The sequence below is a fragment of the Oryza glaberrima genome, chromosome 7 (genome assembly GCF_000147395.1).
Source record: "Oryza glaberrima chromosome 7, OglaRS2, whole genome shotgun sequence".
Classification (NCBI taxonomy): domain Eukaryota; kingdom Viridiplantae; phylum Streptophyta; class Magnoliopsida; order Poales; family Poaceae; genus Oryza; species Oryza glaberrima.
In genome coordinates this window covers 13,827,601-13,971,017 of record NC_068332.1, presented here as the reverse complement: position 1 = coordinate 13,971,017, position 143,417 = coordinate 13,827,601, and the positions used below count along the sequence as shown (strand labels likewise).

At 42.9% G+C, this 143,417-nt stretch overlaps 8 protein-coding genes, 3 long non-coding RNA genes and 1 pseudogene across 18 annotated transcripts in view; 5 read left to right on the top strand and 7 right to left on the bottom strand.

Annotated features, from left to right (window-relative positions):
• Positions 1 to 4,692, top strand: part of LOC127779817 (uncharacterized) — a 5,067-nt gene extending 375 nt beyond the window's left edge. Inside the window, exons 2-4 of one of the 5 annotated variants that reach the window (XM_052306723.1) lie at positions 2,783 to 2,863; positions 2,943 to 3,111; positions 4,254 to 4,692. In XM_052306723.1, coding sequence (XP_052162683.1) covers positions 2,798 to 2,863; positions 2,943 to 3,111; positions 4,254 to 4,450 — 432 coding nt within the window. In that variant the 5' untranslated portion in view covers positions 2,783 to 2,797 and the 3' untranslated portion in view covers positions 4,451 to 4,692. Of the gene's footprint in view, positions 1 to 2,736; positions 2,864 to 2,942; positions 3,112 to 4,253 lie in introns of all 5 variants that reach the window. The other 4 variants (XM_052306721.1, XM_052306722.1, XM_052306719.1 and 1 more) reach the window with 4 other exon arrangements.
• Positions 4,693 to 10,645: 5,953 nt separating this feature from the next.
• Positions 10,646 to 12,050, bottom strand: LOC127780209 (glycine-rich cell wall structural protein 1-like). The gene is made up of 3 exons (XM_052307148.1): positions 11,522 to 12,050; positions 11,357 to 11,446; positions 10,646 to 10,902 (listed from the first exon to the last, which is right to left on the bottom strand). The coding sequence occupies exons 1-3, from the start codon at positions 12,048 to 12,050 to the stop codon at positions 10,646 to 10,648; spliced, it is 876 nt and encodes a 291-aa protein (XP_052163108.1).
• An 11,549-nt stretch (positions 12,051 to 23,599) lies between these two features.
• Positions 23,600 to 26,389, top strand: LOC127780045 (uncharacterized). The gene is made up of 3 exons (XR_008018766.1): positions 23,600 to 23,970; positions 24,064 to 24,180; positions 24,689 to 26,389. It is a non-coding gene; the product is annotated as an uncharacterized LOC127780045 (long non-coding RNA).
• Positions 26,390 to 30,472: 4,083 nt separating this feature from the next.
• Positions 30,473 to 35,643, bottom strand: LOC127778542 (uncharacterized). Of its 2 annotated transcripts, none has more exons than XR_008018522.1 (4): positions 35,141 to 35,643; positions 33,382 to 33,474; positions 32,615 to 32,764; positions 30,473 to 31,410 (listed from the first exon to the last, which is right to left on the bottom strand). It is a non-coding gene; the product is annotated as an uncharacterized LOC127778542 (long non-coding RNA). The 2 variants fall into 2 exon arrangements; XR_008018521.1 differs by having other exon boundaries at positions 30,479 to 31,388; positions 35,141 to 35,638.
• A 2,001-nt stretch (positions 35,644 to 37,644) lies between these two features.
• Positions 37,645 to 42,018, top strand: LOC127780674 (uncharacterized). The gene is made up of 4 exons (XM_052307611.1): positions 37,645 to 38,275; positions 38,402 to 38,455; positions 41,416 to 41,485; positions 41,593 to 42,018. Exons 1-4 carry the CDS (start codon positions 38,207 to 38,209, stop codon positions 41,640 to 41,642), a joined length of 243 nt encoding a protein of 80 aa, XP_052163571.1. The 5' UTR covers positions 37,645 to 38,206; the 3' UTR covers positions 41,643 to 42,018.
• A 99-nt stretch (positions 42,019 to 42,117) lies between these two features.
• LOC127780673 (early nodulin-like protein 2) lies at positions 42,118 to 46,335 on the bottom strand. Of its 3 annotated transcripts, none has more exons than XM_052307607.1 (5): positions 45,812 to 46,335; positions 44,700 to 44,795; positions 44,578 to 44,626; positions 44,052 to 44,177; positions 42,118 to 42,767 (listed from the first exon to the last, which is right to left on the bottom strand). In XM_052307607.1, the coding sequence occupies exons 1-4, from the start codon at positions 46,289 to 46,291 to the stop codon at positions 44,086 to 44,088; spliced, it is 717 nt and encodes a 238-aa protein (XP_052163567.1). In that variant the 5' UTR covers positions 46,292 to 46,335; the 3' UTR covers positions 42,118 to 42,767; positions 44,052 to 44,085. The 3 variants fall into 3 exon arrangements, with proteins under 3 accessions (XP_052163567.1, XP_052163568.1, XP_052163569.1); XM_052307608.1 differs by having other exon boundaries at positions 42,118 to 42,763; XM_052307609.1 differs by having other exon boundaries at positions 44,086 to 44,177.
• A 1,712-nt stretch (positions 46,336 to 48,047) lies between these two features.
• On the top strand, positions 48,048 to 50,800 carry LOC127779426 (uncharacterized). The gene is made up of 3 exons (XM_052306198.1): positions 48,048 to 48,563; positions 49,513 to 49,664; positions 50,325 to 50,800. Exons 1-3 carry the CDS (start codon positions 48,360 to 48,362, stop codon positions 50,461 to 50,463), a joined length of 495 nt encoding a protein of 164 aa, XP_052162158.1. The 5' UTR covers positions 48,048 to 48,359; the 3' UTR covers positions 50,464 to 50,800.
• A 1,474-nt stretch (positions 50,801 to 52,274) lies between these two features.
• Positions 52,275 to 57,170, bottom strand: LOC127779425 (uncharacterized). Its single transcript, XM_052306197.1, has 8 exons — positions 56,646 to 57,170; positions 56,293 to 56,424; positions 55,432 to 55,555; positions 53,955 to 54,268; positions 53,706 to 53,782; positions 53,469 to 53,604; positions 52,764 to 52,967; positions 52,275 to 52,686 (listed from the first exon to the last, which is right to left on the bottom strand). The coding sequence occupies exons 1-8, from the start codon at positions 57,102 to 57,104 to the stop codon at positions 52,627 to 52,629; spliced, it is 1,506 nt and encodes a 501-aa protein (XP_052162157.1). The 5' UTR covers positions 57,105 to 57,170; the 3' UTR covers positions 52,275 to 52,626.
• Positions 57,171 to 63,806: 6,636 nt separating this feature from the next.
• LOC127779838 (uncharacterized) lies at positions 63,807 to 72,646 on the top strand. Its single transcript, XR_008018737.1, has 5 exons — positions 63,807 to 64,703; positions 66,074 to 66,136; positions 66,244 to 66,579; positions 66,786 to 66,847; positions 72,096 to 72,646. It is a non-coding gene; the product is annotated as an uncharacterized LOC127779838 (long non-coding RNA).
• On the bottom strand, positions 71,097 to 75,866 carry LOC127779837 (alpha-galactosidase-like). The gene is made up of 15 exons (XM_052306749.1): positions 75,534 to 75,866; positions 75,343 to 75,401; positions 74,354 to 74,410; positions 74,218 to 74,252; positions 73,813 to 73,916; positions 73,645 to 73,720; positions 73,385 to 73,443; positions 73,221 to 73,286; positions 72,640 to 72,723; positions 72,458 to 72,522; positions 72,285 to 72,367; positions 72,072 to 72,162; positions 71,912 to 71,964; positions 71,642 to 71,785; positions 71,097 to 71,508 (listed from the first exon to the last, which is right to left on the bottom strand). Exons 1-15 carry the CDS (start codon positions 75,701 to 75,703, stop codon positions 71,395 to 71,397), a joined length of 1,260 nt encoding a protein of 419 aa, XP_052162709.1. The 5' UTR covers positions 75,704 to 75,866; the 3' UTR covers positions 71,097 to 71,394.
• Positions 75,867 to 87,268: 11,402 nt separating this feature from the next.
• On the bottom strand, positions 87,269 to 88,491 carry LOC127778618 (cytochrome P450 89A9-like; annotated as a pseudogene).
• A 6,924-nt stretch (positions 88,492 to 95,415) lies between these two features.
• On the bottom strand, positions 95,416 to 97,978 carry LOC127778789 (cytochrome P450 89A9-like). The gene has a single exon (XM_052305410.1). It carries the CDS (start codon positions 97,803 to 97,805, stop codon positions 96,255 to 96,257), a length of 1,551 nt encoding a protein of 516 aa, XP_052161370.1. The 5' UTR covers positions 97,806 to 97,978; the 3' UTR covers positions 95,416 to 96,254.
• Positions 97,979 to 143,417: the final 45,439 nt, after the last annotated feature.

The following is a 143,417-nucleotide window of genomic DNA, read 5'->3' as shown; positions in this document are numbered from 1 at the left end:
CCTCCCCTACTGGTCTTTTCCTTTTCCAGTTTGATTCTTGCAAGTTCTAGAGACTGATACAATCATGTAAATTGGAATTCAAAGTTATGTCTACTTAGAAATAATAATTCTGCTCATACTCACCAAATCCCTTTGATTCACTGGACACTCAAGTGCAATATTGAATCCATCAACAACATAACAAATCAAATACTGGAGAGGATTGGAACAGATTACCCCCATCAAGTTGGTGAAATAAAGGAGCAATTAGGACGACCAATAAATCCGCTAATGGAACACATAATGAACAGAAATTCCTTAGACCTTGGTGTAATATTAGCACTACAGTCACTATCTTTGAAAACGATCAGGGGAGCATTCATTACCTTGGCCCATGCTAAGATCAGTTACTCCTCCACTTTGACTGGAACACCTCAACACATGTGTCATTAGTTTGAATCTGTGGACGATGAGTTTGCTATTCACTTCAGGGAAGTAAGCTTTTAGTTGGAAACCTTGGAGCTTGTCATATCAATCTAAAAGACCATTGAGCTAAATATATGCAAATCTGGAGTTGATTTGGCAACCACAAAACCAACTGATATAAATCCTTGAGTCCATGTATGAAGAAACCACACTTCATTTTTGGTGAAGCCACAAATAAACCCTAAAAATGATCAAAGACATACAATACTGTGGTATTAGTACAATGCCCATTTACAAAAATTGAACGAATCATGCATCACAAGCACTGTTTACAGAATTTTAGCTCTGTTCATAGAGAACATATCTTCAAAGCAAAATTCATCCTCTATTTCCAATTATTATTTTTTTGGGCTTTGATTCACTCATAGTAGAGAAATAAGAGACGCAATAGCACTGCCTGGGCATTATTTGAGAAGAATGAGAAACCTATATGTAAATTGTCCATCCTTTTTCTGTACTTATAGTAGCAAATCAATAGCTCAACTAATAATGTCATTGACCAATGGCAAAAAAAAAAAAGATCCTATAAGACTGATGTTTGAATAACCCAATTAATCAATTTTTCACCTATAATTTTGTAATTCCATCATAGCACAAATGAGAGCTATGAGGTCTAACAAGAAAGAAACATAAACCACATCGTTTCCTTTCTTTTTAGAGCAGCACAAATGAGAAAGAGCTATGAGGTCTAACATGAGCCTTCTATTCAAGTATTCCTTGTTGGAATATGTTGGTCTGAATTAAACTCCATGCACTACATTTATTCTACAGGAATTAGTATGCTGATAGTTTACATCAATCTCGCTGCATGTGCACTACAAGAGAATTATGCTGTTGCCACAAAAATATTACAACAAACTTTTATTCGTGGCCAGTGCATTATTCTATTGCCATGTCCGGTCGTCTTGTGGCAAGTAGTAAATTATATTACAACAATTTAGTATTGTTGTTATACTTTAGTTTTTTTTATGGCAATTAGTGTATTTTCTCTTTTTTTTTTTGACGAGAAACAGCAGGAGAGGCTCCTACTGTGGTAATAATATTAAATAAAGGAAAGTTATTTACAGGGAAACAAAAGAAAAGAAAATATGTTACAAGATTAAAGAAAATATATTAATCGTGTATTTTCTCTAGCCACAATATATTACTGTTCCAGTAATTTTGGACTCTTTACAACATACCAAAATTGTTGCCAGGACTTGGTTAAATTGTTGGAATAGTACTTTTTAGTAAAACAAATATTTTTTAAGTGATGTAAAATTTTGACGTAACTGATATGGTCTCAATTGTTGTACCCCTTGGAGGGACTGAAATTTTTTTATGGCGCCTAAGCATTGTTTCAGATAAATCAACGATCATTAATCTAACTAGAATGCCTCGTTTGGTCAATTTATTTGTTTCCTTTAGTGTGTGCATGGATTTAGAAATAAAATTCAAATGCCAGTGACAATAGTTAGTCTGAGCGGGAGCAATGACCTCGCCAGGCCGCACGCACGCACCACCACTTGCTGGAATCCTTGCCTCAGAGCCGTCGTCTTGCCGTGGTGCTAGGTACATGGCTGACGCTCGCTCTCGCCGACCCTCTGTGTGTGTGTGTGTGTGTGTGTGTGTGTGTGTGGATGAGTGCGTGTGTGTAGGCGAGGCGTAGTTGTTGCGGGAGATCAGTGGGAGACCATGCAGATAGCCCAGAATTTGCTCTCAGGTTGGGGCAATTGGTATTCCATAGGTTTCTTCAGATTGTGGATCTCTTCCCCTCTTCGGCTCACCCGATCCCCTCGTGCCGCATGCGCACGAAGCCTTTGCGTGATTGGCGACGCCTCTCCTCCCTCCTTCCATCCTGGATTTTTCCCGTCTGTCTCCTCAGGCCTTTCAACCTTCAAATGTGCCACCGCATGGATTAGGCCATAAGCAATTTTCTTAGAAATGCACGTGTCCTGTAAGAAAATGGAATGCTTTTAGTTAGAATGGTGACCCTTTGTCAATTCTAAGTCTTCATGTTCCACTTCAATTAGTTGGAATGGCAATTCCTTGTCAATCGAAGGCTTCAAGTCCCAATTTCAATTTATGGTTGTAAACTTGGAGTATTAGTTTATGGTGTATCAGCATTCAACAAAGTTATGTGCAGTTTGAAAAGAGGGCAATCGGTCCATAATTTGTCTTGCATATTATCTTCTCATTTGCTCGTTCAAGATAGCTTACTAACCACTTTGTAGGAAGGTCATCCTTTCACTAATTCCATTTTCCCTTTTACATGTGTCAAATTTTTATTAGGCTTCTCTGCAGCTAATACAGGAAAATTACTTTAGTTTCTACTCAGCATTCTTGTGTGATAATGGCGTTAGCAGCAATCTACAGCCTTTTCATCATTAACAAATCTGGCGGCCTTATATACTACAAGGTATTGTTTACTGTACTCCTGTTTCTCTTTGTTCTTTCAAAGCTGGAGTCTGAACACCTTGCACATCTCATTTATCCAGGACTATGGCTCAGCAGGGAGGACGGACACCAATGACAGTCTACGCTTGGCAAGTCTTTGGCATTCCATGCATGCTATCTCCCAGCAGCTGTCCCCTACACCTGGCTGTGAAGGCATTGACCTTCTACAAGCCCACAACTTTGATCTCCATTGCTTCCAGTCCCTCACAGGTCTTTTATCATCCTCCTCTGTTGTAAATTTGCGTGATAAATCTGACCTGGATGCTTATAGCTGCAAAGTTTTTAGTATTATTGGGTTGGAAGTCAATTATTACAGTTTGTCGTTTTTTCTATAAGTATGCATCATATCTCTAATCTTTCACTAAGTTACTCTTTAGTTCTGTTTTCTGAATGTTGTGGAGATAGTCGCATGAATTATAAGCACATAATCATGGGCTTCTTGCGGTTGCAAGCATAGTCTGAGTGTGATTTACAGGATTTGCATTTGCTGAAATAATGTTTTTGTACTTGTGGCTTGGCAGTTGGGTACTTGGGGCCTGTTCCTTGAAGTGGGCAGCATTCTCAGTTGTATGCGTTGTGAGCATGATCACTCTCACTCGTAGCTTGCTTGATGGACAAAATATATTAAACTAACAAACTAACAATAGCACACTCCTATAAATGGAAGTTTGGACGAGTTACATTGATATATGTGTTCAAGCCATGCCAAGACTTTAGTTCACGGGAAGTATAAATAATGATGAAACAAGTTTGGCCAAACTAATTAATTTTAGTGCTTGATTCTGGTGGGTATTGTGTTTTCTAGTTTCTAGTCATTTTTCAGCAGCAAGATCCTAGAGTTCTGTCATTTCAAAATTCTCGAAAACTTTGATACAAGGGAGTTAATGTGTGAGACAATAGTATTATTTTGATACTTCAATAATAAGTGTGGCTTATGGAGCCAGATTGCAATGTTTATTGAACTTAAGTGTGAATGTCTGACAGAAGTGAGATATTTCTTAATGCAGATATATACAGCAAAAAGACAATGAAAGCATTGGGATACGTTGTCTGCTCAGTATATCTTTTTCTATGCAAAACAATTTAATTGGAATGTTAGAGAACATACTTTCTTGACTATATTGTGCCGTTTGATCTTTAAGTAGGCCCCAATACATCTCTAGAGTTAGTTATCCAGTTATACTTTATTTGGTGACTGAAAGGAATGTTGCTAAATTGGTTCAAATGTTCAATTGTAAACATAGTGACCCACCTCTGTTTCATGGGGCAGGTGTTTTTCCCAAAAAAAATCACTGTCCTTTTTTGGTTTGCGTGCCTGCCGCTGATCTGTATGATTGCTTCTGTTTCATCAGGGACAAAGTTTTTTGCTGTATGCGAAACTGGTGCTCAAAATATCGAGACTCTACTGAAAGTCATATACGAGCTCTACACGGATTTTGTTCTGAAAAATCCATTCTACGAGATGGAGATGCCTATTCGTTGTGAGCTTTTTGATCTTAACCTGGCTCAGGTCATTCAGAAGGACCGCGTCACGCTTCTGGGTCGATGAATCATTTAGAAAACATGATGCACCATGTCTTTGTATGTGGCTTATATGACATGTATGGTGTCAGTAGGGTACTTGGAATTCAGGCAAGTCATTACACTGCATCACAAAGTCCATATACAGTGTGCAGTCGATTCCTTCTAGTTCTGAAAATTACTTTATTCCTGGAGTATCATTTGTGCCATTTTGGACTTTATATTTTTCCAGTCGCACCAACCAATTCAGGAAGGTGCATCACACCCGTATTTGCATTTGCATCTGGCAATGAATTCTTATTGAAGAGAACATATGAACAATGGGAAATTTGTTTTGCACCAATCTCTATACTCAATATAACATCCTGAATACTACCGAAACTAATTCTTTAACTTTAAAATCGCTTGTGTGCTGCAATATTTTTTGTATGTGCGATTAAGGGTCGTATGGAAAATAATGATCAGTGACATTACAAAAGCTAAGAAAATTAAAATGTAATATTGGAGCACTGTCTTCCTCTAATATTGGGTATAGAGGTTTATATGCTTGTAACACCATTGACTTGACTCCAAAGAGTGTAAACGACATTCAAGGGGTGGAACTGTTCTTGGGACATCACGTGGAGGCCATGACACCATGAAGATTGTTGACAGCATCCAGGATCGTGGTATAAATCAGGTAAAGGAAATGAATGCCATTTTATTACTTTTCGGACACTGTTTTAAGAATCAATTTACGGATAGTATGAAGATTCTTCTACCTAACCGAAACATCTTACAATCAGCGTTGATAACAAGTTTGTGCATTGTCCAGGTTTATGTAATTGGTGGTGATGGCACTCAAAAGGGGCGCAGGAGTGATTTTTGAAGTAAGCACGATTATATATCATCGTGATGTGTTCAACCTGATCAAATTATAGTTTTTACTCCCAAGGGTTGGTAGCGTATTTCATTATAAATAAAATGGACTGAAAGGGTCAATTAGGCCTAGAGTGTTTTATTTTTTTTTGGGGGGGGGGGGGGGGTCGAATAGGCTAATTCAGAAACTTAAGTAAACGTGGAAGCAGGGATTTTTAGAATTTTCGTAAATGGTTTTTGGAATTTCTGAAAATAACAAAGCAGGTGCGAATCAAAGTAGATTCTAGATCTAGCAGTCTACCACAGGAAAATGCTAGCACAAACAGCAACTAGATCTATAGTGGCACAATCAAGCAAAGCTAGAGGAGAGGGAGAAAGTGATATCACCAAAGATGTTACACACAAAGTTATTCTTAGAGTTCGAATCCTTGAGGGGATTCTACTCTCCGTTAAGGGGCTCACAGAGAGCCGGCCTTAGCTAACCCTTTCTTCAAGAGGTTGCACAAAACACTCCTCCTTCCACTAGTGGTATCTCTTTCCTTTCGGAGGTGAGATCTAACCTTCACAAACTTCTCCCAGCCAACCACACGTAGATCGGTGGCTCAAGAGCGACACCTAGCCGTTTAGGAGTCCTTAACCTCCAAGAGTAAAAAATGTTGCAACAAATTCCCGGAGATGATGTAAGTGCTCACAAATCTTCACGAAGACAACAAGAAGCACCCACACAAACTCGAATCCACACCTCACACACGCACACACAAAATCCGAATCAAACCCGGGTGGAGAGGGGAAACAAGAAAACAAGGCTCAAATGAATCTCAAGTGAAGCAAAGCAAGGGCACGAAAATATCCAATCAATCCAGCAGCCCTCTCAAGAGGAGAGAGTGGGCTATTTATAGCCATAGCTCTAGATCTGCCGGTTAGAGCACAATAATTGCATTTTTGAAAATTCCGAAAATTAATTTTGGAACTTTCAAAAATTTCCAAAACAGCAAAACAGGAAGTGAACGATGATTTTCGGAAATTCCAAAAATTCTTTTTGGACAAATCCGAAAATATCCAGGACCAAAAACACCTTCAGTAGATTTTTGGAACTTTCAAAAATTGTTTTCGGATAAGTCCGAAAATTTCCAAAAGCATGTTTGACTCGCAGACATTTTCGAAAATTCCAAAAATGAGTTTCGGATGAATAGGTGATTTATTTGATCATCCATATATAAAATCCTCTTCTTTTTTTTTCAGAAATTTACATTTCTCAAGTAAATGAATTAGTGTGCTCATTGCAATCTAGGACTTATCTTCTCCTGCCAACAAACACTGGTTGCATGAAGAAAACAAATGGATGTACAGGTGCTGAAGCATACCGTTAATGCCAAATTTTGGTAAGCACCGAAGTCGTCATCTATATAGAGTTAGTATCGGCCTCTGGAATTGGCCGATGGAAATTATCGGTCACCAACAGTAGGATTTTTAGTGGATTCGATTAAGGAAATTAATCAATTAGAAGAAACTTATTCAGAAGAGGTCAAGTTCAAGAAGGATGCGACATAACAATTTATCTATTAATTAGACAGAGTAAGTTAGTTTCTTTTTTTTACTTTTAGGAAAACTTGTTTAGAGACTGATCATGACTTATATATTTTACTTTATCTTTAGGAAAGTATGTGTCGAGTCCAATAAGAACTAGTATCTACCCATGGGTATAAATATTTATACGCAGGTTCATTGTAATCTATCTCTCAATCAATACAAATTTCAACGCATCGCCACCCTCTTTCCTAAGGTTTTATCACCGGCATAACTTGGCACCTTGACGCGGTTCTACATTGGTTTGATCTCCGGCAAAGGGGTAAGCCCTAACCTCCGCTGGCTCTGGCAATTGTATCTGCTATATTGGCATTGTTCAAGGCTGCATCGTTTCGATATCTTGGATTGCTCTTGTTCAGTTGGTATATTTGTCTACCCGATATTTCAATTCTATCTTTAATTGCATTGTGTTTAGAAACACATTGGTTTAGTTGAGATTGTCTCAGTTAGGTCCAATCTTTTCTCTTAGTCGATATATCTCTACAATCATGCCAAACCCCTTTCTCATTAATTAACATAAACAACCATTTACTTAGAAGACATTTATTATGTATCTCCAAATTATGTATCCCAAGGCCTCCCTGATCTTTTGGTTGGCAAATATCCCACCTAGTGAGCCTATACTTTTTCTTATGATCATCCCCTTGCCAAAAGAAATGTGATCTATAATAATCAATTTTTTGAAGAACCCCTTTCGGTATTTAAAAAAAAGAAATCATAAACATAGCTAAACTCGAAAGTACCGAATTAATCAAAACTAATCTACCTCCAACAGACAGATGCTTGCCTTTCCAACTACTAAGCTTTTTCTCAATTCTTTCTTCAATAACTTTCCAGTCTTTATTAGAAAGCTTTCTAAAGTGCATTGGAATACCTAGATATTTAACATGAAAAGAACCTAATTTACAACCCAAGATATTAGAATATTGATCATAACACTCCTTTGCCTGACCAAAACAAAATAATTCACTCTTGTGAAAATTTATTTTTAAGCTAGATATTTTTTCAAATACAGATAAGATCAATTTCAGATTCTTTGCCTGTTGCAAGTCATGCTCCAAAAAAATGATGGTATCATCAGCATATTGTAAAATAGATAAACCATCATCAACAAGGTGAGGAACTACCCCATTCAAGAGTCCCACCTCTTTAGCCCTCTTAATTAATAAAGCAAGCATATCAGCTACTATATTAAAGAATATTGGAGATAAAGGATCCCCTTGCCATAGCCTTTGAAAGTTTGAAAATTGTTTCCAATTTGATCATTAACTTTTATACCAACATGACCACCTTGAATAAAAGAAGCTATCCACTCACACCATTTAGGAGAGAAGCCCTTCATTCTCAATGTTTGTTGTACAAAAGACCATTTAACTTTGTCATAAGCTTTTTCAAAATCAATCTTAAAGATTACACCGCTTTTATCTTTACGATGTAATTCATGCAACGTCTCATGTAAAATAACCACTCCTTCCATAATGTTCCTCCCAGGAATGAAAGCTATTTGAGTGGGACTAATTACCTTTTGAGCAACACTCATGATTCTGTTAGTACCAACTTTGGTAAAAATCTTGAAGCTAACATTAAGTAAGCATATAGGCCTATATTGTTGAATCTTCATAGCCTCTACACATTTGGGCAAAAGAATAATAGTACCAAAGTTAAGCGAAAATAAAGGCAATCTCCCACTATGAAAATCTTTAAATAGCTCTAACAAGTCAAATTTAATAACATTCCAAAAAACTTGATAAAACTCAGCAGGAAATCCATCTAGACCTAGTGCTTTGTTGTGCTCCATTTGGAAAATAGCCTCCTTAAACTCTTTTTCAGTAAAATCTTGAGTTAAAGCTTCATTCTCCAAAGCAGTAACTTGGGGAATGTCAGCAATATTATTTTTATCAAACTGGAGATCTGAATCACTGGGAGGACCAAATAAACCTTTATAATAAGTGGTAATATGCGATTTTAAATTCGCATCACCATTTATTATTTGATCACCATCTTGCAATTAGAAGATTCTAGTTTTCCTATGTTTACCATTTGCAACTAGATGAAAATACTTTGTATTAAAATCACCCTCTAAAATATCTTTAGTTTTAGCCCTCTGATACCACTTAATTTCTTCTTCCCTTATAATTGAAGATAATCTATTCCTATAAAACCATCTAATATCAATTTCCTCATGATATAAAAGAACTGTTTCTGCCTTTTTATCGAGCAAATCCAATCTATCTAAAATCTCCTTTTTCTCTTTCCTATAAAGACCACTTGTATGTTTAGCCCATCCCCTAAGATGTTGTCTTAATTTTCGCCTGCCAACGCTCCATAGGAGTATTTCCTTCATCTACACTAGACCAGACTTCCTTAACCATATCAACAAATCCATCACGTAAAAGCCAACCAAGTTCAAACTTGAAACTATGTTGAGCATTACTGAGGGATGAAGATTTTGTATTTAAAAGCAAAGGAGTATGATCCGAGATATCTCTATTAAGAGCAACCACAGAAGATAAATGAAACTTTTGCTCCCACTCCGTCGACACTAAGACCCTATCCAGCTTCTCATAGGTTGGATGTGCTAGATTGTTGTCCCAAGTCCTACCAGACATTTGTAACTCCCTGAGACACAACCCATCAATAATAGTATTAAATAAAAAAAGGCCATCTATCATCATAATTGTCATTATTTTTTTCATTAGGGCTACGAAGAATATTGAAGTCACCACCAATAAGAATTGGTAAAGTCTCATGACTGCACATGTTAACTAATTCAGCAAGGAATTGATCCTTAAACTCATTCTGTGCAGGCCCATACACCAAAACTAAAGCCCATTTAAAATTATCAATCTTATTACATAAATGAAACTTAATGTAAAAATCACCCTCATCAATCAAACCAATATCAACATTTAGTAAATTAATACCAAAAAAAAAACCACCAGACCTACCTCTAGGGGGTTTACAATGCCACAAAAAATCTTTACTAGCACAAAGATTATTAAGAGTAGTTGGTGAAAAATCTTTCTTAACAGTCTCAGACAAAGCAATGAAGTCAAGTTGATGTTCTTTGGTTAAATCAGAAATAAACTTATGTTTCTTCGGGTCCTTGAACCTATCACAATTCCAAAATATTCCTTTCATTTAAAACTAATTTTTTTTTATTATTCTTCTTTTTTTACCCTTCTTACCATTTTTGTTACTCTTAGGAGTAGGTACCATGGAATTCAAAGTGGACTTATTGATATTATCAACACTAAAATCCATCACCTCCTCCATAATTTCACTACATAAATGTTGTAGTATAGTATTGTCTTCCACCTGATCCTCTAACTCACTATCAACATTTAAATCAGAGACATGGATAAAAGTAGAACCAACATGTTCACTCAACCTATTTTTCTCAACACACTTTAAATCATCTATAACATTATTGAGAATAACATTTGCACTTGAAGGAATTACACCAAGATTATGAAGAGATGCAGAAATTTGTTCATTTGTAAATTGTAAAAAAGAAGCATTAACATCTAAATTACCTTTAGCCTAAAGATTCTCCAAATTCTTTTCAGCCTTCAGCTTTTCAGCTCTTTCAAGAACAAGCTGATCACTATCGCTCGCTCTTCTCTTACTCCTCCTGGATGGAGAAATTAAAGCTTCAGGAATAGCAGAGATTTTTGCCACTTGATTTTCTTGCTCCAAACCCTTATCATCCATTAAGGTGTCCTCATCCAACCCATCAAACTCTTCACAGTCAAACCTTCTGATTCGGGAACCAGACTTAACTGAGAAGAAGGCACAGAGGACCACCCCTTTCACTAGGATAACCATCATAAGCCATGTTGGAGCTGTTTGTTGAGTCACCCAGGACAGACTTCTTCCCCATATCCTTATCCTTTTTCCCCTCCTCTTTCTTCTCCACATCTCCATCACCACAATTCTCCATATCCAGTGGTATGGGATATCCAGAACGGTGATCAGATTCCACTCTAAATGACAGCTCATACAAATGATCTCCAATGACCACATCAACTACATCTGGAATTAGAGATGGGTCAAGAACCAACACTTGTAAACGAGCTATATCATACCTTCTGGTGAAGAGCATATCAACAGCATTAACTGTCATCTGACCATTAGTTACTTTAACCAAGGCCGCCCTAGGCTCATGCTTAATCTTTTGTCCAACTGATAGTGGGATATTAAAAAAAAACCCAAACCTTCCACTGCATACCCACAAAACTGAACAGAAGGTTTCACAACTGATCTAAAAATAGGGCAACGGGTAGCAATATGATCAACACTTTCACAGATTTCACAATAAAACTTTGATGAACAATCCTATAGCGTGTGACCTTTAGTCAAACACCTATAACAATAAGGTTTACCCGATCCCTTACTCTCTACCTTTGATTTACCTTTTTCTGTATCACAGCCGAGCAAGCAAGCAAGCCTTGTTGAACAGGTTCAACATAGGGAGCAGTACATCCACCTGCCACCGAAACAACAGGAGCAACAGAAGACACAGTAGCCCTAGATTTATCAACAGTAACAAGAGTACCACCCACTGTAGCCGAAACACCTACGGTACCAGAGGTATTAGCAATCAAAGAAGCAACAGTCCCATCACACTTGCCCTCCTTTGGAACCTACCCACCAAGCGCACCACCTGGCGCCATAGCCCCTGCAGCTGGCACAACTGGCGCCACAGCAGTGGCCGGTCCACCAGCCGCCAACCCACCGGGCACAGTAGTAGCCGCAGCAACACCCGGCGGCATTAGGGCACCACCTGGCGGCACACCAACTTGGCTACCGACCACCGGAAACTGACCACCCAAAGGAAACGAACCAGGCGGCGGAACCCCGAAGTACAGCGACCCAGATGCATCTGCCGGCCGACCAAAGGAACCTTGTGGAAACCCTGAACCGGAGTTAAAGCTGCCATTTGGTCCAGCATTATGGCCAAACCCACCATTCCAACCTTGACCTCCACCGTTACCAAACCATCTACCATTGTTGCCCTGGGGAAGATCATGGCGATTGTTGCCGCCAAACCTTCCACGGCCACGACCCCTTCCCCTTCCACTTTGATGCTGATTACCACCACTGAAGCCCAGATGGAATCCCCAAGCAAAGTCACCACCATGACCATCGGCACCGAAACCCTGGCGGTTGTTTCTCTCCATCGGCGAACAACTAGCGACAGCGGCGTAGGAGCGAGAGCGAGACGAGATCACATATTGATCTGCCACCCTAAACTTGCGCCGCGCTGTGCCTGTTTTCGCAAAGAGAGAGACCAGTCCGGGTATGTGCCTATAAGGGATTGTGGGCTTTGAAGGAAGGATGCACTTTGGACTTTCAGAGCTCGATTCAAAAAACTTTATTTCCGGAAGGGAAGGAAATTCCTCCAAATTTGTCACCGCCGGATGGAGAACATCCTCCACCGGAACAGAAGACACCACAAGACGATTTTTGTTCTTATCAAAAGAATTCATTGGCACCGGAAGAGCTCGATTGCTCACTGGCAACGAATAGAACTTTTTTGAACCATTAATTGTTGAAGGAAGAAAAGACGTTACTTCTCCTTTCAAAGCTGACAAAATAGCCGCACCCAGAGTTCTTGGTGGAGATCGTCTCGGAGCGGGTAAAGGACCACTCCATGGCTTCGCCACACCCTCCAGATCGGAGGAATTGTCCTGTGAATCCTCCACCTGCAAACCCTGCAAAACAGCAAAACGGGATGGAGAACCGAACCCGTTTACCTGGAGCTTACCGGCCGCCTTCATCCCATGCAGGGTCCTCAGTTTGGTAGCCGAAGCTGCCGCCATCTCCACCAAATGGGCCAACCGACGCCGAGCATGTTGATCACGTTCTTCAGATGCCACAACCTCTGACGGCTGGAAGGCTGGTTCTTGAAGATTGATTGAGACGCCCACGCCGGAGCCAAAGTGAGGCGGCGGCGGCCATTACCGCCCTGCCCCCTCATTCCATGAGAAAAGGCCACCGGCTCACCTCCAGCTCACAGAAATCACGCCCAACCGCTAGCAAGATCCGGCGGCTCAATGTCTCTGCTTGGTGACTTGTGTGCACGGGTTTCATCAACAAGACCATCGGCAGGCATGTGGCTCGTGGCACCAGCAAACGAGCGGTGACAGCATCCTCGCCAGGATGGGGCGTGGGCGTGATCAACGGGCACCAAGGGCCGAGGCTCCGTCAAAATGCATCCAGATTGTATGGTGTACTGTGGAGGGCTTGGTTGTATGGTTGGAAGGCCAACGAGCGGAATTAGCAAGGCGTCACAAGGACATGAAAGATAGGATGAATTTCATGTACTTCAGGTGATTCTTGTTAGGTCATATCAAAATGTTTTGCTGACTGTTGTAGTTTAGATTAGGCTATAAAAGAAGTAAATTCAAGAAAATTTTTAATACAGAGAAAACTATAGTAAGGATTATAACATAATAATCTTTGGATCGAGATTTGAAGGTTTCATCAAAACATTGCGTCATTTTACATGAAACAGTTCATCAATTACTAGAAATTGAATGCGGTGATATTTTAAAATCGGTTTTGAAAAAGCCTATGACAAAGTCAAGTGGCCTATCCTATTACAAACTCTTCGTATGAAAGGTTTCTCGCCCAAATGGATTTCTTGGGTGGACTCCTTCATTTCTGGAGGAAGTGTTGCAGTAAAGGTCGATGATAATGTTGGTCATTTCTTTCAAACAAAGAAAGGAGTACAGCAAGGCGATCCTGTATCACCTACTTTATTCAACATTATTGCAGACATGCTGACTGTTCTAATCAATAGAGCCAAAGCAACTAGGCAAGTTGCAGGAGTAGTACTGCATCTCAATGATGGTGGTCTTTCTATCCTGCAATATACTGATGATACAGTTCTCTTTATGGATCATGACTTGGAGAAAGCCTATAATTTGAAACTATTATTCTATACTTTTGAGCAATTATCCGGTCTTAAGATCAATTTCAATAAAAATTAATTGTATTGCTTTGGCGAAGCTAAAATTTTTGAGAATCAATACACTGAGCTCTTTGGATGTTCTATAGGCAAATTTCCATGTCGGTATTTGGGCATACCTATATATTATAGGAAGCTAAGAAATACAGATTGGAAAGGGGTGGTGGAACGCTTTGAGAAAAGGCTCAGTAGTTGGCAAGGTAAACTCCTGTCCACTGGAGGACGACTAACATTGATTAATTCAGTGCTTAGCAGCCTCCCGATGTACATGTCATATTTTTTTGCTATCCCAAGGGGATAATTAAACTACTTACGCTCTAGGTTCTTCTGGCAGAGTGATGGTCAGAAGAAAAAGTATCGCTTGGCTAAATGGAACGTAATGTGCTGCCCCAAAGAACAAGGGGGACTAGGAATTCATGACCTAGACAAAAAGAATACAACTTTACTCAGTAAGTGACTATTCAAGCTGCTTACTACAGATAGTATTTGACAACAACTGATTCGGAACAAATATTTGGGTAATAAACCACTTTCGCAAGCTCAATGAAAGGCTGGGGACTCAGTTTTTTGGGCTAGCCTCGTGAAGGTAAAATTGATTTTCTTCATTTTGGGTCCTTGATTATCAAAGATGACTCCCAAGTTAGGTTCTGGGAAGACAAGTGGTTGGGAAATTCAACACTAAGAGATCAATATCCTTGCCTCTACAATATTGTTAGGCATAAACAAATGACTGTCGCAGAAGTCTTCCAAACCAACCTCCTAAACTTTTCATGGAGAAGAGACCTAGTAGGATCAAAATTGGTGGCATGGAATAATTTATTACCACGCATCGCCAATATACAATTAAGTGAAGAGCAAGATGAATTTCGATGGAACCTAACCCCAAATGGGGAGTTTTCTGTGAAATCTCATTATCTTGCTTCGTTCACAGTGATGTTCCGAATGTAAACAAGGGTCTTTGGAAACTAAAAATCCCAAAGTGAAGATTTTCCTATGGTATTTACGTCATGGAGTATTGACAAAGGATAGCCAAACGAAACTAACAAGTTAGTAAGAATTGTTTTTTTTGTCACAAAGAGGAGACGATTAGACATCTTTTCAATGAATGCTGCCTTGCAAATTCTGTTTCGTCTATCATTCAAGTTGTCAAGGTTATGGATAAGACATACCTCATCCTCTATGACTAATGGAATATGCGAGTATGGTATACCCAAACGTATACGGTTTATTCCCATAAACAAACAAGGAAGTCTATTAAGGATAAAGAGAGATATCTTCCCGGGCCTGGTGATTACGTAGTCCTACTCAGAGAGGATTAGGTCTTTCCGGATATTGTATTGGGTTCTATGTCTTCGAGTCTTACTTGGAGACACAGGTAACCTACAGTATAAAAGGCGGAACCCTGGAGGGGCTCAGGACATCGAATCAAACCACCAGCAAATCCATCAGAATCGACAAAGCCAAAGTAGCCAGAAGCCAAATCGCCGAGATATCTAGTCTACCCTTCCAACTACTATCTTGTCGACATCGTTAAGATCCATATATATACTCTGTACTCCACAAGATCAATCCCATATAAACTGGAGTAGGGTATTATCCATCTCGGGGCCTAAACCAGTATAAAAATCCCTGTCCCTGTGTTTGTACAATGTCGTTTGGCGTAGATCCTTACACCAACGTACCCCAATACCCTATTTATCCGGTCTATGGGTATCACCCGTCAACAGTGGCGCGCCAGGTGGGGAACTTGGTGTTTAAGGTTCAGCAGACATGACTTCAAGGCATCCCGACAACGGCCTCTACATCAGCCTCACCCTAGGATCTTCAATCTCGACACCGCTGGTATGGGCTTGCGTCGGATCTATCATCTTCCCGATTTACATCCCCCCGTCCATCTCGTCTGGCCTAGTCTCTAGTTTAGAGAACAACGTCGCGACAATATACCCTCCTGCCCTGGCAGAGAAGGGAACAACGACTACAGCTACCCCCCGGGGGCGACCTTAATGCTGACGGTCGTTATCGACTAATTTCGACCGTCAATTTAACTAAAATAGGGGAGAACTAGCTATGCTTACAATACATATTTATTTCAGAATAATCTATTTCCACTTATACTTGTAAATATTTGCTTGTAGGGATAATAAATCAAAATGGAGAAGATAATATGGAGGAAATCTCACTCTTAAGCAAGCTTGAGGATGAGAGAACCACCTGGCAAGTGTAACCGCCAAGAAACCTGTCATCGCACCTCAAACCGTCATGAGGGCCCACCTGTCAGAGACCCAGCCAAAGGAGAAGTTGGTGGGAGGCCAGGCTGGCGAACCACTCGTGCCGCCATTCCCACCGACCTTCCACGTGGACGTTCCAGATCACCTCCTGATGTTGGTTCCAGAGGGCATGATGGTCATTTTCCATCAGAAGTTGCCGCCATCAAGCCCTATATAAGGAGGACCTCACTCACTTCTCCAACACACACTCAAGCAAAGCTCTTAGCTACTCTATAAAAGTTAGTATTAGTATAGTGCTAGTGGAGTAGAGTTAGTATAGTTCCAAGTCCAGAGGAGGATTCGAGAAGTTCGGTAAAGTTCTATAGCTTTTCCTTTCTTCTTTGTAAGACTTCCAGTTATTAATATATTATTCTTCTTTATACAAGTTTGGTGTTCTATTCCAATCATAGAATATGAGTGCCTTACTAAGTTTATACATGATTAGTATAATCTATGTAGCTAAATCTTCTGAGATTTGCATTGATGCTAGTATAATGTCTAACTACCGGGTCATTAGTCTGCTTAGGCTAGGCCAAGAGCTATGGCTTCGGGACTTAGTTGCTCTACTTCAGTTGCAAGACTGTAGAGTAATAAGTAGTAATTTAAGCATGGGGCTTAGGCTACCACTTATCATTATTTGGGCATATATACTCTAAGTGATTTGCAGACCGCTGATGGTGACAGCTCAGTATGGGAGTCCCCCCGCAGTATATATTCCTACATAGAAATTCCTGGGGTTGGATACACCTCCGTATCCCGCTTCGGTTGGATGGCTACGACAGGTTGTCGTAAGGAACTCGGCAGCCCAGGGTAGTCTTGCGATGCGTCAGGAGGGCATAGCTATGCTTAGGCCTAGTTATGCTGTATTGTTAAAGGGGTTATGCTACATAGTGTATACTAATTAGAATAGACTAAAGTCTTGTATACTAGAAGTATAGGAAAGAAACTTGACTAATCTACATACACTTAGGTTAATTTAGGAATTATATGAGTTAGCTTGTCCTTAGCTATGTGTCAACCTACCCTTGCTATAAACTTACCCCTGCATAGACTGTAACGTATGCAGGTACATATAATATATCGGTATTGTTTCATTCTTATAAATCTTCCCTTGGGATTAAATACGATACCTTAGAATACTTCCGGGTGAAATGCTACAATGGTATATCCGTGCGCTTGCGGGTGTATTTCTGTAAACCATAGATTACCATTGATATTTTGATCCACCGTTGCTGGGAATAATATTTCCAGGGATGACGATAAGAAATAACAATACTCAAGTAGCCAATTTCCGATCTCACAATTCGGATCCGACGCCAAAAGGATCCCTCGAAGGAAACTCCGACACCCAATGCAGAAGCAAGACCCAGAGCTAGCTCAAAGTGCACTCGAGGATGCCAAAACTGAACTACATGAGGAAAAAGATCATAAGGGGGGAAACGCAAGGTGATAACCGACAGCGATCCGCCTTGTCTTTTGGATCCCCATAGCGACAGTCCTCAATGACAATGGTGCCCGATACATAAAACCAAATCCCATACACTGGAAGAGTGCCACATCTTCAGAAGGGCGTTGGCACGGAAACGAGTGGTGGAGGAGGAAGAGACGCATACCGACGAAGCAGGAATCAACATCCACTCTCCCGATAACGCATCGGCATGCGACCCCTGCGTCTCACACATCTTTGGCGGTTCTACATCGAATTCCTCAAAGAGAGAGTACAAGAAGGCAGAATGCGAAGTCTGTTCGGTCACGCAGGGAGGAACAGCTAGGATGAAGTGGTCACGATAGAAGATTTAGTTCTTGGAAGCTAACCATTCGACAACCTCCACAACGCCAGGGAGATACCCGATAGTGGTCGAGCCCACTATTCAGAATATTACAGTTGCCCGCGTACTCGTCGACGGTGGCAGTTTCATCAACCTCCTCTTCGCCAACACCCTGGATGCAATGGGAATCCCACGAAGCGAGCTGACACCGTCAGATCAACCCTTCCATGGGATTACCCCAGAATCTTCGTCAAATCCACCAGGCAAAATCACACTGGCCGTCACCTTTGGCCAGGCCGACTTCCGAACGGAACAAATCACCTTCGATGTCGCCAAATTCAATACGACATATAATGCTATCTTAGGAAGAACTGCACTCGCGAAGTTTATGGCAGCTTCCCACTATGCGTACCAATTACTCAAGATGCCAGGACCAAAGGGGATAATCACTGTTCAGGGGAACGCGAAGCTCGCGGTGCAATGTGACAAGCGGAGCCTCGAAATGGTCGAGCACACTCCCACCATAGCCGCCACAGTTGAGCTACCCAACAAAGTGAGCAAGCCCAACAAAGCCCCACGACCTGATGGAGCGACCAAAATAGTTTCGTTGGCTAGTACGAACCCCGATAAAATAGTCAGAATCGGGGGGTCGTTGGATCCTAAATAGGAACTCGAGCTCATCACCTTCCTCCACGATAACACGGACATCTTCGCCTGGCAAATGTCCGACATGCCAGGGGTCCCCAGGGATGCGATAGAGCACAAACTCATGGTGCGACCAGATGTAAAACTGGTCAAACAGAAGCTGTGCAGATTCGCACCACGCCGGAAGCAGGCGATACAAGAAGAACTCGATAAGCTACTCAAAGCAGGCTTCATCCGAGAGGTCCCCCACCCAAAATGGCTAGTGAACCCTGTTATGGTCTGCAAGGCCAACGGAAAGTGGAGAATGTGCGTAGACTTCACTAACCTCAATAAAGCGTGCCCAAAAGATCACTTCCCTCTGGCTCGAATAAACTAGTTGGTGGACTCTACAGCTGGATGTGAACTCCTTAGCTTTCTAGACGCCTATTCGGGCTACCACCAGATCAGCATGGCCAAAGAGGACGAGGAGAAGACGACATTCATAACACCTTTTTGAGTTTTTGCTACACCAAAATGCCCTTCGGGCTCATAAGTGTAGGCAATACGTACCAGCGTGAGATCCAAGGAGTCCTCGGTGATCAAACAGGGTGCAATGTCGAAGCTTATGTACATGATATCGTGGTCAAAACAAAAGCAAGGGGGCACACTCATAGACGACCTGCGGGAAACTTTCGACAACCTTCAATGAGATTGACTGAAGTTGAACCCGGAGAAATGTACTTTTGGAGTATCATCGGGAAAACTACTCGGTTTCCTCTTCTCTGGAAGGGGCATTGAGGCCAACCCTGAGAAGATCAAGCCCATCAAAAACATGAAGTCACCTACAAGACTTAAGGAAGTCTAGAAATTAACTGGGTGCATGGCTGCACTGAGTCGCTTCATCGCGAGGATGGGAGAGCAGGGCCATCCTTTCTTTACCCTACTCAAAAACCAGGATAGGTTCGAGTGGACACAAGAAACCAAAGATGTGTTCATCGTGCTCAAGCACAAGCACTATTTGTCAATCCCCCGGTACTGGTCGCTCCCCGACCAAACGAAGACCTTCCCTTATACATTGCTGCAACACCCTATTCAGTAAGCACGGTCATCATCGTCGGAAGGGAGAAAGTGCAACACCTGGTGTACTATGTCAGTGAGGCCCTCCACGACACCAAGACACGTTATCCGATCCACAGATCCAGAAACTTCTCTATGTCGTGGTCATGACATCGCGGAAGCTACGTCACTACTTCCAGGCCCACAAAGTGATGGTCGTCTCATCCTTTCCCCTGGGAGAGGTCGTCAGGAATAAAGATATCATCGGTAGAATTGCGAAGTGGGTCGTAGAACTATGCCAGTTCGATGTCCACTTCATACTGAGAACAACCATCAAATCATAAGTTGTCGCTGACTTCGTAACTGACTGGACCATCCCCAAAAACAGACCAGTCAGCCAGACAGATAACGAGACTTGGACCATGGTGTTTGATGGTGCACTCAATAGCCAGGGGGCAGGAGCAGGCTTCATTCTCACATCTCCTACAGGGGATAAGTTCAAGCACGCAATACACCTCGACTTCAGGGCCACGAACAACACAGCCGAGTACGAGGGCCTCCTCGTAGGAATTCGAGCAGCAGCAGCACTTGGCGTGAAGCGGCTAATAGTCAAAGGAGATTCTGAGCTAGTCGCTAATCAAGTGCGTAAACATTACAAATGCTCTAATCCCAAGTTGACCAAGTATCTCGCTGAAGTCTGATGGCATCGAAGTGCGACATGTGTATCGTAAGGATAACGTCAAACCCGACAATTTAGCTAGGCGTGCATCACGAATTAAACCCCTCGAACCAGGAGTATTCCTCGACGTGCTGACAAAACCATCGGTAAAGGAATCCCATGAAGAGGAAACTCCGACATCGGCCAATGTCTCGGAAGCTGTGACGACTAATGTTGGTATTTCTTACGGTCACAGATAAATCCGCAAGCACACGGAATACCGCTACAGCACTTCACTCGAGAGTATAAGTCCAAGGTATCAAATCCACAAGGTACATGTGTGTCAACTCCTCCTCTGGCTTATCCAAGGACACGAATCTAAGGTCGACTACAGGTAGAGAGGTTTTATCTAGCAAGAAACAGTGTCTACAGGAAGCTTAATGAGATACTTCGGGCACTGGCCAGCTCGCTGCTCCTAGATGAAACGCTCTACTACACACCCACACAGGGAGGACTATGTGATCTCGAGGGCCGTCACCACCTCTATACTTGCCTCGAACTATCTGTAGGATGTGAAGCAACTACTGAAAATTAATCTACCTAGACACCTCGTCTAAGCAAATAAAAACTACTTAAGTGTTAATTAAGCACCCAAGCAATCACTATAAGTTGGTTGTTTATAGTGAACAGTAATCCAGTATTCTACTTAGGAACTAACTGAGATATAAATCTTACTAAGATAAACTTGATACTCAGAATGATATTTCTATTAATGATCAGAGTATTCAATAAAGTAAAAGAAGAAGAAGAAGTTACCGACAACTCCAGGACTCCTCCGACGACTTCTACTCTACTCTCTCCCTAATCTTACTAAGATAAACTGAGATATAGTGCACAATAGAGCCTCTTGTAATTCAGCTCAAGCTTCAAGTATGTGTTCTAAGTGTGGGATGAGAGCTCCTTAAATAGGCTTCAAATGGCGGCAACTCTGATGGGAATTTACCACCATGCCCTCTGGAACCGCCATCAACAAGTGATCCTGGCCCTCCACGTGGAAGATGGGGGCCAGGTGGCACAACACTGGTTCGGCCAAACCAGGCTGATCGCCAACCGACTTCAGCCTTGGTCAGTCTCTGACAGGTGGGTCCCCATGGCGGTTCTGGATGCGATGATAGTTTCTATGGCGGTTACGCCTATCAGGTGGGCCCTCTTATCCATTTGACTTGCTTGGAAGTGAGGTAAGCTCCATTTAGGAAGAATTCTCCCATTTTTGGTATATTATTCCTGCATACGAATATTTCACCAACACTTGTGGAAATGGTTACAAATAACTCCTACCACTAGGTTGGATGTTTTATTATTTTATGCTTATGCAGGCGTTGACGGCATAAAATGTGACATTAGTGGCCGTCAACAATTGATAACATTGTCGCCGCTATCGAGAAACCAGAAGACTAGCGGACTCCGCTCATCGACTTCTTGGGCGCCGATAAGCTACTGGAAGATGACGCTCAGGCAGAAAAACTATCCCGTCAGACAAAAATTTATTGTCTAACTGACAATAATCTATATAAAAAGGCCCCGAACGGTGTGTTGTTCAAATGCGTCTCGACCGACGATGGACATCCACGAAGGCATCTGTGGATCACACGCCGGTGGGCGAACCCTTGTCGGAAAAGCCTTTCGATAAGGTTTTTTTCGGCCAACCGCCCTCAAAGATGCTTGTGGCATGGTGCGACGATGTGAAGCTTGTCAACTATACAGCAAACACACGAAGATGCCAGCACATGTGCTCCAAACCATACCCCTCACATGGCCGTTCTCATGCTGGGGGCTCGACATAATCAGACCAATTCAAAAAGGACGAGGCAACAAACGATTCTTGTTTGTCACCATTGACAAATTCACAAAGTGGATCGAGGCAGAGCCCACATAAGAGATCAAAGCCGAGAACGCTATCAGATTCATGAAGGGGGTATTCTGTAGATACGGATTACCTCATCGTATCATCACAGCCAATGGTGCTCAGTTCATCAGCGCATATTTTCAAGACTACTCGATAGAACTAGGGATCAAGATTTCCTATTATTTAGTTTCCCACCCTCAGAGTAACGGACAAGTCGAACGAGCCAACGGTCTCGTGCTCCAAGGGATCAAGACCCACGTCTACAATAGGTTTATGTCTTATGATACACAATGGGTCGAAGAGCTCACATCCGTCTTATGGGCCATCCACACCACTCGACTTTGTCCAACAAAGAAACACCGTTCTTTCTCGTGTACGGCTCTGAGGCAGTACTCCCTTTGGAGTTAAGACATCAGAGCACATGAGTCCAAAATTACTCAAATGAGGAACAAGAGGAAAGGCACAACGACGATGTGAATCTTCTCGAAGAACATCGAGAACGAGTTGCCATCCGAGCAGCTGCATACCATGTAACGCCCCGATTTTCGGTCGGGATTAAAAATCATTAAATAACGCATTTTCTAGAAATTAAATAAAAGTCAAAGCAATTTAATCAAGTGAAATAATGAGGGAATTAAAAATTTCCTTTAGAAGTCTTTGGCCGAGAATATTTTGTAATATTCTTTGTGCCCTAAAATACTCTCCGGATTTTTCCGTGAATTTTCGGAGGTCAAGAAATAATTTTAAAAGCACAAAGTTCATTTTAACCAATTAAATAAAAAGAAAACAAATGTAAAATCCCCTCCTTCACTTTGGGCCACTTCCGGCCCAAAGTCCTCCTTCCCTCCTCCCAGGCCAGGCCGTCCTCCCCTCCTCCCTCCTCTTTGGGCCGCTCGGCCTGTTCACCCTCTCTCCCTTGAAGTCTGTATCGCCTCCCCCAACCAGTCTCCTCTCTCTCTCTCTCCCTGACGAGTGGGACACAAGGCCCCACCTGTCAATTCCTCCTTCCACCTCCAGCCGGCCAGCAACTGCCATTGTTGCCGACGCCACCCCACCACCAAATCCATGCCTTTCTTTCCCGTTTTCTCCGGTCAAACATGCGGAACCGCATCCTCTCCACTCCCTCCACTATTTCCCCCACTTTTCCCCAATTTTTGGCGCCAAATTGAACCCCTCTACTCCCCACTTCGCCCACGTCGTCATCACCCACGTCGCCGGCCGTTGCCGCTTCTAATCCGCCACGTCCGGCCACGATCTCCACCACCCGGGCCTATAAAAAGCCTCCCCGTGCTGTCATATTCCGTTTCCCCTTCCTCCCCGAGCTCCTTGCGCCCTCTCCTGTGCTCCCCACGCGAGCCCAAGCGCCGCCGCTCGCCGGCGACCCTCCAGCAGGCCGTTGCCGCCGCTGCCGCCGTCCCCACGCCGCGTTGTTTGCGCCAACGGCCTCGCCGCGCGTTGCCGCACCCTGTCCACCGCTCCCCTTCCCCAATCCATTGCCGAAACGTCGCCGCCATGTTCACCATCTCTTTCCTCCACCGTCGCCAACTCCAGCTGCGCACCACCGCCACCATAGCCGTCGCCGCTTCGCACCGCCAACATCGCCAGCTTCGCCGCCGCGTGGGCAAGCCCGGCCACCGATCCTTTTTCCCCCTTCACCACCGAAACTCCACCTCCACTGCCAACCCGAGTCGCCACCATCTCTACCACCTCCGGCCATCCCTCGCCGCCGCTCTGAGCGACCTCCGGCCTCGCGTCCTCCTCCGGTGGCATCGCGGCGACGATAGGGAGCCTGGCATCCCCTCATCCGAGCTCCCCGTCACCGATGCCCGTTCTCCCTGCGGTGAGAGGTGAGCTCCTCCCCTCGTCGCCGGTTTCCGGCCGAGTTTTCCCGCCGCCTCGCGCCTCCTCCCTTTCCCCTAATCCTTCCACCGCCCTCCCAGGTCATCCCGGCCTCCGTCCGCCGCTTCCCGCCCGTGGAGCCGCCACGGGAACGCTATCCCGCCGTCGTCCCGAGGAGCTCGCCGCCGCGCTCGTCGCCCCTCGCCGCCCGGCGCACGGTGAGGCCTCCCTCCTCCTCCCCTTTTTCCCTTCTGCCTCCCGTGTCCGGCGCCGCGTCGTGCCGCCATCGCCGGCGGGCGTCCAGCCGTCTGCCGCCGCCGTCTTGCCCGGGGGGCTGGCGAGCCAGCCAGCCCCGTCGCCGCTTTAGAGGCGCCGCTCGTGGACCACCCCGTGGTCCCAGTCCACGGTGCACTGCCCCTCCCATTTCGGCTGACGCGTGGGGCCTGCCTTTGGTGGACTCGGTCCACACCCACCCCTCGCTGACGCAATAATCCTTGATTTTCCTTTTGTAAAAATAATTAATAATTACGCAATAATTAGGTAATAATTATAGAAATTCAATTAAATGGCTCAAAACTTCTAAAATTCATATCTAATTCATTCGAACTCCGAATTGAGCCATTCAACTTGCAAAATTCATCTAAAATTGAGCTCTACATGTTTGTTTACTTTTTATGTACTGTTTTCTTGTTTTTTATTAGGGTTTTTCCTCGTTTTGCGTGCCAGCGTGTAGAATCCGTCGTTTCGGAAGTCCGCGGTCGCGAGGAAAAGAGTTCGGAAGATTGTTTTGAAGAAGCAAGGCAAGTCACACATTCCCCTTGAGCATGTTGATCCCAATTTATAAATTTTTTACCGTTTGCAAATAAACATGCATGTCTTGCTAATTACATGGGAATAGGGTTTACCTATCTGCTCGCTTGTGCCATGTTTACTTGATATCTGTCATTTGTCAACATTGGGTAATAAATCGACTAGCTCATGTTACTTATGTGACCTAGCAAGAACTATATGCTTAGCCATGCTTAATTACCACTAGCTCAGTTGATGGGATAATTACAGTATTAGACTTTTTAGTATCAGAATGAGCTGCGTGCTCGAGACATCTGGCCATGCTTCATGGTCGTCATTATCCAACTAAAATACGACTGTATGGTGGGCTGTGGGTGCATGGTTTTGCTAGTCGCACCCGTGGCAATTAAGGACCGATTCGCGGGAAACCCTGGAAGAATTCCTCGTACTTACCACAAGCCAGCGTGGGCAACGGCTGGGCTTGTAGTGTAGCTTTCCTCTAGCTAACGCATCCAGGCAAGGGTGGGCGTGATGGAGTTTGGATGGGCCCTGCGACGGCCTATGCGGCTTCCGGATTCACCTAGGCACGAGAGGGGACTGCCCGCTGCCTTGCGAGGAGTGGGGTGAAACCTGAGGTGTGGTGTGCTTGGTTAGAGGGGGTTATGCGAAGGGTCCTGTCACGGCCTCTTTCCGTTATATCGTGGTGGCATGTCGGCGCACGGAAACGTGTCGTGGGGCTGTGTCTTGTGGGTACAGTTGTACACCTCTTATCAGAGTAAAACTATTCGAATAGCCGTGCCCGCGGTTATGGGCAGTCGACCAGACTCACCGTGATTAGTCTCACCCCTAATAAATCGACCCAATGCACTGTAGTTCAGGTGGGTTGGTTGGGCTTGATCAACATGGTGTAGCGTTGATCAGTGAAGATTTAATATTACTTTAATTATTCAACAGTTTTACTGTTTTGCTCAATAAAATGTTTTACAACTGCCTTTATGCAAATAGCCACAAACCCGTCCTTGTGTTCCCCTTGCACGTCTGCATCATTGGTGTGGCTTGCTGAGTACGGTGGTTGTACTCAGCCTTGCTATTATTCCCCCTTTTCAGAAGTGTAGTGCTTCTGAGCTGAAGATGGAGTTAGAGGTCCAAGGCTCAGACCCCAGTTGAGTTTTGCCTGTGGAGTGGAGCTGAAGCCCCGCTAGGATCGCCTTTTCCGCTGCTACTGCTTTTGTTTCGGTGTGAGGACTAAGTGCCTCTTTTGTAAGTATTTTACGCTTTATTTACGTTTGGAACTGTTTATTACTTGTCGTTTTGTGTACCCTGGCTGGTCCTGGACAGGGATTTAATACACAAAATAGTCTGGAAATTTGAGCTAAATTTCTGGGCGTGACATACCAGCAGTCCCTAGTCCCTACGCCGATATCAAGAGAAACGTGTTCGAGCCTGCACACTTGCCGTCGGCGATTATGTCCTACGACGAGTTCAATCCCAGGCCGAGAAGAACAAGCTTTCCCCCAAATGGGAGGGACTATACACAGTGGTTCGAGTATTGCGGCCAGACGCTTTCAAAATTGCATATGGTGAAGGACGCGAATTATCTAATTCCTGGAACATTCAGTTACGTAACTTTTATGTATAGCTCCAATGTATCCACATCTGTAAGTTCCCTTACAGTTCAAAATATATATATATATATATATATATATATATATATATATATATATATATATATATATATATATATATATATATACATATACATACATATAGATATACATATACATACATATAGATATACATATACATATATATACATATACATATACATACATATAGATATATATATAGACACACACACCACTACTCGGCGGATTTCTAGCGTTCTCAAATCCTATGTTTTGCCCATATATCCCCCATCACGATAACACCTAACGACCCTTTATGCCGTTCTGACATAGCCTCCGAGGTGCCTACGAGGATCTCGGCTAGGGACGCCCAGAGCTGATAAGGCGATGTCATATGCTTTAGAGCCACACGACCATGTCAGAATCGGTCATGTCAGTGTTCAATTGAGGCGTATTAACCAAGTTGTGTAAATGGAAATTGAGTTTTACAACTTCACGACTGGAGTCTAGGTAAACCAAAGTTTCAACTAGGATGGCTTATTCTAGAGCTTTGTTATCGGGAACACTTTCCCCGACATCAAACTAGGTGCTAGGGAGAATATCCAGCTCACAAAAGCTAGCAACAACTTATGTCTGAGAAATATTCATACACAAAACCTTTCGCAAACGATGTAAAATTCAACTTATTACGACGTTTTCCAAACATATGTTGTTATATTACGATATTGGTTGTAGATATTTCTCTTTTCAGGAATACTCCTTGACGTATCATCGTGAGGCATTACTACGAATCCAATAAGAGGAGATAGTGACCTCGATAAACTATTCGGCAAAAAGTAAAAAAGAAAGGCATTGTTTCTACACAAATAAAAGGCCTAATAAGTTTGCTATTACAGTAAGATATCAATGTTGTCAGCGAGAGGGGATATTAATTTACAAGTAATCAACTTGGACAATATGGCTAAAAACTCGAGGAAAAGAACACATGCTTAGAACGTAGTACTACTAACCTGAAAAAAACAGTTCTTAAATCCGAATAAAATCAAATCGTAAGATACAACTAAAATTAATTTCACATTGGACCAAATTTATGTAAGTTCTATTTTTTTCCAATTTATAACTAGAAATTTTTGCAGATTTTTTTATTCAGTTACTAATTTTTAAAATTTCAAATAATAACCCATGGCTGAAATTGCATTTACAATTTGGGAATACATAATTAATTCAATAAAATATACAAAATTTCAATTGGACTTTTTATATATTAAACCTAGATAAATTAGACCCATTCAAAATAAAGGTTATTCCAAGCACAAAAACTTATTTTAAACATGTTATAAAACTATTTTATGCGGACTAATTATTTTTTATAGAGCTCACAAAAAGGTAATTTAGGTTGTACATACCATACATAATAAACGATATTTTAAAGAATTTTTATTTCATTTACAAATTTTCAAAATTTACCATATATGTTAGCCTTAAATCACAATGTCACATATCACTGAAAAGTGAAAACTACTTTGAATATGGCCAAATAATGAAGAGAAAATTTCCTATATTTTCCTGAAATAAGTTTGTTTAGTCCCTTCTACACCCCGAGTTATGCTCATTCCCTCATATACATCCAAATTTTAATATGGATCCTTACATACTATTTCAAGGTATGGGAGTGATGTATACTGAAATTTGAAGGCATGCAAGAGAATGAGCAAAACTCATAAGCATAGAAAAGATTGGGCAAATTTTCGGAGATACACATGAAATTTTCTCAAGAATGAAATGTGAACGATATGAAAACTTCAAGGATGAACAGTGTTCGGTTTTGATTTAGGGATTAACTTTAAGCATGAATGGAAGCTTTGGGATACAAAATAAACATTTTTTTCTTAAATATAGACTTATTAGACACAAAATTGCTTATGAAGATTTAGAGTCCCTCTCCATCCTGAATGTTGATGAAACCACTGGAGAAGAGTTGAGCAGCTTAATTATTAATTGCAGGATCACTGGATCAGTACATTGCTACTGAGCTTGCTAGGGTTCGAGCCGAAGCTTTAATTAGGCCAATTAATTAAAAGACATATGCATGCATGCACACACCGCTTGTAGGCTGTATTTACTGCACTAAATAAGTACCAAGACATCGAAGAACACAGATTAGCCTCAGTCTTAATACTGCGAAAAAGAGCAGCGAAATGCTACTAATAGTTACTCCCTCCATCCTAAAATATAAACATTTTTAGAATAGTGTTCAGTCAAATATTTTTAACTTTAACTATTAATAGTAAAAAAAGATTAATCATGTAAAATTGACTTTACTAGATTTATCATTAAACAATCTATCGTAATATGCAACTTTTTCTTTATTAAAATATCTTATTTTTATAGATATTGTTAGTCAAAGTAGCATCTCAAAGACAATATGGAGGTCACAAATACTTATATTTTAGGGCGGGGAAGTAATATAAAAAAGACGAACAAAGTTCACATTTTCTTACTAGAATACCATGTATTGTCATAACACAACGTCTACTCCCTTATACAACTTTAATCTGAAAAAGGTTAATTAGCTATAGGCTCCTGATTCCTGAAAAGGTTAGCTTTTGGAAGTTTAGGAAATCGAAGAGCTAGGTCATATATGCAATTTACTCCAAAAACTAAGTGATCTACTTGTCCAAAAGATTATCTCAAGAATACTGCTTTGACTTGTACGTAGGTAATAGAGTGGCAGCAGAAAGATTCCTTTCGAAAAATTTGTTTAAACGTCCTAGAACTTACTCTAATTTAGGTATGCATGTGAACTGTACCGAGTTCACAAAATCAATTGACTGCTGCGCCCACAAGCACGTGGTAATCACTTGGGACACCAATCCAGTGAAATATGCTACCTGTATGATAGCTTTTGAAATGTTATACAATGATATCCTTCTGCATTAGTTAGTCTAATTCTTGATGCCATACTTGGTTAGTTACACACGAACTTGAATTAGCAGTCATGGGTATGTTATGTATTGAGATGGCCAGCTGTGTGGCAACTGTATATACATGTAAATAATACAGCACAAATACAATTGTATACCTCAATTTGATCCATTAATGGTCCACATTCGCCTGCATGGCTCATCAAGTTCACAGTGGTACATCTAGAGGTAGGTCTAAACTATTTTGATGTTATCTGTTACAATAGGTGTGTGTGATGTCGGCACTTATTAGGATTCAACTTGATGTATAGTTATATATATCAACAAAATTTTACCCCACTAGTTTTGAAATCGTTGGATCAAAGCTCAATTTCAATCAGGTTGCACCCGGACAGGTGCCCTTCGATGTTAATCTTTTTGGTGGATGAATTTATCCATGACATCCATCCGTTATGTGTGATGGTGAGTGCGCATAGGTGTGCTTATATTGTAAATGGATAAAAATAAAAATGGGTTGGAAACATTGTAGAAAATAAAGGCGAATGCCAAGCTCAGAAGTCGGACCTGGTGGCGGGCGGCAGAAAGAGAGCCCCTACGGAAGAGGATCCTCTGACTTACTTCCCTCTGACTTTGAGTCACTGACATGTGAGCCTCGGGTCCACATGTCAGTGACACAAGCTAGAGGGAAGTAAGTTAGAGGATCTCAATCCGAGCCGTGATACCACCAGAACCCTGATGATGGCAGCGACATGGGAGGGGAAGCTAATGACTCGTATAGAGCCATTTTGCTAGTGTGAGTGTGTGACATTTTGCTCATAATCTTCCTACTGCTATCAACGATACCCACACCAAAGATAGCCGTTCTAAAATCTTTCTTCTACATTGATGATAGATGATATTTTCTATTAATTACTAGCCAAGTACTAGTGTGATGAAGCAATTTTCAAATATTTAACTGTACATGGTACTAAGAGTTCGAAATTAAGAGAATGCCATGCAGTGTCAATTCAAGTCCAATTATGGGATTTCCAAACATAGATAGTAGTTTGCAAGCAATGCAAGAACAATCTCTGTACAACACACATGAGCCAGCGATCCAATCCCCCACGCAATATCCTTCTGAATTTTACTTCAAAAAAAAAATCCTTCTGCGTTAGGTAGCAATTCTTTATGCAACGCATGGTTAGTTACACGCTAACTTGAAATAGCAGTGTCATGTCTATGTATGATATTACTTTGGCCAGCTAGCTGTGGGGAAACCGTATATACGTTCATAATTATATACCTCAATTTGAGGTTCACATTCGCTGGTATGGCATAGCAAGTTCACAGTGGTGATCTGGAGGTAGGTCTAAACTATTTTGATTCTCATTATAAGTGTCAACAGGGGTGATGTATGCAATGTAGGACTTCAACCTAGCTATGCTTGTATATTCTCTTGACAATATTTTACCCCCACCAATTTCAAAATCATTTGATCAAAGTTCAAATCCTGGTGTCTCAAATTATGCATACATGAGTGCACTTCGATGACAAATTTTAATTAATGGTTCATGGATTTATCCCTACGCATGCATCTGTTTAAGCGTGTGTACGTGATGATACACACACATATGTGCATATACTTGTAATTAGCCCAAAAACAAAGAGAGCAATGGATTGGAGAAATTGTGGAAATAAAGTAAAAAAAATCCTAGTTTACTAAATATTGCTCATAATCATCCTATTTCTAACTACTTACTAGTATATAACTGATATCCACAACACCTATTATTCTTAAATTCAATGGAAATTTCCATAGATCACTTTGCAATGATGATTAATTAATGTTCTATTAATTAGAGCAAGGTCAATAGTATAGGCAACTACTGGCTCCAAAACATTTATAGCCAATCTAATAGCACATTCATACAATAGTTAACTATAAAAATATATTACACCATTAATACCCGGTCCCACCTCTCATACACACATAACATCTTGGAGTCCGTGTTGCAGCCGGCTACAAATCTGTAGCCCATTTTCTTCTCTCTCTTCTCTTTTCTTCTCGATATATGGTTATAGCCGGCTTATAACCTGCTATTGTACCTGCTCTTATAGTGAAGTTACCCTGTTATTTTTAAATAAATGTACACGGATCACAAAGCTCTGAATTCAGAGTATCAACATGCAATGTTGATTCATTCTAATTTTTTATTCGAAATATAGTTTGCAGATGATGAATAAGAAATACATGAAGAATCTTTGTGCAAGACATACATGACCCAGAGGTCCAATCCTCAACACAAGATCCTATGTAACATATACAAGCATAACCCTCCTAATAAAAAAACCACAAATCAAATTTTGAAGTGGTAGAGAGATAACCACCATATCACCGGCACATTCTTTTACAGACTGAAGCAACTAAAGATAACTAAAGCTATGTTTTTTAAAAAATCTTTTCTGTATGATAGAAAATCTAAGTTCAAACGTACAAATGACTAGTAGAACAAATGCATGCATACATATGTCATCTGACGCATATGTATAACACTGTCTTTTTGCCAAGCTGATGTGTACTCGCTCCAGTAATGAAAACATGTTTCAGCTTTGAATATGTCCTAATCAAAATTTTAAAGCTTTAAACACTGATGCCTATTTAAATGTTTATGTTTTGCTGCATAAAAATCATGTGTCTGTCTCAAAACGTGCTTTAAAGTTTTATAATATCCAAAGCTTATTATCGTGATTACAAAAACATTATTCTGAGCACTGGTTCACTGTCCAAAACAGGTTTCAGTGACCGATGGCAGTAGCGTGAAAGTTGTGCTTGGCAAGCCCCGATAGCAGCCACCCAGAAAAAAGGTATGTAAAGTGAACAAAATAAATCAATTGATGAGACAGTGCATTGTGCTTGTGCATTGGTAACATTGGTCGGTTTGCTGTGCTCGAGCTATTCTACGTTATCTCCAGGTCATGTTCACAAGAGGACAATGTTACAGCCGGCCTGGAAATTTTTAGTTATAGTATTGACCATGTCAAAGGGAAGGAAACAAAGCAGACGCTTCGTTTTCACAACACACTAGTGCTGCATTCTTGTTGCTTTCTTTCCAGCAAGAATTGGACCATGGAGGATTTTTCAAAGTTCACTGTGTTTTTTAATGGATGCTAATGTTTTATTGATTCCAATGATGCATGCAAACCACACAGTCAACAATCCAGCTGGTGTTTTTTGGGACAAACATTTGAAATTTGAACAATTTAGTATTTGGTACAAATAAGAAGTTAATAATATAAAAAGCCTAATGAAAAATGTGACTAAAAGAACTGACCATCTGAACCTTTCGATCGCATAAAAGGGGATTGTCATCCATTCCATCATCGTCAGGATCTTGAGTCTGAATCCCCAGACCCCAGTCTTCAGCCCAAGTTGCACCACACATGACCCTTGTAGTTGTAGCCATAAACTATTCAAAGCTGCTCTATAAAAGATGAAGCAAGTAATGAAGTTGAAGAAGCATTCAGACAAAGGGAGGCAAAGAACAGGAAGACATGGCATGGTATTGACTTGGCTCATCTCAGCAACAGCAAACTGCATGCAGCGCTGGAGGTGAGCCGAGCCAATATCACTTCGTGTCCTCTTTTGTTCTGTGGTAGCTGCAAAACTGTAAGTTTTTACTTAGAAATCTTTGTTCTTTTGTTGGAATCACATCCTTGGTTTCTGTTCCCATGATGTGCAACTTCAACCAAGCAAAGGGGAGGAAAAGAGTGACATATAATTATTCTTGTTGGATAGTTGAGATAGTTGCCTCATACAGAAAGATAATAATGTTTTGTTTTCTTGAAATAATATACTTTTTTTGTGTTCCTGGCGCTACTTCTTGGTTTGGTTAGTTCTCCACCAAAGATCTTTAATGACATTCATATTTTAGTTGACCCAGAGTATGTTGTATAAGGCATAATTAACAATTGATCTGGATACATTCTTCTGAGATAAATGCAAGAGAAAAGAAAAGCAGGTATGCAACGGTTGTTTGAAAAAACATATATATGATATGGTAAGCAGTCAGTTCGACGTGTTTCCAAATTCATATGATACCTTTGTTCTTTCTTTTATTTTTCCTTTTGAGAGGACTCAAGTTAACTAGACCACCAGCCTCCTCAAAAGAGCTGAATATACATTCCATTAGACCTGCAATTTATTGCAGGAAATAGAATTAATTAGCTTTACCATGTTTGCAAGTAGAAAAGAGCTGAACAACTTCAGTGTAAAAGGTGGTTCCAACAATTTGAAATACAAGCTACTCCTAGGCCAGAAAATGATTATGGTATTTCATGTGTACTCCACCATAGCAGAGGACTAGTGAATATTGACTTCCATTTTGTTCCGTGAAAATTTGTGTAGAAAATCTTCTGATTGTAGTTTGTACTACACTGGCACATGTAATGGATAAGAATAGATACCAATTCAGTTCTCTACAGGTTACTAACACATAAGTACTTCAGTCTTTTGTTTTAGTAGGCACAAGAAATTGTGATTTTTCACCATATGGTATGAAGCATCAAGTGAAATTGTAATTAGTAAGAAAAATGAAACATATTCATAGAAGAAACTAATGTTATACGGTAACAGGAAAAAAGAGAGAGACCACATTTAGTATTAGTCTAAGTAAAACTAATGCACAATTCATGGGTTCTACATAAAAGGTAGAAGAAACATATAGCACATGGTAAACCCACAATTGATGGGTGAAATAAAGCCTGACAGCATTAATTCAACTTGTGACCTTTATTTTCTCTATGCAATTATAGAGTTAACATACAACTCCAACCATCACCGAAAACAGAAAACACTAGCATATGCATATATTCAGAAATGAATTGTGAAAAGCTAATCATAGAAAAGGGTATATCCATAACAGTTAATACCAGTTATACACCTTAAAATGTTCTTGCCTACACTCTCTTTGAATTTTGAAAAACCTGAAAAAACCAAAATGAATATTCTTTGTTTTCTTTTTGCGGGTGGGTGAATCTGGTTGGAATCTTACAATTACTTCTGTTCCAATCTAGTGGGTCTGACACAATGAATTATAAAAACAATGTCGAGATTTCCAGCCCTATCCAGCCAGATAGCCTCTTTCTCCATAGCAAGCAAATATAACAGGAATAATTTTCTATGGATCATTGTCTTCTCAAACATGCTAGGTATTGCTTTACAGCTTGGTGTCTAACTATTGATGCCATGGTGTTTGGAAGGGCTGGCTGATCAGATCTGCACTCTGCATGACCTTCCTGGGACCTGAGTACAGAATCAACCAGGTTTTAACCGTTTTCCGTTAATAGTAAACTAAACTACCCCTTGGTCCCCATGCTGCTTTTAGCTTTATTATGATATTAACACTATCCAATAAAGTATAGTCTCTTAGCCAAATCATCGCAGTTTTTTAAGCACAGTTGCATTATCCAATATCAAACATTTAATAGAGTCTGATACTCTGACTTGCACATAGGCATGGCACTTGAGCGGCATAATCAGTACTAACCTAGTATGCATCTTTAATCTTTTTGTTTCCAAAAGGAACCAGATTCTCTTCTAATTAACATCCTGATGATAAAAAAGGAACAACAAACTTCAGTTTGTGCAGACAAGAACTTGTACAAATCATTAATTCCCCATTTCATAGTGGATGAGGTTTGGATTCATCCGCTCATGGCATCAATACGCGTTACATATGTTGAAATTAAGCTGCAAAATATAGTGGAAATTAACATGCAATTTCACAATCGCCTCCAATGTAAACGAAGACAAAGCATTCACTGTTCAGAGCGCCACCATCGTCTTCCCCAACACTCACCGTGGGTCCGTGGCAGGCCCGTCGGCCATCGGAACGACGCCGCCGCCGCTGACGCTGACCTCCTCCGCCGCCGGGAACGGAGGTTTTCTTCTTCTTTTTTTTTTTCTCCTCCGTTCTGCCGGCGCTCGCCCTCATGTCAGGGTGGCTGTAGCCGTAGGGTTGGCTTCTCAGGCGACACTGTCGATCTGGTCCACGAGCGGCTGCCGGGGTGTATCGGGTGGGGGCGCGAGGTCACCGGCGGCGGCGGCGGAAGAGAACGCCGTCGCGACCCACCCAACACGGCGACGGCGAGTCGGAGGTGCTGCCGCGCTGGGACCCGGGTCTCTCAACATTGGGCCTTGTTGGGGTTCACGAGAGCCAGGCTTTGGGCCGCGTTGCATCTTGTGGGCTTCATCGCAGGGGCGGGCCCACAATTGATTCAAGGGTATTCAGATGCGAGATTGCTAAGGGGCGATCGATCGCCCCTAGCAATCAGATTCGGATGCCCCTCCTTCCACCTGGTTTTCTTTTTTGACACCATATTACTTTACTATTTTAGTAAATTTATACACCTAAAGTTTGTACACCTCAAGTTTACACATCTAAAGTTTAGATACCCAAAGTTTATAAATCAAAAGTTTATATATCCTATTTAAATTTAAATTTGAATTCAAATATTTTTCTATATAGTATTTTTCTATACATCTAAAGTTTATACACCTAAAGTTTATAGACTCAAAAGTTTATAAGTTAAAAGTTTATATACCCGATTCAAATTTGAATTTAAATTATATCTGATTCAAATTTGAATTTAAATTTAAATATTTTTTATATATAGTATTTCTATACATCTTAAGTTTATACACCTAAAGTTTATAGACCCAGTCAAAAGTTTACATACCCAATTCAAATTTGAATTTGAATTTAAATATTAGTTTATAGACCGAAAGTTTATAAGTCAAAGTTTACATACCCGTTTCCCGTTTCAAATTTAAATTTGAATTCAATTATTTTTTTATATAGTATTTCTATACATCTAAAGTTTATAGTTTATAGACCCAAAGTTTATAAGTCAAAAGTTTACATATCCGATTCAAATTTGAATGTGAATTCAAATATTAGTTTATAGATCCAAGGTTTATAAGTCAAATGTTTACATACCCGTTTCAAATTTAAATTTAATTCAAATATTTTTTGTATATAGTATTTCTATACATAATTTTTTTCCAACTCTGTTTTTTATTTTTCTTTGAATGTATGGTGTAGTAGGAAGAGAAGAAAGAGAGGAGGAAGGGGGGAGAGGAGTGTATAGGGGTGGATGGGGATCGCAAGCGATCGATCGCCCATTAGCCAGCCCCGTTCAGATGTATACCCAAAATTTTTGAAAAAAAAGTATATATACTCTGTATTTCATATATCTCTATCTCTACTATTATAAAAATTAAAGTTGTTTTTGCTGGTACTTTGGTACGTCATCCGTGTATAAGTTCGTTTTTAAGTTTGTTCGCTTTTGAAAATACAGATATGTATTTGAGTTGGGTTTTAAATTTGTTCATTTTTGAAAATACAGGAGGAGTCATGTAAGAAATCTATTTAAAAAAACTTACATGCTAACTTAAGATGATCGGATGTTTAATTACAGCTTATGATTTTCTAGAAAAATATATATCCAAGCGAATTGTTACGAAAAACTATTATAAAGATTGAAGATATTTTTGCTGGTACTTACGTCATCCGTGTATGAGTCGGTTTTAAGTTCGTTTGCTTTTGGAAACATAGATTTGTATTTGAGTTAGGTTTTAAGTTCTTTCGCTTTTGAAAATACAGGAACAATGTATAAGAAATCTCTTTAAAAAATTAACTTACATGCTAACTTGAGATGATCGAGCTCCTAACCGCAGCACATGATTTTCTAGAAAAAAATATATATCCAAGCGAATTCTTATAATTAATATCACCTTAACTAAACCGTATAGCAATAATAAAACTAAAATAGCCTCCACCCGTTGCAACGCTCGAGCATTTTTTTCTAATGTACTCCCTCCATCTACTTTTGATAGTCATATTTCATCTTAGCACACGGACCAAGGATAAGTAATTATACTTATCATCCATTTAAACATGCCACTAGTTATTCCTCGTAAACCAGCGATTCATTAATATTTATATTTCTCGATGCCCATGTAGCCAATCTTGTGTGGAAGAATGGAGACACGCATTAAATCCGAGAAAAGTCATTAAGAGGATAGATTGTTGGATTGAAATATGCCTATCAAAAATAATTTTTTCAGATTTGGAAATATATCTATCAAAATTAGATGGAGGGAGTATTAAAAAAATAGAAAAAAAGCCCCCAACAACACAATAAGCAATCAAACTGCTCTTCCTAGGCCTTCTTCATCTTTCCTGGCCCATTAGTTGCCGGCCCACTCGTGCACACTCCCCTCCAGGGCCTCCACCTCTCCTCCTCATGCCTCAGCCCGGCAGCCCGCAAGTGCCATCCGTTTCTCTCCCCATCCCCTAATCCTAGCCTCCACAACGCGAGGGGACACGGCGGCGCGGCACGCCGGCACTGCGGCGGGCAGCCGGCGGCTGGGGGTAGGAGTGCGCGCGCCGGCGCGGGGGTGGCCGAGGCGCGGCTTCGCCGCGAGCAGGGACTACGAGGGCGCGGCCGCGCGCGCGGGGCCCGTCGGCCATCGAAACGATACCGCCGCTGACGCTGACCTCCTCCGCCGCCGGGATCGGAGTTTTTTTTTTTTTTTCCCCTCCTCCGTTCTCCCGGCGCTCGCCCTCATGTCAGGGTGGCTATAGCCGTAGGGTTGGCTTCTCAGGCGACATTGTCGATCTGGTCCACGAGCCGAGCGGCCGGGGAGTATCGGGTGGGGGCGCGAGGTCACCGGCGGCGGCGGCGGCGGGAGAGAACGCCGTCGCGCCGGGACCTGGGTCTCTCAACATTGGGCCTTGTTGGGCTTCACGAGAGCCGGGCTTTGGGCCGCGTTGCATCTTGTGGGCTTCATCGAGTCGTCTTTGTCTCTTCGCTCGTTGCAAATCGAGGGTTTCTCGAGGGAGAGCAGCAGAGTGACACCCATGGCGACACCGGCGGCGGCGGCGGCGGCGGCGAAGGAGGTGGACAAGAAGGTGCAGCTCATGAAAGAGGTAGTATATATCACCGTACCAGCGATCTCACTGCGTGTAATCAATCGATTCTTGTTCTTGGGGATTTGATTTGTGAGGCTAAGACTTTTTTTCTGGTTGGATTGAAATTGGTTTGGATCCGTGAAGATTAGGGCGCACGAGGTGGCGATCGGCGAGCTCAACAACCTGCCTCCCTCCCGGGTTAGCCTCCCCTTTCTTCCTCTTCCCAAGTACACTTCACTATGTGCTTGTACAATTCACATCAACTAGCCACCTAGTCGCACAACGCGCGACTTTGGATACCCATTTTAAACCCCCTATATAAGAAAACTCTTATGCTGGAATTGTTATAATAGGTTGGTTTGTTTTGAATTTTGATCATTAAGCGTCATTGATGCATTACCTAGGAGTATAGTTAAAAATTTTATTACACAATTGATGTTGTAATGTACGATCCCATGTTCAACATAAACTCGAAACAATCCTACATCCCATTTATCCGTTCACATGGAAAAACATATTTGTGCTGCTTGTAACCAATATGCTACTTTTAAAGTAAATATAATAATGACTACAAAACAACTTTTACTAATTCAGGAAAATAATAATAGGAAAAATAATACTGTGACACTTATTCCTTTAGCTAGGAAGTTCTTCAAACCGCCTTATCATGACTTGTAGATTCAAACCATCCTGTGCCAGTGCTATATCAAGTTCATATTATATATGCATAGCAAAGAGCTCATCATCTTCCCTTTTGAAGGAGATAAAGCCGAAAGTAGTTCAGATTTAGAACATTAATATGTCGCATATAATCTGAGATGAATTAGATTATACTTGACTTCTTAGGACTGTCCTTAAGACACCCATCAAGAAAAAAAAAGCATTTATATAATGATTAAAAACCATATTGTGAATGAAGCATTTAACTATACACATTCCAACTATTTAGGAAGGCGGCTTATTTATGCTCAGAAATTCTGAAGGTTGGCATGCAGGTCATGTTAATCATCAGATAAAATTCAGTGACAGAGGAAACAACCACTTTTAATCAGCATATTGCAGCCATGGTACCATCAGAGTATTTTGACTGATGTTTGAAGATTACTGCTGATATGAAACCGAATGAACCTAGCTAAAAATTGACCGTTTTAATCTGAACAACTTCAAATTTTGTTGCAAATGCAATGACAAAATTGCATGATATTTTTTCTGAGTTTTTCTTGGTTATATTATGAGTATCATGAGACATCCAATAGGTGTGCTTAAACATATAAACAATTTAAGCAAGCTAGCTGTGAGGAAATGTAGAAGAAAATGCAGAGACAATGATTTGGTATCGTAGCTAGTGTTTGCCTGATTTCAGAATATATGTATGGATTGAAAAGCTACTGAATCAATTACAATTAAAATCCTATATCTGGTCCTGTCATATATCATAATATTACCATATTATTGCAAAGTTCTACTCTCTGATCAATACCTGACAATGCATTGTCTAGCACTGCAATCTCATTACCTAAATAGCTCCAAACTGAACTCCTCAGGCTCCTTAGGGCATGTACAATGACTGTCAGTAGCGGTCTCTTCGTGTTGCTAATTAGGAATACTTGTTGACATGGAAGAAAAAGAAAGAGGAGAGACAAAACATCGTTGTTATGCATAACAACGGCTTGACAACGACTCTTAATCAATGGTTGCATGAGGGTATAAAAATGGAAAGAATATTGATGAAAGGAATATTTTTTGAGTTGATGATTAGAGCCTTTGTCGCCTCAACTATTGTAAAGACATGGTCTCTAAATAATCTTGTATTGTTTAAGAGACCATACTCGCCTCTACCATTGAACATGCCCTTAGCCCCTTTTCTTGCTGAATGAGGAGATATGCTATGCTTTCTTGTTTCTGCACTAATGGGAGGTGAATAGAGGAGTTATTACTTTGCAGTACTAATGCCTTTCTGCTCTTGAAGAACAAAAGTTTTGTTTCAACCAGCAAGTTTACATTCCTTTAATGGACTATCCATGTATCATGGTGAAGGAAAAAAGTAGATGCTGATTTTTAATATGAGCTATGGCGTTGAGGTAGATGTTCACTGTTTATGTCAAGTGGTCTATAGTTGATAATTTTACAAATTAGGGACATGCTAATTTTATTGACAAACTGGATTTGTGGTTCTTACTCAATCCGCCCCTAGATTCAGGCAGTATTGTGTTGTGCAATTAATTTTCGGAAGAGGATCTTTGGCAGCTCTCGCCATTAATGGAGACAAAAAGAATCAACGAAGTTGCGTACATCAGCCTCTGCTATAATGAAACGTTGTTGGGTGGAATTCATGCAGCTTCTTGGCAATCAGCAAGAACATCTCTAGTTTGCTATATGCCCTAGAGCTTACCGGCGAGGCGGTGCAGTATACGGTGCGTCTCCTTGGAGATGCGGCAGAAGCTGGCGCCCCGTTTCATCGCGGCGAGCGGGGCAGCCTCCTGCCGCAGCGGGATTCGGTGGCTAGATCGATCCGTGGGTGGAGGGCGGGGACGATGTAGTGGAGACAGAGGCGGCATTGGTAGAGGGGAAGAGGAGGAAGTAGTGGCGTCGGGCCCTTGGGGGCTGAGGGCGGAGGGCCGCGACTAGGAGGTGGGGAGGTGGCGGCGGCAGCAGGGACTAGTCGCCGGTGTCTCGGCCTATCGCGATTCTACACTCTGGAGCGTAGGCGTCAATGGAGCAAACTTTTTTTTTTCATACCTACGGTCAGGGACGTGGAAGGATTTTTTATCGAAAAGAAGTTTCCTGAAGGGTGGAGAAGAAATTTCGCCAATCAAAGGATCCTACGGCTTGCATCATCCGGAACCAATATCGGGCGGCCCATATTTATTGGATGACATGGCGCAGTATTTTGCAAGAAAGCCTGCTGCTTTCACTATTTTAGATCTTTGGTCACCAATAGCAGCAAATGTCACGATATCTGCACCAAATTAGGTCAAGATTTACTGGTAATAAGTTCAAAATTAGCTATCCTTGCTGGATCAAACTGATAATAGATTCATGTTTGGCATTTGTCCTGCTCTGAAATCCAGCATTAGCTGCTCTTGCTACATCAGAACTGACAAGATTTATGCTGGCATGTCTCCTGCTCTAAAACTCTTCTTGGATCGATGATGCAGGCAGTGTACCAGAAGACCTGCAACCTCTTCTTCCGCAAGAGCGTCAAATCTGCGGTCACGTCTGAGCAGAGTACGGCGATTTGCGTTGCATCGTTTCGTCGATTCCGCATAGCTAATGCCAGTAATTTCTGTTGCTAACATGCCTGTCTGTTCTTCCATCGTGTTCCTGCTTCATAGAGCAACTGGACATGGCGAAATCTCGATTGCAGAAGCTTGATCAAGCCTGAAGCATCACCGCAACCATTAAATTCCTGAACATGAACTGCTCTGCTGAATCATCTTTACATGCAGATTTGCTTATTGTTCCTATGCTAAGACCTTGTTGTAATGTGATTCCGGTCAGCTTTATTTGGGATGACATCACATGGGCATGTTTGGTTCTGCTAAGCTAGAGATTAAGTCCCCTCAAAAAAAAAAAAAAGGCTAGACTGCTAGAGCTAAGGTAGGGTTATTTTTAGTAGCTTCCCCTGTAAACACATCACTGCTTCATCGCTAGCTTGTCAGCACAAAGTGAATTTCTCTGATGAAAATAGAAGATGTATTGCAAACAGGAATGTGCTCATGCTGTGCTTTGAAAGTCATGAAACTCGAAAGGGTCCCATTGATGTTTGGTTGCTTGTAATTTCAGGATCTGTCAATACTCTTGTATGCTTCCAGAATCCAGCTCGGTAGGATAAAAGGCTTGCTCGCAGCTAAGCACATCTTAAGTTCTTTCTTTCCATTTCCAAATGCTTGTGCGTTGCCTCATGAAACCTGATTGACGAATGACGAAACAATAAAGATGTGGCAAATGTCCGTGTCCAAATTAGTTTATATCCGTCGTGTATCTCGTTGATCACTATGTTAAAATCGGCGGAGTGACGCATTGATGCCACAAAACAGATCAAACTAAAACAACATAGAATTTACAACAAAACAACGCAATGTATCAAACTTGGCATTGAAGCATAACAGGTAAACAGGATCGTCCAGCTCTGCAGAAGTTCTCTTCAGTTAATTTCCTCTTTTGGAAAAGGTGCTATGAACGAGTCTTTATATCATTGGTTTTGAGAACATAATGAAGTTGGTCAGAGGACATATACCAGTTTAGCAAATGAAAACAGGAGGTACGACCTGCTTCACAAAACAAGCAGGCAGGAAAGGTAATTGATGAACTATCTATTTGCTGTACTCTTTTCTATACTGATGAACTACCACCCTATGTTCTTGATTATATATGATAATACGAATGGCGTGATGTTTGTTTACTCCTTTTATCTACATATGTCCAAACAGTAGTGACCACCGCCATGCTGAAGGCAAGGCTTCACGGAATCACGGTCCATACGATCACGTCAAGTGAAGATGCCTATCTGACAAGGAAAACAAGTTCAAACTGTCAGGTTTCGGAGACATTGCATCATGAGATGTTAGATTAGTTGCATGCAATGTGCTTGTGTAAGTAAAACTGGAAACAGTATGTGAAAACTGCGTCTTTTATGCACTTGATAGAGCATTTCCCGGACATCTACCAGAATATCTACTCTTCAAGAAAAGGGGGAAAATTATAACTCACTTCTACACACACTAGCGTGTTCTCGACCATCGTAAGTTGTATACTGATGAATGAGTTTAACAGGTCAGTGAATGAGTTTAACAGTGCATGAATGCCATAAATAGGAATGCATTTGTTCGGCAAAACTCCTAAACCATAAAGAGAACATATAATCCCTAGTTCTAACTTCTAAGACATCAGTTCTTTTGCACAAACGAGCTCCAAATTCTAGCTGCAGCATAGCCAGTAGGCCAGTAGAACTGCCAAGAACATGTATGTCGTCCTTCGGCAACATCTCTTTTAGGTAATGGAAGAATTACTTCCGGCCTCAAGTTGATATCACAAAAAAAAATGAGTAAAATACACTAGCGGTCCTTAAACTTGTCAGGAGATTTTACTTAGGTCCACGAACTTGCAAAGTGCACATCAAGGTCCCTAAACTTGGTTTATTGTATCATCCCGGTCCAAAGCCGCGTTTGACTGTGGTCTTGCCTACGTGGCACGCCACGTGGATAATGACATGGAATTTTTATATTTTTTTCTCCCTTCTTCCTTCTTTTTTCTCTTTCTTCCTTCTTTTTTCTCGGTGGTGAGAGGCGGCACGAGGAGAGGGGTTGTCGCAGTGGTGAAAAAAGAAGGAAGAAGGGAGAAAAAATAAAAAAAATTACATATCATCGTTCACGTGGCGTGCCACGTAGGCAAAACCATGGTCAAACGCGGCTTTGGACCGGGATGATACAATAAACCAAGTTTAGGGACCTCGATGTGCGCTTTGCAAGTTCATGGACCTAAGTGAAACCACCCGACAAGTTTAAGGACCGCTGGTGCATTTTACTCAAAAAAAATTGCCTACATTAAAGATTCATTATTATCCCTCCATGAGATTTGAAAGAGTTAAGACCCCTACAAACTTTAATGCTACTTCCCAGATTTAACTTGCAAGAATCAGACAATATTTGGATGGGTTCTAAAAATGGACAGGTCACAGCTCAATCCATGTGGAGAACTAAAATACAAGTTTCAAGTTTGTATCAATTGAAGTAGCAGTCATACAAGGTTGAAAAGATAATAGTTCAGATAAACAGTGCAAAGTAGTTCTTACTCAGAAGTGTAGTATGTGGAGCTTGAACTGCTACCTAAACTGGCATTGAGATATTATAACGGCTGCGCAGACCATCGATAGCTTTCTCCACAGACTTCGTCATTTCAGGGATTGTCACCTTGCACACTAATTTTTAGGAACATATAAGAACTGTTGAGGTTACAGAACATAATACATTTCTTACAATAACTTCAAACGTGGGGATTAATGAAGTAATAACCATAGACACAAATTATGAATGAACTAGCAATGCCCTTTAGATAGCATATATCATCATCAGCTAGCCTTTAACATTTGTATTCAAGAATCATGATCATAATTCAAGTTCAAGAAATGCTTTTCTGTTAGAAACAGACCACTTGAAACTAATCAACCATCAAGAGCATTGAAACCAAAGAAACAAAAAACAGCATGTTCTTTTTTTTTTCACTCATGCCGGTTCATAGGTCATGAGTTTATTGTTGGAAGCAAGGGTGTAATTAAGGTGAATATTGTGGATAAGAAATTCAAAGGATGGATCTAATACCACGAGATGTAGATGATTGTGCCTCTGCCATGATCTGCTTGTACTTTGCCTGAAAAATGGAAATAAATTTTAGCTCAAACAAGGAATTGAAAACCCTATTGTGAACAAATGATTTAATTGACCTTGATCATCTCTGTATTTTCCTTTATGCTGTCAGACATCTTCTTGTACTCCTTGTCCACTTCATCTGTAAGCTGCTGACAGGCGTGGTCCTGGATCTGAAAAGATATTGAAATCTCACACGGTGTTATCTCAAAAAGCGCAGAAAATATAAGTTACTCCAAATGAATTTAGCTTAGTTGAACATATCTTCAGTGAGGGGAGTACATGAAAATCATCTGAACATATTAGTTTTCTTATTGCAGTTATAATTTTCTGCAGAACTCCAAAGGCTGATTATCAGATATCTATGAGCATCTAATCATATTTCATTGTTTGTTGACATCTGCTGTGGATGAACAAAATACACAGACATACTGGTATTAAGAGTTTTGAACACAAATGGATGATACCTTCAGTGTTATTTCATCCTAGAATGATAAATTTTTCACTGGTTAGAAACATAGCCCATGTAAGTTAGCCCAACAATCCAGCATCATTCTAAGGGATCAGCCCTCTAGCCACCTTAACCACTAAACTGAACATCCATGAAAATGCATATGCCATGAGCAAATATCTAATATCACAAAGGTCCCTCCTGCAAGGTCCCGGATTACACAGTTTCAAATCAGGCTTACTAACTCATTGCAAGTCGTCCTTGCTTACATGACACACAATTGCAGGGGGCTCAAATGCTCACCCTTGTCGCTGAATCTAAGAAATGAAAGTTTGCTGTCACGATGAAACATCAATCCAGATTTCAGAGCATATCTGTTATACCGATTCGGATCTGATAAGAGACAAAGAACACCAACTAACATTTAGAAAATCCCCGCCTCAAAAATAATCCATCAGATGCACCGAGACATACTCACGGATCAACAGAATGGAACAAAACTCTGCTCGCCATACTAGATTAGGCAGCCATATGAAACAACACAGAGACGCTAGGAAATCCTCATTTCTCACAGGATAAAGCTCTAAAGCATCAGGTAAAGTAAGGGACCAAGGAAAACGTTCTAGTCGATACTCGATAACGATCACCGAGGGACGTAAACCGCACCAAGGAAGGGAAACCCTAGCGATCAGCGCGGCCGAAATGGGAGCAAAGAGGTGCACGAGACGAGGCTCTCACCTTGAACCGCTTGGAGGCGCGGGAGAGGGAGGCGTCGAGGTCGGTGTGGGCGCGGGAGTGGAGCTCGTCGAGGCGGCGCTTGAGGGCCTCCATCTGCGAGGCGGCGGCGCTCCTGAGGTCCCCGACGCTGGAGACCGCCGCGGATGCAGGGGACGGGGCGGGGGCCCCCGGCGCCACGGCGGCGGAGAGAGGGGAGGCGGTGCCGGTGCGCGGGCTGGCGAGCGGCGAGCGCCTCGACGACCTGCACCTGGGCGCGGGCTTCGGGGAGGTGGAGGATCCCGGGGAGGAGAGGAAGCTGAGGCCCGCCGCCGTGGGGGTGGACGGCGACGACGACGACGGGGAGGAGGGGCCGGCGCGCCCGCGGGCACGGGCGGATGGCGGCGGCGGCGCGACGGGGGAGAGGAAGGAGTGCGCCTTGGGCTTGGTGCTGGCCCGCCTAGGCCTGGAGGCGGCGGCGGCGGTCGCCCTGGGTCTCGCCATGGATGGGGGGGTTGGGCTTCTTCTCCGCCTCGCTACTCGCTTAGTAGTCGCTACGGCTCGGGAGATTTGAAATTGGAATTTGGAAATGCTGCCGTTTGGGCTAGCCGGCGTGCAAGGACGCGGTACCAGTAGGGCCACCTGTCACAGAGAGAGAGAGAGAGAGAGAGAGAGAGACAGAGACAGAGATGTGGGGCCGCTCCATCATGTGTTGAAGGGAAAATTTTGTAGTTGCAAATTATATATATGCAGTGGAAACTTAAACACTGTTGTTCATTTAAAATGGAGGTTTAAGATTTGTTACCACTAGCCGGCACCATCGCCGCTCGGGCCACCCCGTTGCCCGATGCCGTCGCCGCTTGGACCGCCCTATCGGCCGCCGCCGCTCAGCCCCGGTGCCTCACTTTCTCCGACCTCAGCTTTCTTGCTGGTGGGAAAGAGAGGATAGAGAGAAAGAGAGATAAAATGTGAAAGAGATTGATATTGGTGGGACCCATTAGAAGTAACTTGTACTATAAAGTTTATAGCTTAACACGTTCGTCCTTAGTCCAGATGATATGTGAAGAAAGATAGATGGAAGTTTATAGCTTAACACGTTCGTTCTTAGTCCAGATGATATGTGAAGAAAGATAGATAGAGACACACCAATCCAGACGTACAAATATAGGCCTTGTTTAGGCCCTCTCTAGATCCCACCCTAAAATTTTTCACCCTGTCACATCGTACGTTTGAATACCAGCATGAAATATTAAATATAGGATAAAAAATAATTAATTGCACAGATCGCGACTAATTTGTGAGACGAATCTTTTAAGCTTAATTGCTCTATGATTTGACAATGTGGTGATACAGTAAACATTTGCTAATAACAGATTAATTAGGTTTTTAATAAATCTGTCTCGCGGTTTACTGACAGATTCTATAATTTATTTTCTTTATTAGTTTGCATTTAATACCTTACATGTGTACATAGGGGTGGAAAAAAAGCTTGGGCTCGTGAGCTCAGCTCGAGCCTGCCCGAGCTCGCTTAGCTCGGCTCGGCTTGAATGCTAAACGAGCCAAGCCCAAGCCTCCTTTTCAGCTTGTTCCTAAAACGAGCCGAGCCCGAGCTAGCTCGCGAGCCGCTTGATTTGGCTCGTGAGCCTAGGCCATCATGTATTTATATGGATGATTTTATTTTCTAGTGGAGTTATTATTTGTCAATATGTAATTTATTATCTATATTTTGATGAAATGAATATATAAAGTTATTTTAATTTTACATGGTGATGATTTGTTATTGTTTTTCTTAATGATTGCAAATTCTATAGCTTCAACGGAAGGCTCACAAGCTAGCTCGAGCTGGCTCGAGCCAGGAAACAAGCCGAGCTGAGCTCATGTTTTAGCTCGTTTCCCAAACCGAGCTGAGCCAAGCCAAGCCTAGCTTGTTGCGAGCCATTGCAAGGCTCGGCTCGGCTCGTTTCCAGCCCTATATGTACACGCCAACAACTTTTGGCTCCTGTATCTAAATCCGAGAGATTTGATAATTTAACACTCTTTTCAATGGGTTTCGATTATTCATCCTAACCCACTTTCATTCACTCAGATGGTCCCACATGTCATCCTCACAAATGTCAATTAAAGTAATTAGACAACGAAAAAAGTGTCAAATTATTAAATTTTTCATCAAAACCCAGCCATGCTCCTCCATTAGTTTACTCCCAATTTCTCAGACAGCAACGAGGAGGCAAGTTGTTGGTACTGTGGGTGGAGTGAGGAGTACCAAATCCGTACCCAATCCACACCCACCTAGTAGTCCCCGGCTCCCAGCTGGGTCGCCGGAGAGTGTTCCCTGTAACCCCCTCCGCCCACGGAACAATCCAGAACGCAACTCGGACTCCTCCTAGATATTTCAATCCCTCACCCCACCGGATTTAGTACACCCACCCCGTACACAATACTATCATCATCACACCATCACCAGCACCAGCACCACCACTCACCACGCGCGCCAACCACCCCCGCACCGCACGCCAAGATCCGACCGCCGCCGCCGCCGCCGCCGCCGCCGGAGTAGGGAGAGGGAGAGGAGATGGGGCGGAGGGCGGGGTCCTACCCCTACTACGTGGAGGCGGCGCCGCCGGTGGACGTGAACAAGAACACGGAGTGGTTCATGTACCCCGGGGTGTGGACCACCTACATCCTCCTCCTCTTCTTCGCCTGGCTGCTCGTCCTCTCCGTCTCCGCCTGCTCCCCCGGGATCGCCTGGACCGTCGTCAACCTCGCCCACTTCGCCGTACGTCCCGCCTCGCCCCCCGATTCGTTCATCCATCCATCCATTCATTGACGGCGAGTTTGCTCCTTCTTTCATTAGTCCGATCCGTTCTTGATTAGCGCCGCTAGCTAGTCCTATCCTGTCGCGTGTTGGTCTCACGCACCCGATCTGAGAGTCGCTTCTGCTGCTATTCTTCTTTGGTACTATCTTTGATGAGATACAGTGGCGGAAGGAATCGAGGAACACACCAACTTGCGGAGATAATTTTTTTCTTCTTCACAAATATCTTTTTCTCAAAGAAGCGTCGATTTCGCAAGCTGAAATATCAGGGAATAGTCTTCCTTACCTTTTTCTCTGCTAGTTTGTCTCGAGTATATTCCAACCTTGCAAAAGTCAAAATAGATTTCTTGGTGTATGTACAATCTGTTCAGGTTGGACTTTTCCAAAGTCCAAAGTCCAACTACGCCTTCAGTATAAAACAACTAGCAGTGAGTTGATGCAAGAATCTGTTCACTGTTCACATCATTGCGCTTAAAAAAATGTTAAATGTTAAATCCAGATTATGTTGTGCTTGTGCGTCGTGCTTTATTTCTGGACTTGCATACGTTTCTTGATTGTCCTAATTGGCAAACGTTGCATTGATAGAATTATGGGTTGACAATTGTCATATGTACTTTGTCATACTGGGTGGTTGTGTGTGGCAAATGGTTTGTTGGGCTGGATATGTGCTTGAACAAATTTCTCTATGTAACGAAGCAAAGTAATTTTAAGGCCATCAGCAGCAAGCTGCTAGCACACATTATGTTGGAGTTGATTCTTTCTACCATTTTCTTTCTCCCTTTAACACAATAAAACATTGCTTCTATATCTGTAAGAGGGCTTGAGTTAGATGTCTACAATTTGTAGTCCTCAACATTCAGCTACTAGTACTACATATTTAAGTAAATTTTATTTTAATTTTTTTTGGCAGATCACTTATCACTTCTTCCATTGGAAGAAGGGAACTCCATTTGCTGCTGATGACCAAGGCATCTACAACAGACTAACTTGGTGGGAACAAATTGATAACGGGCAGCAACTTACTCGTAACAGGAAGTTCTTGACTGTGGTACCTGTGGTGCTGTAAGTTCCATTTCCATTTCAACCTAATGTACTTCATCATGGGATTTTGTTGTAGTTGTAGAAAGAACTCAAAATGTATAATTGTTATTACAATAAGTATTTCTGGGGTGGAAGCATCGTCCATTGTGAAGGAATTTATTTTCCTGCCTTTTTTTTTTGTGTGTGAAACGTGGACAGGAAGGCTGTCTGGATGATTAATAAACAAGGGTTCATTTTCCTGCTCTTAAGACTATTGTTTGTTTAGTTCTATAAGGCTAGAACTGATTCTGATTAGGATTGTGCATGTTTATTTGCATTGCACTTAAATGGAAAGTTTGATTCATATAACTGATGTGATCGGAAGTTGCATATCGATGTTACTTGCTTTTCACGTTATTCTGTTAGTTCCAGAGTAAGTTAAGAAAGGGTTGTCATCATGATCGAGCATCTTCTGACTAAGGAGAAAGTAGATTAGCTTCTTTTTTTGTTGAAGTCGCTTTCTGGAATTCTGGTATTATTTTCAGGCAATGGCCTTCTGTTAAGATCATGGATATCCTATTAGTAATATCTGTTCTTTGCATTAGTTGATTCTCCTATGATGCTTTTAACTCTCAGGCCAACAGAGATGCTCTTTTTTCTTGAATGGCATGTTCTAAGATATGCTCATACACTTTGTTGCAGGTACCTGATCGCGTCACACTTGACCGACTACAAACAGCCAATGCTTTTCCTCAACACCATTGCAGTTCTGGTACTAGTGGTAGCAAAACTGCCAAACATGCACAAGGTCCGTATATTTGGAATCAATGCAGATATCTGAGGACCATATGAAGAACATCAGGGCACAAGCTTCTGTGTGTTTGCAACGAGGGACAAGCGAACTTTGTGCAAACACGGTATCTGAAGTAGTGAAAAAACTGAACTTTTTCACCACTGCAATCTGTAGTATGTGCATAGGTGTAGGAAGAACCTGTAAATGTTACTGTAGCTTAGAATTTGCCTACAGGTTGGAGGCTGCTGCATGTTTGCTCATGCCACTTCCTTTAAGAACTCTAGTGGAGAGTGTAGACTGTAACTTAAATAAACATGTAATCTTGTGGATATGGAAAGTTTGGTGGTTGTTAAAATGGTGAACCGGAGTTCAGTTCCTGCAAAAATCTCCCCCATTTATGTCAGCACATTGTTGCTGAACGTAGGCTTCAGACTGTTTTTCACAGAATTTCGGTCTCCTTGAGTGGTGATAATTGACAAAACGAATGCTTCTGGAAGAGAGAATGAGCCACGTAACTTGATTGAAAACTCCTTGTCACTCTTAAGGCATGTTTAGTTAGGGAAAAGAAAATTTTTAGGTGTCATATCGGATGTTTGACCGGATGTCCGAAGGGGTTTTTGGACACGAATGAGAACTAATTTCATAACTCGCATGGAAACCGCGAGACGAATCTTTAGAGCCTAATTAATCCGTCATTAGCACATATGTGTTACCGTAGCACTTATGGCTAATTATAAACTAATTAGGCTCAAAAGATCCGTATCGTGATTTCTCTTCTAATTGTGCAATTAATTTTTATTTTTATCTATATTTAATGCTCCATACATATATCCAAATATTTGATGTGAGGCCATGAGTATAAGAGGCCATGAGTATATATCTTGTTGGGAACGGAAGAAATACATAGGTGTCCCAGGAGTCTTTTGGTGAGCGACCTCTTCCTTGCACGCTAAAAACATTGCTTGAAGGTTAGTGCCAATATGCCTTGTCCGTTGGTTGTGACGAGGCAGTGCTTTCAAATAGCTATCTGAAATATAGCGGCCTGAAAAGCGTAGTAGTGGCCTAACAAGCATAACAACAGCTAGTCAGCTACTCTCCCGGTTCCAAAATATAAGCATTTTAGCATAGTGACAAGTCAAATTTTTATAACTTTAACTATTAATAATAAAAAAAATAAAAAAGTAACTATTAATAATTAAATAAAAGATCAATTATGTAAAATTGATGATGCTAGATTTATCATTAAACAAACTATCAGAATATTCAGCTCTTTTTATTTAAAATATTTTACTTTTATAGATATATTTGATCAAAGTACCATCTCGAAGACCACGTCAAGATCTAAAAATACTTATATTTTATGATGGAGGGAGTACTGTTTTGGGGACACATGCATGAGATACGATCATATTTAAGTCAAAAGAAATTTATATTATATTCTAGCTTGCAGCAACCCAAAATTAAGCATGACATCCATTCTGATTTATGCACCATGGTTTGGTTAGCTTTAGGTTTATTGGTTTAAACTTCTAAGCCATTTTTTTTTCTCATATATTTTATATGCCGGTGGTTTCGAAGCCAAAGTCATACTCAAGAAAGCTACTCCAACCTGTTTTTACTTAATAGTGTAACAGTGGCTTGTGCTTTAAAACAGCCTAACAAAAGAACTTATTTGATTAGATTTATACTTTTTGACTCATAGCTGGCTTATAATTCTAAATAAAAAGGCCCTAAGCATTTCAGCAACTAAAAAATGCTTCTCCTCCTTGGAACGCAGGAAAGTAAAAATGCAGGATAGGTAAAAACATAGGATAGAGAATGGGTTACCGCTGGGAATGGAGTCACGGAGATGGGCAACGTATGGAATTTCCCAAGTTAAACTGTATTGTTGCATGTCTCAAGTACAGTAGTAGTACAACTTAACAAGCAGTTTCCTTCCGTTCTCAGCCTTGTCTTTCTTTTTGCAGTTTAGTGGGAATTCGATCCCAGGTGGCTGAGGGGGGCCACACCACTATTATTTGAAACGGATGAAGTGATTGGCTATTTACAACAACTGCGGGGCAATGAGAAAAAAAAGAAACGATGAATGGCAAACCGATAAAATGAAAAATCTTCACCATCCTGGGCGACTAAAACCCCAAAGGTCAGACAGTCTCTGCAGCTTGGCACTCCTCCGTAATACGGCAATAGTATATATTAGTATTGCGCTCCTCAGTCGCTAATGTTGCATACTGACAAAAACTTCTGAACTGCATTGTGGTATTGAGTACCCTGTGAATGTCCAAAATTAGTTGGATACAAGAAAGAATATGGGTAGGGTAGTTTGGGAAACAGGAACGGATAAGTACCTCCCAATAGAGCTGGTTGCAGTCAGTGCACTTCCAGAACTCCAAGTTTCGCTTGAAGAGGCAGGAAGGGATAATCTGGAAACCTTTTGAAGCTTCAATAGCCTCATCGAGTGTGAGCGGTTTTTGGATGAATCTTCCGTTGCACTTTGTACATCTCGACATAAGCTTATCCTCGGATATCTTTAACTGGAAAGTATCAATCACCTGCAACACGTATTTTCAGTAGTTAATAAGCCAATCAATGAGTTACAGAATCTCCTCATTTGGAAGTTGGAGATAAGTACGCGTACTATACTGTGGTTTCAGCTGGAAAATTTTGTATCCACGTATGATTCTAGTCAATGTTATGTCTATATTTTACTTCAAAAAAATAAAATATTAATACACCATATGTATATAACTACAGAAGTTCTGGAGTCTAGACAAAACTGTCAAAGTGGTTGCACATTTTTCTTGGTAATGTAGAAAAGTTTCTTCTGTGATTTGGCTGACATTGTACCAGTTCCTGCCAGAAATTTAAGTTTCACTTGGCCTTGAGTGATTGTTGACACACAGACAGTCGCACACACACAAAAGAAAGAGAACTGAAATCAATCTTCTGATTTTTTGCTGTGTAATCAATAAGATTGGGCCATAAAACATTTACAGTAACTTAAGTTTTTGCAGATCAATAAAACTGAAGACAGAAAAAAAAAATGTGCATACCTCTGCCAGTTGATCATGTTTGAGAAGGCTCTTCACTCTGTATACCTGGTTACTTGCCAAATATTGATATTTTAAGAGCTTGACATCTCTTGTAAGTAATACTCTTCTTTCCTTATAGGTTTGATTTAACAGTTCCCTACATGATAAAGATAAGCACATAAACGAAAACATAAAAATGACAATTCATAGAGACATTAAGAATGTTATAACATTTTTTGCAAAACTTCTAGAGAAGACCTTGGTTCAGGCTTCCTTGAGGATGGAGTAGCAGCATCTATTCCAACACATCTCAAGTGCTTAGCTAAACCCTCAATCTGTCCAAATTTTCTCCATATCAACCCTTGCAGCATTTGCAAACAGGGAAAATAACTAAGCTATTTTGTATAGAGTGAATCATATTCTTTTTCAAGTTCATCTCATGAAACAGTACTTGGATAAAAATATAAAAACCACTGTTGAATGTAAAGGGACGAGGGAAGCTATTACCATCACATCACACAAAAATTTTGGGCAGCCATCTCCACCAGCAGAAGGATCCCATGGAGGAAGACCCTGCCATTCAGTACTGCCCTCAAACTTTTCTTTGCATTTGGCATTGGTTGCAAGTTTTTGTTTTTCTTTTCGTCTTGATGAATGTGGTTTTGTATCTGATTCTGTAAGCAAAATCTTCTCAGCGTACTTCATCACAACGGATGTAAAATAGTCATCAAAGCAAACAGCATCTTCAGATGAAGAACATTCTGCGTCCCTTTGGGGGCAATGGCCATCTGATGTTAGCTCATTTGTAGGCAAACACTTCCCTGCAATATTTGTTGATAAGTTTAGAAAAGACAACCCGCATGATTTATTAGCAATCAACTCATTCACACTTTCATAGCTCCCACGTTCTCAAAAGAGAAATATTTGCCCACAAGTAAACATTAAAGAAAAGAATGTCTAACTTCTGGAAATAACATGCACACAAGCACATGCATGTCGCCCACAAATTTCAAACCTTTGTTGCATTGCATGCAGAATGTTTGTAGAGTCGAGACATTCTCTCTCTCACTATCAAACTTGTATGCCTCTCTTCACCCTTATGCTACTATTGGGAAAGTAGCACAAAGAAAACCGTGGAGAGAAATGTATTTTATAGAGAAAAAGAACAACAGCAACACCCTATGTCCTTCACATACTTCCCATCTAGAGCTCTATTGTGATTGTCAACTGTACTAAGTCAGCTTAGCTACATGTCTTGCAACAAAGCCTGTAAGTGGAGTGTTGCTGTGTTGACTACCTGAATCTCTGCACCAGAGGTGAGGCAAAAGTTTCTGAGCAGTGAATGTGAGTGTGCAACCAGCACAGTGAACAGCTTCATTATACCCTCTTGTGAGTTCTGGACGAGCTTTTGTGCATGTGCAGGGTGACATCATCTCCATTCTCCATGCACCTTCTCTACTACAGGCCTGAGAGATGACCGTGTTATAGCCATCTTAATTGATCTGACAGTTGTTTACAAGGGCAGCAGCTTCTTAGCATCCATCTCATATCTTCAGTGTAAGTTCTGTGAGTCAACATGCTAACTTGAAAGGGATATATAGCTCATAGAACTGCAGAGCACCAGCAAATTCGAATACATTCTCCCTCCAGTCTATGGCCTTATAGTTTACCTAAGTTCCTCGCCATTGAACCCACCCACCTTTTGTCCATCTTCCATATAATGTTTAACCCACCATGATAATGCGTTGCTCGTGTCATGAATGGCTCTATGTTGACAGTGACACCAAAAAATGACTAAAGCATATTCCCTCTAAACATTGGTCATATAATCTAGTTCAAGAGGGAATTGAAGGGAAGGAAAGATTGTGTCTATCAATCATGTTTGCATGAAATGCGAAAAATAGCTTCAAATTTACGGGAAATATGCATGCATGTGATATTTCCAATCCCATGATTAAACAGTTGAGTTAAGCATGAGATGTACCTTCAGTTCTGATTTTTTGATGGAATAGATCAAATATGTCGAGTAAATAGTAGGCATCAGATGCAGCATATTGTATTTGACCTTCACTTAAGGGACGGTATGACCAATCACTACATTGAAGTTCCTAGCAGAAAAAATTAAGATAACAATCTTAAATCACTTGCAATTCAACAAAACAGTTCCTTAAGCAAATAATATAACTAATGCTGCCTTCCATAACATCGAATAGGTGCAAACAAAGGACAAACTTTAAAAGCTTGATCGGAAGTGTATTGAAAATAACAAGTATTTGTGACTGGAGAGAGAGTTTCGCACTAACTTGCCAATGTGCGACTAAGTTAACAAATGCACCTACTCCTATATTTTGCACAAATTACACCTTACTTGAAAAATAAAAGGATGCATTAAATTAATAGCTCCTACTTGAAACTCTATCAGTTGTCTTCCAGTAATTATTGAATCCTTTATGGGGCCAGAAAGCCCATATTCTCCTGTCCTATCATCCAGTTTCAATTTCACCAGGAACTTTCAAGGTAAGTGCAATGGGAGTATGGGACTGTATGCCATGGAACGACTGGTATGCTGACTCGATGGCCCTTGCATAAATTGCGAGCGACTGGGAAATTTAGTTGAAATTGCAGTGAACTGAACAGTAAGTAGCCCTTATTTCAATGAACAAAACACTAACCATTATCCTTATCTGGGTATCCTAATTCTAGCTAACTTAGAATTATACAAGTCTATGTATGCTATCTGGTAAATTGAAATATTTCCAAAAGAATTGATTCACATGGTCATCAGGGAATGTCCAGCAAACAAAAATATTCACAAATGAAAGCTGTTAGTGTCCACCAAACTAACCTTTGATAAATAAACACCAAGCAGTTCCTCACAAATTGTTGCCAAACTCTTGGTCTCCCTTGGAAGCCTCTTTTGCATGTCATGGCCTTTCAGGTAGTAATAAACGTTGGTGACATCCAAGAAAGGCTCCACCTAGCGAAAACGAATGCAGCGGAGTTTAATCCCATTACCACGAGAGTAATCAAACAATGTTCAATGGGGAACCTGAGGCAGAGTGAGTTTAATTCAAGCCTGTGCCAGCTAGTACTACTTGGTTTCACTAATTATTACCCTCCCAAAGTCCAAATTACATGAAGTAAAAGAAAGGGTTCAAGGCGTGTTCCACAGCAGCAATTCGATCGATCCCCACTTACTCTCTCGAATCCGGCACTGGAGCCGAGGGCAGCGGCGAAGGTGGCCGAGAGGTACACTAGGTCCTGCTTGAACCGGAACCCCAGCTTCAGCACCTCAGGCCTCTCGAACAGCTCCCGCAGCGGCTCCCGCAATTCGGCCAGCGGCACCGCGAGGAGGTCGACGACGAACACCTCGGCGGCCGCAGCCCCTCCCCCGTCGCCGTCGCCGCGGCATGCCACCTGGAGGAGCGTGACCGTGGGGAACTGCGGCGGGGGCGGAGTAGCCGCCGCCGCCGCCGAAGGGTCATCGGCGACGGCGGGGCCGCGGCGGCGCGGCTTCCACTCGGCGTCGAGGGCGACGACGCGCGCCGCGGCGAGGGAGCGCAGGAGGAGCGCGTGCTCCGGCGAGGACCCGCCGCCGGTGACGAGGTGCACGGCGAGCGGCGGCGAGGCAGGCGGCGCGGGCGCGGCGGCGTCCATCGGCGATTGGGGATGGGTCGCGGTAGCGGGTGGATCGTCTACATACGTGCGTGCCGGTGACGGTGGTGTACGGTGGAAAAATTTTTGGAAATATACGTTTTTTCTACCGAAATTGCACTAATATACTGAGTTGGGAAAGTTTTACGGATATATACCGTCGTCGCACATTCATACCGCGAGACCGCGATATCGCTTAATGGATTAGCGATAGTGTGGGCGCTATCGCTAATTAGAAATGAGAGCATCAGTCTCGCACTTCGAAAGCGCGATTCCGAGTCGGTCTCGTACAACCAATTCGCGATACCGCCAACGGTCTGACGCAACCACAGCCGGACGACGTGGGCCCCGCGGAAAAGCGGTCTCGTGCTTTGTTAGTGCGAGAGCGCATGCGGTATCGCGCCGCCAATTCGCGATAGCGTTCGCTCCATGCAATCGCCTGCCATGCTAATCGCTATCGAGCAGTGCTAGCGCGATACCGCGGCTGTGGGACCGGCGAGAGTGACGGCATCGGTGATTGCTCCAAGACGACAGCAAAATGATAAAAGAGTGAGGAATTAAATTTCAAAATATACTATTCATTTATTTTTTTTATAAATATTCGAGATGTAATTTAGTTAGCAAGAATATACCATCGTTCTCGCGCAATCGGTGTGCGAAACCGCGGTCTCGCGGAGCGACGGTGCGATACCCCGCGGTGTCGCGCGGCAAAGTCGCTGAGACCGTTCGGTCTCGCGCGGCCAACCAGCGATACCGCAATGATAGAAGCCGCCAGCGCCAATCATTATCGACTAATGATCCTGATTAGCAATTAAGTGGTGATTAGTTAATCTAATTAGAGATTAATTAATTCGCTAATTGAGAATTAATCACTAATTAATCGCTAAAAAATAACGTGCTCTTTCGGTCTCGCATGTTGGATGTGCGAGACCGTTCAATCTCGCATCCTCCTCGCTCTCGCATTTTCTTCGCGAGATACCGCACGGTCTCACATTTTCACCACGCGAGACTGTGCGTGTCGTCACGCATACGTAGTTCTCGCATATTGATTGTACGAGATCGACGGTATATTTTCGCTACTAGGTTGTGTCCCAAATATTTATGAAAAAAATTAAATAAATAGTACATTTTTAAATTTAATTCGAAGAGTGAGCAGAGGAGAAATAGATGGATTGGATGTGATTGCTCCACGGTGTGCAAAAAAGGAAGCTACGGCGTGCAAAAAGAAAGCTAAAGAGAGAGAGGGGGAAATAGTACAGACTGAAGGGAGGTGTCGGTGGCCAGTATTGCGCTTCCAAAAAATGATACCGCGACTGTCACCCAAAAAAAATCCATGCGACGGTTTCGCTCTTTCAAAGAGCGATAGCGAGGCGCTCTCGCGCACTCAACTGGCGATACTGCGGGCCCACTCTTCTCCCTTCCCCATCTCCGCGCTCCGTCAGTCTCGCGCACCGGGACAGCGATACCGATATCGGTAATTCGGTATCGCGCTTTGCGCGTGCGAGACCACGGGCCCACTCGCGCCCCGGGATTGCGACAACGTGGGTCGAACGACACTCTCAGTCTCGCGCGTTGGGATTACGAGACTGATTTCACTCTCGCACTTTCAAAAAGCGACACCGTTCGGCCCACCAGCCAAAACGAGTCGGTTTCTCCACGTGGCGCTCTCGCTCTATGGGAGAGCGATATCGTCGCGGTATCGCTTTTCCCACGCGCGATATCGCCAGCTCAAATGCGCCCTCGCTCTTTGATAGTGCGATATTGTGGCGGTATCGCGTTTTGCTTTCGCGAACCTTGGTATCGCGCTTCCAAACTACGATACCGGTAGTATATTTGTGCAAATCATTCATCATCCGGTATATTTTTGTAAAATAAATCGATGAACAGTTTATTTTCAAATTTTATTCGTGTACGGTGTATACTCATATGAGATACGTATACTGTATACGGCGTACCGCGTACGGGGAGAATATAGCACTCAATTCGCACCTCTAGATTTTACCATCCAATCTACATACCTTGATTAATATAGCATTAGGATTGCTAATTATTATATTTGGTACCACTTTCACTATTTTCATCACTTACTTTTGTTTCTCCCTACCTATCACCTATCAGATCCAAAGAGAGAAGGGAGAACGATTTTCTATTGGATTTTAATCTAAAGATAAAAAATCTGTGTGATATGATCATAAAAATCTTTCGAAATATGTATACGTACTCCCAACGGAGAAATATCTCTCTTTGGATCAGCATTCATTCGCTCCCCACCACCGCTAGGCCGAGCGCCTCCCTACCGCCGCCGAGCACCGCGACACCGGGCACCACCACCCCGCCGCCGACCGCTGCCACCCCACCGCCGACGCCAACCGACACCACCCCGCCGCTGACCGACGCCACCCCACTGCCGCCACCCCACCGTCGACGCCGGGTGCCACCACCCTGCCGCCGACCGACGCCACCCCACCGCCGTCACCCACTCAGACCACTGTACAACAATTTTGCAAAAATGTGTGCTAGCGTTGGTGGCGGTGCGCCCGTCTTTCTCCTCGGTGTGGCGGTGGGGTGGTGCCGCTCAGGGGCGCCGATGCCGGTGGTGGGGGCGGCGCTCGGCGGTGGAGACAGTGGGGGTGTCGACCTCGGGTGGTGGGGCGGCGCCGCTCGGCGGCATGGTGGTGGGGGTGGCGCACCCTGGCGGCGGCTGCTCGGCGGCGGGGTAGTGGGGCCACGACGCGGTGGTAGGGCGGAGAGGTGGGGTGGTGGCGTCGCTGGTGGCTGTGGTGCTCGGTGCTCAGCCTGGAGGAGGGATCGATAGATTTGATCCAGAGAGAGATAGGTGGGCGCAAGGAAAAAAATGTCCAAAAAAATATACAAATGGAATTAAAAAATAAGTAATACATGAAAAACAACAGAGAAAGTGGTACCAAATGGACTAAGTAGCAGTCCTAATAATATATTTTATAGAGGGCATGTAAATTAAGTGGTAAAAAAGTTGAGGCACGCGAATTCGATGGTAAATAGTCTAAATTCTCGCTCACGGGATACGTATGTCGAAGCATAGCCCCACCCCAGCCAAGATAGTTATAAATTGCCAGTCTCATCTTTCTCACGCAAAAGCCCGTGAAACGAGAAAAAAAACAAATTAGGCATTCGTTCACTGATATAAAAAACCATATGGTTTATTTAACTTAGAGTAAATTAAATAATGCGCCATATTTTTATTTCCTAGTCCTAGAGTTGTTTTTTTAATAATGGAATAGATAACATTTCGGTCTTTGCTCAACAGATATACAACCAATTATTACAATCTAACACTCATACAAAGAGTGTATTTCAAATAGAATTAAACACACCCAAGCATTATAAAAGTGACCATACCAAGATAAGAAACACATAATTATTCAAGTCTATTTGTGAATCTCCATCCATAGTTGGTAAAAAGTTGTATAACCGGCGTCTCAAACTTATGACATGCAACCTTCAAGAGCTCTCCATCTTCATTACACTTTTGCAGCTGTGCCCAAAATCAGAGCCAATATGTTGCTTGAAAATTACCTGCATATATGAAATAGATGGTGATTTGTCAAAAACCATATCATTACTACTCAACCACAGAGCCCAATATATAGCAGAAGCTCCTACAAGAATTAGTTTTCTCTTTTTCTTGTCAACCCCCAAAGCCAATCATCAAACATATGAGGTATGGAAGAAGCGAGGTATAAACCAAAAGAGAATTGTACCGCTCTCCAAACAAATTTTGCAAAATAACAATCCATAAAAAGATGTTGAATAGTCTCATTTTTCATGCAGAAACAACATCTTAAGCTGCCATTCCAATTTCGTTTTGCCAAATTGTATTTGGTTAACACAACCCTTTTAAGCAAGTACCACATAAAGATCTTAATATTAAGCGGCATTTTAAGCTTCCAAATAAACTTATTTCTATCAATATAACCATTATTAATTAAGGCTAGATATATCGACCTTACTGAAAACAAACCATTTTGATGATAATTCCATTTAAAAATGTTAGGAGATTGATTCAACTGAATATGTACAATAGAAGCGCACAACTCATGCCAATAAACAAGATTCTAACCAACTAAAACTCTTCTAAAAGAAACATTAAGCGGAACAGATCTCATAACATTAGCAATTGAAGAACTTTTCCTTTGACCTAGTCCTAGAGTGGAGTATCCTTTTTCACTTTGAACCAGCTAGTTTCACACTTAATTTCAATTTGGCTTTATTGTGCTATGGCTTCCCACTCTCTCTTCTGTATACTCCATGGTAGGCACCACCGGTGTGGTGGTACCATACTCCACATCAAATTCGTTGGCCCCTCGCTCGTGTTCCCTAACACCGCACTTCACTTGATCACCTTGAACCCTCGCTGACATTGGTGCCATGCTCGACCTTGAGGTCGGCATATCTCTACCCGGCAAATGAAGAAAGGGAGCAATTTACTTGTGTGGCAACAGAAACCTTGTTATCGGTGTTGCCAATGTGGTAACGACTGGGTAGTACCCATTGTAGTGGCCGTCCACGTTAGTATCTTGGATCCTGAGCATCACCGGGTTGAGCTCTGAGTCTCCACATTACTACCACCACTGTCAGTGGGAGCGAGGGCGAGGAAATGGGGATTTCTTTTTCTTTTTTCTTTCCCTTTCACTTAGAACTCAAGTACGAGATGGGTGTGGAGAGAGCTCCAAATCTAGCAGGCATTGGTGCTGGGTTGTTGGTAGAGTTTGGGCATGACGACTGACGCGGTGTCGGAGCTAGCTACATAACCTACTCTCCTACTCTCTGGTGGTTTCTTCAGCGGTGCAGGGGAGATCGAGTAAAAGCATACTCCATCTCATCCTCCATCCACAAAATAGCATACTCTAGAAGTAAATCAGGCTCTAGAAGATACTCCATCCGACCATCCAAAAATAGCACGTACGTTAATTTGACGTTTCTATGTTCTCATGTCATATCACAACTATCCCTCTGTTTTGATTCTCCTGCCCTCATTCGGATCAAGCTATGGAGATGGGATGAGGCTCATGTGTCGCTGACACGTGGACCCGTGGGGGTGGGCTTCACACACCCATGTCTCTCTAAGTCAGAGAAGCTCCTCCTTCCATGGAGATGGAGTCAAGGGTGGCAAGCTTCGTCGACCGATTGCGCCATCGCCACTGTGCACCAAGCCCCGTGGCTAGATGTGCCAGCCGCTCCTGCCATCACCCCTCTACGCGCAGCTGCGCATCTGTGCCTGCCCCTGCCCGCTCCCGGCATCAGCCAACTGTGCCCATCCCGCTCTCGCCGTTGGCCACCAGTGCCCATCCTACTGCTGCTGTTGGCCATACTGCCCATCTTGATCCCGTTGGCCGTGCCACCTGCGCCCGGCCGGCAATTATCTTTCTTTTTTTTACAAGCTTTTGCAGCTAAGAACAATAACAAGTCAATCTCTAAATGTGTGTGTACTGCTTCTGTATGGATTACTGCTCACATCGCTGCATTGCTCTGCTCGGGTGATAGTTGAAAATTCTCTAAATCGGACGTTTGATGCGGGCGCGCATGCATCGAGCGCCCGCACCTCCCACGCTTGCACGTCGCCCTCACCACATACCCCATTACAGCAAATCACCCGCATATTACGGAAACGCTCTATTAAGGGAATCTGTTTTATTTTTTTTCCACCAACAACGTTTCAGCTAGTGTACTCGTGATGTTTCACTATGTATGGATCAAATGTTGCATTGAATTGAAATATTATTTCGCTATTTGATGAAACATTGTTTTTATATATAGTGAAACAACGTCTGATTTTTTGGAAACCGTCTGTTTCATACGTTGTAGCAAAATGTTCCATGAGGTGATTTGGTTGTGTTTTAGCTTTTTAAAAGACTGAAACATTTTCAAACTACTTAGTGAAACATTTTCGATCTACTTGGTGAAACAGAGCGCCCGGTTTGTAGGCGCCTCGGGTGATTGTGCGTTTATGATCAAATGAGATGAAACTACATACACAAACTCTAATTCAAGATTGAATAGATGTAGAACTATTGACTATTGTGTTTCCCGTTGCCTATTACTTCTTGTATCAGTTAATTTTAGACGATTAGCTACGAAACTGAGACGTTCAGTTACAATATCGATATTGATGGCAGATAGATCCGGTAAACTGATATGTTTCAAATAGATTTGATCCTATTTATCCGGTTTCAAACCTAACCTATCCGGTAGACAGTCCCTCTCTGTCTACCTCTCTGTCGACAGATTTGATATGCCTCAATCTGTCGAACTTTTTTATCTCTCAGATCTTGATCCAACAGCAAACAGAAATATACAACAAAATACTAAAAAAAAGCAAGCTGACAATTGAAAGGCCCATCTTTAGGGCCCAACTAATAAATCAAAATATAAAGGCCGATATTTTGATTGAGCCCAAATAGAGCCCATCTCAAATCACGTGAAAATTATAAGACTTGATTGCCAAGAAGGGAGACAATATCACGTGACTTTGCTGTCAAAAAGCAAACAACATCAAAAAATCTTACACAAACACCATTTCGAGAAAAAGAATGGAGATGGAGATGGGGATGGAAGAAAGAAACAAAAGTAGAATGAAGAGTTAAACGAATCTGGAGGAAACAAGATGCAGATTGAAGAGGAAAAGAGATTAAAATTGGATTGTTTGAAGAATTATACAGGTAAGAATTACGTGTTTCTTCATGTTTTTGCTTCTGCCTTTGATTCATACCAACTTCTGCCTTCTTCCCAAATACTACCCATATTCTGCTTGTTCTGGTCAGATCTAAAGCAAAGAACAAAACTAATGATTCATCTGACGCATTACATGTTTAACTACTTAGTACTAAACTTCAGATGAATTGCATGCCAAGTTACTTAGTTCTGAAACTGCATCCGTGTCCTTGCCAACTCAATTGGGGAACAAGCAATACAAGCCAAAGAACATGCCGCTGATCCTGCTACTAATTGGGCATATGGTGTCAAACCAGGCAGTGGCGATTCTAAGGGCTAGGCTCCATCAGGCTCTAGCCTACCCTCCGATTTTTGCAAAATATTTTCAACTAGATAGCTGAACCTTCGGGAGAAACCATGGCGTGATGATGGCGGCGTTTTTCTGGGGAAGAAGATGAACAGGCGGCGGCGCAACGCCTGGGAGTCGAGAGAAAAGACCGCCGAAGGAACGAAGCGGTACCGAGGCACGAAAAAGAATTATTAGGCCCAAATGCCCAAAGGCCAAAGCCCATGTCCTCCTCCCAGACTTCACTCGGTCACCAGATGCGAAGCCCCCAAATCCCCCTCCCCCAACCCTAGCACGGCGACGGCGTGACTGGCGGGCGGCGGCGGCATTGCGGGCTTGCGGCAGCGTTGCAGCGGCCGGCGGCGTTGCTTCGGCAACAGCGAGCTGCCGAGCAGCAGGGCACGCAAGCGGCGGCATGGCGTGGGCAGGCCGTAGGACGCAGGCAGCGATGCGACCACGCGCCATAGACGGTAGATCCATAGTGCCGAGCGGGCGAGCAGAGCAGACGAGCAGCAGCAAAGTCAGCAACTAGCAGAGCAAGCTCCAAATGCAAAGGCAGCCAAGCCGTGAGTCCTCACTCCATGTTTTATTCTTTTTTATTTCAGCAGCAGTAGCTAGAATGCTAGATGATGAGATTTACAAGAATTGAGCCTCATTGTCTCATAGCCTTGATTTATTCGTAGATTAGTAGCTATGGAGAAGAAAACAACATTGTTAAATTATTTTAAAAACGATTCAAGTGGCACCCTTCCAACCGATGAGAATATAAATCAGCCAAAAAAGTTTGGAGATTATTTCAATGGAATTCGTTCGATAAATTTGATTGGTTGGAATATAGTGTGGAAAAGGATCTCCTACTATTCTTAGATGGTTGATGCAAATATGCAATCACTCATTTCCTAGTGGCAATGTACTTTTTTTATGGTTTCTTTTTCAATCATATATGTGTGAATAACTATCTTAATGTGGTTTTTTTTTTCAATCATATATACGTGAATAACTACCTTAATGCTTTGAAGTTGAGCCTATCCTCTATTTCTATCCTGGATTCGCCACTGAAACCAGGAGCATTACTTTGTGTACAATCTTCAATCCAGTTGTGAAATATGTCATGGCAAATATATTCCAACCTGTTTGTGGTCAAACTCAATAGTAACAGACAAGATTCAGTTCAAACATTAAAAGGTCACACGGCAGGCAAAAATTAGGATGTGAAAAAAGAAAAGATGAAGAAATAACAACATATTCATCTACAAACTGGAGATTAGGTGATATATCATATATCTTATTTTAGCAGATTGATATGTCTAAATATTAAGGCTCAATTCAGATATGGCATGGTAGACCTTATTCAGAGGAAAAAAAAGATGGTCATATAAGCTAATAGTTAGAGTGTTTAGGTAGATTAATATAATACAATATACTAGTAAAGTTCAATTGGCATAGAAGTACTATACTAGTAAAGATCAAATGGTCATTTGCAGGCAATGCCAATTTCACATAGAGAATTTGCCACAAAGATGAGAACTACTCAACAGATGCTATAAAAAGGAATTAAAAAAGAATTAAAGTCACCATACCTGTCTAACAATTTTCAAGAAATACATCAAAGTGTTCTCTTGTATTGAAAGCAGACAGGTGGGCAAACAGGCTCACTTCCCAAAATGACACCACGTGTACATGATGGCGAACATTTGAAATCAGATAATATCTGGAAAAGCATTGGAAGAGTTAAGATATTCTTCAAATAAGCTCAAGAGTTAAGACAACTAAAGGAAAGGCAACTATAACTCAAATTACAGTTAGTTTGTTTGATAATTACATAGAAAATACAATGTAAGACTAGTACTAAATTGTTGTAATTGGCTAAACAACTTAAATTTCAGTCCATTGTTTATTCCTAAAATCATTTAGTTGTGCACTAATTATTTTTCAGGTGTCACAGAGGACAGAATCAAAGAAGGCAACAATAGAATGAAATCACAGCGATCAAATTCATGTAAATTAAAATAAAATTTTGATTGTTAACTTGTGTTGTATTATACATTTCAATTTTTAATAAATTATATATCTAATTCAACTTTTTCTTTGTTAAATTTTTTACAGGTGTTACAAAAGACAAAAATTTAGAGGGCAACATTGGATTGAACATTTCAATTTTTAATAAATTATATATCTAATTCAACTTTTTCTTTGTTAAATTTTTTACAGGTGTTACAAAAGACAAAAATTTAGAGGGCAACATTGGATTGAAATCAAAAGACTCAAATTCAAGAAAAGCACAAAGCAAAATTTATTTAGAACTAAAATTAACTGAATGAAATATTATCTATGTATCAAATACTGTTCTAACACCTTTTTTTCAATCATTTCACAGGAAACATAAAACAAAAAAAAATATAAAGAGGATTGCTATATTGAAAACACAGGGTTCAAATTCAGGTAAATTGATTATATATTCATACTAAAGGAAAGACAACTATAATTCAAATTATAATTGTTTAGAACTAAAATACAAGTTGTTTGATAATTACATAGAAAATACAATGTAAGTCTAGAACTAAAATCTTATAATTGGCTTAAAAGACTTAAATTTAAATCCAAAGTTTATCCCTAAATCATTTTGAACTGTACTAATTTTTTTTCAGGTGTCACAGAAGACAGAATTAAAGAGAGGAACATTACAATGAAACACAGGGATCAAATTCAGGTAAATTAACATAAAAAATTGATCGCATAGACATGTTAGATGGGTATAAAACTCAAGCCCGTCACGGATGACACCTATTAGTGACAGGCCATAGTTTAGGCCCGATTGAGATAGCATTAGTGTGACCATATCTCAAAAGTTCCCTATCTAGGCAGGAGAAAAGACGGTTTTGCCTTTCTTTAGTTTTCAGACTTGCCTATACATGATGTTGTTTATTAATTACTTAAGTTAATTAATGACAAGTGAAACCACAAGAGGATAATAATTTTTTTTTTCAAAAGAGTGGATTGACATGTTATATCTGCAGTGTTACATTAAATCAAGAGAAAGCACGTCTAAAATACCAACGATCATGTACGAGTAAGTCTGAAAACTAAAGAAGGGCAAAACCGTCTTTTCTCCTGCTAGTTAACACCGTCATGTGTAAAAACTAACGGCATGCTACATAGGGAAGGGAAATTTTAGAAGTGCCTAGATAGGAAACTTTTGAAGTTTAGGTGCTATAGAGGGAGGAACAACTTTTTTTTTATGCTACATAGGAAATTTTCTCTTGATTTTTTGTCATATGTGCACCCAGGGGGAGGGGGGGGGGGGTGATGCGATCAGCTACCCCTCCTTACTTCTTTAGTCCTCTCTTCTGTTAGAATACACGTGTATACAAAGTTTATACGTGTGTGTATATAGTGTATACGTACGTGTATATATGTATATATTTCTTTTTATATGTATACACTTTTTTTATAAAACAATATATACACGTACGTATATAAACTTATGTGCATATATAAAATATATCAACTTTATATACGTATACACAAAGTTTATACACGTAAAAAAAATACAAGTATACAAACTTTGTATGTGTACATATACAAAGTTACATACAAAGTTTCTATACGCGTATAAAAAGTTTATATATGTAAGTTTGTATATGCATATATTAAAAACCGAATAAAACAAAAAAAACGGAAGAAAAACCGAAAAGAAACGGAAAAAAACCGAAAGAAACAGGGAAAAAAAAGGAAGAGTGAAATAAACAAAAAAAAACTAAAAGAGAGAGGGATCGCGCCATCCGTCGGCCGCCACTAGTACAGAACTTTCCATCCGTGACGGCCTATAACATGTCTGGAATTAGTGGGATATGATCGCATAGACATGTTAGATGGGCATAAAACTCAGGTCCGTCACGGATGACACCTATCAGTGACGGACCTAGTTTATGTCCGATTGAGATAGCATTAGTGTGACCATATCTCAATCGGTAACAACTAGGCCAGTCACAGATGACTCATCCGTGATGGGCTCTATCATATGCCCGATTGAGATTACTTAGTATTTTTTTCCATTTGTCATATGAAATGTTTTTATTTGTGAGTTGACCTGTAGCAAAATAATTAACTGCAGTATAATAATTCATTTTATTATTCAAAATAACTTTTCGGGTAGTAAATGATTTCAAATGGAAAAATGGTCAACAACAAAGTTGTATAACGTATAAATATTTACAACTTTCATTTTGGTCATTTTTCTATATAACTTTTTTTAAACAGTTTCAATTTATATTTGAAAATATGACAACTTCAAACAATATTTTTAAATACTAAATGATTTCAAATGAAAAAATTATCAACAACAAAGTTGTATAACTTACCAAGATTTACAGCTTTTATTTTGGTCATTTTTCTATATAATGTTTTTTTTGAACAGTTTTTATTTGAATTTGAATATATGACAACTTCAAAACAACATTTTCAAATACTAAATGATTTGAATTAAAAAAGTCATCAACAACAAAGTTGTATAACTCATCAAGATCGATAACTTTTATTTTGGTCATTTTTCTATATAACATTTTTTTGAATAGTTTGAATTTGAATTTGAAAATATGACAACTTCAAACAACATTTTTAAATACTAAATTATTTCAACTAAAAAAGTCATCAACAACAAAGTTGTATAACTCACCAAGATCTATAACTTTTATATCTACCATTTCTTCATCCGACAAAGTGTTAGTAACATTGTTCACAAAATTTACATATCTGTGTTATAGTTTATAAAACCAGATGAGAGATATGTGAATTTTGTGAACAATGTTACTACCACTTTATCGGATGAAGAAATAACTAAAATAAAAGTTATAGATCTTAATGAGTTATACAACTTTATTGTTGATGACTTTTTCAGTTGAAATCATTTAGTATTTGAGAATGTTGTTTGAAGTTCTCATATTTTCAAATTCAAATTCAAACTGTTCAAAAAAATGTTGTATAGAAAAATGAACAAAATAAAACTTTTAGATATTGATGAGTTATACAACTTTGTTGTTGATGACTTTTTCAGTTGAAATCATTTAGTATTTGAAAATGTTGTTTGAAGTTGTCATATTTTTAAATTCAAATTCAAACTGTTCAAGAAAATGTTATATAGAAAAAAGACGAAAGTAAAAGTTATAGATTTTGATGAGTTATACAACTTTGTTGTTGACAATTTTTCCATTTGAAATTATTTACTACCCAAAAAAATATTTGAATTTCTTATATTTTAAAATTCAAATTTTATATAGTTCAATCAAACCCGGATGGAGAAATGACCAAAATAAAAATGGTAGATCTCAATGAGTTCTACAACTTTGTTTTTGACAGCTTTTTCATATAAGTTCATTTAGTATCATAAAATTCAATTCGAAATTCATTTTTTCCTAGAAGTCTGATTTGCCTCCTCCTTATGGTAATACTTGCTAAATATATATTTGATCCAATTAACTCGGTTTTGCTGGTGAAATATGTGATCAAAATGGATGTTATGTGAATATGGTTGTGTTATGTGAATGAATGTATATGAATAGGGGATGTTAGGGTGTGACATCCTGGCTTAGGGCTTAATAGGATTAATAGAATACTCATACCAAAAAATTACAATCTTTCTTGGAAGCCAATCTCAAAAAAAACTATGAGGTTAAGCGTGCTTGGCCTAGAGCAATTTCGGGATGACTACTACGGTTAAGAAATTGCAACCTTCCAAATAGGAACTCGCCAATCCATGGGTATACTAAGAAGTTACAAAAGTTGTCTCTGTAAACCAACCTCCTAAAGCGAAATAAGCACAAGGAAATTTCACAAATAAATTGTCCAAGGTGAATTTTTGCTGTTGTTTCTTCCCAAGAATCATGATGTTACTATCGAAATTTGAAGTCCTTTGATTTTTATTTATTAAAGAGTGTTTAATCGGGATGGGTGACCGACCGAAAAATTCTTCCTGGGTACACACGAGTCCGAATGGGTGACCGACCAGGAAGGCACACGAGTGAGGGCAAAAGCCTGAGGCTAATAAAAAAAGAAAAATTATTTTTTTATGGATTATACTCATTAGTGACGGGCTATAATCCAGGCCCGTTAGGGATGAGAGTCATCCGTGACGGGCCATAATCTAGACCCGTTAGAGATGAGAGTCATCCGGGACGAGCTATAATCTAGGTCCGTTAGAGATGGGAGTCATCCGCGACGGGCTTTTGTGTTGGCCCAATTGAGATGTGTCATCCGTAACGGTCAGATGCCCGATTGAGATATTTTCTCACATCACTAACATTTGCTTAGTGATGGGGGCTCTGCTCGAAAGAGATGATGTTTTAAGCCGGTTAGAGATAACCGATCCCGTTCTAGTGCCCCCACTCTGCGCGTGCCACGTGTGCAGTCATGCGGAGAGGGCCGCGCGCTAAATAGTCGTTTCGCGTGCACAGAGTGTCAAATAGATATGTTGGCCCACATGTAACGTTGGTTTGGTTTAAAGAAAGTCCATTTACAGTTAATATTATGGTCATGCCATTACGGTCCAAGCAACAACATGATCTTTCTTCTAATTAATATAAGAGCTCGTAAAAGTGTCTAATTAGTAGATAGATAGATGTATAGATAGATATATAGGTAGATACAATGTATATATAGGGCAACGTATCGTATGCATACAGCTAGGTAGATGCACTTATGCACACGCCCATCCGGAGCCTTTGGATCAACATCCTGCGGCCAAGACCCCGAGTGGGGTATTTTTGCAATTAGCCGCCCGCCTCCTCCACTTACTTTTATAAAAGACCTCTCCACAACTCTCTTCTTCACTCACGCAGCCCATTTTGCAAAAAAAAAAAAAAGAAGAAGAAGAAAAAAAAAAGAAAACTCATCACATTCTGGATCTGGCACAACGGGCACAAAGCAAGCGCATCATCGGGCTTCATCGGTGGAAAGGGCGATAGATAGATAGATAGGTAGATTTGCTTATATTTCTAACAGAAGAACTCTTCAATTAACGAACATGCAGAAACCTTGTTTGGCTTGGGGAATTGATTTTGCGAGGTTTAAACGACGAACACGTACGAGTCGCAATACACTCTAAATTTAGATCATCAACTGCATGCAGAGTGCAGATCACAAGCTAACTGCTTAGAGTTTGTCATTCTAGCTTGTTGTCACAGACGCACACGCGTATTGGGACAATCTAAAATCCTATATATAGTTCGATCCCACGACGGCGTCCAATCTCCAGCTAGCTGCCTAGCTCCGCTCCTCGCCGGCCCGGCCGACGGGCGTGAGGACGAAGAGCTTGCACAAGTGCGCCGCCACCTCCGCCGTCAGGCTGCCGGTGAACCTCCCCGGCGCCGTCGCGTGCTGCAGGCAACGCAACGCAACCACGGTTACGAAGAGAATGAATGAATCGTCAGCAGTAAGACAGATTTTTTGAGATGATGCATGGCAGAAGCAGAAGGATGGATCACGGATCGATGCGAGAATTACTACTCACCAGCCAGACGTTCTTCGCCTCGACGGCGACGCCGGGGCCGACGCCGATGTCCTGCCACGCCGCCGTGATCTGCCGGCTGCCCGTGGCGCCGCGGTTCAGCAGCAGCACCGCCGTCCTCTGCTGGGAGAGCGGCCCTGCCCATACCTGCAGCAGCCAGAAACAACATGGTTCATGGATGGAAGAAGTAATTCAAGATTGCGATTTTTAGTTTGGAATGAAAATCTGTTGATGATTTTTGGTAGTAGCTCTGGTAGCTCTAATGCTGCACACCTCGATTTCGTTGTCATACTTCCTCACTTTCTTTCCCTGGACGCCCAATGGATCTGCGTCACATTGTTCGTTTGATAAGAGCAAGTGTTTCAGTAACAACTAATTAAGAAAAATAATAAGAGTGGCTAAGATGGTCTTTGTTTCTGAATGCTGATCTGACCTTGGTTAATGGCGATGACTTCAGGGTTGGAGAGGATCTCCAGCGTCTCCCTGGAGATACTCCTCACGTCACAGCCGATGATCAGAGGAGCCTGCAAAAGCATTCACAAACATAGGAAATGGAATCATACATTCATACAAGAATCTCAACTGAATTCTACAAAGACCAGAGATCAGAGATCAAGATTTTCAGAGATGGTGCGTACCAACCAACCTTGGCAATCGCCCAAAGGCTGATGTGCACGACGTACTCGTCGTTCGTCATCCCTCCATTGCCGACCTCCAGCATGTCAGGATCTGCAGTGCAGGGAACAAATTAGAGACAGACAGACAGACAGATATATAGCAGATCAACGAAGACCACGAAGGTGAGGAGGCCAGCTATACCGTTCCAGCCGCCGGGCTTGGCGTAGCTGGCGGAGGCGTCGTTGCTGTCGATGTTACTCAGCATGCTGCTCGAACGATCACCGGCAAGAACACGAACACGAAAGAGGATCAGCATAGTGCAACCGAGATCGGGTTGTCTCAGATCAATCGCTCGCCGGCCGGCCACGGCGGCGGCGGTTTACCTGGCCCATGAGTCATTGATGTCGCCGGTGGTCCTCCAGCTGTTGCCGTACTGGCCACCCCACGTCGCCACATTCCTCTGGCCCCTGAAGATCGCGCCGGCCAAGCTCAAATCTCAGGAAAAATGTTTAGTAAAGTAAACAACGATGTATCTCTCTATTTGTTTTTTAATAGATGAGGTTGGTAACTTTTGACCATTCATCTTATTTAAATGTAATTATTATTTATTTTGTTGTGAGTTATTTTATCACTAAAAGTACTTTAGTACTTTAAGTATGATTTATACATTATGCATTTAAATAATACTTCTGAATAAGACAAATGATCAAATGTGTGATCGAAAGTCAATGGTGTTGTTTATTTAAGAATAGAGAAAGTATGTGTTTGTTAACCTCATCGAACTGTGGTGGCGCCTTTGGTAAAATAAATACATGTGGATGTATATATGATTGATTTGATTAAGTGTAGTTATATCTGGAGTTACTTAACTTTTGAACTGTTTAATGTGTGTTTGGCTTGTTTACCAATATTTGGTAATACCAGTTATTAAGTTCCAATTTTTTACAAGGCCAGTACACCGTACCATTCGCAGATTGAGTAGAAGATCGGACGTCCGGTTTTTCTCAGAGCGAAAGACATCTTGGGGAATCTGAGGATGCATGAACCAATATGTGAACTTGGGAATTGGGAGGAATTTGCGATGAACAATTATCTTACGTGAGGTGCTGCTAGAGAATATGTATATACCTGACGGTTTCGCTCGAGCCGTCACTGTTGCAGTTGTCGTACTTCAAGTAATCCACACCCTGCTTTCGCATATTGGTCACAAGAACGTAAAAATGTTCAAAATTTTCCTTTTTCTTCCAGGAATAATAAATCCTGGGTCTGTTTACTTGGATTAGGAAAATAATGGAATAAATTTGGGACATGTATGTATGTATGATTAACAAGAACATGCAGAGTCACATATGTCATTTATGCCTAGAAAGTTCTGTACAACGGATTACCCATGACGCAAATGTCTTAGCATCGATGTCCTCGTAGCCCAGAGATCCGGGCATCGTTTTGCTGCAAGTTCTTGTGCTGAATATTGCGAAAACAATTCCGATTCCGTTTTAGCATGATGAAACAACAATAATTTCCATTTGTTTCTCGAGACTGTAGATATTGCTTACCCGGCTGAAGAGTATATGCCTAGTTTAAGCCCCTTGCTGTGCACATAATCTGCGAGTGCCTTAATCCCCGAAGGGAACTTCTTTGGATCAGCAGCTATGTAACCCTGATGATACTCAAAGAGTGCTAATATTTAGAGCAATTTTACGGTTTTTGAGGAGGTACCATGAGGTACCAAAAATTTAGTATCTCTTGATACCTAGATACTATGAGGTACCAAATTTACAATAGAAAAGGTGGTACCTCATGGTACCTCCTCAAGAACTGTAAAAATGCTCTAATATTTAACAAAGCATGTTAGAAGAGTGCACTGATAAGTTAATTAATGTTCAGGGAGAAGTACATGTTATGCCTCTGTAACTGCAAACAAATAAAAAGAAAAAAAGGAGGAAAATAAGAAGGCATGCCTCTTTGGTCCTTTGGTAATCTGCCCAGCAATCATCTGTGGTCAATTAAATGCAGTGTGATTTTAGCCTATTTGGCACTCCCTCCAAATATCAAATAGTACTAATTAATCAATACACAAATTAATATATACTCCACCTAAGTTGACATAAGTGTATCCAGCCTTCGTGAGCCCGGTGGAGATGAGTGCGTCAACTGGTTGATTTTAAAAATCCACATCAGAATTAGATCATATTTTGATATATAAAACTAGTATACATTTCGGCGATAATCTAATATGTTCATATGATTGGACACTTCGAGAAAATTCCCATGGTAGTTGGAAAAATAATGAAGTCCACCGACTTATTAGATGAAATATATGGTAATATCTTACCATTCCTCATTATGGCAATGCTAGAAAGTCTTATAATATAAAACGGAGGAAATATTAACTAGTTGGTGACCCGTGCAATCGTAAACTATTTACTTATGTGCCTTATACCTAATCAGAATTGTTATAATTCAAAAGAAACCAAAAATCGAATTTAGAATTAATAACTATTAAGCTATATATATTTGGTTTGGAGTCCCAAACGTATATATATAGTTTTTAATTCCAAAAATGGGAATTCATAAATGAGATATAGGTATAAATGCATAGATATAGATAGAGCTGAAGAAAGAGATAGACATAGACATAGATATATTCAGATATAGATATAAACTCCACTTAAATAGTAGATCACAACAAAACAAGGCCTTAATGTAAACAGATTGCAGGGCTTCATACATGCACCTACAACTAATAAAAGGGGAAAACTAACGTTTCTGTGACTCTTGTTTTTGGGCTCTAAAATTTTGACGGTATTCTTACTCCGAGTGTAAAAAGGAAATATATTATAGACATATAATGTTGTTTCTGTTTGAAAAAAAAAAAGAACGTTTCCCATGTTGATGCTCAGTTTGTTTTCGGTGTCTCGCTACTCGCATACCGCTTATCATGTTTTACTCTCAACACAAAATTCATATACATATTGAATAATTTTAGTTCAACTCAACATTGTATTATCAAGTCAATCAATAACCAATATGATAGATACGTGTATATCCATAAGGTTTGGTCATTAATTTAAAGCTTAATTTACCGGTGCTCCGGATGGTGTTCTCGTTGATGTTGCACCCGAAATGATTCCAACTGTTCCACCTGAAAAAAAAAAGATCCAACATGAACGCACACGAGATCGATCAGAGGAGCAGATGGAATCAATTCAACGCGCTATCCTTCTTCTCATGAAGGAAAAAGGAAAAGAAAAGGGAAAAACCAAAACCCTCTCACCCCATCTGCGGCGTCCGCCCGAGCCCGTTGTCCAGGAGGCTGCGGCGAGCGGCATCATCGCCACCGCCGGCCGACGACGAAGAAGCAGCCCATGCTGCCGTCGACGCGACGGCGGCGGCGGCGAGGAGGAAGAGGACGAGAGACCGCCGTGGCAAAGCGTAGGAGCCCATGGTCACACCACCTCCGTTCACCTTGCGAGCGAGCTGGCTGCCTGGCTCTCTTTTGGTTGTTTCCCTCACAAAACTACGTACCTAGCTGCTCTGGCTGGAGCGGGCAAAACTCCTCTACGGTGGCGAGTTGCTGCTTCTTGTCATCTTGACGCCCTTATATTGGCCTTTGGTGGTGGCTCTACCTGAACAAGATTTTCCTGTTGCGTTTATTTCCTATTTTTCCCTTTGCAAAATCTGCCCATTTTTTCATGGGAAAAGCAATATTTCCCCCCCATTTTGTCACCAGTACTGTCATAAGTTTGGTGGGGCCCAATAATGCCAGCTACAGCAGCGAGTATTTTTGCTAAAAAGTAAATTGTTGCGTTGCAATGTTTGCACAACGATGATGACACTATATGACAGCATTTGTGCATTGAATTCGTGCTGTTTTAATTCCTCTGCTTGCTCCTTTTGTCTTTGGTGCAGCCTGTGTGATGTTTGATGGCGCCACCAACTTTGCTTTCTGTTTTTGGGTTTGTCATTATATATCCTCGTGCGTGCAGAGTATGGGGGCAACCAGCCTCCATGGATGGCATGCCCGTTGAAACTCAAAAGCTAAGTATATCCATAGGATAATTAAGCCAGTGAACATTCCCAACATGGGTGAATGTTTTGATTTGGGCAGGCAAACGAGGTTTTGCAGAACTGTTGATAAATTGTTGGAACTCGGAATAGGCTCCCTACTTGCACCGTCGATTTTTCGTAAAACCAATCAGATTTTGCGATTCGGAATTTGAATGCTGGAATGGAGGTCAGACATGCAAGAATTGGATTTAATACCTTGCTATCTAAGTATATAATGCGGGGGGAGCGGGGGTGGGGAATACCTCAGTTTAAATTTATAGTGACCTATTCCGAGTTCACGTAAAGGATGAGTTACCCTTCCTCGAAAGTAAACCTTACTATTATTAAATCAACTCATTGATGAGGATGCCACACTGGATATAGATGATTATATTTTGGTGTTTTTACTACATTTAAATGTTTGTATAGGATATGTATGTGACAGTATTATGGCGTGTATGATACAATCTTGTAACACCCTGAAAATTTTGAGTTTGACATACGGAATCAAAATTTGGAATAACCGAAAATCTTTTTTTTTTTCAAAATCCTTCATGCTGGAGTTTATTGGGTCTTACTTTCCTTTTATGTTGTGCTTGGGCCACAAGGACGGAAATCTAGGAATAAAATCTATTTTGGATCGAATATTATTTATTAAAAGAATCATAATTATGAAATAAGAAAATATTTGTAATTATAAATTATCTTCCTAAAAAAAACCTTATTCCTATAAATTGGAACCCCTTTTGGGTATTTATTTTACGAGTGTTTGTAATCACTAAATATTTAAAGAAAGCCCTTTTAGGGATAATTCCCGGAGGGAATTATTTTATCTAATATTAATGGATATCTGGAAGTCCCTTTTAAGAAATAATATTTTGGTTTGGTTCTACAAATAAAGACTAGTGAGGATTTGCCATAAAAATCCTACTTACGAACTTAAATCTTAAAAGAACTTATTTCAAAAGGATGCACGGATAAGTCTGGTTTTCGTCCTTGAAGGGCTTAGCCCAGCCCGCACAATAGGACCTGTGTTTATTTGACTGCATTTATGATTATGTGCCCAAGATCTCGATTAAATCAATCCTTGTAAATCCCCACTCATGAAATCCCTCCCGAACAATTTATTCCATTATCCAGGAATACTCAAACCCAGTAGTTTTTACAGAATCGCCACCCAGGGTAATGTCCCTTCCTTGACCTCTCCCCTCTCTATCCGTTTCGTTAAGCATTTCGGTGCTAAGCTAATCGTAGTCCTGAAACCCTTGCCATTTGTCGCAATCCTTCCTTGGACCCTTGGGATACTTGAGTTGAATCGAAACCCACTCCGTTTATTCGGGTTTGCTTTCCTCAGATCCCTTTCCTTTAATTCCAACTTAATACGAAATCCCCTGATTTAGGTCTTGTCATCATAAGTCCTACGATTTCTGATGAATTCATTTACCGGACGACGGTTCTAAATCTTTGTGGAAGAATCAATCCATCCATCTAAGCGATCTCTCAAAATCCTTAAGTTCGGCTTTTCACCCTAAAATCGTTCGTCGAAGTCGAATGCCGTGTGTTGATCTGAATATCTTTGAAATCATCTCTACCTTCGAAACCCTATAACGTTCAATGGATCGGTGTGCCCACGACAGTTCTAAGCCTCCCTTTGTTATCACAAGTCACCCTTTTGAGCGAATGCAAGAAAATCTAGATCGAATCCTCGAGCGACCATTTAGCCAAATCAAAATTCAAAAGTCCAATTATATAGTCCGAGTAGAGAGCCAAATTGAATGTCCAGTTATACAGTCCATTTGCAAAGTCTTGAATTCAAATCCCAATTCAAACTCCTTACCAAAGTTTCCTAGTAATTATCCAGAGGAATAAATTCACTTTGTGACCGTCAAAAGTAATTGAAATCTAATCCGTAACCCTAAACCACAAAACCGGATATCTCGACCCCCAACCCCCAACTCTTAAAACCGGTGCAATTTGACTCCCTCGGCGGTTTTGGAGAGCGGTTTTGCTGACGTGGCGCCTACGTGGCAGTATTGACTAGATCTTCTTTCCATGTGGTGTTGACGTGGCGCTTAGGTGGCATTAAAAAATAAAAAAAATATGTATAGGACCCATTTGTCATTCACCAAAAGTATGAGTGGGACCCACTGACATGTTGGGCCCACATAAATCTCTCTTCGTCCCCCCCTCTCTCTCTTTCTCTTCCCTTCGGAGAGCGGCGGCAGTGGGTCGGGGGCTAGCGGCGGCGGGAGGGTGGGCGGGCGAGGGGTCGGATCCCCTAGTAGGAGGATGAGGGGAACGGTGGCGGGCGGGAGTCGGCGGCGGGCGATGAGAAGGGTGGCGATGGGCTGTGAGGAGGACGACGCCCGACGGCAGGCGGTGAAGAGGCCGAGAGTTGGTGGAGGACCAATGTGGGGAGGGTGCCGAAGGTTGCCGGTGGAGAGGTCACGGGCGGTTGTCGCCACTAGGAAGGACTCAAGACCAACCAATGCAGCCGCCACGGCGGCAAGCGTGAGCAAGGAGACGAGGAGTAAGGGGAGGAGGAGGAAGGGCAGGGTCGAGCCATGGCTGGTCCATCGACTTTGGTATCCGCCGCCCCAATCTCTTCCTCCACTGGGTCCTCCCCGTGCGCCGATTTGTGTCGCCACTGCCTGCCAGCTCTCGGGTTTGTCCTGGCTATGGCGAGGAAGGTGTTGTGGTAGGCGAGAGTCGGTGAGAAGACGGAGGTGAGAGAGAGGGGATTGGAATCGGTGAGCTCGAGCTCACCATCCCGACCTCCATCTTCTTCCCCCGATGCCTGTTTGCTCCCTACCATCGGCTCATGGTGGCGTCACCGGAGCAGCGTCTTCCCCAGGAGAGAGGTTCGCCGCCAGCTCCCGCCCACAGTCGTTCCCCTCGTCCTCCCACTAGGGGATCCCGCCCTCGCCCGCCCACCCTCCCGCCGCCGCCGCCACTGCCGCCGACTCCCGCTCGCCGCTGGCCCCCGTCCCACGGCCGTCGCTCGCCGAAGGGTGGATGAAGAGAGATTTATGTGGGTCCCACATGTCAGTGGGTCCCACCCATCCTTTTGGTGAATGAAAATTATGTCCCACACATTTTTTGTTTCTAATGCCACCTAAGCGCCACATTAATGCCACGTGGAAAGAAGACCGAGTCAATGCTGCCATGTAGATGTCACGTCAGCGAAACCGCCCTCGAAAACCGCCAAGGGAGTTAAATTGTACCAGTTTTAAGAGTTGAGGGGAAGGGTCGAGATATCCCGTTTTATGGTTTAGGATCACGAATTAGATTTCAATCACTTTTGAGGGTCCCAAAAGTGAACTTATTCCTTGTCCAGAAGGATCCTATTACACTCGGGCCATCTTCTCCTCTGCCAGGCCATGGCAGGCCCAGCACTACAACTGGCCCATTACTCCCCTTCCTCCCTGATCCAGCCCATCAAGCCGAGCCAGCCACCCCCACCTGTCTCGATCACTCATCTCTTGAATCGCGCCTGGCCGCTGCCTTCGCTCACAGTCGTCGTCGCTTCTGGGGATCGAGCAACCTAGTCACCGCTCCTCTCACTGGTACCTCCACGCCGCTCGCCGTGCCGTGGCTGCAACTCGCGCGCCCAAACAATTCGCCGAGCCGTGGCTGCAACTCGTGCGCGCTGCCCCATGTTCTCCTCGTGTGTCACCGCTGGCGTATGCTCGACCCGGCCCCACGACGCGATGGGCGCGGCACGGACGCCAAACCCCGTGTGCCGCTCCCGTGTGTCAGGCCTGGATGAAATTCAGACCGAAACTTAGAGTAAATTCAGAAGAATTTGGCTAAGTAGCTACCTATTAGGATTAAATTGAGGAAATTGCACAAAAGTGGAACTAGAATAGTAAAAGGAAGTAGATCTGGGTGCCGCAAGACAAGTAAATAGTTCTTAGGGTTTTTCTTCTTGATACAGAGATAGCGGCAGAGCTGGCTTATATCGAGTACGCCATTACATCGCGATAAAAGCAGTGACATCAACAGTACGGCAAAACAAAGGCACTATTCCACATCTAAGCTTCCCTCCTCCGTGGGATCTTCATTAACTTCAGTCCAAACCAGTATCTTCAAATCAGGACCGTCCAATAACTAAATATCTCATCCTCTATCTAAACTTCCTTTGTTTCTTCAGCAATAGCAGATAACTGAACCCTCACAATGCCCCCCTTCAAGACCCATGCCCTCATGGGTGAGAGGAAGGAAATACCTTGGTAATGAATGCAGCATCCTCCCAGGTGGCTGCTGAGAGAGGTAAATTTTCCCAATGGATCTTCCACTGGACTATAGGCTCGTTGGTCCGAGGTATCAGCCGTCGGTCCAGCACTGCTACGGGCTGGGAGAGAATGTTACCCTTAGTGTCAGTTAGCGGCAGACCATGTTCAGGAACAACTTTGGGTCCAATGTGTTTCTTCAGCTGGTTCACATGGAAAATAGGGTGGATGGAGGATGTCACTGGTAGTAAGAGTTTATATGCCATCGGTCCAATTCGTTCCAGAACTCGAAATGGACCATAGTACTTAGAATGCAGCTTCAGGGAAGAATGTAAACCCAGGGAAGTGTGGCGATACGGTTGCATCTTTAAATAAACCATATCACCCACTTCCAGTACTCTTTCACTGTGATGCATATCTGCAAAGTGTTTCATGCGAGCTTGAGCTTTGAGGAGGCTAGATTTAACAGCACAGTAATGACAGCTCTTTCTTCTTCTTTGTTCGATCCGGGCATCAGAAAAAAGAGAACTTGGAAGCAGGGATTCAGCCAATAGAGGTGGAGGTACTCCATAAAGAGCTTGGTAGGGAGTCATCCCCAAGGCAGTATGAAATGTTGTATTGTACCATCACTCAACATGTGCTAACATAGATTTCCATTTCTTTGGTTTAGTGAACATCATGCAACAAAGATAATTCTCCAAACATTGGTTAACTCTTTCGGTTTAACCATCGGTTTGTGGGTGATACGCACTGCTAAAATGTAATTTAACTCTAGCTTCCTCAAAAATATCCTTCCATGTGTTGCTAGTAAAGATTCGGTCCCTGTCACCCACATGACCGATGTCATTCCATGGAGCTTGTAATAGTTTTCCAAAAACTAAGTTAAGACTTGTTCTGCGGTGAAAGGGTGGCTCAAGGCAACAAAGTGTGCATACTTAGTGAGTCTGTCCACAATAACCCAAATAACATATTTGCCCTTAGACTTAGGAAGACCTTCAACAAAATCCATAGTAATATGGGTCCAAGCCATATCAGGGAGAGGAAGTGGCTGTAACAGCCTAGGTGCCAAATTGTGCTCAGCTTTGTTCTTCTAACTGGGCAGTGTTTAACAAAAGAGATGATATCTTTTTTCATTCCCGGCCAATAGAAGAGTTGTTTAGCTCTCTGGTAAGTTGCCCTCTCACCAGAATGTCCACCCAGGGCTGAATCATGAAAAGAATGTTGCAAACGAGTTCTCAAATCAGTGCCAGTACCAACAAGAATCCGATTCTTATACCTCAAAATACCTCCAGTTAGAGTATAGGGAGGGTGGGCTTGGGAATTGATCCTGAGCTGTGATTCCAATTCTTGGCATTTAGTATATATGGCATAACTGTCCACCACATCAGTTATCCAAGTAGGAATAATCAGAGTGGTTGCAAACAACTGGCCATTAGGAGGGACCCGAGATAAAGCATCAGCAGCTTTATTTTCCTTGCTCTTTTTGTATTCAATTTTATAATCATAGCTCAAAAACTTGATGAGTAGTTTATGTTGGACCCCTTCTGTAATGCGTTGTTCATTGATGTATTTCAGGCTAGCTTGGTCTGTTCTGATGATGAGTAATGTTCCCACAAAAATAGTGTTTCCATTTCTTGAGAGCTTCAAGTATTGCAAGAGCTTCCTTATCATAAATAGAGAGTGCTACTGCTGTAGGCCCAGTAGCTTTGCTAATATAAGCTAGAGGCCGACCCCCCCTGCATCAAGACAGCCCCAATCCCAGTTCCACTTGCATCTGTCTCCAAGATGAATGGCTGAGAGAAATCAGGCATGGCTAGCACTGGGGCATTAGCCAGTTTAAGTTTGATAGTCTCAAAGGCTAGCTGTTGCTCCTCTTTCTAGACAAATCCATTCTTTTTCAATGCAGTGAACAGGGGTTTACAAATAATGCCAAAGTCCTTAATGAATTTCCGGTAATAACCAGCTAATCCAAGGAATCCTCTAAGTTCTGTGACAGAAATGGGCACAGGCCAAGTTGCAACAGCCTGCACTTTATTAGGGTGAGTTGCCACTCCCAGATTACTGATAATGTATCCTAAGTACTCTATTTGCTGCTGTCCAAAAACACATTTACTAGGTTTAGCAGAGAGGTGATGTTGTCTCAGAATTTGGAGCACTATATCCACATGAGTCACATGATCAAAGAGAGAATTGCTATATATGAGAATATCATCAAAGAAGACTAAGACAAATTTGCGCAAGTGTCGGGCTAATATAGTGTTCATAAGAGCTTGAAATGTGGCAGGGGCGTCTGTAAGACCAAAGGGCATGACAAGGTATTCAAAATGACCCATGTGAGTGCTGAAGGCCATCTTATAAATATTAGCTGGGTGCATCCTAATTTAATGGTAGCCAAAGCGCAGGTCAATTTTTTGAGAAGTATTGTGCTCCCTGCAACTCGTTGAGCAAATCTTCAATCACCGGGAGAGGTAATCAATGCACGTGTGGATACCGGTAGAGGTATCCGCGCGTGACATTCCGTCCCTATACGTGTGGAGAGACAACGTCGTGAGTCTGCACAACTTGGGCCGAGAAGTCGTGCATGCGTTCTCCTTTTATGCCGTGCAGGTGACGTTGATTCCAGCCGCGTGCATTTAGCACGTGGGGCTGATACTAAGAGATCGAGCATTGTTACTTGCCAATTTGGCAAGCCCACACTTAGTTTATATGACTTAATTGTGCTGACGAGCTTGCGAGCACAAGTGTCAATTAATCATGTTGTTTTTAGATGCAGAGCGACGTGTTTTTGTCATGAAATTAATTCATGGACACTGTTGTGACACTATAGTTATCATTATCCTATTGAGTAACATTAGATGAACAAGTAGCTGAGATGCTTGCATCGAGCCATCGAGGATCTTCCAACGTACGTCACGGATGCATGTTTTCTTCGTACGTAGTGGGTGGATGTGACAGTGTAATAGGATATGTCACATCCATCTAAAATCTTTTAGGGACCATCTATATATTTATTGACAAATTTTCTTCTAAAAATTTGACAGATATAATTATAATACAATCGTAGTGTAATTACACTGTAACATGTAACTACAGTGTAAACTTATATATAAGTTTCACGTAACTTTGAATCGTTACATCTATTACAAGATTTGTTTTTATGAGGAAGAAAACAAATTATAGTACAAACATATGTGAAAGAATTTGTTCACATGATCTTCATTTTACCGAAATAACATATTATGGAGAGATTTTTAAAAGTTACATTATAGTTACAGTGCAATTATATGCAAGTTATAGTGTAATTATACTACGATTGTACTGTAATTACATCCGTTAAATTTTTGGGGGAAATTTTTCGACAAATATATAGCAAAATTGATCTCTTATATCATGGGACGGAAGGAGTAATAGTTTAGTTATGCATTTCGTAAGTTTTTTTTATAGCTTAATGTTGGTGCCCTACTGGTGATCGGTGTACGTGGTTTGTTAATTAGCGCCATCCTTTCTTCTGCATCTTCCGCTGCCTTTGCGTGTTTAGTTTCTCCGGTCGAACAATTCACTCAAAATGACTCGCCAGTCACTCGGGCAAAGTTAATTAGAAGATCACAACAAAGACTATCTAAACTCTGGTTGTGGAGCTTAATTAAAATTCTGAGAAACAATTGGCTATTGTAGCCAACAATTTTATAAATTGGAAAAATTAAGAAACCCGGCTTCTGGTTATCTGGATTATGTTACAATAGCTTGTCAGAATAAAAATGAAAAGCATAACTGTTTGGATTAACTTTTGATTATGGGAGAAGCTCCCCAAACAGACCCGGCCCCCTAATACCTTGTGGTGAAACGTGGAAGGTGTGATCATTGGTGTATGATTAGGATGTGCTTGTCTGATTATAAGGGTGAGTGTATGTATATATTATACAGTGTTATGAAAAACAATATTAATTGGAAAATACTAAAAAATAATTAGGAAGAACATATAGGAGCTAAATAAATTGTGTAGGCTTTGAGGTATTTGTTTTTGGGACGAGCAAATCCTCCTCTCATTAGCCTACGTTCCATTCTGTCTTTTTATATGTAGACCTTATATGGAACAATTTCAGATTAAAAAAATTAGTTGGTTTTTTCCGGCTTCGCAAATTGATGAATCTGAATATGTTAATACGGTGATACTACATAACACATTTTTTTTGGCGGCTAAAACATATTTTTCCTAGCAGTCAGACTTCCCGCCAGCAATTAAACGTCAATGAAAATTAACGATCTTCGCTAGTGCGGTCCGACCGCTAGGGAAAATCGATTTGTGCTGGCGGGCGACGTAACGCAGCAGCAAGTGAAAATCAATTTTGACATTTTCATTTTATTTTTTAGTGCGAAAATAAAATAAAAAATATTTTGACAACTATGCATCCTAATTGACAATTGACAATTTAGGTAACTTTTCAGATTAAATTTACACGTATGTGATTTGTAGGATACAAACACAAAACCTCTCTCTCCACACGTGTTACATTACCATCTCACTATAAAGCACTTGTTATATCTTTTAGAATGCTATTGTTTTGATTTCCATTGTTCGAAACATAAAATGCTTATTTGCCTCTCTAAATGATTTTAAATAAAAAAGTCATGAACTACAAAATTATAGAATCTCGCAAAGCTCTACAACTTTGACACATATCATGTGTCCATTGGAGGTTATTTGAATCATATATCTAAATTTTGTAAAATAGATCTTGAATATTATAACGAATATTTTGAACCCTAAATGATCTCAAATGGAAAACTATTCAACTAAAAGTTTATCCGACTTTTTATGAAAAAGATAGATACAAATACATTTTTTTTTGTAAAATTGATTTTGATTGGCGTACATCTTAAGCGCCCGCGAGTGAAAATCAATTTTCACTGGCGGATGCTTATGTTATCCGCCAGTTAACATAACGTGATTTTCATTGGCAACAATATTTTGGTCCGCCTGAAAAAAATAAAAGAGAAGTGCCAAGAAAAATCATTTTTTAGTAGTACCATTTGGAATGAAGCATTTTGTTTTTGTTTTGGACGAAATATAAAATTTGGAAATAAAATAACTAAAATATGAATTTTGAATCCATTGTGGATTTGTGATCTAGCTAGAGCTATGCCAAACATTATATCATAGCGAAGCTGGCGGCATCCAATAGTTTAGGACCTATCAGTGCGATAAAGACAAAAATGAATACAATATAACTGAAATATAATATTTATAGAACTAAGAATTACATTAAGATTACATGCTAAAAAGTAGGGTTATACTCCCTCCATACTAGGGGTGAAAACGGAGCGGATATTATCCGATCCGATCCGCTCCGAATCCATCCGAAGTGAGGATATGGTAAGGGTTTTTATATATCCGGCCGGATGCGGATGCGGATGCGGATAGTTGCATGCGGATGCGGATGCGGATATGGTATCGGTAATATCCGGCGGATACGGATTATCCGCTATTTTAAGCGGATTATCCGATAAACGTTTTGGCGGATAATCCGAAATTCACAGCCCATATAACCACTCAAATTGGCCCATTTGACATGAGCATTTTCATTGTGTAAAGATTCAGCCCATCCAGGTCCACCTTATCCATCAATTTATCCAGGAGTTCAGTCCGTGACTCTGTCGGCGTCGCGTCAACCAATTTTTTCATCAAGACTTCTCTTGATCATGTCCTTTTGACCTTAGTTGGATATGTGTTATTATATCATATGCAGTATGCAACTTATTAGTAGTACTCTATGAGAATTGGACATCATTTCTGGACCTCCAATGTTCTATCACCTATGTCATGTGATACCCTTTTTTTTTAACATTTGTGAACTTCTATGTCTTTCGTGTTATGTGAATGCAATATATCGTGATGTCAATACTGTATGTGTTGATTACATGCTTTTGGACAGAAGACAAGTAAATGCTAACAACTTGACATTATATTATGATGTGATCGGTGCTTTCATGACTCATACGAATTGTGATATTGGTACCTCATTGTTGCTCATTGTACAGATGATCATATGTTATATCGATTGTATATACATGTCACATCCGATTATTTTCATCCGTTTCCGAGCCGAGTCCGCACCGACTCCGCACCATTTCTGACATCCGAAATAATCCGCTCCGCATCCGCATCCGCACATTATCCGCACCGCCTCCGAATTCGATTAAAAAATATGGTATAGGATATGGTATGACTAATATCCGTCCGAATCCGATCCGTTTTCACCCCTACTCCATACCATGTTTTTACTACCATTAGAAAATCTGATATGCATTTCTAGATGAAGCCTAGATTTTGTGATGGAGTTGCCGGGAACATAATAGACTTTATTTTGAAAATACTACACTAATAATAAAGGAAACTATTCTAAACTTGAGGTGACGTTCAACAAAATGGACTAATACCTAATACATCACTTCATCGACATGTAAAATCAAGTTAAACTTCTAAATCTCGCAACATTGCCTATAAATATACGTTAATTAGCTGTAGTTTAATTTGGTTTTCCGTTGCAACTTGTAAAAGTTAAATTTTAATTTATATATTTGTGGGAATAATATATCATATAATAATATATTTTCTTAATTTTTCTAAATTTATTTATATTTTTTTGATTGACATGCAAATATCTGTAAAGAGTTTTAAAATCAGTCTCCGCTAGTAAGCCTGCGGCATGCAGTGCAGGTGCTACCTAACCTAAGACGAAGTAGTCGGGACAAGGAGAGCCCGCAGCGGTGTCTTCATAACAGTGACGAGCCCGGTCTTCTCTGAAAAGTCGACGGCGGCGGCCTTCTCGTCCTCGGCCACCGGCCACCACTCGAACTGTTCGACCAACCTCCCGACGAACAAGTGCAGGGCAGAGACGGCGAAGCTTGCGCCGGGGCACGCCCTCCGGCCTGCCCCGAACGGCATCATCCTGATCTCCGCGCCACCGCAGGAGGCGGCGTCCACCATGGCGCCCTCCCCGCCTTCCATGAACCGCTCCGGCAGGAACTCGTCCGGGTCCGTCCACGCCGTTGCGTCACGGCCGATCTCCGCCACCGCGTAGTTGACAATGGCTCCCTTCGGGATCACGTAGCCACCGGCGCCGAGCGGGACGTCGCGGTCCACCGTGTGCGCCAGCAGGTAGTGCGCCGGCGGGTGGAGGCGAAGGGATTCCTGCACCACCGCCTTCAAGTACGGCGACGGCGAGACCACCGGTGCAAGTACGGCACCATCAGCACCGCGGGCACGAGGTCGAACGCGCCGAGCTCGACGGTGAGAGCCAGTATGTCGGCGTGGGCACGCCGGAGATCACGGAGCGCAGCGTCGTGATCGCCGTCGCGCACCCACTCGCCGAAGCAGACCACGGCGAAGAAGGAGAAGACCCCGTGCCGGAACGCGTCGGTCGGCGCGACAACGCCGGTGGCGCCGGCTCCGGCGCGCGCCTCCAACTCCAGTGTCGCGATAAGCCTGTCCACCGACCGACGCCGCAGCGCCTCGGTGGCAGCAAGGCACGAGCAGATGTTGCTGCGGAGGCGGCGCCAGCGATCGCCGTACTCCGCGGCGTTCACGCCGTGCCGGTTGAAGCTCAGCGCGCGGGAGGAGGAGGCGAAAGGCGACGGCGGGCGGTGCGCGAGGGCGGCGCCCGCGCGGACCAGGGTGCGGTGCGCGAGATCACGGCCAATGACGAAGACGGCCGGGCGGTTGCCGGCCCAGAGCGTGACGACCGGGCCATGCGAGCGCCGTAGCCGGCGGAGCGCCGACGGGAGGGACGCCATGGTCGGAGCGTGGAGGAAGAGGTTGCCAATGAGCGGCAGCCTCACCCGCGGCCCAGGTGGAAGCCGCTCGTCGGCGTCATTGTTGACGTAGCACAGCACGGCGATACTGGCTGCCACGACGAGGCAAGATGATGATACGAGGAGCAGGAGAAGCGCCATAATCGATACTACCGCCGTGCTGGAGCTGCGTGTTATACAGCGCAGGTGACGTCAGGGGTGTTTAGATACAGGCCGTAAAGTGTTGGCGTGTCACATCGGGTATTATATAGCAAGTCACATGGGGTGATCGGGTACTAATAAAAAAACTAATTACAGAATCCGTCAGTAAACAGCGAGACAAATTTATTAAGCCTAATCCATCATTAGTAAATGTTTACTGCAGCACTACATTGTTAAATCACGGAGCAATTAGGCTTAAAAGATTTATCTCGCAAATTAGTCACAATCTGTGCAATTAATTATTTTTAAGCCTATATTTAATACTTCATACAGGTGTTCAAACGTTCAATGTGACAGGCCATAAAATTTTTTGTGTGGGAATTAAACTGGGACTAAGCTAGAATTATAAAACGATTTTATTACGCTCTTCGTTTCAAGTCTGACTAAGTTTGTAAATAAATATATATATATATATATATATATATATATATTATTAATTACTAGCAAAAAATGTTTGTGCGTTGCAACGGGTAAAAAAAGATCCAATGATAATATACACTTTTCATGTATAACCGTATAAATGATAATATGTTTGTATGGATTATTGTAGCTAACACAATTAGAAATATGGAACATCTTCAATGTAATGACCCAACCTCGACGAAGGTAACCTTAACAACGCTTGCTTTATCCAAAATAATTGGATTATTTAATGTGACGGCGTCCATATAATTTAAAATACTCTTTCATTCTTATTCTTGCAACTAATAATAGGATTAATCAAATCCTACACTCATGGTCAAGTCTACAAAAAAAAATCCTACACTCATGGTTAAGTCTACACAAAACAGTCATCTTGCACTCTTCTCTAAATGACAACTAAAAATATATTTATTTTTTAATATTATTTCTATATAATATGTTATCAAGAATAGTAGCAACACTTAACAAAAATAATCTGATAATTGTATACAGTGACGTGCAGGGTCTCCTATATAGGATAATAGATGAGGAAACAAATGTTATGTAGGAAATGGAAAAAAAAACGGTGGATCCTATCTGACCCAAGCGTCCATCAATTTTATCTCACGTTGAGTCAAACGGTTTTTCGGATTGGTTCTTTTATAAACGGCGTTTTTTTCTTATCTTGAGTCGCACAATTTTCTCTAACCTTTTTCTAGAAATGGTGATTTTTTTCTCGCATTAAGTTGGACGGTTTTCGTGAACAGTTTTTAGAAACAACGGTTTTTTCTCGCGTTGAGTCCGATTGTTTTCTCGATCCCAATTTTTTTTATAAATGGCGTTTTTTTTACGGTTAAACAACAGGAGAGGCTCCTACTGCGCTATATTAAAAAGGGAAAAGTATGTACAAGGAGAGCATGTACAAGGAAAAGAGAGCAAAAAGAGAGAAAAATAAAATTACAAATCATCCAAGTTAGCTATGGCTTTGTATCCATGATTGCCAGCTGCGTTCGTCTGCATTTTCACTCTGTGCACATGCCGAGTAAATTCCTCTCTAAAATTTGACTTCCGCTTGTTGAGATTGATGGGGACATTATTAAATATAAGATCATTTCTACTGCTCCAAATGTTCCAACAGCTTATTCCTATTACTTCCATGAAGAAAGGATGCAAAAAGAGACTTCTTGCAGACATTATCATGTTCATGAATTCCATTGATAAGTCCCATGATATTCCAATATAGTTCCAGCATTGCTGGGCAAAGGACAAGAGAAGAACATATGAATGTAGTCTTCTGTGATTGTTGAGTTACAAATAGAGCATACTACTCCTTCTTGAGTGTTAAACTGTTTCCTTTGGAGAATATCTTTTGTGTTGAGCCTGTCCATAAGTAGTAGCCATAGAAAGACCTTTATTTTTAATGTGCATTTGCTTTTCCAAATCAAAGTGAGAGGAATGTCAGGTTGAATGTGAGAAAAGAAGAGTTCATACATTTTTCTGGATTGGTAAGTGTTTGGATTCCATATATAATTCCATTGGTCTCGATCATCAGATTGGTGTGCTAAATGAATGTGATTTTCCAAAGCTTGCCATTGTCTGAAAGCTTGTATATAAAGAGGTGTATGAAAAAGATCATTTATATCATTTGATGAGATGAGCTTACTATATGAAATATCTTTTTGTTTGGCATAGGAGAAGAGGAGGCTGTGAGATTCCTGAAGGGGTTGTCCATTCCAGTTATCTTTCCAAAACAGTGTCGTTGTTCCTGAGCCTATTGTAATTGATGTGATGGCTCTGAAGATAGGAATAAGTCTGAAAATATCTTTCCACCAAAACAAGCCTTTTTCTCTGTGAGCATGAGGAGGTTGGTCTGAATCTGCGTAGTATTTATCCCAAATCAAATTAACCCATTGTAGATTCTGTCTATTAAAGAATTTGTCAAGGTTTTTTGCAAGTAGGGCAATGTTTTGGAATTCCAAGTTGACAATTCCTAGGCCTCCTTTGTTTTTTGGTTTGCATACTAGGTCCCATGCTACCATAGATTGAACTGAAGAGCTTGGATCAGTGGACTTCCTCCATAGGCAGTGTCTTCTGGCTCTGTCTATGTATTGAATTATCTTCTTTGGGAGTTTTAGCGTCCACATATAGTATGTTGGGAGTGCCGATAAGACTGAGTTAACCATTGTTAATCTTTGACCATGTGGTTTTCTCAAACCATTTTTTAAGAATTGGTGCATTTCTTTGTCACAGTTTTTTCTTAGCATGTCTTTTTTTGCTTTTTTGTACTGACAATGAAAACCACATTTTTCTCCTGCCTTTTTTTTCTTGCGTGTTTTTTGCCCCTTTTTTCTGAAAATTTTTTCGCGCATTTTTTCTTGTTTTTCTCGAGCGTTTTTTGCTTTTTTTTTTCTCGCTTGTTTTCTATAAACTTTTTTTCTCGCACATTTTTATTTTTTAACTGACGATGGAAACATCTCTTTTTAAGTTAGTACTTAGATTAGATTAGCGATAGAGAATATACATATATTGACAATGTTTTTCCCTTTTTTTACTGACGGCGGAAACCCTAATTTTCTCGCGTGTTTTTCTGACATTTTTCTTGCGTTTTTTCGCTTCTTGTTCTCGTGTGTTTTTTCTCGCGCATTTTTTGGAAACTGTTTTTTCTCTCGCGCATTTTTTTCCTTTTAACGGACGATGGAAACTTCTCTTTTTTTAATTAAGTAGTTAGATTAGATAGATTATATTAGATTAGAGATAAAGAGATATATACAGATGACGGAGATAAATAGAAATCGGATGTTTTTTTGCCGCGTTTTTTCGCCCCTTTACCATATAATCGGTCTTTTTTTGCTGTTTGATGGAAACATTTTTAACTTTTTAAGTAGTTAGATTAGAGATTAGGTGTGGGGTTATTCGCAGAGTGCCAATTAGGCACAATGATGTCGAGGTCATCTTTGATTTTCACGTGTTTGAAGTTTATGACTTCGACCTCCTCATAGGTAATCCGATAGAAAAACTCTTTATATAGGCTCGAGCAAAATTAAAGGTGCCGGTTCTATTGGTGCATGGGTGTCGGTTTTTCTTATTGGTGCCGACCAATTGGTGCTGGTTGGAAAACCGGCACCTATAGCCGATTTCCAACCGGCACCAATGGCGGTTTCTGTACTAGTGATAGGTCCCCAAGCTTGAGGCCATCGGCTGCCTGGCGTACGTCCTTGTGGCCAGCTACTTGACTGTTGATGATGAATGTGTAGTATGATGATTGAGATCCCATGATGAATGTGTATTTTGGATGTTTTTGTGATTGTGAATTTGTCATGTATTTTTTGTGATTGCGATGAAGCTGTTCATGTTTATGATCTAAATCTTTATATTCGAAATGTGATTAGTGGAGTGGAGCATACTTAGGGACACGAACGGTGAGGACCGAGCACACAGCATGCTCCGTTTTTTTTAATTCACACTTTTGATGGGTCACGAAGTTTTTTATTTTGGCCGTGTTTAGTTCACTCCCAACTACCCCAAACTTTCAACTTTCCATCACATCATATCACGTCAAAAACTTTTCTACACACATAAACTTTCAACTTTTTTTCCAAACTCTCAACTTTCCCCAAACTTCCAACTTTTTTCAAGAACTAAACACATCCTTTATTTCTTTTGCTCACTGACGAGTCATAATCTGTGAACCGTTTGTGAGATATAGGTGGTTACCATTGTCACAATATCAGAGGTAAGTGGAGTGATCACTGACCACATCTCTAATGAGAGCACGAGCACCACCGGTCACAGATCACGATTTGGGTCCGTCAGAGGTAACCTGGACATACATAATCAAGTTATTTTTAAGTTACTACGTATTAATCACCACTTCTGATATTTATGAGATATACTAGACACTTCTGATACTATATATCTTTGTCGCATTTACCCCAACTAGGAAGATAGCCCGCGCAGTCGCACGGGCATGCATGCATTATAGGTTGTGTTCGAGACACTAATAAGAGTGGAATATAAACCAAAGAATATTTGCCGTGCGGGCATGCATGCATTATAGGTTGTGTTCGAGACACTAATAAGAGTGGAATATAAACCAAAGAATATTTGCCACACTTCGAAAGTACGATTTCTCCACATTTTTTTATTAACATTGCTTATTTGATTAGTCCCCATAAGCTATTATTTATAATCTCCTTCGTCATCTACAAATATGTTAGACTTATTTTGTTTATGAAACATGTCTACCGAATTAAGTATAAAGTAAAAGTAGAGTGTTTTTCTTTTTTTTTGATTGGACTACCGATATATGTTGTTAGTTTTTATTAACAGATGGTTTGGGTGGGACATAAGGCTCTACGTGATCTAGTGTGAATATAATTCAACCGATAAATATAATTGTGCAATATAATTTTTGGAATATGATGTATTATAAATACATGCTTGAATATGATACGTAGAAGGGGAAGGTGGAGGCGGAGGGGATTTTTTTTTATATATAAGATAGATCTTACGGTTGAAAATAATGGGTCTACGGTTTAAATAGAGAGATATTTTGCTTTTTTTTCTCAAAATTTCCAGGATCTTTTTTAATTTATTAGTGTGTCACGTGGTGGCCTAGGATCGTTTGCAAGGGTAACACATGGTCATTTTGTACTAAAAAGAACCATAATCTAATGTCTGTTAGATGGTATATAGGATATAGTTTAAAGCACTTACGCAATAGATCATTTGACTTGTTTGGATTATTTGAGCATATTATTTTTAAAAAAATATATATATGAAGTAATCAGACTATTCTCTCTGAGTAAAGGCATCATATTCTTTTTGCAATAGCTTGCACTCTTCATATTTATGAGATATCTAGTTTAGTAATCCCTATTTGCAAAACAATGCATAGTGATGCAACCTATGTGTTGTTGAATTGTTGCATACTTTACATGGCAATTCTGATAACATGTAAAAGGGAAGCGGTTTATTTGTTTCTCCAAATTATTTTTTATAGTGGCTTAGACTATTCATATTTCAGCTACTTTTTATGTATTGAATGTCTATTTTAATTATGCATGTTTTCAAATAATATGTGGAATGTTTAATTTAGTTATGCATGTTTACAAAATAATATATGAAGGTGCAACATGTGTTGTTAAATTATTTCATAGTTTTTAACAACAAATCGGATAGCATATAAAATAGTTGGGTGTTGTCCATCCATAAAAATATTGATTGAAACATAAATTTATAACTTTCATTTGGATACTATTGATTTAATATAGCTATGCGTGTTGGTTTAATTAGACATGTAGATCAGTTGGTTCAATTATAAAAAGAGCAACAATTGGATTAGAAACCACACGTATAGCTTAAAACTATGATCTTTTTAATATCTATAATTACTATTATCGCATGCTGTCTCACTTTTTTAGTTTAAACTGAGAATAGGGAGGGAGAGACTAGAGAAGAATGAATAGAGTAGAACTCGAGTGAGGGATGGGAGGGTATGGACAGTATTTTGCACATGTAACTGGATTTGGAGGTGGAGGGGACTTTGTTTTTCAAATGTTTCTAAACAATCCTAGTGAAAACTGATGGTTTTTTTTTTCTCAGATTGAAATGATTTTTTTAATCTTTAAGATATGGCATGTGGTGGCTTAATGTTTCTCAAAAATCTAATGGTTGAAAATAATGGGTCTATCGATTTCAAATTTAAGTGCTTTGTTTTTTGTTTTAATTTATTTTTTAAACTTTAAAAGAAGACACGTAATAACTTAATTGATCTTTATTGTATAAAATAACTAAAATTAAATAATTCATATTGTTATTTTTTTAATGTTTCGTTATGTAAAGGACAACGTTCTAATTTAGTAAAGTTTAATTTTTCAGATAAAGATTTAATGGGTTCACCGGTTAGATCTAATTATAGTAATGAGTCAATCGATTTAAATGAAAATTGGTGGTTGGATTTTTTTCTTGATAATATTTTTATATTAAAATTATTAACTATCTAAAATATGTTAGTTATTTAGGAATGTGAGAGAGAGGATTAGAGGTGGGAGGAATTGTACGTACTACGTACATACGTGCTTGTGGTCTGGATGGGCTGGGGGGGTCAAGGAGAGGGTGGGCCAGTGAGAGAGATAGGAGAGGAGAGGTGGCTGGTTGTGGTGTTTTTTATTTAAAGATAAATATAATAATAAAAATATTATGTCCACTAATTTGTTGAAGTGTTACGTGGCGGTTTATGAGCGTTTTTAGGAATACTGTGTGGAGGCTTAGGAGCGTTAGTAGAAAGTTTAATGGATTTTTAGTATATAATAAAATATAAAATAAAATATAATATAATATAATATAGATAGATAGATAGGAGCATGCGGTCTATCCGTATATGACTACATCATCAACGAACAATAATAATACAAATCGTGTATGGGCAAAAGATTACCCATACATCGTTCTCACCTGTAGTACTTATGTTGGGAGGTATATCACATCGCACTTTTATTTCCGAGAAAATAGCGATCTCAAGCTGCAAGTTGCATGACTCAAGGGCATGCTTAAAGACAGACGGGTATGAGTCAGGGACAAGGGAAGGTGTGGTCCATGGAGCATGCATGCGGCCAAATCAGGTTAGCAATTTCGAATGTTTTTTTTTTAATTTACAGGGTTAATAGTTAATACCGCCGTGGCGCCGTCTCTACCAACCGATTTTGTGTTGAGAGCACGCCGCTGTCGCCGCCTTGTGTGGGTGTGGCTGCTCTGCCTCGCTCGCGGGAGTTGGACCGCGCTGGGACTAGCACGGTAGCACCGGTGCAGCTGGTAAGCGGGGAAGGTCGCCGACGCCACGGCCTTCACCTTGCTGCATGCCGCCGCGCCGCCTAGACTGGATCCATCCACCTCGTCGGTGAGCTGCTAGAGAAGGAGCCAGAGTGCCAAACCGTCCAGCTAGGATTGAAATTCGGTGGTGACATTCCCCCTGACATTTTAGGTGACATTGAGTCTCCAGGCACATGTGGGTCCCATATGTCAGTGACTCAATGTCACCGAGAACGTCACGGGGGAATGCCACCGAATCCCAATCCTCAGCGAAGACCCCTCCGAACCCCGTCTTGACCCTGGAAGGTTCTTGCGGTGCTAGAGCATGCAAACCAAGCAGACAAATCCATCAAATCTTTGTGGCCAAGAACGTGGCAAAGGAAAGGAGTGCGTGAAGGCCGGAGAGGACGGAGAGGAAGAATAGCCCTGTGTAGTTGGTGAAAAGAAAAATTTTAAGTGTCACATCAGACGCGAACGAAAACTTCACAAATTTATGATCCCTCCTCGAAATATAATGAGCAAGAACAGTCGCGACTCGCGGCCAGGAGAGCGCGCAATGGTGTCTTCATCACGGTGACAAGCCCCGCCTTCTCCGTCAAGTCGACGGCCGCCTTCTCGTCCCCACCCACCGGCCACCACTCGAACTGTTCGACCAACCTCCCGACGAAGTAGCGCAGGGCCAACACGGCGACGTTCGAGCCGGGGCACGCCCTCCGCCCAGCCCCGAACGGCATCATCCTGATCTCCGCGCCGCCGGACGGCACGACGTCCACCCCAGCGCCCTCCCCGCCCTCCAAGAACCGCTCCGGCACGAACTCGTCGGGGTCCGTCCACGCCGTCGCGTCGCGGCCGATCTCCGCCACCGCGTAGTTGACGATCGATCCCCTCGGGATCACGTACCCGCCGTCGACGGGGACGTCGCGGTCCACCGTGTGCGCCAGGAGGTAGTGCGCCGGTGGGTGGCGGCGCAGGGACTCCTGCACCACCGCCTTCAGGTAGGGCGATGGCGAGATCACCGAGAGGCCGCCGTTGTTGGTCCTGGCGATGTCGTGGCGAAGCTTGTGTTGGATGTCGCGGTGGTGCACCAGGCGTGCCGTCGTCCACTCCAGCGCCGTCGACGTCGTCTTCGCCGCGGCGTTCATGAACTCCCAGCACAGGCTCACCATCTCGTCCTCCCCGAGCCCGAGCTGCAGGAGCGTGTCGACGTAGCACGTGCTCGTCTTCTCCATCCGCCGCCGGCGAGCGGAGATGAGAGCCGCGACAATGTCATGGTGCCTCCTCTGGAGACCCGAGAGCTTCCAGCACCGGTGCGCGTACGCCGCCATCAACACCATGGGCACGAGGTGGAAGGCGCCGAGCTCGACGGCGAGGCTGAGTATCTCAGCGTGCGCTACACGAAGTCCCCGCAGCACGCCGTCGTCCACCCCCTCGCCGAAGCAGAGCACGGCGAAGAACGAGAACACCGCGTGCCGGAACGCGTCGGTCGGCTCGACAACACCGGCGCCGGCGCCGCCGCTTCCAGCCGTCTCCATCAGCCTCGCCACAAGCCTATCCCCGGACCAGCGCAGCGCTTCGCCGGACTGCGCGGCGGCGAGGAACGAGCAGATGTTGCGGCGGAGGCGGCGCCACCGTTCGCCGTACTGGGCGCCATTGACGCCGTGCTGGTTGAAGGAGAGCGCGCGGGAGGCGGTGAAGGGCGACGGCGGGCGGTGCGCGAGGGCGTTGCCCGCGCGGACGAGGGTGCGGTGCGCGAGTTCCCGGCCGATGACGAACACGGCCGGCTGGTCGCCGGCCCAGAGCGTGACGATGGGGCCGTGCGCGTCGCGGAGCCTCCGGAGCGCGAGGGAGAGGGCGCTGATGGTCGGGGCGTGGAAGACGAGGTTGCCGACGAGCGGCAGCCTCAGGCGCGGCCCCGGCGGGAGTAGTCGCTCGCGTTTGGACCGGCTGGTGGTGGTGGAGGAGGCGTAGGCCAGAGCTGCAACAATGGTGGTCGCGAGGAGGCAGAGTGAGGTGGAGATGAGGAGGAGGAGGAGAAGCGCCATGTGTAGTCGAGAGAGAAGATCGAGTGGCAACAACGTTGAAAGTTAATGGGAAGAGAAGATCACCCTTGTGGTTCTTTAATACAGTGGTGGAAATGGCATCATGTAGTTTTCCCCTTCTCAAAAGATGACGCCCTACGATGTGTTCGTTCGAACCGCACATCGAAATCTTTAATCAGGTGAAAATAAATGTTCGGGTTTAAAATGTGAAAATTATAGTAGCAAATATGTCTTGAAAACCTTTTTCATATATCAATATTTTCTTTGAGACCCAATAATAATAAAACATGTGCATTAAATTAAGACAGTGTCAAGCATATTGGTTGCAGAGAATCTTCAGATTTGTAATATCAGAATATATGATATCTACGATATATTGTATTTATATTGGGACAGAAGGAAAACTCCTTTTCATGATCTGACAGGGATAGTAATTACTATTTAATAATACATAATATTTAGCTTATTAAGGCTCCGTTCTTTTTAATATAGGGATAGTAATCACTAATTTATATACTAGCGCAGCGCAACGCTTTGCCGGACTCCGTTCTTTTTTAAGGCTCCATTTCTTTTTAGTGATTACCATCCCTATACATAATGTTAAGGAGCGTTCTTTTTTTCACCTCCAAACTACAACTTCTCATTTTTAGTTAGCATGTTTCTTAACGATTAAATAGAGTGTTTTTACAAAACTTTTGTATAATAATTTTTTAAATTAAATAAACTCATATATAAAGCTAATTTATATATTTAATTATTAATGTGCTAATGGTTTATCTTGTATGGTGTGTCATTGAAAAGCTAAACTAAATTGGAGATTCAAACAATCAAAGGTTTGATCCTATACGTACTCAAAAAATCTTTTGAGAGCACGAAAGAAATTTGAGCACACGAGATCGATCACCTGTATATCTTGTCCATCGTTGTCTGCACTTTTTTTAGTGGTTGTCTTAGCTTTGGGTCACATCGTAATTACATCCACAAGAAAACGGTGTCGACCAACCAAATGCGAGCTGCTTGACGTTGGGGCGTGCTGTTTCAAGCCGCATGTATGTCATGGTAAAAGATGTGTACTATTTGGTTCTATTTGCCATACTACCATGTAGAACTATCTCTATCCCGTTTTAAGTACGATTATGAGTTGTGGTGTCTATTAATTGTCTGTTTCATTTGAAAAATTTATTAAAAAATTTAGAAAAATTAGACGCACATAAAATACTATTCGTATTTTATCATCTAACTAGCAAGGTAGCCCGCGCGAATGCGCGGGCATACGTCGTACGTTAAGTTTGAGACACTATATATTAACCGAAGAACATCTACCTTGATTTCTCCGTAAATTGTTTTTGTTAGCATTAGTTGCTATTATAATTTTTAACCTATTAGCTTTATATATTATATCATATTTAAGTAATATCTATAAGCATCTATTTATAATATTCTTCATCATTTGAAAAGATGGTAGACTTATTTTCTTTAGAAAATATTTCAATGAAAGTAAAAGTAAGTGTAAAGCAAAAGTAGTGTGTTTTTTATTGCATATATATTATCATGGTTTATTAGAGGATGAATTTGGTGGGACATGAAGCTCCACTAAATTTTATATAGCCTAATATGATTGATATAGTTTGAGAGACAATCCATCTATAAACATTTCATGTAGAGTGGGTAAGAGGTTCTATGCAACGTAATATGAATATAATTGCACAATAATATTTTTGAAATGTGATGTACCATAAATACACGCTTGTTTTTCTTATATAAGATAGATCTAACAATTAAAAATAATGGTTTCATTGCTTTAAAAGACATAGGAGTATTCAAAATATGTAGCTTAAAAATTATGGTTGTTTTAATATCCAACATTATTTTGAATTGAACATAGCTCAACTGGTTTGGTTCCTTGTGGTGAAATTTGCCCACTCGTGTTCAAGTCCCAGACTTCTCAAATTTTTTCAGTGGTAGACGACGTACCCATCGACAGCGAGCACTCATGATGACTTTGTCAATCTCAAAATATGTCGGTCCAATCTCTCAGAGGTACATAAAGGGGTACAGTGTGCATAGGGGTGAGTGTGCGTGCGTTATGAACGTCTGCATTTGTACTTTGTTTTTTAAGAAAATGTCCAACATTATTGATATGTTTATTAGGGATAGGTGGACGGTGTGTAGTATGTACATGCCCGGGAGATTTTTTTTCTCAATCCGGTGGATAGTAGTACGTATTGTACATGTGAGAATTTTTTTTCAGTTTTTTTAGGTGAACAGTATGTATATACGTTTCTCTCGCAGCAATTAGGTGGGACCGTGGCAGGTTAATCCTTCTTTTTTTCAATGGTAATTACCTTTTTTTATTTTGTATTTTGCCGTGAGTAGTATAGTATGGAAGTACGTATATATATTATTATATGAGATGTATTTTAAATAAATCTAATCTAATGGTTCAAAAATAGTGGGTCCGTCGAATTAAATGAAAATCGAGGGTTGGATGTGTTTCTTTTCTCTCAAAATTTGTAAGGTTTTCTCTAATTAATTTATTAGAGTGCCACGTGGCGGCTTAGGAGTATTCGTAGGAGTCTCATGTGGTGGCTGGAGAGTTTTTGTAGGAAGTTTAATGGATTTTTCATATATAATAGATTGATAGATAGATAGATAGACAGACAAGACAGACAGACAGGACAATACACATGTAGCTTTTGCTTGCTTGTTCTGAAGCTGAACATTACCGTTATACTATCATGTTATACAGAAAGAAAATTTAGCTTTATCTTTACTTCCATATAATTTCTATTGCCTTATCAAGAAGAATTTGGTACAGGACAAGTCATTTCTATCTTAAGCTCGGAATGACTCTGTCAGGGTGTCACGCCCGGAATTTCTATCCAAAATTCCAAACGCTTATATGTGTGTGAACCCTCGTCCAGGAATCAGCCGAGGCAAACAATAACAAATTGATAATAGAGTATAATTATTACTCTAATTAATAAGCGAATAAAATGTCATTACAGAGATAGATAGTTCCTCTCAATCAATAAAGATTTAAGCAGCGGAAAATAAGATAAACGGCGCAGTCGACTCCACTCCACAGGCAGCTTGACCAGGGCTACACCTAATCCTCCACACCATCAGCATCACTGTAGAACTCCTCCTCTGATGAATGATTGCAAGGTGAGTATATGACATACTCAGCAAGCCACGCAGCGAATATGCAAGTGCACAGGATACAAAGGATGGTATAGTAGGGTTTCGTTTGCATAAACAACATTTAATAAACATTTCAGAATTTAATAAAACAGTTAAGTAATAATTAAACAATATTAACCCAACGCTATACAACATACCCTGTTGCATAGGCCCAACCATTCTGAATAACCAATCCCGGCTGCACAGTTTTATCTCCAAACCAGGAATATACCATTCCAAACCAGGAGCTAATCAAATTATTACCAGTTATAGCATCTTTTATTATGATGAGAGGTGTGAGACTAATCACGAAAGACATTGTTAGACCCGCCCATAACCGCGGGCACGGCTATTCGAATAGTTCTACTCTGGCCAGAGGTGTACCACTGTACCCACAAGACACAGCCCCACAACATGTCACCATGCGCCTCAATACCACCACGGTACCTCGGAAAGGAGCTGTGACAGTACCCCTTACACAACACAATCCACCACAGCGCACCGTTCCTGGATCATAAGCACCCCCTTATAAACAAGGCATGGACTCCCCAGCGACCCCCGTGGGCTTATCTCCACCACTTCTCAGTTTGGTGCCCCGCAATGAACCATGCTATACAAAAGGTAAAGCCGTTGCCCACGCTGGCTTGTGGTTGGCACGGTTAATGTTTGTCACGCCCGGAATTTCTATCCAAAATTCCAAACGCTTACATGTGCGCGAACCCTCGTCCAGGAATCAGCCGAGGCACACAATAACAAATTGATAATAGAGTACAATTATTACTCTAATTAATAAGCGAATAAAATGTCATTACAGAGGTAGATAGTCCCTCTCAATCAATAAAGATCTAAGCAGCGGAAAATAAGATAAACGGCGCAGACGATTCCACTCCACAGGCAGCTTGACCAGGGCTACACCTAATCCTCCACACCATCAGCATCACTGTAGAACTCCTCCTCTGATGGATGATTGCAAGGTGAGTATATGACATACTCAGCAAGCCACGCAGCAAATATGCAAGTGCACAGGATAACAAAGGATGGCATAATAGGGTTTCATTTGCATAAACAGCATTTAATAAACATTTCAGAATTTAGTAAAACAGTTGAGTAATAATTAAACAATATTATTCCAACGCTATACAACATACCCTGTTGCATAGGCCCAACCATTCTGAACAACCAATCCCGGCTGCACAGTTCTATCTCCAAACCAGGAATATACCATTCCAAACCAGGAGCTAATCAAATTATTACCAGTCATAGTATCTTTTATTATGATGAGAGGTATGAGACTAATCACGAAAGACATTGTTAAACCCGCCCATAACCGCGGGCACGGCTATTCGAATAGTTTTACTCTGACCAGAGGTGTACCACTGTACCCACAAGACACAGCCCCACGACATGTCACCATGCGCCTTGATACCACCACGGTACCTCAGAAAGGAGCTGTGACAGTACCCCTCGCACAACACAATCCACCACAGCGCACCGTTCCTGGATCATAATCACCCCCTTATAAACAAGGCATGGACTCCCCAGCGACCCCCGTGGGCTTATCTCCGCCACTTCTCAGTCTGGTGCCCCGCAATGAACTATGCTATACAAAAGGTAAAGCCGTTGCCCACGCTGGCTTGTGGTTGGCACGGTTAATGTTTCACAACCGAAACTCGTGAACCGGTCCTTAATTGTCATGAGCACGACCATCAAAACCATGTGCTCACAACCCACCATTAACAGGTTTTAGTTGGCAAATTAATTAATTAACCAATCATGATTAACCATCATGAGTTATCATTAATCCATCATTAAATAATAGTGAGTCATAAGTTATCCCAATAGTGTGCTAAAGTTTCTAAGCATGGCTAAGCAATCACATCTAATATCTAGCTGAACCAATATAAAGCTCAACTAGTCAATTTATAAGAACCCAAGGTATCAAGGAATAAAGTAATCAAGAACAAAAGGGCTATAACAAACAATAGGTTAATTCCACCCAATGACATTCGAAAATAAATGCAATAGTTGAATAGAAACAATAGCTTTAAACGGGATCAACATGTTCAAAGGGTTATTTGGGATCTGTGTGACTTGCCTTGCTGGCCTTGGAACTCTTCAAATTCTTCTCCTGCGAAAACGGACTCTCCGGAAACGTCGGAATCTAAACAGAAAAGAGCAAAACACCAAAACAGCACATAAACAAGCATGAACAGTACATGTAGATATTTTTAACATGTAGATCTCAATTTTAGAAAAATTTAGAGACTTGAACCAACTAAATCCGAGCTAAGATGAATTAGTTATGAATTTTTAAAGATTAAATCGGATTAAAACACTTATATGGATTTTAATTGAATTATGACGCAATAATGAATTATTTTTGAAAAGGAAAAGAGGATTTATTGCGTCAGCAGCTAGGGTTAGCGGTGGACCGGGTGCACGGCGACGGTTCACAAGATTGGACGGCCGAGATCGATCCATCCAAAACGAACGGCCGAGATCGACCGGTCCACGGCCGGACCACGGCGGACGGCATCGATGACGTCGGCGATGACGTCATCTCCGGCGGCGACCGAACCGCGCGAGCTCGCCGGCGAACGACGGCGTGGCGGCGCGAACGGAGAGCACCTACGGGTAGCGGACGGCACGGCGAACTCACCGACGACCAAAGCGACGGCGGACGATGACCGGACGACGTCGGCGACGAGGAAGAAACGGCGGCGACCTCCGGCTTGACGACGGCGACGATGTTCCGGCGGTCGACAGCGACGGCGAAGGGGCTGACGAGGACGACGACGCGACGGCGACCACGACGGCGGCCTTCTCGAGCGACGGCGACGACTGGAGCGACGGCGGCGCACGGCTGGAGCGGCGGCGACGACGGCGGCGCGAGGACTCACGGCGCTAGGGTTTCGGGCGGCGGCGGCGCGAGGAAGACGACGAGTCTGACAGGTGGGCCCCACCTGTCAGCGGGCGAACGCGCGCGAACGGCGGCTGCGGACTGGGCCGACTTGGGCCGAGGAGGAGAGAGAGAAGGTTTTGGGCCGACTTTCGGCCCAAAGCCAAAAGAGACTTTTAAAAACCTTTTTCCATTTAAATTATTCATGAAATGCAATTCCATTTATTAAAAATACTTTCTTAGCTCAAATAAATCCCAGAAAAATCTAGGAATTATAGAATTAAGCAAAGTATTTAATAAAATTTTATCTAGCCCCATTTTATATTGGAATTTATTATTTAAAATTAGATCTTCTCTTCTGGGCTTTTAAAATCAATTCTAATAATTCCAATTAAACAACAATTTATATATTTGAAATTTTTAGGGTGTGACAAACCTACCCTCCTTAAACAGAATCTCGTCCTCGAGATTCGGAAGAACTGGCGAACAGATGCGGATGAGCTGACTTCAATTCATCTTCTCGTTCCCAAGTTGATTCTTCTTCTGAGTGATTACTCCATTGAACTTTACAAAAACGGATCACTCGATTCCTGGTTCTTCTCTCATCTGTTTCCAAGATACGGATCGGTTTCTCAATATAGGTCAGATCCTCTTGGACTTCTATCTGTTCAAGATTAGCTTCTTCGGTTGGTACCCTTAAACACTTTTTCAATTGCGACACATCGAACACATTATGGACTCCTATTAGAGATTGAGGTAACTCCAACTGATAAGCGACCTCTCCTCTTCTACTGACAATCTTGTAAGGTCCCACGAAACGCGGTGCCAATTTTCCTTTAGTGTGGAAGCGATGAACTCCTCGAAGAGGCGTGACACGAAGGTACACATAATCTCCTTCATCAAAACTTAGATCTCTACGACGACTGTCGGCATAACTCTTATGACGGGACTGGGCCACACGCAATCTTTCTTGAATGATTTTTACCTTTTCTTCTGCTTCCCTTAGGATATCAGTCCCAAAAACCTGACGTTCTCCCGTTTGATCCCACAAAAGCGGAGTGCGGCACTTCCGACCATACAGCGCTTCGTAAGGAGCCATCTGAAGACTAGCTTGATAACTGTTATTGTACGAGAATTCTGCATAAGGTAAATTCTTATCCCAACTTCCACCGAAGTCTAAAGCACAAGCTCTCAACATGTCCTCCAAAATCTGATTTACCCTTTCGGTTTGTCCGTCTGTCTGCGGATGATAAGCAGTGCTAAAGTTCAGCTTAGAACCCATCTCTTCTTGAAGCTTCTTCCAAAACTGTGAAGTAAACTGACTACCTCGATCAGACACTATTTTCTTAGGGACACCATGCAAGCACACAATCCTTGCCATATACAATTCCGCCAACCGACTTCCGGAATATGTTGTCTTTACTGGAATGAAATGAGCCACTTTGGTAAGTCTGTCGACTATCACCCAAATAGAGTCGTGGCCTGATGATGTTCTGGGTAGACCAGTGATGAAATCCATACCGATTTCCTCCCACTTCCATTCAGGAATCTTCAAAGGCTGCAGCAAACCTGCGGGCTTCTGATGTTCTGCCTTGACTCGCTGACAAACATCACATACTGCTACGTATTCTGCGATTTCACGCTTCATACTTGCCCACCAAAATCTTTCCTTGAGATCCTGGTACATCTTGGTACTACCAGGGTGAATGGAGTACAAAGTATCATGAGCTTCCTTCAGGATTGCATCTTTTAAACCTTTGTTGTCTGGGACGCAGATTCTCTCGCCCAACCATACAGTTCCTTGCTCATCTTCCAAGAAACCGATAGCTTTTCCTCTTCTCATATTCTTCTTAATTTCTTGAATATCGGGGTCATTAATTTGAGCTTCTCTAACTTGATCAATTAGAGTAGGCTTTGCTTCTAAGGCTGCAACAAAACCTCTACTAACAATTCCCAAATTTAATCTTTCAAATTCCTTGCATAACTCCAATGGCAACTGTCGTCCTTCCGTAGCATTGCAATAACCTTTCCTGCTAAGAGCATCTGCTACAACATTAGCCTTTCCCGGGTGATAATGAATTCCCATGTCATAATCCTTAATTAATTCCAACCACCTCCGTTGTCTCATGTTCAGATCTGGCTGAGTGAAGATATACTTTAAACTCTTGTGATCGGTGTACACCTCTGTACGAGTACCGAAAAGATAATGACGCCAAATTTTCAATGCATGAACCACTGCAGCCAACTCAAGATCATGAGTAGGGTAGTTCTTCTCATGCGGGCGTAACTGACGAGATGCATAGGCAACCACCTTCCCATCTTGCATCAGAACACAACCTAAGCCAAGCTTAGATGCATCGCAATACACCTGAAAACCCTTCTTTGGATCAGGTAAAATTAAAATAGGAGCTGATGTTAAGCGATTCTTCAGCTCTTGAAAACTCTGCTCACATTCTTCTGACCACTTGTACTTTACATCCTTCTGAAGCAGTCGTGTCATGGGCTTAGCAATCTTGGAGAAATTCTCTATGAACCTCCGGTAATAACCTGCAAGACCCAGGAAACTGCGAATCTCTGAAACTGTCTTTGGTTGTTTCCAGTTGGTTACGGATTCCACATTACTAGGATCAACGGCAACTCCTCCGGCTGATATGACGTGACCAAGGAACTTTACTTCAGACAACCAAAATTCACATTTGCTAAACTTGGCATACAACTGATGTTCTCGCAGCTTCTCTAGTGCAAGACGAAGATGTTCTTCATGCTCTTCTTTTGTTTGGGAGTAGATAAGAATGTCATCAATAAAGACCACCACGAACTCGTCTAGGTATTCCATAAACACCTTATTCATTAAGTTCATGAAGAAAGCGGGGGCATTGGTAAGTCCAAAAGACATAACAGTACATTCGAACAATCCATACCTAGTGGTAAAAGCCGTCTTAGGTATATCCTCTTCTTTAATCCTCAACTGGTGATACCCTGATCGAAGATCTATCTTGGAGAAAACGGTGGCACCTTTAAGCTGATCAAACAAGTCATCAATTCTGGGCAGCGGGTACTTATTCTTGATAGTCACATCATTTAATGCACGATAGTCCACACACATCCTCTGGGTATGATCTTTCTTTTCCACAAAAATAACTGGAGCTCCCCATGGAGATGAACTCGGTCTGATGTATCCCTTTTGAAGCAAATCGTCGACTTGCCTTTTGACTTCTGCCAACACATTGGCTGCCATTCTGTAAGGTCTCTTATGGATCGGAGTTGTTCCGGGTATCAGATCTATTCTGAATTCAATATCTCTCTTAGGCGGCATACCAGGTAAATCGTCCGGGAACACGTCCGGGTATTCCTGTACTACGGGAATCTCTTCCAAAGCTATTTGGTTCAGACTTGACCTTAAAGACTCAGAGGACAGTGCATGAACTGTTACAACTCGACCATCATTGCTGGTGAGAGTTATTTTTCTGTTGGCACAGTCTATCACACCTTTATACCTGACTAACCAGTCCATCAAGATCTTTGGATTCTAACAAGATAAGGTTGGCCAGAAATGGCACTTCTTGAATTTCTATTCTGACAGAGGGGCTACGTTGCAAAGAGAGTACTTGATTACTCGGGGTACTAACCATCAAAGGACGTCTAAGATCTTCTACTTCCATCCCATGATTTCCCGCAAAACTCATAGATAAAAATGAATGTGTAGCACCAGAATCAAAAAGCACTGTTGCAGGAACTGAGTTAACAAGGAACGTACCCAAAATTACATCTGGAGCACCTTGAGCTTCTGCAGCAGCAACATGATTGACACGAGCCTTTGGCGTAGGTGCGGTAAAGTTATTCTGGGTAGGGACAATCTTCGCGCGTCGGGGCTTCGGACACTTGTCAGAGTAATGTCCTGGTTCACCACAGTTGAAGCATACTCCGGGCTTGCTGCCTTGCTCCTTCTTGGCAGGCTGTTGTTGGGTTGGAGCTGCCACAGGACGTGGAGCTTGATTTCGGATGTTGTTGCCAGCATTGTTGCTGAAGAACTGACGCTGCGGACGAACAACAGACGAAGAACCTCCTTGTGGCATGGACTGGGGTCCTAAAGTAAGACGCGGCCTCTGACTATTCCCTTGTTGTGCCTTGAAGTGAGCAATCAGACGTTTCTTCTGCTCCATGCGGTTGTACTTGTCCTCCTGACGAATAGCCTTATCCACTAACTTCTGGAAATCATGGTAATCCCCAGTCATGAGTGGGTAAGAAAGCTCATCATTAAGTCCTTCCAAGAACCTCTCCTGGCGCTCTTCATCAGTGCGCACATCTTCTGGAGCATAACGAGCCAGACGATTGAACTCGTGCAGATACTCGGTGACCGTGCGAGATCCTTGGGTGAGCGACCTAAATTCTTTCTTCTTGAGAGACACCACTCCCGATGGTATATGCGTCTTCCGAAAAGCAGCGGTGAATTCAAGCCAAGTGATAGGTTCAGCAGTAGTCCTGTTAAGGCGGAAGTGATCCCACCACTCAGAGGCAGGGCCATGCAGTTGGTGTGATGCAAATGAGACCTTCTCCTGATCGGTGCACTGAAGCAAATCCAACTTCTTTTCTATGGCGTGGAGCCAATCACCAGCTTCCACAGGATTAGTGGTGCTAGAGAAAGTGGGCGGCCTCACACGAAGAAATTCTGCTAACTTGTTCTGGGGAGGTGCGTGGTTATTTCCCTGATTCTGCTGGTTCTGGAGTTGCTGCATCATCATGTTCATAAGCTGTGCCTGTTGAGCCAGGACTTGAGCAAGTGTGGGATTCTCTCCATTGTTGTTGTTGTTGTTGTTGTTGTTGGGGCCATTCCCATTGCTGCGAGTGAGCACCATCTGGCACAGGCAAGAGCACAGGAAGAGAAACCGGGAAAAACTACTTAGGACAGAGAATTAATTTTTCCACTAACTTAACTTTTATTGATCTTAACTGAGTTTCATTATTACAAAACTGAAGACTCTCTCACACCACTAAACTCACCAACTACCTAACACTCGAAAGCAAACAAACGCATGCACTTACATCCCACCACTGATGTAAACCACATGCAGGACCCACACACACAACCAAACTTAAACAAGCAAACTAACACAACGATCTAGGACAACGGCTTGACAAGGAACTCTAGGTCTTCCGGGCATCGGAGTTGATTGAAGGCTCGTTCGGCTCGTCTTCATCATCTTGAGTGGCTCCCCACTCGACCTTTGAATGGGTGCGCTTCGATTCTTCTCCTTCATCATCACTTATATTGACGACCGGAGGATCTGCTAGGGCTGGGGTAACTTCTTTCTCCACCACACGGACCTTTGGCGCCAATTGGTAGCGAGGGACGAATAGAGCTCTCTTCCTTGCGGTAAGACGAACCCTGGCCTTCTGCGGCGGTGCTTCCCCCTTCAATGCGGCTAGTTCTTTCTCCAAACGATCCACCTTGTCTTCTAGCTTGCAAATCTTTCCACGATTCTGGTCTTCACGATCTTGAGCTGCTAGCACAACCTCCGCGCGGGTCTCATCCATAGCCCACAGCATTTCAACCAAATGCCTTGTGGTAGCATCATTCTCAATCCCCTCAGTCTCAAGGTAGCTGCCACGGTCACTTCCCTGGGGTTGGCGAGGATGTTTAGCGATACTCAGTGTCGGCCAACTGATCACTGTAGCGATCACGGAGCTCTCCTATGGCGATCCTTGCCACCTCCTGACATGCATGAATATAATTTCCCCCTCCAGCTTCGAACATCACTGATGGGATATCTTCACTATTACTGTTTAAGGTGACTTTGACTCGACACTTCTCTTCATCCCGATCATGAGGAATCTGGGCATACATAGGGGCAGTCCCAAATCCTATGGCAAAGGACATCGTACGCAACTCCTGGACAAATTCTTCAACACCAAACAAGTACTCAGGCTTGTAGTGCGGCATCTAAAGACAAGTGAAAGGAGGGAGTTAAGACGTTTGTCTAATTAATAGCACAAGTTTTTGGATTAATTTGGATAAATTTAGAAAATCAAAGTAAAAGATAAGTAAATAAGGTAAACCAAGCTTGCAAGATAAGTTGAAACAGTTGGAAACAGGATCACAAATTTTGCACTTTTGAACAACAGGTTTCAACATAAAAGAAAAGTTATAAAATCAACCTGCTAAATTTATTTCATTGTAACAAGATAAAACAATGTTGTAAAACTTTTGCTGGTAAATGAGCCATTAGTACGGTAATAGATGTACGGTACTAATAGCACAGGATTAATAATAAATAAATTTTTAAATGAGAACAATTAAAGGAATTATAAACTGCATGTGCCATTTGTTTGGTTTAATTAAAAGAGAAAGAGAGGAGAATAGTTCTATTTTTCCAATATTTTTAGAGGGCTTCTATGGGTAACCATTTGGCATAACCTAGGGTCAAGGAGGCTCTGATACCAACTTGTCACGCCCGGAATTTCTATCCAAAATTCCAAACGCTTACATGTGCGCGAACCCTCGTCCAGGAATCAGCCGAGGCACACAATAACAAATTGATAATAGAGTACAATTATTACTCTAATTAATAAGCGAATAAAATGTCATTACAGAGGTAGATAGTCCCTCTCAATCAATAAAGATCTAAGCAGCGGAAAATAAGATAAACGGCGCAGACGATTCCACTCCACAGGCAGCTTGACCAGGGCTACACCTAATCCTCCACACCATCAGCATCACTGTAGAACTCCTCCTCTGATGGATGATTGCAAGGTGAGTATATGACATACTCAGCAAGCCACGCAGCAAATATGCAAGTGCACAGGATAACAAAGGATGGCATAATAGGGTTTCATTTGCATAAACAGCATTTAATAAACATTTCAGAATTTAGTAAAACAGTTGAGTAATAATTAAACAATATTATTCCAACGCTATACAACATACCCTGTTGCATAGGCCCAACCATTCTGAACAACCAATCCCGGCTGCACAGTTCTATCTCCAAACCAGGAATATACCATTCCAAACCAGGAGCTAATCAAATTATTACCAGTCATAGTATCTTTTATTATGATGAGAGGTATGAGACTAATCACGAAAGACATTGTTAAACCCGCCCATAACCGCGGGCACGGCTATTCGAATAGTTTTACTCTGACCAGAGGTGTACCACTGTACCCACAAGACACAGCCCCACGACATGTCACCATGCGCCTTGATACCACCACGGTACCTCAGAAAGGAGCTGTGACAGTACCCCTCGCACAACACAATCCACCACAGCGCACCGTTCCTGGATCATAATCACCCCCTTATAAACAAGGCATGGACTCCCCAGCGACCCCCGTGGGCTTATCTCCGCCACTTCTCAGTCTGGTGCCCCGCAATGAACTATGCTATACAAAAGGTAAAGCCGTTGCCCACGCTGGCTTGTGGTTGGCACGGTTAATGTTTCACAACCGAAACTCGTGAACCGGTCCTTAATTGTCATGAGCACGACCATCAAAACCATGTGCTCACAACCCACCATTAACAGGTTTTAGTTGGCAAATTAATTAATTAACCAATCATGATTAACCAAAGGGAATTATTGCGTCAGCGGCTAGGGTTCGCGGTGGACCGGGCGCACGGCGACGGTTCACAGGAACGGACGGCCGAGATCTATCCAACCAAAACGAACGGCCGAGATCGATCGGGTCTACGCGGCTCGGCCTCGCATGCTCGCCGGCGAACGACGGCGCGGCGGCGCGAACGGAGAGCACCTACGGGTAGCGGACGGCACGGCGAACTCACCGGTGACCAAAACGGCGGCGGAAGAGCAATGGACGACGACGGTGGCGAAGAGGAAGCGGCGGCGACCTTCGGCTCGACGACGGCGACGATGCTCTGGTGGTCTACGGCGACGACAGAGGACGAGGTCGGCGACGACTTAGCGATCACGACAGCAGCCTCCCCGAGCGACGGCGACGACCGGAGCGACGGCGGCGACGGCGGCGCTAAGCTACACGGTGCTAGAGCTCTACCGGCGACGAGAGGCGAAGGCGAGGGTGGCGACGGGTAGCGGAGGACCTGGGGATCCTTTTAAAGGGGCAAGGAGGCGGCGGCGAAGGCCCACGGCAGCCGGCGACGCGACGGAAGGTTTAGGGATAGAGGGAAAGAAACGAATCCGATTCGAGCTCGAATCCGACGGTTTCCAAACCGAATTAGCGATCGATTCCAAAAGGAAAAAGGTAGAGGAGATCCCAAAGATCCTTTCCCCTCAATTGATTTCACCGGAGAAGGAAAGGCGCGGCCGAATTTGGAAGGAGACGGCGGCGGCGCGGTGCTAGGGTTCGGGCGGCGGCGGCGGCGCGAGGAAGACGAAGACTGACAGGTGGGCCCCACCTGTCAGCAGGCGGACGCGCGCGTGCGAGCGGCGGCTCGGCTGCGGACTGGGCCGACTTGGGCCGAGGAGGAGAGAGAGGGTTTTGGGCCGACTTTCGGCCCAAAGCCAAAAGAGACTTTTTAAAACCTTTTCCAATTTAAATTATTCATGAAATGCAATTCCATTTATTAAAAAATACTTCCTTAGCTCAAATAAATCCCAGAAAAATCTAGGAATTATAGAATTAAGCAAAGTATTTAATGAAATTTTATCTAGCCTCATTTTATATTGGAATTTATTATTTAAAATTAGATCTTCTCTTCTAGGCTTTTAAAATAAATTCTAATAATTCCAATTTAGACAACAATTTATATATTTGGGATTTTTAGGGTGTGACACAGGGTTACGGGTCAGGCATACCCTCTACCCTTCGATATACGCTACGTATCGACATGGCATACCCACGCGCACGCGGATGTTTCCTTTATGATCTAAGGAAACTTTTCACGAAATCAATAGACGGGAAGAGTCCTTCTCGGACAGAACTGGGTCACCTACGTATCGTATTGGGTCTGGTATGTTCGAGTCCTGCTTGGAGAGCTCCAGGCCTACGGTATAAAAGGGACCCCCCGGGGAGGGCATAGATCATCGAATCTCAGAGCCAACACAACCCACACAGCCCACGAAGCCGGAGCCTACGAGGAGCCAAGTCGTCGAGAGCTAGTCAAATCAACTCGACTACAATCTCGCTGGATCCGACAAGTTCCATCTTTTCCTTTGTAACCTATGTTTTCCACCATATAATCCCATATCAACTGGATTAGGGCTATTACCTATCAAGGGGCCTGAACCAGTATAATTCTTGTCTTTTGATTGCTCGACGTCGTACTACATAGATCCTTGTAGCAGCGTACCCCAATACCCTCTATATCCGGTCTACGGGTATCACTCGTCGACAGTGGCGCGCCAGGTAGGGGCACTTGGTACTCAAGGTTCAATTACTATGCCATCAAGCTTCGTCGACAACAGCGTCAACACCAGTTTCAGTCAAGCACTCCCTACTTCAACAATGCTGGTATGGACTCAAGTCGGTGAAATCGTCTTCCCGGTTTACACCACGACGCCGATCTCAACCGGTCCTCCAATGACTGGAAACGAGAATGCAGTGGCTACGAACCAAGACGGCTCCATGTTGAAAAATCCATCCATTGAAACGGAGAACGGATTACCGACTACATCCAAACTCGGGAAGGATTCTGATGCGGCCAAGCCTTGTCCCTCCGACATAAATCACGGGCCGACAAAGATGACTTCCGAAGCTATCAGGTCTTGGTGTCCTATCCACAAAACCAAGAAACATACCCTTCAAGATTGCTGGGTATTCATCAACATCCGTGCTGAAATTCGCGCCTGCAAAGAACGTGGAATTCAGCGTACTTCTCCAACTCGGGATGTCTATTGTCCTATCCACAAGACAAAGAATCACGACCTCTCGAGTTGCAAAGTTCTCCTCGGCGCCATGAAAACTCCGTCTCCTAAGTCATACGTCCCCGTCAGGGATAACGGCAAGGAACAAGGAGCAACTCCAGCCTCAGATCGATTCGTTGGGGTAACCGATCTCGATCCTCACGAACCATCGGTCTTACATCTCCTCGAAGACTATGGGTCATCGACAACAAGCGCGCCGCGGGAGGTATTGGCTATCGATGACGTTGGCACGTCAGCGCAAGCCAATGCAGAAGCGGCGAATCAATTGACTACTCCAGCCCAGCACATCAGGGCTGTTCAAGCTATACTGAGGGAAACTCCTTACGATCCCGTTCTGAACGACGACCTCGAGCGTTGGACAGAACGATTACGGGAATCGGTGACCAACCTCAGCAATGCGTTTGAAGAAGCCGCTACCGCAGCACACCAAGATGAGCTACCAATCGGCGACGCCAATGGTGAAGATCCGGAGCGAAGGGAATTACCTCGACAGGCTACCCCTCCACCTCGTGGCACTGGCGATCTTCGAGATCAAATCAACGGTCGTTGAGAAGCACGACACACACGGGATGACGCAAATCGCTCTCGGCGTCATGTCTCTTCACGATGCCATGGTCAAGGAAATCGCCCAAACGAGGACTGAGACTACAACGATCGTGAACGGCGGGGGCCAGACAATACTGGTCATGGCCGTCGCCGCAACGACGACAACGAAGGAGATCGGCGCCGAGACAATAGCGAGAGACAACGACAGGATTCCCGAGATCCAGGTCGTCATCCTCGTAATCGTACGCCGGAACCAAGCGACCCATCGTCATCGTCATCATCCGCATCCTCTTCATCGTCAGACAGACATCCACGAAGGTCACGCGACCGACGACAACCCACCGCCCCCAGTGCTGGGTGTAGGGCTTTCGGTCGTTCCCTACGTGATGTCTGATGGCCTGAGAGATTTCGACCCGGAGCCATTGAAAAATATGATGGGAGCATCGACCCAGAAGAGTTCCTTCAAGTCTACTCGACAGTGCTCTATGCTGTCGGAGCAGATGACAACACGTTGGCGAACTATTTACCAACCGCGTTGAAGGGCTCTACACGTTCATGGTTGATGCATCTTCCTTCCTACTCAATCTCTTCGTGGGCAAACCTGTGGCAACAGTTCGTCGCCAATTTCTAAGGAACATACAAGCAGTGCTGGGTGTAGGGCTTTCGGTCGTTCCCTACGTGATGTCTGATGGCCTGAGAGATTTCGACCCGGAGCCATTGAAAAATATGATGGGAGCATCGACCCAGAAGAGTTCCTTCAAGTCTATTCGACAGTGCTCTATGCTGCCGGAGCAGATGACAGCACGTTGGCGAACTATTTACCAACCGCGTTGAAGGGCTCTACACGTTCATGGCTGATGCATCTTCCTCCCTACTCAATCTCTTCGTGGGCAGACCTGTAGCAACAGTTCGTTGCCAATTTCTAAGGAACATACAAGTGCCACGCGATCAAAGACGACTTACACGCGTTAACACAGAACTCGGGGGAATCATTGAGGGAATACGTTCGGCGCTTCAACATGTGCAGAAACACAATTCCCGAAATTACTGACGCTTCTGTAATTCGCGCCTTCAAGTCCGGCGTCAGAGATCGCTACACCACCCAGGAGTTGGCGACAAGACGCATCACAACTACTTGAAGACTATTCGAGATTGTTGAGCGATGCGCCCATGTGGATGATGCGCTAAGACGCAAGAACGACAAACCGAAGACTGGGGGAGAGAAGAAACCAGCCGCAGACGCATCTGAGTCAAGCAAGAAGAAAAATCACAAAAAGGGGAAAAGGAAAGCTCAAGCGGAAGTTCTCGCAGCAGAATACGCGAACCCTCCCAAGCGCCCAGACCCACAAGGCAGCGACACAAAGAAATCATGGTGCCCCATACACAAAATGGACAGACATTCTCTAGAGGATTGCCTTGTTTTCAAAAAGTCGCTCGAGAAGCACACGGCGTTTGAAAAAGGCAAGCGAGTACGCGTTGTCGAGAAGAACGAGTAGGCACCTCCTCACGAATCGGATTCTGCGTACCCAAACTCCGACCTCCACGTCTCACACATCTTCGGTGGCTCCACAACGTACTCCTCCAAGCGAGAATACAAGAAAGTGGAACGTGAAGTCTGTTCGACGTGGCAGGGGGCTGCACCCAAGATGAAGTGGTCTGAGCAGAAAATAGAGTTCTCGGAGGAAGGCCACCCCAAGACCTCCGTTATCCCAGGACAATATCCGATTGTGGTCGAACCCACTATTCGGAACGTCAAGGTAGCGCGAGTTCTCATCGACGGTGGTAGCTCGATCAATCTCCTCTTTGCTAGCACTCTGGATGCAATGGGAATTCCGCAAAGTGAGTTGACACCAACCGATCAACCCTTCCATGGACTTACTCCCCAATCATCGTCCAGACCTTTGGGCAAGATTACGTTGCCTATAACTTTCGGCCAAGCCAACAACTTCTGAACAGAGCAGATCACCTTCGATGTTGCTGAATTCGATACAGCTTACAATGCCATCATCGGGAGAACTGCACTTGCGAAGTTCATGGCCGCATCCCACTATGCATACCAAGTGCTCAAGATGCTGGGACCGAAGGGAACAATCACTATTCAGGGGAACGCAAAGCTGGCGGTGCAATGCGACAAGCGGAGCCTCGACATGGTCGAGCAAATGCCCACCCACCTGCCACGTCTGAGCCACCCAAGAAAGTGAGCAAGCCAAATAAGACGCCGAAGCCGGACGGTGCCATCAAGATCGTTCCGCTCTCCAGTGCTAACCCCGACAAGACTGTCAAAATCGGGGCTACACTAGACGAGAAATAGGAACTCGCGCTCATCACCTTCCTCCGCAATAATGCCGACGTGTTCGCTTGGCAGCCGTCCGACATGCCGGGGGTCCCCAAGGAGGTGATTGAGCACAAACTTATGGTGCAACCCGATGCCAAGCCAGTAAAGTAAAGACTGCGGAGATTTGCACCAGACCGAAAACAAGCCATACGAGAAGAGCTCGACAAACTTCTCAAAGCTGGCTTCATCAGAGAAGTACTTCATCTAGAGTGGCTAGCCAACCCAGTTATGGTGCGGAAGGCCAACGGAAAATGGAGAATGTGTGTCGACTTCACAGACCTCAACAAGGCGTGCCCCAAGGATCACTTTCCTCTCCCTCGAATAGATCAGTTGGTGGATTCAACAGCCGGTTGCGAGCTATTAAGCTTCCTCGACGCTTACTCTGGTTACCACCAAATCAGTATGGCAAAAGAGGACGAAGAGAAGACAGCGTTCATCACGCCGTTCAGGGTATTTTGCTACGTTAAGATGCCTTTCGGACTGATAACCGCCGGGAATACTTTCCAGCGCACGGTCCAGGGCGCACTTAGCAACCAGCTTGGCAACAATGTCGAGGCTTACGTTGACGACATCATTGTCAAAACCATGACAAGCGACTCATTGATTGACGACCTGCGGGAAACGTTCGACAACCTCCGACGATATCGCCTCATGCTCAATCCAGAGAAGTGCATGTTCGGAGTACCGTCGGGCAAGCTACTCGGATTCCTTGTTTCTGGCAGAGGAATAGAGGCAAATCCCGAGAAGATCATAGCAATCGAGAACATGAAGTCGCGCACAAGACTCAAGGAGGTACAAAAGCTAACCGGATGCATGACAGCATTAAGGAGATTCGTCGCTAGGATGGGAGAACGAGGACAGCCTTTCTTCGCTTTGTTGAAGAAACAAGACAAATTTGTATGGACACAGGAAGCCGAAGAGGCATTTATTGCACTCAAGCGCTACCTATCAAACCCCCCTGTACTCGTTGCTCCCCAACCTAATGAAGAATTATTCCTTTATATTGCCGCCATGCCATATTCCGTTAGCACCGTCATTGTCGTAGAGAGAGAGAAAGTACAGCGACCAGTTTATTACGTCAGCGAAGCTCTCCATGACGCAAAGACAAGATATCCACAGATTCAAAAACTGCTCTACGCAGTCATCATGACATCAAGGAAGCTACACCACTACTTTCAAGTCCACAGAGTCACAGTTGTCTCCTTCCCCCTTGGCAAAGTTGTGAGAAACAAAGATGTTGTCGGCCGCATCGCGAAATGGGTAGTCGAGCTAAGCCAATTTGATATCCACTTTGTGCCGCGAACAGCCATCAAATCCCAGGTACTCGCCAACTTCATGGCCGATTGGACCATGCCAGATAACAAATCAGACAACCAAGGCGACAATGAGACATGGACAATGGCGTTCGATGGCACACTCAACAATCAAGGAGCAGGGGCAGGATTTATCTTGACATCTCCCTCCGGAGATCAATTCAAGCACGCAATCCACCTCAATTTCAGGGCAACCAATAACACTGCAGAATACGAAGGACTACTCGCTGGGATACGAGCTGCAGCTGCACTTGGGGCCAAGCGACTAATCGTCAAAGGGGACTCTGAGCTAGTCGCAAACCAGGTGCACAAGGACTACAAATGCTCCAACCCCGAGTTATCCAAGTATCTCGCAGAAGTCAGGAAGCTAGAGAAGAGGTTCGATGGGATCGAGGTCCGACACGTCTATCGCAAGGACAACGTCGAGCCAGACGACCTAGCACGACGCGCGTCCAGATGGGAACCGCTCGAGCCCGGCACCTTTCTCGACGTCCTGACGAAGCCATCGGTGAAAGAAGTTAGCAGCGAAGTTGGCCCGAACACCCCCGACATCAGCTCGGAGGTCACCGAGGCAGAACGCGTCGTTGCTGACATCAAAACCATAGACGACTAGCGCATCCCATTAATCAAATTCATCAGCAGCGAGGAGTTGCCCGAAGACGATACAGAGGCCGAGAAAATAACCCGTAAAGCAAAGATCTACTGTATGGTCGGTAACGATTTATACAAAAAAGCGTCAAACGGGATACTTCTCAAATGCGTCTCTACCGACGACGGCAGACAACTCCTCCTCGACATACATGAAGGCATATGCGGGTCACATGCCGCCGGTCGGACATTGGTCGGCAAAGCTTTTCGAAAAGGGTTTTTCTGGCCAACGGCCCTTAAAGATGCATGTGACATGGTCCAGCGTTGTGAAGCCTGTCAGTTCCATAGCAAACACACAAAGCTACCTGCACAAGCGCTCTAGACAATCCCTCTAACTTGGCAGTTCTCGTGCTGGGGGCTAGATATACTTGGGCCATTTCCACGAGGACAGGGCGGCTACAGATTCCTATTTGTGGCGATCGACAAATTCACCAAATGGATCGAAGCAGTACCTACTGGGGAAATCAAGGCCGACAACGCCATCAAGTTCATCAGAGGGATATTCTGCAGATACGGACTACCGCATCGCATCATAACCGACAACGGCTCTCAATTCATCAGCGCCGACTTCCAGGATTACTGCATCGGTTTGGGAGTCAAAATATGTTTCGCCTCGGTCTCTCACCCTCAAAGCAACGGACAAGTCGAAAGGGCAAACGACATAGTACTACAAGGGATAAAAACCCGCGTCTACGAGAGACTCATGTCACACGACAAAAAGTGGGTTGATGAACTCCCATCAGTACTATGGGCCGTACGCACCACACCGACAACATCCAATAAGGAAACACCCTTCTTCCTCGTGTACGGCTCTGAAGCCATGCTCCCCGGCGAGCTACGACATCAAAGTACACGAGTACAGAAGCATTCCGACGAGAACCAGGAGGAACAGCGGGACATCAATGTAAACCTTCTCGAGGAGCATCGTGAGCGAGTTGCCGTTCGAGCAGCTAGCTATCAACAAGCCCTCCGCCGTTATCACGAGAAGCGCATCCGAGCACGCATACTTTCGATCGGCGACTACGTCCTCCGACGAGTTCAAACCCAAGCAGGGCGAAACAAACTCTCACCAAAATGGGAAGGACCCTACACGATCACACAAGTCTTGCGGCCAGGCGCATTCAAAATCACAGACGACGACGGTCGCGAACTAGCAAATTCGTGGAACATTGACCAACTACGTAAATTCTATGTATGAGTCAATACCACTGTACCTGTAAGCACCCTTGCAGTATCAATAAAGCCTACTTCTAGGCCTCATATCACGACCAAAGTGTTTTCACCCGACGATCCCTTACTCTGATGACACCTAGCGTTGAAACCTGTCCTTATGTCCTTTTACGCCGTCTCGACAAGGCCTCCGAGGAACCTAACGGATCTCCGGCTGCGGACGCCCAGAGCCGTTAAGGCCTTGTCAGATCCTTCAGAGACGAAAGACCATGTAAGATCTGGTCGTGTAAGAGTTCTTGCCGTGCATATTAACCAAGCCTTGTAATCGGAAACCGAGCTTTCCAACTTCACGGCTGGGGGCTAGGATCAGAGCTTATTCAACCAAGGCAGGTCAAGGGTCCAAGAGCCTTATCATCCGAGAAAATTCTTCCGACGACAAGGCTGGGGGCTAGGGAGAGTGTACAACTCAAACGGCCGAGGTCGTTAACTGAGAACACACTCTAACACACAACATCCAGAGTAAGATACATTTGTTTAAGGAATATTTCTTTATTCACAAAATAATTCTTATAGTTTTTTACATAGACCTCCCACTATATCACACTTTTTCCTAAGATATCTGTGGCAGGACGCGAGAACTACCAAGAGGGCCAAAGCTAGTCCATAGACTGGAATACCTTCTCGGCCAATGGCGACATCGACCTCGCAAGGTGGTCTATCTCCGCCGGAGTCCTCCGAGAACGAGCAAAACCTTCGCGGAGGAATTCGATATCCAGGCATATCGGCTCGCTCGACGACACTCTTGCTCGACGACACTCTTGCTTCAAGGCCTCGTCGATACGCTTGCCGATGCCATCGAGTTGGGCACAGGCCCTGTTGAGCCACGAGATGTACCCGGCCGTCGATTCCTTAGGATCGCTGCGGACTACTCGAAGCTCCCTACATACCCTAGGCATTGAGGTGCAGCAACTCTTCAAGTATGACGCAAACCACACCTCGCGGCCTCGGAGCGTTTCCACGGCTTGCTCTTTCTTCACGGCTAGCATGGTTCTCTCGAGTTCCGCCACTTCAAATTTCATAAACCAATATTGGATACGACGATCTTGGGTTGCAAGGGCATCCTCGAGATCTGCTAAACGTAACGACCATTAAGATAAGTTGGAAACCCCTAACACAACACAGAAGTAAAAAGGCTACTCACTTGAGGTAGTTGTTGCCATCTCGACCTCCGCATCAAGAGTTTGGTCCTCGACGTAATGTGAGACGTGTGGTTCAAATTCGAGTACCGGAATTATCGCTAGTGACTCGGGCTGCTCACGCTGCTGGACATCCTCGTCATCAGCATCTCTACAATCGACAAGAAAAACTTCCGAGGTCAACATTGAACAAGGATGGTAATCATGCGCACGAAGGCAACCAGAGTTCAAGATTTACAAATCACACAAAAAATACAAGAAGTCCTACTCTTCAAAGAGGGGGAGGACAGACTCCCCCAGGTCACCGACTTCTTCCATCACCTCCTTACGCATGTCGCTTGCCGCACACTGATCCAAGATCTCACGCAGATCGAGTTTAGGACGCGACAACCTTACACATGCGAGGACGTGACACGCCCCGGTGTAGATGCCGTTTGACGTCTCCTCCGCGATCCTGGCCGCATGCTTGGAGGGGATTTCCCCTATCGCCGTCGCTAGCTCCGCAAGAGAAGAAGTCAATGAGAACTCGTCGGGGTTCGCCGGGATCGTGGACCTGACGCCGCACTCCTCGGCAAGCTGGTGGAGGCCGGTGTAGGTGACCCGCAGCGAACCACGGATCTCGGAGAGGTTGTCCCCCAGTTCCGACATGCGGTCCTCGAGCCCCTTGCGTTGGCGCTCATTGCCGGCCACCAGCTCCCTCATCTTCGTGAGGTTCTCGCGGGCCTCGGCCAGTTCCCGCACCAGCCTCTCAGCACGCGCGTTCGCCGCTGCCGTCTCCGCCCTCGCCTCCGAGATCTCGCGGCCGATGCCGCGAGCACCAGCCTCGAGAAGGCGCCCCATCTCGGCTTGGAGCTCCTCCCAGGTGAGGACGGCCTCTGGCAGACTACGACCCCCAACGGGATTGCTGACGGGGCCGCTTGGCGTAGCCTCCCGGCTCCCGACCACGGGCTCGACATCTGTCGATGCCGTGGCAGGAGATACGCTGGACGTTCCCCCGGACTTGGTCTGAGCAGCCTTCGCCCGCGCCTCCCTGCAAACGACCACGAATCAAAACTCCATTTGAACAGAAGACACGAGAATCCAAAAGTCTATTTACTTACTTCTCGCTGATCGTCACAATGCGCTGACGTCGCGGAGGTGGAGACGCGTCTGAAGCCTACAAGACAATCAGTGTGGAGTGAGAAGAAACCTTCCTTACTGCATAACCTAGCGACAAGGTGAAATTACCGAGGGGGTCGCTGCCTTGCGGCGATGACCGAGCACAGACGAGAATTTTCTCGGCTTGGTCGGAACTTTGCCACCACTAGTGGTGGCAGTGTCAGACGCCTCCTCGACAACCTTCTCCTTCAGAGATGTCGCCACCTGATGATCCGCGAGCGGTCCGACGACATCAGTCGAAGGAAGGGCCTACGCTAAATCAAATGATAAGTTGATTTCGAACGGAGAAGGCGGGACGCTTATCGAATGAACTCACATTGATTGCTTCGTCACGCTCCGCCGCTCCCTTTTCACAAAGGGGCGCGGCGATGTCGCTCACCGTGGTCGGGCCGCTGATCATCACCTGACCAACACGCCGCTCCACGACTTCGCTGCTCAGACCTGTCAAGAAGGAATCAATCTTTGATAAGTCAAAGAGGAACGCGAGTACAAGCATGTCAAAATGAATGCGAGAAAGATACCCCGAGAAGAAACCTGGGTCGCGTCGTCTGGCCCGGAATAGTTATAGGCTGGATGGGCCCGAGCCTGGAGGGGCTGGATTCGCCTACCGACGAAGTCTGCAACGACTTCATATCCCGATAAGCCCCGTTCTCAGAGATCATCGATGATGTCGATAAACGATTGGAGAGAGGGGGTCAAGGGGGGCTTGGCGGTCCAGACCGGAATCTTGTCCGGTTGTTCCTCGGGGACAACTAGGACCGGATTTGAGTCCTTGATTTCAAGGTAAAACCACCTGTTCCGCCATTTGAGCGAGAAGAGGGACACTGGAAGGGGACATAACGCGACTTCAGGCCATCACGAAGTCAGAACCCGACGCAACCAGACACCCTATTGGATTCCATCCAGCGCAACTAGTAATAGAAGCGGAACAGATCAAGAAAGGGCTCTACCCCAATGTAGGCCTCGCAAAGATGCACAAAGACACTAAGGAAGGTGATAGAATTGGGGTTCAAATGTAGAAGAGAAAGGCCATAGAAATTCAAAACCAGCAGAAGGAATTCAGAAGGTGGAGGGAGAAACCCGCAGAGAACATAATCTTCGATCGCAACCATGCAACCTAAGATGGGCTGAGGATTAGTACCTCCTGCTTCCCTCTCCGCGTTTTCACGGCCAGGAAGGGCGCTGTCCTCCTGGAGCTTCTTCAGGGTCGCGCTGGTGGAAGCTGACTTGCCGAGATCCATCGCCGCTGGAAGATCGCCGGAAAACAGACCTTGGTTGGCGAAGCTAGGGTTCTTTACAGCAATGGAGAAGGCGAGGAGCGCTAACAGGCAGTGTGCGTTTGACAGGGTTGGCAGACTTCAAAATGCGCACCCAAAATCCCTTTAAATAGACGCACCACCGACGGTGCGAATTCCAAGGAACTGAGAGAAATCCCCGCCGGAAATTTCTAGGTCCGTTACGCGCGGCAGTTTTTTGGACTTCAGTTCAAAATTCACTCGTGACCGTTGGGCTTCAAACGGTGCGCTCGACTACACATCATCTCCGCGGTCCTCACACCTGGAATGACAACGTTCTCGACGCCCGAAGTCATGAATGGTCACACGAGTTCATCTTGAGCAGAAGTCGGGGGCTACTGTCAAGGTTATGGGTCAGGCATACCCTCTACCCTTCGATATACGCTACGTATCGACATGGCATACCCACGCGCACGCGGATGTTTCCTTTATGATCTAAGGAAACTTTTCACGAAATCAATAGACGGGAAGAGTCCTTCTCGGACAGAACTGGGTCACCTACGTATCGTATTGGGTCTGGTATGTTCGAGTCCTACTCGGAGAGCTCCTGGCCTACGGTATAAAAGGGACCCCCAGAGAAGGCATAGATCATCGAATCTCAGAGCCAACACAACCCACACAGCCCATGAAGCCGGAGCCTGCGAGGAGCCAAGTCGTCGAGAGCTAGTCGAATCAACTCGACTACAATCTCGCCGGATCTGACATGTTCCATCTTTTCCTTTGTAACCTGTGTTTTCCACCATATAATCCCATATCAACTGGATTAGGGCTATTACCTATCAAGGGGCCTGAACCAGTATAATTCTTGTCTTTTGATTGCTTGATGTCGTACTACGTAGATCCTTGTACCAGCGTACCCCAATACCCTCTATATCCGGTTTACGGGTATCACTCGTCGACAGACACATTATTTTTTAAGTAAATATTATTTAGTTATGCATGTTTTGTGATGCATCAAAATATGGTATAATCTATATTTTGTTTTTCTCATAATTCAAAATTTTTAGAACTTTTGGAAGTTCATAAATATGTTTAAGTTATGCATGCCAGTGAAGTGATATATGATGAAATAGTATATAATGTCACTTTCTTTTAATAATTGTTCATATATGTTTGAATAACATGTAAAGGGTCAACTTAAATGAATATAATTTTACAAGTTAAAATATAGTCAACATGTGTCTTAAATTCCAATTGTTATTTTAATCATAAATAACACAATGGTACAAATAGATTAAAAAAATTGAACGTATAATAATTTAAAAGTTAAAAAGTTAGTATTATTTAAAAGTTACTATTGCAAAAAATATGTATTTAGAAGTATGCTTATTTAAAGTTTATTGTTGCAAAACCTTTCATAAAGAGAGAATGGGAGGAAAAAAAATGTAGAGGATTTGCTAAAAGAAACTGGAGAGGAGGATGGACGTCATTTTTTTTGGATGAGAAAAAATAAATCTAATCTAACAGCTTGAAGTGTTATGTCCACTAATTTTAATAAAAAATAAAGGGTGGATGTTTATTTTTTAGGATATATGATTTAGATGTTACAAATGTTTGAAAATTTTTAATCGAATTTCCCCGTTAGCTAATATAGGAAAAAGGGATTATACGTAGAGGGGAGGGAGAGAGAGGGGGGCGTACGTGGGGAGAGGGCAAACGTAACGACTGAGGGCGGGGAGAGGTGGGGAAGGTACGTGGTCTTTCTTTCCATCTCTCCGGTTATTCTCTCCGTTTATATGAGATTAAATTTGATGGTTAAAATAATGTGTCCATCAATTCTAGTGAAAGTAGATGGTTAGATGTTCTTTTATCAGGATTTATAATTTTTTTTAAAATTTATTAGAGTGCCACGTGGCGGCTTAAAAACATTTGTAGGATGTCTAATGGACTTTTAATATATAATTATTAATTATTAATTTGGGTTTTATGTTATGTGAGTCAAAAAGAAAAAAGAAAAGGAGGGACGTGGGGCCAGCGTACTAAATAATATCTATAATATATGAAAAAATAGAGTAAAGTCCATCACTGGTTCCTAAACTTGTACCGATGTGTCATCCTGGTCCCTAAACTCGCAAATCGACCGTTCAGGTCCTCAAACTTGTTTGACTGTGTTATCCTGGTCCCTAAATTTACAGATCACTCATTTAGGTCCTCCAACTTGTTCAGTTGTGTCACCCCGGTCCCTAAACAGGACGGTCTAAAAACTTTATATCAAAAAATAATTCATAACTTTTTCATGTGAACTCTAATGAAGACAAACTTTATATCAAAATTGTAGCCCTCGACGCGACCTACAACTTTGTAGTTGAAAAGTTTTTGAATTAAAACTGTTTAGGGTCCCAAAATATTGTTGCATGTTTATAGATTTTGAAATTTTAATTTTAATATTACATTTTGGGACAAAAAATGACTTAAAATAAAAAAAATTCAACTACAAAGTTGTAGATCGCATCGAGGGCTAAAAGTTTGATATAAAGTTTATCTTCATTAGAGTTCATATGAAAAAGTTATAAATTATTTTTAAATATAAAGTCTTTAGACCATCCTATTTGATCCAGATGATATTTTAAATCTAAGTTTAGGGATCGGGGTGACACAACTGAACAAGTTGGTGGACCTAAACAAGTGATCTGCAAGTTTAGGGACTGGGATGACACAGTTGAACAAGTTTGAGGACCTGAACGGTCGATTTGCGAGTTTAGGTACCAGGATGACACATCGGTACCAGTTTAGGAACCGGTGATGGACTTTACTCAAAAAAGTATAATATATTGTTGGTACGTACATATATTTTTGCATATATATAGGGTGGAGTTAATATCTATGGGTTGGAATAATTAATTCGGTTTTTATTCTTGTGAGCGAAAAAAAGAGAAAAGATGAACGTGGGGCCGTGCATGAAGTACGTACGTACGTACATGCACCTATGTGGGTCGGATTGGTTATTTTTATTATAGATCCAATGGTAAAAAATTATTGGGTCCACCAGATTAAATTAACACTAATGGTTACATTTATTTTAGAATTCTAAATTTATTAGAACACCACGTTGTGGCATAGGAGTATTTGTCAGGTGCCACGTGACGGTGAGAGCATTTCTACAAATTCTAATGGACTTTTATACTTCCTACAAACGTGACATATTTCTTTTCAAAAGTGAATTATAGAGAAATTTGGTCTTTAATTGTAAAATTAGTCATAAAAAATCTAAAGACATAAGCACAGTTAAATATTTTAGATGTTGTAGTTGCTTAATTTTTAAAATATAGTTTTGCTTTCTAAATAATAAAACATAAATATATGAGGAGGAATAGTGGAGAAGAGGAGAGGGAATTGAAGGAAGAGGGATGGTACATACCTAATACCTAATGTACGTACGTAGGCTTGGGTGGGGCCAGCTTTACGTGGTGATTTATTTCTTTAATCTTACATTTAAATCTAATGGTGTAAATAATGGGTCCATCATGTTTAATGAAAATCAACGGTTAGATATTTTGTTTTTTCTTAAAATTTTTTCTAATTTATTAGAGTGCCACGTGGCGGGTTATGAGCGTTTGTAGGATGTTATGTGGCGGCTTGAGAGCGTTTGTAGGAAGTCTAATGGACTTTTAGTATATAATAGATAGATAGATAGATTGTTTACACCTAAATTTGGCACCTATGAACAAAATAGGGGAAAATTACCAAAGTTTAAAATGTGTCGGGTTTTCTTCACAGGGCCGGTCAGACCGCAGGTGTGTGGTGGTCTGACTGGCTAGTAGGGCCGGTCTGACCCGAGGTATATGGCCGATCAGACCGATAGAGTTCAAGCCCGAGCATGTTTTCTTCGGGTTTCGGATTTCCTTGCTCTGGAAGACATGTCTCCGGTTTTCATTGGTTTCTATTCCGAATTGGACATAGAGGAGGGCCTGTAGAGGGCATGCCTAACCCCTATTTAAGAGACAAGACCAATTCAATTGTAATCAACCATCACACAATCCACAATCAACCATCACACAATCTACAATCAATCGAATCGTTCTTTTATGATTATTTTCAGCCATGTTTTCTATTTTACCCTAGTTTTAGTCTATCTTTATCGATTTGCGCCGTAAATCGTCCGCCGTCACTGCGAGAGTGCGATTACTCCTTTGTAGATTTGTCTCGTAAACCTTCCGTTTGCCTATGAGACGGATAGTTATTCTAAATCAATCTAGAGGCTGATTTTGATATCTAAATAAGCTCCGCTAACCGGTTTAGCCGTTTTCTGCAAAACCCATCTTGATTTCGTCTTTTGGCTAGATCGAGGTGGTTGGCGACTCCATATCACCGCAATGCATTTAGGTGTTGCGATCGTGATTGTCTTCTTGCAAAAAAAAAAGTTACCAACACGATTTTTGGTGACTCCACTAGGGATTCGATCTATTCAGCCATACTACGGCTGAATTTGGTTTAATCTAGTCTGTTTCGTCGAATCAAGAGTTTCGGCCGAACGGCCGAAATTAATTTACACAGCTGCTGTTGCTTGTTACCTCGCCAAATTATTCTGATTCGGAGTTTTTGCTATCGGCAGCAATAGCAATCGGATTGCTTCTGTGCAAACCGATCTGCTGCACACGGTTGCCAAAAGAGAAAATCAAATCAAGATTGTTTCACTGGAATCGATCAAATCTGTTGTTTTATTTTTCTATACATACACACGACGCACACAAACAAATAACAGATCGGTCAAAATAGTGCTCACGTGCTCCCTCCATACTCGCAATCCATACTAGTAAAGGAAGTCGTTTAGGACAATATTTAAGTCAAACCTTGGAAATATAAATCATGAATAACTCTCAAGTTATTGAGTTTGAAAATGTAAAGATTATATGAATAGATTTGTCCTGAAAAATACTTTCATAAAGGCAAAATATAAATCGAGAAGCCTATTGGTTTAGCGTTAACCAGCGACGAATCAATTTGTGAGAAGGACTGCTACATGTGTTCGACGTGCATGCTCGTTTTTTCTCTTAGACATGCATGTATTTTTCCTCCTTCTTATAAAGTTTTCTCTCAAATTACTGATCCGATCTACAATCCGATTACACCATTGTGTTCGTTACAATTAAATCTTCACAACAAGATCTTACATGATTATATTACGATGAAAAAATATTTATATTTGTAAATTACTTTTATTATATACATAAGTTACTTATATATACTTTTAGATTTGACTAAGTTACTTCTTAGGATCTTAAAATAAAACAGAAACATACTATTGCATTTTTCAAGTTGAAAGGAAACACTAGATGGAGTACAATCCAGCTACCGCTAGTTGTGTAGTCACGTCCAACGAAAAAAAAAGTATGCATTAAAGTTACTTTTTTTTATTATAAGTTACTTCTATAATATATATAAATTACTTTTAAGCTTTATTGAATTTATTTTATATATCGAAGAAGTAATTTAGTGACATCTAAAAGTAATTTAGATATATTATAAAAGTAATTTATAATTTTTCATTAAAATATAATCATGTGAGATCTTGTTATAAAGATTTAATTGCTACGAACACAACGGTGTAGTCGGATCGTAGATTGGATGAGTAGTTTAAGAGAAAAATTTATTTGAAGTATAGGTGGATAAGGTCTCTCATAGATGGAATGGTAGCTATAATTTAGACAAACCAGCTACCACTAGCTGTGTAGTCACGTCCTTTCATAAAAGTATACATATACTCCCTCTATTTTTTAATAGATGACGCCATTGATTTTTTCTCACATGTTTGACCATTCATCTTATTCAAAAATTTTATGCAAATATATAAGATATAAATCACACTTAAAGTACTATGAATGATAAAACAACTCATAAAAAAATAAATTATAATTATGCAAATATATAAGATATAAATCACACTTAAAGTACTATGAATGATAAAACAACTCATAAAAAAATAAATTATAATTACGTAAATTTTTTGAATAAGACGAGTGGTCAAACATGTGAGAAAAAGTCAACAGCGTCATCTATTTAGAAATGGAGGTAGTATCATTTTTCAATAAATATTTTTATAGAAACAATAAATCAAAGTTGTGTTTTGGAGACTATATCGCTGTCCAAAACGATTTCCTTTACGAGTACTGTCGAGGAGTGATTCTCTCTAGCGGGAGATCGTTAGATCCCCCTTTTGTGAGTTCGGCCGGGTGAAAAGGCTCGCTTGGGGAGATCGCGATTCCGCCATGAATGCTCCCAAATCGTGTCTGGGCGACAAGATTATACAGGTTCGGGCCGCTATCAAGCGTAATACCCTACTCCTGTGTGTGGGATTATGGTTGAGTGTTACAAGGGTTCCTAAACTCCGGAGAACACTCTCGCTCTTCTTCTCCTAGAGTTCAGGCCTACTGAGTGTCGTCCCCCTTCTCGGTGGGCAAGGTTGTCACAGCCTGATTTTCGTTTTAGGATTTATAAATTATCTAATAAATTATTAATATAATTTATATTAAATGTTCTTTAATTTACAAGTGAAGTTAAATGTGGGAAATAAAATTTCCTAAATTTAAAGCATGGATGGATTTAATTTTTATTAAATTCTCCATGATTAATTATACTGTCTGAAATTTTCTCAGATTTTTCAGAGCTCAATTCCTAAATGATACAACGGACAGTTCAATAATTAGTTAATCAATTAATGATCTAGTTATAATTATGTTAAGTGCTTTTCTTGTTTAAAAATCCTTAAATTATAAATTGCTGTTTAAAAGGAATTATTAGAAATGATCTTAAAAGCCTAAAAGAGAAGATCTAATTTTAATTTGTTAAATCTCAATATAAAAGTGGGCTAGATAAAATTTTGTTAAATACTTTACTTGATTCTATAGTTCCTAGATTTTTCTGGGATTTATTTGAGCCAAGGAAGTATTTTTAATAAATAGAATTGCATTTCATGAATAATTTAAATTGAAAAAGTTTTTAAAATTCCTAGATTTTAGCTTTGGGCCGAAAGTCGGCCCAAGTCTTTCTCTCTCCCTCTCCTCGGCCTGCTTGTGCCGGCCCATTCGGCCCAGTCCGCCGCGCCCTCCCTCCTCTCTCTCTCGGTGCCGCTGATAGGTGGGATCCACCTGTCAGTCGTCTTCAACCTCCGGCCGCCCAAGCCTTGCCGCACAGCTGCCGATCCCCTTCCAAATTCGGCCGCCCCTTTCCTTCTCCGGCCAAATCAATTGAGGGGAAATAATCTCCTCGATCTCCTCTTCCTTTTCCCTTTTGGAATCCCGGGCTATTTTCGTTTGGAAGTCGTAGGATTCGAGTTCGATTCGGATCGATCTCTCTCCTCTAACCCTAAAACCTTTCCTTCTCGTCGCCGGTCGCCGTGAGCCTTCGCCGCCACCTCCTAGCCCCTATGAAAGGATCCCCAGGACCTCCTCTCTCCGTCGCCACCCTCGCCTTAGCTCGCCGCCGCTCGTAGCGCCCTAGCCGCGAGAGCTCTTGCGCCGCCGTCGTCGCCGTGAGTCCGGCCGTGTCGCGTCGCTGCTCCAGTCGCCGCCGTCGCTCGGGAAAGCCGTCACCAGGTTCGCCAAGTCGTCGCCATCCTCGTGCCGTCCTCTGTTTCCATCGTAGACCGTCAGAGCGCCGCCGACTCCGTCGCCCCGAAGCTCTCCACCGTCGCCGTCGGTCCAGCCGTGCCATGCTGCCGTTGCAGCCACCGCCTTCGGTCGTCGTCGCCATCGTCGGGATCGCAAGAAGGAGCCGCATCTCGTCCACCCCTCCGTTGCCGGAGCACCGCCGTCACCGCCGACCCGAAGACCGCCGCCGCTTCAACTTGGTCGCTGTCGCCGTCCGGTTGCCGTCCGCCGCCGTCTAAGCCCTCGGTGAGTTCGCCGCGTCGCCCGCTACGCGTTGGTTCCCTCCGTTTGTGCCGCCACGCCGTCGTTCGCCGGCGAGCATGCGAGGCCGAGTCGTCGCCGGTGATGACGTCATCGCCGACATCATCGTCGATGTCCCCGTAGACCCGCGATAGATCAAGATGATCTCGTCCGTTCGTTTTGAATCGATTAGATCTCGGCCGTCCATTCCGAAGACCGCCGCTGTGCACCCGGTCTACCGTGAGCCGAACCCGCTAACGCAATAATTCCCTTTTCCTTTTCAAAAATAATTCTTTATTGCGTCATAATTCAATTAAAATCCATATAAATGTTTTAATCCGGTTTAATCTTTAAAAATTCATAACTAATTCATTGTAACCCGGTTTAATGTGGTTCAAGTTGCAAAAGTTGTATAAAATAAAGATCTACATATTAAAATTATCCATAAATTGAATTAAATTTATTTAATTCTTTTTAAATGGGCTCTAATTAGATTAAATCTTGTAAAATTCATAATTAATTCATATGAAGTCAGAATGAGGCCGTTCAAGTCTCATAATTCATCTAAAATTATGATCTACATGTTTGTTTACTTTATATGTATTGTTTATTTGGATTTTCTTAGTCTTTTTCCTCATTTTGTGTGTTAGCTTGTCGTTTCCGTCGTCTCGAAGGTTCGCGAGTGCGCCGGAAGTGTTCAACAAGATTAATTGAAGACCCGTTATTGCAAGGCAAGTCACACAGATCCTAAACACAGTTTCTTTGAGCATGTTGATCCTATATTTAAATTCTCTATTTATTTCAACTGTGCATTTATTTTCGAATGTCACCGGGTGGTGTAAACTTATTCCTTTGTTATGGCCTGTTTGCATTGATTACTCTATTCCTTGATACCTTGGGTTATTATAATTTGACTAGTTGAGCTTTATATATTGGTTCAGCTAGATGTTAGACATAATTGCTTAGCCATACTTAGAAACATTAGCACACAATTGGGATAACTAATGTTTCACTATTACTTAATGATGGATATTTAATGACAGCTCATGATGGTCAATCGTGATTGGTTAATTAATTAATGTGCCAACTAAAACTTGATAATGGTGGGTTGTGAGCACATGGTTTTGATGGTCGTGCTCATGACAATTAAGGACCGGTTCACGAGTTTCGGTTGTGAAACATTAACCGTGCCAACCACAAGCCATAATGGGCAACGGCTGGACACTTTGTATACCAAGGCTCATTGTGGAGTGCCAGACTGAGAAGTGGCGGAGATAAGCCCACGGGGGTCGCTGGGGAGTCCATGCCTCTGGTTTTGAGGGGGTGACTACGATCCAGGAACGGTGCACTGCTTTGAGTTGAGTTATGCGGAGGGGTCTTGTCACAACTACACAAATGGTGACATGTTCATCATGGGCACATGATGATATGGTGACATATTATGGAGTTGTGTCTTGTGGGTACAGTGGTACACCTCTGGCCAGAGTAAAACTATTCGAATAGCCGTGCCCGCGGTTATGGGCGGGTCTAACAATGTCTTTCGTGATTAGTCTTACACTTCACACCCTATTAAATGATGATGTTAATAACTTGTTTAACTCCTGGTTTGGAATGGTTAATTCCTGGTTTGGAGATAGAACTGTGCAGCCGGGATTGGTTCTTCAGAATGGTTGGGCCTATGCAACAGGGTATGTTGTATAGCGTTGAATTAATATTGTTTAATTAATATTGGTTGTTCAGGATGGTTGAGCCTGAGTAGCATGGGTGTGCTGTTCAGTGTTGATTAATATTGATGATTAATTACTCTACTATTTTACAATTCTCAATTGTTTGCTAAATACTGCTTTTGCAAATGAGCCCTATATTATGCCATTCTTTGGTATCCTTATGAACTTGCATATTTGCTGTGTGGCTTGCTGAGTATGTCATATGCTCACCTTGCAACAATCAATCAAACCTCAGTTGAAGACAAGTTGCGAAGGAGAAGACGTTTGGCTTATACCCCAGTTGAGCTGCCTGTGGGAGTGGAGCTGGAGCTTCGCTAGACTATAATTCCGCTGCAGTTTTCTTTTCTTTTGTAAGTATGTAACGTTATTATTGATGATTCTGTATATTAAATTGTCAGTTTATGTACCTCGGCTGATTCCTAGACAAGGGTTTTATGCACAAATTAGTTCGGAAATTACTAGTGAATTTCTGGGCGTGACAAAGGTCCTCCTTTTATAGTTCAAGGGGATACCACATGCACCGCCTCTACCTACTCTTCTACGGGAGGAGAACCCACTCTACCTTGACCGGACCACGATCTGTGCCTTCGCCTGAAAACTAAGCAGCAGTCCGTCCTTGAGCGGGACCCAGCGCCGCCCCCCGCCTGACACAGGGGACAGCCTTGTCATTGCCTCATAAATGGGTGAAGACTTGTGGTGGTCCTCCTCTCATGAAGGGAACTCCGAATGACGTTTTGATGGGATGGGACATACCTGTTTACACCCAAATTTGGCACCTGGTCTTAAAATAGGAAATATTGCCAAAATTTAGAAGTCTACCTGTTTCCTTCGAGGTAGGCCAGTCTGACCGCCGTGTGTTGGGCGGTCAGATCGCCGGTTGAAGGCCGGTCAGAACGGCGGCATGTGGCCGGTCTGACCGGCAGTCCCGAGTCCGATTCTGTTGCGTCGGGTTTCGAGGTTTCCTTGCTCGGGAAGGCATGTTTCGGGTTTCCTTTGGTTTCTACCCCGAGTTGGACGTGGAGAAGGGCCTATAGAGGGCAAGACCGACCCCTATATAAGGGACATGGCCAGTTCATTGTAAAAATCAATCTACTATCAATCAATCGAATCGTTCTTTTCATATTGCTTTTAGTTTTCTCTTAGTTTGTCCATCTTTGTCGGTTTGCGCCGTAAACCGTCCGCCGCCGCTGCGAGAGTGCGACATTTCTTTGTAGGTTTGTCCTGAAAACCTTCCGTTTTGCCCATGAGACGGGTAGTTATCTAGAGATCGGCTCCGCTAGCCGGTTTAGTTATCAAAACCCATCTAGGTTTAGCTTTTTGCTAGATCGAGGTGGTTGGCGACTCTAGGATCACCGCAAGGCTTAAGGTGCTGCGATCGTGCTTGTCAACTTGTCACAAAAAGTTGCCAACACGATTTTTGGCGACTCCGCTGGGGAGGAGATCCGTTCATCGTCAACTCGACTTCGACTTCGCCATGACGAAGCCATCATCCAAGATGGAGGTGGAGCCATCTCATGTGATTCCGGTCACATTAGATGACTTTGAAGGAGAGGATCGCAAAGCTGTTGAAGAGTACATCAACGAGCTCACACGGGAAGCGTTGATGAGGATGACTACTAGGACTCGTCAAGGCGTGATCATCAAGCCCGGGCCACGTCCTAAGCTCGCTCCCGACGTGGTAAGTAATAATGAGGTATCACAATCTATCGACCAACAAATTGCAAATACAATAGATTCATCTATGGCTAATTTTAAAGATAGATTAGATGTGATGTTTAAGGAAAAAGTTGATGGGTTTTTAAGGAGTAGGCTAGGTTCTTTTATGGATGATTACACATTAAAGGATAAAGCCTATACCACTGCTGATCAACCTCCTATAGATCCAATAGGTTCTAAAACCGACGGGGCGTTCACGGCCGGTCCGACCGGGCCTGACGGCCGGTCAGACCGCGACACAGCCGTCGGTCCGGCCGGCCAGATGGCCGGTCGCACCAACGGGATAATACCCGGTCTGACCGGCCCTCAGGCCGGTCCGACCGTGCAACCTGACGCCGGTCAGACCGGGCCCTGGGCCGGTCAGACCGGCGCAATTGTGCCGATACAGGGAATTGATCCAATGACTAATGCTAGTTATTTGTACCACTTTAGAACATTTGATTCCCCTGTATCTACTGCCACCACTAGTCCTCAAATTCCCCCACATATCCCTAATGCCTACAATGATGTTTCTAGGGGATACCCTCCCGATACTAGGCAAGGCCAATATAATCATATTGCGCCGCAAACCCAACCTATTAGGCCACCAAACCCACCACCAAATCCACAAGGGCCTAATAATATGGAGAACATGATTAGTGATATTATGAGGAATAAATTCGGGATCGAAACTAGGAATCGTGCTAGAGCTTACAAAAAACCATATCCTGATTATTATGATAATGTGCCGTTTTCTAGAAATTATAGAGTTCCCGAATTTTCCAAATTTAGTGGTGAAGATGGTAAGACCACATGGGAGCATGTAGGTCAATTTTTAGCGCAATGTGGTGAGGCTAATAGTGATACTTTTAAATTGTGCTTGTTTTCTTTATCTTTATCCGGTAATGCTTTTACATGGTTTACTTTTTTACCGGCAAATTCTATTCATACTTGGGCTCAATTAGAGGAACAATTTCATGATTACTTTTATACTGGAGAAACTGAGCTTAGGTTATGTGATTTAACATCGGTTAAGCAAAAATATAATGAATCTGTTGTTGATTATATTAAGAGATTTAGAGATGTTAGAAACCGATGTTATACTTTGAATATAACTGATAGAGATTTGGCCGGTCTTGCTTTTAATGGTTTAGTTGCTCCTCTTAGAGAAAAACTAGATGGCCAACAGTTTCTTGATGTTAGCCAACTCATGCAAAGGGCTCTGGCTCAAGAAAGCCGGGTTAAAGATAATAAAAAATTTGCTAGACCATTCGACAAAAAGCCTAATGTTAATGTAGTTGATTACTCTGATGCTAGTGATAGTGAAGAGGAGGGTGATCATGATATTTATGTTGCCGAATGGTCATGGACTAACAAAAATAAACCTTTTGTTTGTTCTAACTTAATGCCGACTCCTCGTAAAGATCGGCAAAGTGAAGTTAAGTATAGTTTTGATGTGGCCAAGTGTGATAAGATTTTTGATTATCTTTTGCAAGAGAAACAAATTAGATTACCTAAAGGCCATGTCATACCATCACAAGAAGAATTGAAACGTCGAGCATATTGTAAGTGGCATGATTCTCATTCTCACTCTACTAATGATTGCAATGTGTTTCGACGACAGGTTCAATCGGCCATAGATGAAGGACGATTGAAATTCACTGATGGCTCCAAGATGAAGCTTGATCATGATCCTTTTCCAGTAAATACGATTAATTTCAATGATAAGAAAGTGTTGATTCGGCCGGAGCAAGCCGAATCTACTAAGGGAAAGGAAGTGGTCATTGGCGAGCCAAGGCCTAAGATGATGGTGCCAAAGAAGCCGGAAGTTAGCGTTTGGAAGGAGAATAAGGGTGAAGCTTCAACTTCCAAGGCTCCTAGGAAGACAAGGGTAACCTTTGATATGCTTTTGGAAAAGTATGAGAGGCAAGGTGGCGAGAAGAATCACAACAAAGGGAAAAGACCAAGATCACCCCCTAGGGAGCGATTTGGTCATTCACCAAGAAGATCGCCTTCACCTTCATATCATCATCCACAAGACATGTCATGGGGTCCATATCCAATGCCGCCGCCGGGTTATCCTTGTCCTTACTTCATGACATGGGGGGCAACGCCGCCAATGTATAACCATATGCCTCCAATGCAATTCAACCAAGGGTGGGAAAGACCACGGAGGCCAATTCATGGGCGTTTGTCTTCACGAAACAAAAGCCGATTTTATGGTAAAAATCGGATTAATGAAGAAAAGAGGGAAGGAAAGCGCGTCAAGGTAGAAGAGAGGACTTTGGAGGTGATTACCATCAAGATAGGGTCCCATGATGTGCCTATACCTTCTGGAGATGGAGTTGGAAAGTCCTCAAGCAAAGAATCCGAAGCTGGTACTAGCTCCTCGCAGTCGGCCGGTCTGACCAGGCCCACTGGCCGGTTTGACCGCGACCATGTTGCCGGTCCGACCGGGCCATCAGGCCGGTCTGACCGCCGATCTGGCGACGGTCTGACCGACGCCTCCGGCCGGTCTAACCATGTGCCACACGTCGGTCTGACCGGCGCGTCTGGCCGGTTTGACCGGTGGTCTGCGACCGGTCTGACCGGTCTCCGGCGCCGGTTTGACAGGAGAGTTGCAAGGGACGATGTGAGGGCTTCATCGTCTTCAAGCAAAGTTAATAGAGGACATTATTTGTCTCCTGGAACAGAACCGAATCCTAGGTGGATGCCTAAGGATTTGACGGCTACACAAAAGAGAAGGTTGCAACGTCTTCGGGCCCAAGAACTAAGAGAGAAAAAGGCCGAAGAGCAAAGGGATAAAAGGTTCAATGAGTTGCGACCACCACCGGTATGGAGGCCTAAATCCATAGAGAAGGCAAAACCGATTGATGTAGAGGAGAAGGAAGAACAATCGGTTGACGAAGATAAATCGTCTCCAAAGGAGGACATGGATATCAACATGGTGTGTATGTTGCCTATGGAGTTTTGTGCTATGGATGAAGCCGAGGTTGCCCAATTCTCATTAGGTCCTAAAGACGCGGTTTTTGAGAAGCCCGATGAGTCAAACCGTCACATGAAGCCTCTCTATCTCAAAGGCCATGTTGATGGGAAACCGGTCTCTAGGATGCTAGTGGATGGAGGTGCCGCCGTGAACTTGATGCCGTATTCACTATTCAAGAAGTTGGGGCGTGAGGATGATGAGTTGAAGAAGACCAACATGATTCTCAATGGCTTCAATGGTGAACCAACAGAGGCGAGGGGTATCTTTTCGGCGGAGCTCACCGTGGGAAATAAGACGCTACCAACCGCTTTCTTCATCGTCAATGTGCAAGGTAACTACAATGTTATTTTGGGTCGTTGTTGGATTCATGCAAATTGTTGTGTGCCTTCTACCTTGCATCAATGTTTAATCCAGTGGGACGGCGATGATGTTGAAATTGTTCAAGCGGATACATCGGCCGAGGTTGCAATGGCCGATGCTACTTTTGAGTGGCGTCATGGGAATATCCAATGCTTGTCGGGGAGGGATCTTTCTAGCTATGATTTTATTAGTATCTCCGATGGCAAATTTGTACCTATCTCTGTAAAGCCGGCTAGTGTAGCACGGCTAAGCCATATAAATTTGTATAATGAGTAAAGAGGCTAGTTTAGATTGGTTACAAAAGAGGGTGCAAGAATATCGGTCTACAAAGAACAATATTGGAGAAACCGTTGAAGATTTTGATGAAGTTGAGAAGCTTGGACAAGGGTTTACATCGGCCGATCCATTAGAGGAAGTAGACATAGGTGATGGAACTAAACCAAGGCCGACTTTTGTAAACAAAAATATGAAAGCCGATTATAAGGTTAAGGTAATCGAGCTATTAAAGAGTATGTTGATTGCTTTGCATGGGAATACCATGAAATGCCGGGTCTTAGCCGTGAACTTGTTGAACATCGGCTTCCAATTAAACCGGGTTTTAGGCCTTATAAACAACCACCTCGTCGTTTTAATCCTTTATTATATGACCGAGTCAAAGAGGAGATTGATCGGTTGTTGAAGGCAGGGTTTATTAGGCCATGTCGTTATGCGGAGTGGGTTTCTAGCATAGTCCCAGTGGAGAAGAAGGGGAGTGGTAAGATTAGAGTTTGCATAGATTTTAGAGATTTAAATAAAGCCACTCCTAAAGATGAGTATCCTATGCCTATAGCCGACATGATGATTAATGATGCCTCGGGTCATAAGGTGATTAGCTTTTTAGATGGTAATGCCGGCTACAATCAAATCTTTATGGCGGAGGAGGATATGTACAAGACGGCTTTTAGGTGCCCGGGATTTGTTGGTTTGTTTGAGTGGGTTGTCATGACTTTTGGGTTGAAGAATGCCGGTGCAACGTATCAAAGGGCAATGAATTTGATCTTTCATGATTTGCTAGGTATTATCTTAGAGATCTATATTGATGATATTGTTGTCAAATCGAATGGTATGGAAGGCCATATAGCCGATTTGAGATTAGCTTTTGAGAGGATGCACCGGTATGGTTTGAAGATGAACCCACTTCAATGTGCTTTTGGTGTGTCGGCGGGGAAGTTCTTAGGATTCATGGTGCATGAGAGAGGAGTTCAGATTGATCCTAAGAAGATAGAAAAAATTCGTGATTTCAAAGCGCCGACATGCAAGAAAGAGGTCCAAAAGTTGCTAGGTAAGGTGAATTATTTGAGGAGGTTTATTTCTAACCTAGCGGGTAAAATCGATGCTTTTGTTCCTATACTTCGCTTAAAAAAAGAAGCCGATTTTACTTGGGGGGCAAAACAACAAGAGGCGTTTGAAGAGTTGAAGAGGTATTTATCTACTCCACCCGTTGTGCGAGCGCCTAAAACCGGAAAGCCTTTTCGGTTATATATTGCCTCCAAAGACAAAGTCATTGGTGCCGTTTTGACGCAAGAAGAAGATGGCAAGGAATATATCATTACATATTTGAGCCGCCGTCTTTTGGATGCCAAAACGAGGTATGTTTTTATAGAGAGACTTTGTCTATGCTTATACTATGCTTGTACCAAATTGAGGCATTATTTGTTATCTAGTACATGCATAGTTACTTGTCAAGCCGATGTTATTAAACACATGTTGCAAAGGCCAATTCTAAGTGGGAGAATTGGCAAGTGGGCGTATGCTTTGATAGAATATGATTTGGCTTATGAACCATTGAAAACTATAAAAGGCCAAATTGTATGTGATTTTATAGTGGACCATCATATAGATGTTGCTTATGAGGGAGAGGTTTGCTTAGTTGAAGTTTTACCTTGGAAGATTTATTTTGATGGTTCTTCTTGCAAAGAAGGTCAAGGCATAGGGGTAGTTTTGATTTCACCTAATGGCATGTGTTATGAGGCATCGGTTCGTTTGGAATATTATTGCACAAATAATCAAGCCGAATACAATGCTTTATTGTTCGGCTTACAAGTTATGGAGATGATTGGAGCTAAATATGTGGAGGCCTTTGGTGATTCGGAATTGGTGGTGCAACAAGTCGCCGGGATCTACAAATGCTTGGATGGATCACTAAATAGGTACCTCGATTCATGTTTAGATATTATTGCCAATTTTGATAATTTTGCTATTAGACATATTGCTAGGCATGATAATTCTAGAGCAAATGACTTGGCACAACAAGCATATGGTTATAATGTGAAGAAGGGGTTATTTCTGATATTAGAAGAGCCGGTGCTTGATTTTAAATTTTTGTGCGAAATTGGCAAAGTTGGGAACCAGGGGCGGTCTGACCGGCATTGCACGGCCGGTTTGACCGGTGACCAGGGGCGGTCTGACCGGCCGTATGCCGCCGGTCTGACCGGCGACCCCGAGCAGTCTGACCGGCCCTGTATGGCCGGCCTGACCGGTTCTGGGCAGAATGCTGGGGGGCACGTTTCAAGTAATTTTGAGGCCGAATTAATTGTGAATTCGGACGTTTGTGCCCAAGATACAGAAGAGGATTGGAGAATTCCTTTGATTCAATATTTGAAAGATCCCACACTAAAGGTTGATCGAAAGATTCGGCGGCAAGCATTCAAATATACACTGCTTGATGGAGATTTATATCGCCGAAACATAGATGGTGTCTTGTTGAAGTGCTTAGATGAAGATCAATCTAAAGTGGCTATGGGAGAAGTACATGAAGGAATTTGTGGAACTCATCAATCGGCCCACAAGATGAATTGGTTGCTTAGAAGAGCGGGGTTGTATTGGCCGAGGATGATTGATGATTGCTTCAAATATTATAGAGGATGCGAGGCTTGTCAACGGTTTGGCAATGTTCAATTGGCTCTCGCCGCCGTGTTGAACCCTATAATCAAACCATGGCCGTTCCGGGGATGGGCTTTGGATTTCATTGGTCAAATTTATTTTTTGTCATCAAAAGGGCATAGATTCGTGTTAGTCGCTACGGATTACTTCGCCAAGTGGGCCGAAGCCGTGCCTTTGAAGAGTATGACTCATACGGAGGTAATTGACTTTATTTTGAAACATATTATTCATAGATTCGGTATTCCGCAAACATTAACTACGGACCAAGGTGCTTCTTTTATGTCTAAGGAAGTGAAGAGTTTTACCGAATCTTATGGTATTAAATTGTTGAGTTCTTCTCCTTACTACGCTCAGGCTAATGGACAAGCCGAGTCGAGTAATAAGACATTGTTAAAGCTAGTAAAAAAGAAGATTGAGGAACACCCGAAGAGGTGGCATGAGGTGCTTTCCGAAGCGTTGTGGGCGCATAGGATATCTAAACATGGTGCCACTAAAGTCACTCCTTTTGAGTTGGTTTATGGTCAAGAAGCCGTTTTACCGGTAGAGGTAAATCTTGGTTCTCTTCGTTATATCAAGCAAGATGATTTGTCAAGTGAAGATTACAAGACATTGATGGGAGACAACCTTGATGAAGTCATCGACAAGCGCTTGAAAGCGTTGGAAGAAATAGAGAAAGAGAAGAAGAGGGTGGCCAAGGCGTACAACAAGAGGGTGAAAGCAAAATTGTTTCAAGTTGGAGACTTGGTTTGGAAGACAATTTTGCCTTTGGGTACTCGATCCAAGGAGTTCGGTAAGTGGTATCCTAGTTGGGAAGGTCCTTATTGAGTTTGCGGCATTGTTCGAGGGAACGCATACTTTTTGGAGACACTACAAGGGGAGCGTTTTCAGCGAGCAATCAATGGGAAATACTTAAAGAAATACTTCCCGAGTGTTTGGCAAGACGCTTAGGAGGTACTATGGCCGGTAATTGGATTATCGTCCTAAGACCAAAAACATGTCCTATGCTTTTAGATTCACGTTGTTCATCAAAAAGGCAGGGGGGCATGTGTTTACACCCAAAGTTGGCACCTGGGCTTAAAATAGGAAATATTGCCAAAATTTGGAAGTCTACCGGTTTTCTTCGAGGTAGGCCGGTCTGACCGCCATGTGTTGGGCGGTCAGACCGCCGGTTGAAGGCCGGTCAGACCAGCGGCATGTGGCCGGTCTGACCGGCAGGCCCGAGTCTGATTCTGATGCGTTGGGTTTCGAGGTTTCCTTGCTCGGGAAGGCATGTTTCGGGTTTCCTTTGGTTTCTAGCCCGAGTTGGACGTGAAGAAGGGCCTGTAGAGGGCAAGACCAACCCCTATATAAGGGACAAGGCTGGTTCATTGTAAAAATCAATCTACTATCAATCAATCGAATCGTTCTTTTCATATTGCTTTTAGTTTTCTCTTAGTTTGTCCATCTTTGTCAGTTTGCGCCGTAAACCGTCCGCCGCCGCTGCGAGAGTGCGACATCTCTTTGTAGGTTTGTCCTGAAATCCTTCCGTTTTGCCCACGAGACGGGTAGTTATCTAGAGATCGGCTCCGCTAGCCGGTTTAGTTATCAAAACCCATCTAGGTTTAGCTTTTTGCTAGATCGAGGTGGTTGGCGACTCTAGGATCACCGCAAGGCTTAAGGTGCTGCGATCGTGCTTGTCAACTTGTCACAAAAAGTTGCCAACAATACCTACCACCACTCCGCCGGATACAGAGGCGACTTGGGGGCACGGCCGCCCGTCCAGTCGAATGTGACCGGCAACAGGCCGGTCACAGATTGGTCACGTCTGATTGACATGGGTCAGTCAGGCGGCACCGCACGTCTGCCCTTACCGCATTAAACACGGTGAGGGACAGTTGGGGCGCCACGCGTTGATGGCCATTCAGCCTGGGTCCCCTCCCTTTCGCTCCCCCCCCCACATGGCAGTTGGGCGAGGGCCTCGGGGCGAGGTAGCGCGAGGCCCCGAGGGGCACGACGTGGCACCCCGAGGCCCCCCGGCCGCTTCTGCGACTCGCGAAGTGCGGGAGTAGGGCTAGGCTTTAGAGCCACGCGCAGGATGGGAAGGTAACTTCCCCTCATTTTTGCATACCCCCGGGCCCATATCTCCGACAGTAGCCCCCGACACCGCGTCGGACATTGGTCCCCTGAGGATAGTCTGACGTGGCGCCTCACGACTTCTCGTACCGTGGTTGTGGGCCCGGCGGGGAATCCAGACGGTTGTCGGCGAGCGGCTAGGCTGGCGCATTGGCCAAGATGGCGATTTGACCGCCATTAACCGCGCTGATGATGGGGGCGCCTAGGGCGCGAAAATCAGGGGGTCGGCTAGACCACGCCTAGACTCGTCACCCACGCCGCCTCGACTCCCTCGCCTGCCAGGCACGCGATGGGACCGACGGTGGGCCCACCTAACCGCGCCCATGAACATTGCACGCCCCGCGCCGAGTGTGCCGCTCACAGGCGCACTAAACGCTGGGCGCGGATTCAGTGGGCGACGTGGTGAGTGGA

Excerpts from the sequence above, each read along its gene's own strand:
- LOC127778789 (XM_052305410.1), bottom strand. The coding sequence starts at position 97,805 with ATGGCGCTTCTCCTCCTCCTCCTCATCTCCACCTCACTCTGCCTCCTC.
- LOC127779425 (XM_052306197.1), bottom strand. The coding sequence starts at position 57,104 with ATGGACGCCGCCGCGCCCGCGCCGCCTGCCTCGCCGCCGCTCGCCGTG. Across the intron at positions 53,605-53,705 it reads TCAAGGAAGCCTGAACCAAG|GGAACTGTTAAATCAAACCT; the intron begins GTCTTCTCTAGA and ends TTTATCATGTAG. Across the intron at positions 52,968-53,468 it reads AACATGATCAACTGGCAGAG|GTGATTGATACTTTCCAGTT; the intron begins GTATGCACATTT and ends TACGTGTTGCAG.
- LOC127780209 (XM_052307148.1), bottom strand. The coding sequence starts at position 12,050 with ATGGAGAGAAACAACCGCCAGGGTTTCGGTGCCGATGGTCATGGTGGT. Across the intron at positions 11,447-11,521 it reads GGCGCCAGGTGGTGCGCTTG|GTGTTTCGGCTACAGTGGGT; the intron begins GTGGGTAGGTTC and ends CTGGTACCGTAG. Across the intron at positions 10,903-11,356 it reads TCCTGTTGTTTCGGTGGCAG|ATGTAGTTGATGTGGTCATT; the intron begins GTGGATGTACTG and ends CTCTAATTCCAG.
- LOC127780674 (XM_052307611.1), top strand. The coding sequence starts at position 38,207 with ATGGCGACACCGGCGGCGGCGGCGGCGGCGGCGAAGGAGGTGGACAAG. Across the intron at positions 38,456-41,415 it reads ACAACCTGCCTCCCTCCCGG|GCAGTGTACCAGAAGACCTG; the intron begins GTTAGCCTCCCC and ends TCGATGATGCAG. Across the intron at positions 41,486-41,592 it reads TGCGGTCACGTCTGAGCAGA|AGCAACTGGACATGGCGAAA; the intron begins GTACGGCGATTT and ends CCTGCTTCATAG.
- LOC127779426 (XM_052306198.1), top strand. The coding sequence starts at position 48,360 with ATGGGGCGGAGGGCGGGGTCCTACCCCTACTACGTGGAGGCGGCGCCG. Across the intron at positions 48,564-49,512 it reads TCAACCTCGCCCACTTCGCC|ATCACTTATCACTTCTTCCA; the intron begins GTACGTCCCGCC and ends TTTTTTTGGCAG. Across the intron at positions 49,665-50,324 it reads ACTGTGGTACCTGTGGTGCT|GTACCTGATCGCGTCACACT; the intron begins GTAAGTTCCATT and ends ACTTTGTTGCAG.
- LOC127780673 (XM_052307607.1), bottom strand. The coding sequence starts at position 46,291 with ATGGCGAGACCCAGGGCGACCGCCGCCGCCGCCTCCAGGCCTAGGCGG. Across the intron at positions 44,796-45,811 it reads GCGCCTCCAAGCGGTTCAAG|ATCCAGGACCACGCCTGTCA; the intron begins GTGAGAGCCTCG and ends ATATCTTTTCAG. Across the intron at positions 44,178-44,577 it reads ACAATCATCTACATCTCGTG|TGTGCAAGGTGACAATCCCT; the intron begins GTATTAGATCCA and ends CCTAAAAATTAG.
- LOC127779837 (XM_052306749.1), bottom strand. The coding sequence starts at position 75,703 with ATGGGCTCCTACGCTTTGCCACGGCGGTCTCTCGTCCTCTTCCTCCTC. Across the intron at positions 74,253-74,353 it reads ATACACTTATGTCAACTTAG|ATGATTGCTGGGCAGATTAC; the intron begins GTGGAGTATATA and ends AATTGACCACAG. Across the intron at positions 72,724-73,220 it reads TTCTACTCAATCTGCGAATG|GGGCCAGAGGAATGTGGCGA; the intron begins GTACGGTGTACT and ends CGCGATCTTCAG.